The sequence below is a fragment of the Martes martes genome (genome assembly GCF_963455335.1).
Source record: "Martes martes genome assembly, chromosome: 3".
NCBI lineage: Eukaryota > Metazoa > Chordata > Mammalia > Carnivora > Mustelidae > Martes > Martes martes.
In genome coordinates, this window is record NC_137890.1 from 187,373,687 (window position 1) to 187,517,865 (window position 144,179).

Here is a 144,179-nt window from a genome sequence, read left to right on the forward strand (position 1 = left end):
CTAGCTGGAGTTTTTCTGTTATTTGCACCAAAAATAGTCCTGTTACACTGTCATTCCATTTTTGTTTTCATTTAGCCTTCATGCCTTTTGGTTATTTTCACAAGAAGGAAGGGGCAGAGAGCAAACAAGGACAATGTCCCAGAGTTTTCAGTAGTGTCAAGGCCAATCAACAATAAAAAGGCTTTTAAAAACTTCAGAGCAAGAACAGTAGGAATGTGCCTACTGTCTGGTGGTGTAAAGTCGACAGTAAGACCATAGCATTGTCCGGTTACTAGGCATGTGGTAGTCAACAGCACAAGCAGCACAGAACTCGAACAGAACCAGGCAGAAAGCCTGGAAAAGGAGGAGTTAAATCCTGAGGCTGTGGCAAGGGAGAACTGTAAATGTTTCATCTCCCGGTCCATAGTCTCAAATCCAATTGATGTTATGAAACTGCAAATGACAATTTTTGAGGCATCCTAAAGAGAATGATCACATGAACTGAGTATTTGAAGTGGGGTTCGCAAGGAGGCTTCTGGGAACCCCTTGAGTGTGATGTTCCTGACGCGGTTCTGGCTGACTTGTGCGCGGTGAAGGGGTGTTCCTTCGGGGACCCACTGCTCGCCTTGGAAGGGGGCCTGGCAGCCAGAGGCCTGCTACGGGGTCAGCGTGTCTGCATTTCAGCGGACGACCTGAGGGAGCCCATGGGGTACGCCTGTGGATTAAACGGAGAAACGCGGCTGGTCGATCCGCGGGGGCGCGGGGGCTGCGGCGGCCGGAGTCCCCGGCTGGCGGCCCCGGCGGCCCAGACTGGGCTCGGGCCTGGCTCGAAGCGGAGCCGTAGCTCACGGCTGCGAACAGCTAAAGGCCGCGAACTAACCACATCCCGGTTTACAGAGACACCGCAGAGCTTTCAAGACCCAAAACCTGCCCAAACCCCCAAACAAAGCAGAGATGAGAGGCAGATGACAAAGTAATTCTAGAAGCTCAAAGCAAGTGGGCAATTAGCAAGTAACTCAGTAAACCAGAGAAGAATGGAAGCTCGGAGCCCGCGGGCGGTGTGGGAGGCCGCGGGAAGCCGGTTCAAGCCCGAGAAGCTCCCGCGAGAGACACGGCGGGTCCCTCCACAGGCAGAGGAAAGTCGGCTAAGAAAGGGGCGAGGCCTTCCCAGTTACCCTCGTCCTTTAGAACGCGCGACCCCTTCACCCCCTTCCCGACAGACCGCAGGTGAGTCGCTGGAGCGGCTTCATCGGGGGCTCCGGACTCAGGAGACCAAGCGGGCTGAGGGCGGTGGGGCTCTGGAAGCGGAGGGTCTTGCCGCCCCTGTCCAGCTCCCGGACACCAGCGGCCAAGCGACATCCTCCAAGCGGGGGACGAGAGGGCTCCTCCCGGAGGAAAACGCTGCCCGAGAAAAACACCTGTAGAGACCGACAGCTGGAGGTCCCCCGGGGAGCAGCCTGGTCCCGGCGCAGGGGGGCCACCCGCTCCGAGCCCCCGGCCGCGGGCTGGGCCCCTGCGCTCGGCGGAGCCGACCGCTCGGGAGCAGCCGGCATCGGAAGGAGCCTAACGACAGATCCTCACGAGCAAACAGGTGGGGGGTGGGGGGGCTCAAAACAAATTACGCAGGAGCTAGAGATATAAAGAAAATGTAGTTAATACCCCAGATGAGAAAATATTGTATACATGGAGAGCAGAATGTATAACAAGAAATATTGAAAATTAAGAGCCTTACGACAGCAAACATGTGACGGCTGGAATTAATCCACTGGAAAGGCTGGGAATATCGAATTTTAAAAAGAAAAAAAAAAGGAAAATTTAAGACATGAAAAAACTTCAGATGAGGAAATTAAAGGCTACAAAACAGTCATTTAGAAGTTCTTTGTGGCACTTACCATAGCTTACACATTCATTTATATTTCAAGGTGTTTGCTTGGTTGTAAGTAATTCTAGTAGGAGGAACAAACACTTGCAATCTTTTTTTTTTTTTTTTTTACAGTTTTAGTTTTGACTTTTTTAAGGAGGCTCTATGCCCAGTGTGGGTCTCCTGCTCAACCCCGAGATCCAAAGCTGGACGCTCTATCCCCTGAGGCCGCCGGGCGGCCCTGCAATGACTTCTGAACATGCTGTCGAGGGCGGTGCATTTCTATAAATTTAGAAGCAGACGTCATCACTTCATTGTCTTAATACAGCTATGCCAGCTTCTAACATTTTCCTCCAAAAAGCTTGTATCTTTTACTTGGAGAGAAAAAAGCCAATCTCCTCTAAGTTCTGGCAGTCACCCCCGAAACTCTGTCCCTCTGCCTGCCCTCGGTCGCATGGGAGGACAGTGGAGCCCCAACGTGTGTTGCTCACCGCGCACTCTCTCGCCTCGAGCAAAAACGGGTCCGGCCGATGCGCAGAGTCTCCAACGCCCCCGTTAGGCCGGACCCGGCTCTGCCCTGCCTGCAGCCTCACGGGAGGCAGGCTTAGAACGGGGATGAGCAGCACCGCTTGCCACTTCAGGGGAGTCCGGTGTCGCGCTCCGCAGGAGGAGTTCAAACACGTGCAGAGCAGAGAGGACGCGGACACGCGGGTTCCTCGGCTCGGCGACCGCAGCTGCGTGCAGGGGGCCAGGGGAGGCAGTTCCGATGCCGCCCGTTCCAGGAGGCCACACCCGCCTCCTCGAGCAGGTGCTGGCCCAGAGCGTCCGAGCACACCCGCGCTCCTACGGACGAGAGCCGCGTCGCCGCCATAACTTGCTTTGCCGAACCCGGTCTGTCCTGTTGGGACAGAGACGCGGCGTGAGTTCGCGGTGTGAGTGAGGCCGACGCTGCCTCCGCGTCCGGTATTCGGTTCGCTGGGCAGGGAGAGGTGCGCTCTGCCCCCCAGAGGGCCGGTCGGGGAGTCGCCCGCCGCTGGGAGCCGTCGCAGTGCCGCGTCGTCAGGCCTCGGGAGGCTGTGAAGCTGGGAGCCGCCCGAGCCCTACGTAAGGGCCGTTTCCTGCGAGCGCCCACGCCGGAGGCACGCGGGAGGCACGCCCGACGCACGCACGACGCACGCCCGACGCACGCACGACGCACGCGTCGCCGAGTCGCTCTCGGGGCGCAGATTCAAGCCAGCTTTGGGGCGGCTGAAGGACGGTTCACACCAACTCTGTTTCCGGAGATGCTCAAAACCTCAAAGTACCGCGAGCACCGCAGCGGCGTTAGGCAGCAGGACGGTTTTCCTCTCGCTCTTCTCTTCCCTCCCCCGTCTCCCAGGGGGCTTCTGGCGAGCCTCCGGCCGGAGGAGACCCGCTCGGCTGAGCCGTGTTGAAGTCCGGCCGGCCCGTCACTATGAACAACCACAGTCCCTTCGTCTTGTGGGTGATGCACGTGGAAAGACGTCAGGTTTGCCCGAGGATCTGCTGTCACCCCTGCGGGGAAAACGAGCTCTGCGCGGGCCTGTCGGCCTGGAGTCGGAGCGCGGGCTGTGGGGCAGCACCGCCGTGAGTGCGCCGCGGTGCTCTCGCAGGCGGTCTACCGGCTCGCGGGGACACCGGTGTCCCTGAGCCGCACCCAAACCTGTTCCTTCCCCAGCTGCGAGGGGGGAAGTGGTTGCTGCATTGGCAAACTTGGGAGGTTGAAACCTGCCTCCGCACGTGCTTACAGACCTTTCGGAGCTTTTTCTTCTTCGAATTGCTTTTGTTATATCCTTTGCCCGTATTAAAAAATACCGGACCCTATCTTCCTTACTGAATTGTAGGCGCTCCTCATTTAATCTGGAAGTACGTCTTTGTCACTTGTTTTTCCACCGTTTTTATGGTGTCTTTTTGTAAAACTCGGTTTTCTTTTTTGGCCGATGTGAAACTTCAGAAGAAAGTATTTAGGAAAGTAGGAAAGATCTGGAAAACCCAGCGGTTCTTAAGGACGATCGCAGGGGAAGGCGGACTGGCCCCATCTCCGTCTGGACTGACAGAGAGTCGGGAACAGAGAGTGGGACGTGTAAGGTCGTCTGGGGGGGACGCTGACAAGTTCTGGGAGCGGAGAAGCGGCTGTGAAAGTACGGCCGGACCTCTCGGACACCAGGAGGCTCAGGTGGCTTCTGAAGGATTTACGGGGCTCTCCTTTGAGGCCAGGTGTGGAGACAGAGAGGGCACTGGTCCGTGTGCTTGACTCCCTGAGGGCTTCCTGCAGACTTCCGGCTTGGCCGTGCAGCACACGTGATCCCAGTTTCACCGCGAGGCCAGAAGCCGCCTGTAGGACGAGTGGGAGGCTCCGTGTGGCGGAAGGCAGTGCGGGGGTGCGGGGGGTGAGTTAAGTACTGGCAGCTGTGGGCCAGCTTCGGGTCTCTCAAGAGGCCCAAGAAACTAATATTTTTCATTAAAAAAAATAATAATAATAATATTATTTCAGGGGCGCCTGGCTGGCTGAAATGGTAGAGCAGGCAACTCCATCTTGGCATTGTGAGTTCGAGCCCCACATTGGGTGTGGCGATTACTTAATAAAATCTTTAAAAATTACACATATTATTTCAAATACCGAGCTTTGATTGTTAGTGCTTCTTGTGTCCTATTTCTGTAATCTTTGCTTACCTCCAAATCAAGCTGGTGTTCTCCTGTGTGTTTTGGTTTTTTATTCAATTAATTAGAACAACAACAAGAAACCCCCAAACAGTTAACTAATTTTGCCCACCCTCTGGAAACCAAAAATCTGTTCTTTTTTTGTTTTGTTTTTTAGATTCCACAGGTGGGAGAAATCATACAGTGTTTATCTTTTTCTGTCTGACTTATTTCACTTAGCATAATGCCTTCAAAGTCTATCATCACCAAAGGCAGGCTCTTAATCTTTTTGATGGCTGAATAATATTTTTGTATGTGTACATATATCATGTTTTTTTAAACATGTATTGATGGACACTGAGGTTGTTTCCATATCTTGGCTATTGTAAATAATGCCTCAATAAATATAGGGGTGTATATGTTTTCAAATTCGTGTTGTTTCCTTTAGGTAAATATACAGAAGTGGAATTCCTGGATCATATGGTATTTCTATTTTTAATTTTTTGAGGAACCTCCATGCTATTTTCTGTAGTGGCTGCACCAGTTTGCATTCCCACCGACAGTACACAAGGGTTCCCCTTTCCCCACATCCTCACCAACATTCGTTATTTCTTTTTGATTCCAGTCATTGGACAGGTGTGATGGCTCATGTGGTTTTGATTTGCATTTTCCTGACACTTAGTGGGTTGTTAAGCATTTCTTCATTTACCTGTTTGCCATCTATCTGTCTTCTTTGGAAAAATGTCTATTCAGAGCTTCTGCCCATTTTTTAATGAGTTTTTTTGTTTTTTTGTTTGTTTGTTTTTTATTGTTGAGTTCTCAGTTCTTCTTACATTTTGCATATTAATCCTTTCTCAGATATATGATTTGCAAACATTCTGTAGGTCGCCTTTTCATTCTGTTGATGGTTTCCTTGGCTGTACAGAAACTTTTTTTCTTTTTGAGAGAGTGAGCAAGCGGTGGCAGGGCAGAGGGAGAGAGAGAATCTTAAGCAGACTCCATGCTGAGTGTGGAACCTGATGCAGGGCTCAATTCCAGAACCCTGAGATCATGACCGGAGCATGGAGCATCAAGAGTCTGATGTTTAACCACCTGAGCCACCCAGGCTCTTTAGTTTGATATAATCCCACTTGTTTATTTTTGCTTTTGTTGCCTTTGCTTCTGGTGTCAGATTGAAAAAAATCATCACCAAGAGACTGATATCAAGGAGCTTACCCCCTATGTTTTCTTCCAGAAATTTTATGGTTTCAGGTCTTACATGTAAGTGTTAATTTTTGTGTACGGTGTAAAGACCAGTTTCATTCTTTTGCATGTGGCCGTTTAATTTTCCCAGCACTAATTATTGAAGAGACTGTGTTTTCCGCATTGTACATTCTTGTCACCTCTGTAAAATAACCATATATGCCTGGGTTTATTTCTGGACTCTGCATTCCGTTCCGTTGATCTCTAGGTCTGGCTTTATGGCAACACTGTACTGTTTAATTAGTCTAGCCTTGTAATCTAGTTTGAAATCAGGGACCATGATGCCCCCAGCTTTGCTTTTCTTTCTCAAGATTGCTTTGGCTATTAGAGGTCTTTTGTGGTTCCATGCAAATTTTAGTATTATATGTCTTTCTGTGAAAAATGCCATTGGAATTTGAGAGGGATTGCGTTGGGTCTGTAGATTGCTTTGGGTAGTAGGGACAATTTAACAGTATTGATTCTTCTAATCTGTGGACATGAAATATCTTTCTATTTGTGCTCTCTTGATTTCTTTCATCAGCATCTTACGGTTTTTAGTATACAGGGCTTTCACTTCCTTGGTTAAGTTTATTCCTAGGTATTTTATTATTTTTGATGCACATGTAAACAGGATCATTTCCTTAATTTCTCTTCCTGATATTTATAAATTAATTTTTTTAATCCAACTTGACGGAATGTGTTTATTAGTTCTAATGATTTCTAGTGGAATCTTTAGGGTCTCTGTATATAATAGCGTGTCATCTCCAAATAGTGAGCTTTACCCCTTCCTTTCAAATTTGGATACCTTTTATTCTTGCCTATTGCTCTGGCTAGGAGTTCTAATATTATGCTTATCAAAAGTAGCAAAAATAGGTATCCTTGTCTGTTCCTGATCTTAAATTAAGGAAAAGCTTTCAGCTTTTTGCTGTTGAGTATGTTAGTTGTGGACTTGTCATATGTGGCCTTTACTATGTTGAGATGCACTCCCTCTATACCTTCTTGTTGAGAGTTTTTTTAATCATAAGTGAACGTTGAATTTTGTCAAATTTTTTTTCTGCATGTTTTGAGATGATCATAAGATTTTTATCCTTAATTTCTCAATGTGATGTATCACACTGACTTATTTGCAGATATTGAACCATTCTTGCATCCCTGGAATGGATCCCACTTGATCCTGGCGTATGATCCCTTTAATGTATTGTTGAATTCAGTTTGCTAATATTTTGTTGAGGATTTTTGTACCTTTGTTCAGTGGGGATACTGGCCTGTAGTTTTCTGGTGGCATCCTTGTCTGGTTTGGTATCAGAGTAATGCTGGCCCTGCAAAATGAGTTTGGGAGAGTTCCTTCCTCTTCTATATATATATTATTTTTTTTGGAGGAGTTTAAGAAGAATTAGTATTAATATTTTGAATGTTTGGTGGAATTCACCAGTGAAGCCATCTGACCCTGGACTTCTCTTTGTTGAAAGGGACTCAATTACGGATTCAATCTCCTTACTAGTATTGACCTACTCAGATTTTTTTATTTATGATTTAGGTTTGGTAGGTTGTATGTTCCTGGAATTTATTCATTTCTTTTAGATTGTCTAATTTGTTGGCATTTAATTATTCATAGTAGTTGCTTGGGATCTTTTGTATTTGTGGTATCAGCTCTGCTTTCATTTCTGAAATTATTTTTTTAAGTCTTCACTATCTTTTCAAAGAACCAGCTCTTAGTTTCATCGATCTTTTTCATTGGTCCTTTTAAAAATCTCTTTCATTTATTTTTGCTCTGATCTTTGATAGATTTTCTTCCTTCTATGAACTTTGGGTTTGGTTTGTTCTCCTTTTACTAATTCTTTTTTAAAATTAATGTATTTAAATATTTTTTATTATGTTCAATGAGTTAACATATCATTATGAGTTAACACATCATTGGTTTTTGATGTAGTGTTCAACAATTCCTTAGTTGCATATAACACCCAGAACTCATTTAATACCCTTCACCTGGTTACCCTGTCCCCCTAATCCCCCTCCCTTCTGTAACCCTCATTTTGTTTCCCAGAGTCCAGAGTCTCTCGTGGTCCGTCTCCCTCTCTGATTTCTTCCTACTCTGTTTTCCCTCCTTTCCCCTGTGGTCCTCTGTGCTGTTCCTTATGTTCCACATATGAGTGAAACCATGTGATAATTGTCTTCTCTGCTTGACTTATTTCAGTTAGCCTAATCCCCTCCAGTGCCATCCATGTCAATGCAATTGAGCTAGAAAAAGCTTTTTGAAGTATAATATTCTTTTGAGATTTTGTTTCATCAGGTAAGCATTTGTTGTGAACTTCCTTTTTAGAACTGCTTTTGCTGCATCCCATCAATTCTGGTGTGTTATATTTTTATTTTCATTTTTCTCAAGGTATTTTATTTCTATTGATTTCTATGTTGACTCATTGATTATTCTATAGTATGTTGACTAATCTCTATGTATTTGTGAATTTTCCAGTTTCCTTCTTGTAATGACTTCTAGTATCATACTGTTTGGTGGAAAACCTGCTTGATATGGTATCAGTCCTCTTAAATAAATTAAGACCTGTTCTGTGGTCTCATTCTGGAGAATGTTCCATGTGCACTTTAGAAAAATGCATATTTTGTAGCTTTTGCTTGGAATGTTCTATAAATATCAAGTTCATTTGGTTTAATATGTCATTTGAGGCCAGTATTTCCTGATTTCCTGATAGTTTCTGATATCTGTTGATTTAAGTGGCATAGTAAAGTCCCCTACTATTACTGTAGTCAATTCCTTTTGGTCTCTTAATATATTTTTGAAGATTTTATTTATTTGACAGAGAGGGAGAATGCACAAACAGGGGGAGTGGCAGAGGGAGCAGGAGAAGCAGGCTCCTTGATGAACAGGGAGTCCGACTTGGGGCTCGATCCTCGGACCCTGGGGATCATGACCTGAGCTGAAGGCAGCTTCTAAACCAACTGAGACACCCAGGTGTCCTCCTTGGCAGTTTTTAAAAACTAGTTTCGTTTTTTGTTTTTTAAAGATTTTTATGTATTTACTTGACAGAGCGAGAGGGCACAAGGATGAGGAACAGTAGAGAGAGAGGGAGAAGCAGGCTCCCTGCTGAGCAGGGAGCCCAGGGTGGGGCTCCATCCCAGGACTTAGGGGTCATGACCTGAGCCAAAGGCAGATGCTTAACCAAGTGAGCCACCCAGGTGCCCCTGGCTCTTGATATTTGCTTTGTATAGTTAGTGCTCCTAGATGAGGTGCATAAATATTTCCACGTTACATCTTTTCTGCAGGGGGAGCTTGACCCTGTATTTTGTAATGCTTTTGTCTCTTATTACAGTCTTTGTTTTAAAGTCTATTTTGTCCAATACAAGTATAGCTACCCCAACTTTCTTTTGGCTTCCAGTTACATGGACTTTCTCCATCCCCTCACTTTATATGTTCTTACAGCTGAGGTATCTTGTAGGCAGCATATAGATGGGTCTTGTTTGTTTGTTTGGTTTTAATTCAGCTACTCTTTTTTTCTATTGGTGAATTTATGTTTAAAGTAATTATTGATAGGTACATCCTTATTTTCATCTTTGTTTTCTGGTTGTTTGGTAGTTCTTTTTTTTTTTTTCTTTTTTCTTTTTTCTTCTCTTGCTTCCTTCCTTTGTGGTTGGATGACCTTTTTTTTGTGGTATACTTAAATTCCTTTTTCTCATTATCTTTTGTGTATTACTTAATGTTTTTGTTTTGTGGCTACCATGAGGCTTACCTATATATTTATGACAGCCTATTTGAAGTTGATAACTGATGTTTGAACACATTCTAAATCTCTACATTTTTATCCCCTCTCTGCATTTAATGGTTTTAATATCACATTTTATGTTTTTATCCTTTGTTTTTCTCAACTAATTATTGTAGGTTTGGTTATTTTTACAAATTTCTTTTAATTTTCATTTGTAAGTGATGATTCCAGTACCCTTGCTGTGTGTGCGTGTGTTGTGTGTATAGGTGGATATAGTAACTTTTTTTAAGTAGGCTCCGTGTCCCGTGTAGAGCCCAATGTGTGGATTGAACTCATGACCCTGAGACCTGAGCTGAGATCAAGAAGCGGAACTTAACCAAGTGAGCCACCCAAGCATGCCTACCTTTAACTTTACCAGTGTGAGTTACACTTTCATGTTTTTTGTTGCTAATTAGCACCCCCCCCCCTTTTTTTTTTTTCAATTTAAAGTGGTCTGCCGTTTCTTATAAAGCTAATTTAGTGGTGAACTCCTTTAGCTTTTGCTTGTCTGTGAAACGTGATCTTTCCTTCAATTCTGATTAACTTTGCCAGGTAGAGTATTCTTGGTTGGAAATTTTTTTCTTTTTGTGTTTTGAATATATTATGGCACTCCTTTCTGGCCTGCAAAAATTCCTTCTAAAAAATTTAATCGTTTTATGGGGATTCCCTTGTATATAACAAGTTGTTTGTTTGTTTGCTTGCTTTTAAGTTTCTCTCCTTTAACTTTTGACATTTTATTTTATTTAAACATTTTATTTATTTGGCAGAGAGACACACAGCAAGTGAGGGAACACAAGCAGTGGGAGAGGGAGAAGCAGGCTTCCTGATGAGCAGGGAGCCTGATGCGGGGCTCCATCCCAGGACCCTGGGATCATGACCTGAGCCAAAGGCAGATGCTTAACCGACTGAAGCACCCAGGTGCTCCAACTTTTGACATTTTAATTGTAATGTGTCTCAGGGTGGGTCTCTTTGGGTTCATCTTATGTAGAACTCTCTGGTCTTCTGAATCTGAATGTCTCTTTTCTTGCTCAGGTTAGGAAGTTTTCAGCCATTATTTCTCAAAAAAAGTTTCCTGCGATTTTCTCTCTCTCTTCTTCTTCTAGGACATGTATAATATGAGTATTAGTAGGTTTGATGTTGTCCCTAAGTCCCTTAAAGCTATCTTTACTTTTTTTCATTTTTTTTCTCTTTGTTGCTCTGATGGGGTAGGTTGTATTGCCCTATCTTAGAGTTCGCTAATCCTTTTTTTCTGCTCATGTAGTCTGGAGTTGAACACTTTACTGATTTTTTAAAAATATAGTTAATGTGTTCTTTTGCCCTGTGACTTCTCTTTGGTATTTTCTTGTATTTCCTCTTTTTTGAAGTTCTCACTGTTCACTCTTCCACTTTTGCTGAGTGTCTCTATGATCACTACTTTGAACTCTTTAACTATTAGGTTACTTATGTCTGTATTAACTTTTTCTTGCTGCTGCCACACACTTGGGCTTTAAAATAATACAAACTTCAATGCAAACTTGGGCTGCCTGGCTGGCTCAGTTGGTGGAACGTGCCACTCTTGATCTTGGGGTTGTGAGTTAAAGCCCCATGTTGGGTATAGCTCTTACTTTAAAAAATGAAAAATTAGAAAATTAAAATATAAACTTATTATCTCACAGTTTCTGTGGGTCAGGAATCCAGAGTGGGGCTAAAATCTCAGGGTTTCAGTGGCTGAAATCAAGGGGTTGTCAGGACTGTGCTCCTTTCTGAAGGTCTGGGGTAAGAAACTCCTTTGAAGCGTATCCTGGTTGTTAGCAGAATTCAGTTCCTGGCAGTTGTAGGATCGAGGTCTCCATTTCCTCACTGGTTCTTATCCAGGGGTTGCTCTCAGCTTCTAGAAGGACCTGTATTCCTTGCTTTGCGGCCTTCTCCATCTTCAAGGCAGCAGGAGCACACAAAATCTCCTTGTGCTTCACATCTTGGACTTCCCCTTCTGCACCAGTTGGAGAAATGGCTTTTGAAGGATTTATGTGATTAGGCCCATCTATGGGATAATCTCTCCTTCAAGTCCACTGTGACATGTAATCTAATCATGAGCGTAGAATCCATCATTTTCACCATCTAAGAGATGCTGTAGGCATGTCTGCCAGAAGGTGGGACATTTCGGGTCCTATCATAGAATTCTGCCGACCACATTGCTCCATCGTTGCCTTGCTTCGTGCACTGATTTATAAACGCGATGCCAGTTTCTTGTGCTTTTGTAAATTATTTGATCTTTTTGGACAATATTTTGCCTTTGAAATCATAGTTTTATTAGAGTATGTTGTGAAGTTGATTTTTTTTCCAGTTTCCTGATGAGTTCTTTCAATATGTAGATTCAGATATACTTTTTCTCTTTTTAGAAAGTGTTCTTGGGCTGTAGTTTTATTTTTACTTTTTTTTAGAGGTGGGGGAAGGGCAAAGGGAAAGGGAGAGAATCTTAAGCACGCTCCGCAACCAGTACAGAACCTGGCGTGGGGCTGGATTTCACAACGCTGAGGTCACGACCTGAGCTGAAATCAAGCGTTGGACACTTACCTGACTGAGCCACTAAGGTGCCCCTGGGGTTTAGTGCTAAATATTATTTCTGATCTACTGTTTTTTCTTCCTTAGTAACCCCAGTAACACAAATACTATTCCTTCTTTGCCCGACTTCCATTCCATTACTTTTTCTCTATTCTTTACTTTTTTTTTAAAAACATTTTATTATTTTTTTTGAGTATTCTCGACACCCAGCATGGGACTCAAACTCACAATCGCAAGATCAAGAGTTGTACGCTCCACCAGCTGAGCCAGTGCGGCACCCCTGACCTTTTTCACTTCGTAAGGCCATTTTCATTGCCTGTTTTCCTGCCTTTCTTCAGTGACGCTTACTTTGATCTGCGTCCATCCTCCCTTGGGCGTCCTGTAACTTATTCCTCATTTCTCAGATAATTTTATCTTTTCCATTGTCCTAAGTGCCAACCCGTCTTTTTATTTCTCTGGGTTTTGTCCATTTCTGTCCTTAGTTTTTAAAACTAGTTTCACAGTGGTTCACCTATCCTGAAAAGTTCATCTGAAACAAGTTTGTTTGGATGGTTCACTTTGAAGTTCCTTCTCCTTCATAAAGGTTTTTACTGGAGGCAATTTTCCTCTGTTGAGATGGAGGGAATTTCCTTCCTGGCTTTCTGCGGGACTCTTAAGGACTTGACTTCTCTCTTGTGCGTGTGTCTGGTATGGGGTTGTTCTGCAATATTTCTAACTTATTGAGCCCTCGTGTGGCCATATGGCAAAGTCCAGGTGCTTCTCAGGGTGTTGTGTTTGGTGGGGAGGTTTTTGTGTTGTGGGGTTGAGTGTCCTTCAGTTCTCTCTCTCTGTCTCTCCTCTTTTTTAACTGACCCGAACACTTCATTTCCCTTAACAGCCCTGTGTCCAGTGGGGGCTTCTCTCTTTGCCTTTTCCTCCTCCCCTGCAGACACACAGTTTGTGGAGGGCCGCTTCAGATCGTGCCTTTAAATCCAATGTCCTTGGAAGTTCCCTTCTTGTAGTTCACACTCTGATCTGCCTGGACACTTTTTTCAGGACTGCCAGGTTTAGGGGGCATTTAGCCCTTGTGACAAATCCACCTCAGCCCCCTTCACTCGTTTCCTTTCTCTACCTTGATCTGCCTTTGTCTGCTCCAAGCCTTGTAGGGAGGTGGGCAGGAGTGTGAGCGAGCACACAAATGGGATTTGGTGATTTTTCTCAATTTACTTATTTTTAAAGATTTGACATTGTCTGTCCGAAAGTTATACTAAGTGTGGTTTTACGTAGAATTCACTTTTTCTTTCTTGTTTCTTATTGCTTGTGAAGGAAACTGGAGGAGGTAGGTAGCTAAGCAGCTGTTGCAAAGTCTCTATATGTTATTAAGGAATCAGTTTTTTTTTTAATTTAATTTACTTATTTATTTGACAGACAGAGATCACAAGTAGGCAGAGAGGCAGGCAGAGAGAGAGGGGGAAGCAGGCTCCCCGCTGAGCAGAGAGCCCGATTTGGGGCTCGATCCCAGGACCCTGGGATCATGACCCGAGCTGAAGGCAGAGAGGCTCTAACCCACTAAGCCACCCAGGCGCCCCTAAGGAATCCGTTTTAAAAGCTCAGAGAGAACTTGACATCCAGTGTCTGTCTCTTATAAATGCTTTGGAGGAAACGGAGTGTCAATATGAAAGGAACCTAGCACCTACTCAGAGCTCTGGGGCTGCATTAATGAAGTTCAGTACTGACCATGTTGGTGTATTTTCTCAGTTTACAATCTTTTGACTATTGTGATAGACATCTGTGGTTTTGATCTGACTTACCTCCAATTCCCCTTTCTTCTAGGAACATAACTGAGATTTCCTTTGGGGAACTATTCTCAGTTTCAGATGGACACATCTCCCCTCTAGACCTAGCCAGTTAGTATACAATCTATCTTTGAAGTTACAGTGATTGATTGAGTGTGGGCGTGTCATCAGCCCATCCAATGAGATGCAGTCTTGGATTTATTAGAGCTATAAGAAATCTTTGCTGCGGTTGGTAAGCAGGAAATGTTCCAGTCTTCTCTGTATTGTACATTGTGTCTGACCACTTCTAAAATGGGTTGTATTAGCAAATGGCATAGGGTCCCTACTGCCCAAAGAAGTCCAAGGTGGAGAACACCTGATGATGCAGAGCAGTGTGAACCCAAAGTCATGGGGCTCAGTGAGGTAAGGCTGATCAGAGATAGGAGTCCAGAGTAAATGCTCTTGAGGAGACGCCAGATACCATCCAACAGTCAAATTTCTTAGACATTTTGCTCAGCTTTCTAATAGTACCCTGAGGTAGACCCAAGAGCTGAAGTAAAAGCCTTGTCTCCTTTTTGTTACTGGATCTAATCCAAACTAGGGAATTTAATAAGAAAAAGCCATGAAATGTAAAACTATTTTAGAAAACCAGTAATCTGTAGCTAGATGTTTCTGAGCATCTTAGAGTAAACAAGCTCTGGCTGTCTCTATAAACCAACAGACCCCTGAGATAAAACTGAGGCCCAAAGATCTGTTAGGAATGAGAAGTCTGTCAGTAAAGAGACTGGGAGAACTTGCAACCAGAAAGCTCACTGGGCTAATAAAAACTGAAGGAGAACCATCTGAAATCTCATGATGCCACTGTGGGGGAGATGAGCTCACAATTCCGTGTCTTTCCTCTAAACTCCCAAGTGGAATAGAACAGCTCTTGATACTAGTGTTAGCTACAACTAATCCTACTACTCTGGAACATCAGATCCATCTGGCTGAAATTTTAAAGTCTAAAAAGCAGGGTTCCCGGGTGGCTCAGCTGGTTAAGAATCTGACTCTTGATTTCAGCTCAAGTCGTGATCTCAGGGCCCTGTCCTGAGTGTGGAGCCTCCCTTAAGATTTTCTCTCTCCCTCTACCCCCCCCCCCCCCGAAAAGCTGTCAAGAAAGAAAAGCAAAATGGTTTACAGTGCAAGAGAGTGGTTTTGTCTTAAAATGACTTTATAACAAAAGATGGGATGAATTTGAAAATGTGTAGTAATTATACAAGTTTGAGAGGAAGTGAACATTATTTGCTTTGGTTTATTAAAACCACTCTAGAAAATGAGAAATTACAGCAATTCTGAGCCCTTTCCTGAGTCTCACCCTGTATCTGATACTTTGGGATCACTGGTCAGAATCCAGATTGATTCTTCCTAGATTTTCATGAATCTTTTTGTACTAACATGAAAAGGTGGGTAGGTATTAAAGCAGCAGACATAATAGTATTGCCTGTCCCTTAATTCGGTAGCCACAGCTTTGTCTCCTTTCTTCAGAACTACAATTGTCAAAAAATTAAAGCATCTTCAGATCTTGTATTAGAATCCCCTTTAAGTCTGATGTTACCACATGTGGTACGTCTCTCTTGCTAAAGCAAACTACCCATCATCTTTCTACTGCTTGATATTATGAATTTCAGTTTCTTTCTCCTATTATCATCCATTGTTGTAATATTCTTTGAACAGAATTCTGTTCTAATACTCTAGAGTAACTGTTTTTATATCTTTGTCTCTCCTAATATCTATGTTAGTTCTGGGTCAGATTTTCCTGCTTTGTATGCCTGCTAATTTTGGATTGAATATCGCTAATGGTAATTTTTTTTACCTCGATGGGAGCTATATATTTTTGTATTCCTCTAAATATTAAAAAAATTTTTAATATATTTTTTTAAGATTTTATTTATTTGACAGACAGAGATCACAAGTAGGCAGAGAGGCAGGCAGAGAGAGAGAGAGGAGGAGGAAGCAGGTTCACTGCTGAGCAGAGAGCCTGATCTGGGGCTCAATCCCAGGACCCTGGGATCATGACCCGAGCCAAAGGCAGAGGCTTTAACCCACTGAGCCACCCAGGCGCCCCTCCTCTAAATATTCTTAAGCTCTGTTTTGGAATGCAGTTACCTGGAAATGGGTCATTTGGGGTCTTGTTTTTAAGATTTGTTAGGTGGGAGCAGAGCAGTGTTCACTGTAGGGCTGACTAGTCTCTACATCTGAGACTGATACTCTTTAGTATTACCACCCCCCCACCCCCGTCCTGTAAATCATGAGGTTTGATTCTGGCTGGTGGGAACTGGTACTATGTGTGGGCGCTTTTAACTTGGACCCTTTGGGATGATTCTTTCTCCAGCTTTGGGTGGTTTCCCCCTGTGCATGTGCTGACTGTACTCAGCTGGCTACTCAGAGGACCTTTGGGACCTCTCTGAAGCTCTCCATCCGTGCAGCTCTCTCCTCTCTGGGACTTGGTCCTGGACTCCAGCAGTCACGTCTCCTGGGCTCTGGCTCCTTAACTCAGGGAGCCCACCTTGATTTCTCCTCCTCGTGATGCAGCCGAATATTCTGAAGGCTGTAAGCTGGCCCAATAGTAGGCTTCACCTCACTTGTTCCCTTTCTCGCAGGGATCACTGTTCTTTGTTGCATGATGTCTGGTGTCTTAAAATCCACTGTTTGACAGTTTCCGATGAAAGCCGAGGCCCAAAATGGAAGCTAGTATACTATACAGTAGATGCCTACAAAGGTACTGTAGAAACATGTTAGCAAATTCATCCCTCTAAACAGGCAGTTCTAACTATAAGCTTTCCCAGAAATGATCACTGACCTAACTCTGTAATTCCCTCCTCCCAAGCTAATGTTTAGTACAGCCAACCTAAAAAGTGATAAAAATGTATGTTATACTGACTTTATCAATAATGATACTCTTTGAGGACAGTACAAAAGTGATCTGTGTTCTGGATGAGGAAGATAAGCATATTGTTGGCTAGTAATTGTCAATGTCATGACAACACTCAGAAATGGTAGATTTATAACTCATTAAAGTTGATCATCTCTCCTGGGCAGTAACTGGGATCTTTTTTCCTATGAGGAATTCATGACTAAGGTCAACTGCTCTTTAGGGCTCTTGGTTGGACTATTTCAAGACTGACACCCTGGTACCCTCAACTGACTGTATCATATCCTTACGAAGAGTCCACAAGGAGAGATCCTGTGGGGGTGAGACAACTCGAGGAGGCTTTTATCAGCCTGCCAATTGACGAGCCCTCACCTCTGAATGGACACACTCCAAGAAACTTGCCCCTGAATGCCAACTAATAGTCTCACCCCCATTGCCGACACTTCTACAGCGGATATCGAGCCTCCTAAACCTCTGAAAGTGTTGAAATCCTTGAACTCCCTGTTTCCCCAAAACCCTGTATAAGACTCTGCCGGAACAACGCAGCTCTTCCTTACCAGAATGAGCGTGAAACTCAGCTTTATCTCTTTATATCAGATGAGTGGGGGCTCTTCAACCTCTGAGTCTTATTTTTGATGTTCTCTCCAGTTTCACAATTGCTCGCTTGATTTAGGTCTTGATGGCATCACTAGCTGCCATGGTTTGAGCATTGATTAATCTAGGTATCATGGTGACCCAGACTTACTGTGTGTAATCCACCATTCCGTGTCTGAAATAAGAAAAATCTCAATTTATTGCTTACTCTAGTAAGGAAGAGCTACATTGGTCAGGCATAGTTTCCTGGAGCGGAGCAGACTGCCATACACAATAGTTTGCTTTGTCAATGTCCAAGGAAGCTGTAAATACAATGTCTGTTGTAAGAATAGAGATAGGGGTGCCTGGCTGGCTCAGTTGGTGGTGTGTGTGACTCTTGAACTCGGGGTGATGAGTCCAAGTCCCACACTGGGCATAGAACTTACTTAATAAAATACAGACTAGAGATATCATCTTATTAAAGATGCGCTGGTAATTATCTAGCTTAAAAGGGTAAACATTTGTATGACTGGAAAAGTTTTTACCATTTTCCAAGTGATTCCAAGTTCCAGGGATTATCAGCTGGACGTTAGGATAGTTTGTTTCAAAGAAATGTCCTAGTCTGTCATTTGGTTGCCATATCATCTAGTACCTCACTGAGTGCTTTTTGATAGAATGTACTTAGAAAAATAGCCAAGAATCATGCAACAGCATCTCTTATCATACAAAAAATTAATATAAATTTATTGGGTGGAAAATGGGGGAAAAGGGCAAATAAGATGGGGTGGTTCTGTACTGATATCAGCAAGTTCATAATATGAGAAACTCAAGTCCAAAATCTTCAGCCCACATCAAAGACTTCATGTTCTGATGACTGCGGGAAAGGCCAGCCCGGGACGCTGGGCTCAGGAAATCATGGCGGTGTAGCTCTAGATGAAGCAGCGCCTCTGTCAAGGACATCACTTTCTCTCAAGTTCAGAATGACACTTCTTGGGCACAAGTTTAAGATTCTGTTTATTCTCCCATCGGTGTAGAGCAGACTGGCCGGATGCGACATCGTGCCTGTTACCGTGGTCCTGCTGGAAGGAAAACAGACCTAACACTGTTCCCAACTACCTGCAGAGCTGAGGACCCGTTCTGTCTCCACAAATATAATCTACTCATCAAGGTGAGTGGTTCGAATCTAGACAGTTTGGGAGGTGGGCAACTTTTAAGGAAGAAATTTAGTTTGTTTTTCTTGCAGTTTAGAGAAACCTGAAGATTAGTGGGAAGAGTAGCGGGATGAAGAGAGAAGTTCTGCGGTGAGAAATCTGAGAAGGGACAAATCCAGAGTTGCTGAAGACATTCACGTCTAAGCACCCTACCTCTTCCAGCCACCTGTCCTCTCGGGGAAGCCTCTGCAACCGGTTTTTTGTCAGCTCAAGTTGGAGGCCATCAAACCTACACTTAAACCAGCGATGAGCTTCTTCCAGGTTAGCTGTTATCTGAACATAAAAAGTCTTATCAGTAAAAATCACAACGAAGAAAGCTCTAAATTTTCTGTGTATTAGTTCCAGAGACTTTTTTTTACCCAGACGTTAAGGGACCCAGATTCCGAGGGCAAGGTCCTTGTAGCCTATTTGTGTAACACATCTCCAGACGGGAGGGACTTCTGAAGGCAGAGCCGAGCGCACGCAAACCTGCTGCTTCCCTGCATTTACTGATACTTCCTGGGTGTGAATGAAAGGAAGAGGACCCAGGGGGAAAATGAGAACGAAAAGAACAAGATGGTTCTGCCAAGGGAGATGGTAGTTCAAACCACAGTTTGAATTCTTGAGTCCTGTTCTCTAAGATTAAATCATTCTCCAAAGTCCCTATACTAGATCTTTCTTTTGGGCTTTAGGAAAGTAATTGAATTAGTAAAAGAGTGGACTAGCTTAGTGTAAATTGCGTTCTTTTTATTTCCTTTATCATCAAAATATTTTATGCTTTGGCTCCTAAGCACAAACTTCCAAACTACCTTCATTAGACTTAAACGGTCCTTTTAGTAGTCTGCCTTTGCAGATGATCTGAAATCAATATTCGTTTATTTGACAGATATTTACTGAGCACCTATGTGTGCCTGGCACTTCTGTATGTATCTGGGTTACTTCAGTATTTTAAAGTAAACCTGACAGGCTTTTAGGTTATATAAAAGTTGCTTCAAAAGAGCTCCAGAACATATCCTCTAGAATAAAAAGCAAAATGACTGATTTTGAAGTCAAAAAGAGAGAGATGTATTTCCCTCTTGCCTGGGAGAAGGCAAGTCCTTGAAAGCAGGGGCGTCCTTGGGCTCAATTCACCCTGTGTCCCCTCAACTAGCCCAGTTCCCACCATAGGACAGGTCCACAGTAAATGTGTGGGACTAGGTATTTGTCCCAGATTAGCCAGGTCCTTGTGTGGGTACAAAAACAATGAGGTAAGAAAATAGAGCTCCCCTTGGCATTTAAGCTTTAGAAAGCTACAAAGCTCATGTACTTTCCAAGGCTGTTTGTATATCCTAATGCCAGTGATACTCTCACCGCCCCCCCAAACACAATCCCACATTTCTCTAGCACTCTTTACCAGGGATGGAGGGAAAGATGCTAGAAATGGCCCCGTACATCATGTCGCCTTTTGCACGGTGAATGAGAAGGGAGGTACTATTTAGTGAAACTTACTGAGTCATCTACAGCATAACAGATTAGTAAGTCTTACTATCCTGACTTTTCGAGATGTGGTAATTGATGAGTTAAAGTAAATGTAACTTCCTCAAGGGCACAGCAAGGGTCACAGCTGGCGTTCAAACTCGTGAGTCCACATTCCTTTTGAATGTCTATTAGTCCTATTGTCTTGTCGAATGGCTATAAAAAGGACAAATCATGACCAACTGATGATTTCATCACTGTGGTACCTCTGTTTTCTTAACTGGATATTAGGACTGGTTGTGTCACACAACGAATTTCATAGGTCCTTTCCACCTCTAAAAAATGTATGATTTTAAATACCTTCAAAAAGGTCAATTTAAGATTAGAGAAAGCCAATTCGCAAATTCAGAGGGCCCACGAGCGGTACCTGGCTGGATCAGTCAGAAGAGCAACTCCCTCTTAATCTCAGGGTTGTGAGTCTGAGCCCCATGCTGGGTGGAGAGATTAAATTAAAAAAATAAAACAAAAAAAAAATAGGGCCTACTTTACATTTCTAGTTATTGACTGAACAAAGAGCTTGCCTTTCTATCAGTGGTGTCAAGCAGTAGTGTATTAAAATCTACCCACACACTGGTCTTCCTTCTTACATTTAGGGGTAGAGACTTGGGCGTGGCTTAGTCAGTATTTCAGTATTCTTTTATCAGGAGGCAGAATCCCAATCTAAAAATTATTCTTCATAGTAGACATTAGACTTAGTTATTGGTTCTTGCCTGTTACGCTCCTGGAACTATGTCCGTGAAGGATTTTACCTTGGCTGGGTGTGGCTTACCTGCTCTGATTCTACACTGGCTTCTTTCAGTTTATGCTCTGTTGCCTCTTTACATTTCCTTAGGTGTCTGATCGTTTCTTCCAATTCCTGAAAATGTGATATGAAGATTTTTACAAATTCCCAACATACTATATGGAACAAAAAGCTTCCACATTGTAAGGAATGGGCAACCAAATTATGAAAGCGCGATGGGGTCATACTTTGTAACTTCAGGTGCTACCAAAATGTAAGACACACGCCGTTACTGTCAGCAGTACACCTAGTGCATATCCGATTTCGATTTTATGTATCCTCCATATCTCCTTCCAGAACCGAAGGAATGCGTTTTCACAGCACACAGTGTCTGCTGCAAGGCAAGAGCCCGACGGTCTCCCGAAGTCCCTCCTCAGTGACAGAAAGCGGCGCTCTTTGGAGGCTGGGTCCGGCGGCAAGTCCCGTCACCGCGGCGGGCGAGCCGAGCTGCCGAGAAGAGCCGAGGGGTAGAAAGTCGCCAAAAGACTGTGAAATTCAGTTCAGAAGTCTTAGGAACCAGTACTTTGCACAGTGAGCTTCAGCTGTTAAGAACGAATACTTCATAAACTGAAAACTGGCAACACGTGCCACATTGAAAGCCACAGGCTTCTTCCTCTCGAAGGTTTATGTTTCTTCTATAGAATCTAGAAAACCAAGGTGCTCTGCTGCTGGGCTTCAGTGCACGCCGTCTGCCGCTCGTCGCTGAGAGGACCCCGAGGAAGCGTCTCACCTGGCCCCGAGGACCCCGAGGAAGAGGAAGCATCTCACCTGGCCCCGAGGACCCCGAGGACGCGTCTCACCTGGCACCGGCTCTCCAGGTCCCGCCTTACTTTCCGCTCCGCCTCGAGGCGCAGCTCCTGCTGCTTGTTCCGCGCCGAGGTCTCGTACTGGCTCTTGGCCAACAGCTGCATCTCCTTCTGTAGGTTGGTCATTTCAGACACGAACTTCTGGATGCTCAGCGACTGGTGGGGCGCAGAGAGGGAAGCAGTTGGTGAACGGGTCCGAGTCTGAGATTTTACGTGAATGGTAAAAACATGGAGTTTGTGAAAATCTTCTACCTGTTCATAGTTTTTTTTCTGATATTGATCCTTAATTAGCTCCATTTGCCTCAATTCTGTTTCTATTTGCTGAAAGTAAATGTGGAAATAACATAGAAAGATGATCAGTAGAAAAACTGGCTTGCTCTTTTCGCCTATAGGGTGACAGAAAGAATCCCACATGAGACCCACGGTTACCGGCTCCCGCTGGGCCCTCCTTCCCGTCTGGCCCACTGACCCTAAAACAGCAACGTCCTGTGCAGTCACTGGGGAGGGGGCAGATGGGGGGTCAGAAAGGGACTTGGCAGCTTAGCAGAAGCCACACATTTACACAGCAGTATCTCTGCTGGAAAAGGAGTAACCGCCCCCCTCCGGGCGTCTGCCCGCGCCCCAGGTGCAGCTGTCATCCCCAGAGGACACGGGTGCTGTCAGGACTCTGGGACCGTCTTCACCGGACCCCACCACCTGCCTGGATCCTCTCGAATACTAAGGAAGTGAGGGGAGAAGGAGCGCTCCTCATACAACCTTCATCCTCTCTACATTCTGAGTATTATTCGCCTTAGTCGACAAGTGGAGCTTAATTTGGGCCTTTTGATTCTTTATTTTCTCCTTGCTACTGTTCACGACCTTCTCAAGCTCCGTCAGTTTCTGCCGCAGCTCTCGGTTGGTCCGGGTTACCTCCACCGATCTGAAGTTGGCTTCATCGAGGGCCTTCTTCAGCTGGGGGACACAAAGGGAAAATCCGATCATTTTAAGCTTCCATTCAGGAAGAGAAGCTGGCGATTAGGCCGGTCTCTGTGTTCAGTTCCCTTTGGGCCTTTCTTTTAAAGACGAGGGTAAGCGAGGCAATGTTAATGATGTCTGCTGAGGAACGGTGGCGCAAAACTCTAAGTGGTTTTCATCTTTTTTTTTCATGATTTTTAACATTAAACATAATCTTTCCTAGAACAGATATAGACAATGTAAATACATGTTCATCATTTGCTTTTAAAGAGCATGACTTTGGAGTCCAATCTAAGTTCACATCTCAGCTGTAGCACTTATTCGCCGAGTAATTTTGGACAGTTAACGTCCCTAACCCTTGGGGTCATCAATGGCAAAACACACAAATGACCTATCTCGGGGACTCTGAGTTGAACAAGATAAAGCAGAGAAAGAAGGGGAGCCTGGCACCCTTGCTCGGCACCCTTGCTCCAGACCTCATGTCTGGAGAACTGAAAATTAGAAGGTAATTTATATAAATACTTGCCCGTTACTACCACTGCATAGATTTTTATAATACTGCTTTCAGTTTTAGAGATTTTAATAAGCTTGTCTAGTGGAAAAATGGCACAGAGATTACTGTTAAAAACAAGACAACAGCTCTCAAATGGAGTCCCTTATGCTAAGCCCCACGTCACCAAGCCAAGACTGAGTTTTGGCTTTCCTAGAAATGAACCCTTAAATGAGTCCTTCAGGACTTGCCTGTGGAGCACTAGCTGGCGGCCTGCCTGATCCCGCCATCCTCTAAAGCAAAGAAACTGCAAAAAGCAGCTCGCGTTACTGGGCAGTACAACTTGTTCCTGCTCCCTTCTGCCTAAAAAGCCTTCATTTTGTCCTGTTCCTCGGAGATCTCTGCTAGAGTGGATAATGCCCAATTTGAATCAATTTTTGTTCAAATAAACTCTTAAAAGATACACTAAAGCATGTTAAATATTTAACAGTTCTGGTGTCAGAAGAAAAAAAAGGAAGGAGAGCAGCCGTCCCCGGGAGCAGCGAGCAAGCGGCTGCAGGCACCCGTGGCGCCCCTGCTTCCTTGATGCTTCTGGGCGTCGCACTAAGTCCCTCCTAGAGCCTCACTCGGCAGCTTCTGTGTTAGCAGGAATCAGACTTTGAGCTTTTCTTTTTCCATACTGGGTCCAGAGACTGACTAGAGTTGTGCTGTTTCTGATCTAAAATCAAACCGAGTCCAGAGTTGGAGTGGGTCCCGTGTGAGGCCTCAGGTGAGTACGACTTTAAGGCTGAACGGACAGAGAATTTGGAATTACAGTGGCTGCCAGGGAGAACCTCCAACCTAAATAAGTTTATCCACGTGTAAGGTACTCGGGAGGAGCAAGGCCAAGCACTTATAAAAGGCAGAAGGAAAATTATTATTTTTCATCCTCTGTGGTGCCTAGAGTGAGACCTACTGGAAATGCCCACTTGCCCAGAGCCTACAGCTAGGATCTGGAAAACTAGCAGAAGCCAGCAAAGGGTGACAATCCTCACGAAAGTTGGCTCTCTCAGATGTCTATCGATGGTGCACGGTTGAGAGAGGAAGGTAACATTTCACGTCTGTCCCCATCAGATTCAGACGGATAGGGAAAAGATAGGTTTAAGATAATTCTTTGAACTGTAATTGTAACCGTAGAGAGAAATCTTTGACCGTGTCTTGTGAATCTGCTTCTAGGTACTCCTTGGTTGTTGATCCTTCCTGTGCTAGGGACAGCTATTGCCTTCTTGTTGATCTGGTTTTGTGTCCTGAGAACGTGACTAGGCAACCGTCAAGTCAGAGGCTCTAAAAATGTGGTTGGCCAGGAACCTACTGACTGGTGCCGGCCGGGACAATTCTCTTGGTTATCTTTGGGAGTGGTTCTGGAACTTGGGTGAGGATTATCTTTTGTGCCCTCTCTGGGGACCTCTCTTACATCCATGGGGTAGTCCAACACTGCTAGGAGTATTTACTGTTTGTCCTGGCTCAAAGCTGGCAAGATATCTGAAAGGATTTCAAGTAGTTCTATTGGGGCGCCTGGGTGGCTCAGTCAGTTGGGTGTCTGCCTTTGGCTCAGGTCATGATCCCAGGGTCCTGGGATCGAGCCCCGCATCGGGCTCCCTGCTCAGTGGGGAGTCTGCTTCTCCCTCTCCTTCTGTGCTTTCTCTCTCTCTCCCTCAAATAAATTAAATCTTTAAAAAAAAAAAAAGTAGCTCTATTGTCAGAAGATGAGCAAATTCAGAGCCTGACAGACTTAACAGTTCCTTTCTTCCCTCTGCCATGATGGCAGTATTTTCGGTCAACAGCAGTTTCCCTGGTCAGGGCCGATACTCTGGGTCTGAGGGAAGCTGGGGGGGGAAAGTCCGCCCCTCAGCTAAAATGAAACTACATACCTAGAGAGAGAAAGAGAAACATTCTAAAGCCTCTACGGAAGGATTTACTAAAATATTCCAAAGACACACAGCTCTCTCTAAACATAGGGATCTTTTAATTTCCGTCTTAGTGGAAGATCTCCCTAATACAAAGAAGCAAATCAAAGATAATGTAGTTGGCTGGGTGGGTCAGTCTGTATAGCATTTAAGGTTGTGACCCAATTACTTGAGAAATTAAAAACTACTTGTCTTGTAAATCAAGTATACAAGAACAGAAATTCAGCTCTAGAACAATTCAAAGCCCACCTGTCCTTTTTACCAATCCCCCAAACCCCTAATCCATCTAAGGCTTGCAGATATTGTAAAAGATCTGGATTTAGGGAATAAAATCCTCCTCGGTACAACATATGTTCTTTTTCTGTGACTTTTGAGATGTATGAACTCTACTTGGTGTTCTCTAGGAATGAAGACAATTCTTAGGAGGAAAAGAAAAAAAGGAAAGAAAGGATATTTTGAAAAGTAGACCCATGGAAAATCTTAAAAGTCTCCTCCACTGATAGGCATTAAAAGCTTTAGCCCAAACAGTTAATCTTAACTTTATTCCATTTGCCAAAATCACAGTTTGGATCCACGTGCTCTTCCACAGTGCACGTTGCACTACTGTACCCGGCTTAGAACTAAAGTTGTAAAATGGAGCTTCTTAGACCTGTTTGTGTCTGTACGTTTATGTCTTTGTGCGCACGTTTAGAGACTTTTTTCCTACCTTTGAAAGGTATTGCCCAAATGAATTTGTAAAGAGCTCTATTTAATTGGTTTAAAGACAAGTATTTATACATATCAAGTTCACAAGATCTAGGATAATCATCCACAAATAGAACAACAAACAAGCTACCTTTTACTTAAAATAACCATGTCTTCAGAATTATCAACATAAGTTGTAATGCTTACTTTACCGGGTTTATTAAAAGTCAGATAAGCTCATCTATCTCTGTGATAGAATTTGTCAGCAAGAAAGATCATGGTTAGCTGTTTAATGTATCACGAAATTTTCATGAGTAATCTAAACATAATTGTTAGAGATGTCGGATAAAATTTTCCCAGTTTTGGGTAAAATTACCAAATTTTTGGTTAATGAGAAACCTTAAAATTACCCTAAAATAAATTAAACGATGGACACATTGAATATCTAGATCATTTCCAAATAAAATACCAAAACATTAATTACTAAACATAGGTTTATCCACTTTCAGCTTCCTTTTACAGAGAAACTGAAGATATTTGGGTTAATAAACATGTTTTGTGCTAAATTAGAAAGTTTACTAGGAGGAAGAATATACTTCTAGAAATTAAGAAATGTATTCATAAACTTGCCAGCCCACAGAATGTTAGTGTAACACACTCTACAATTGGTTATTTCTTAGTTTTCCCTAGGAATAAGGATTCTAAGGGTTAGGGATTCTAGTCAATATGTGTAATTAAAATTACTTCAAAGTAATAAGGGTGAAAGGAAACTGTATGAAAAGTAGTAAGGAAAGTAAAATGACTGTTCCAGATGGAGAAAAAGGAAAAGACATAGAACACAGTCTTAATGGGTAAAAGAAAGAGTGGTTTGTGGAAGAGGAGTCTTGAGAAAGGAATTTTGTGTGTGGTGGCTAAGTTAATTCAAGTTTTTAAAGAATGAATTTAGTACAAAATTAGAATTTGGTTTTCTCTTCATTAAATGGACTGAGCTTTCTTGGACTTTTGGTCTGTTCTTGATAAGAGGCTGTGAAAGGTTTTTTTGTTTTTGTTTTTGTTTTTTTAACCTTTTAGGTAATCTCCCTGAGAAACAAGGATTTTACATCTTAACAAAATAACTTACTGTGGTTGACATTGTCTTTTACTAGGTTTTTGATTACTTAACATTGAGAAGATTGGGTTTTCTTAAGAGCTAACTTTTGTTCACAACTATATAACTTTCTGTATTTGCCTTTAAATGCCTTAGTCAAATGTTCAAATGCTTTGACAATGTCCCCAAATCAAATTCTAAATGGAGCCTTTTTGATCTCAAAGTAACCTTGAGATTTCCCAGAGAATCCCTGAAAAATCTCAAAGGATTTTTGTCTCACCATGTAAAAGAGACATGTTAAAACTGATTAGGTGTATTTGGTGTGCTCAATTACAGGGGGAGCACTGCCAAATTAGTGATGACAAACCTTGTGTTTGTACAATGTGTGTTATGAACAGGTGTTCTAGTAACTGTAGGAAATTCCTAAAAATCTGCTATGTCCTTTAATCCCAGTTATTATCTTAAATTGCTGTATATCACAGATATAACCCAATATCCTTGTCAATTCTATTATCATGAACTCTCATCAGATCTTTAAACATGAGCATATTAAAGTCTTATCATATATTGACAGCTGTTGTTCTTGGATCCTTGTGCAAAAGGGAGATTCCTGGGAAGGACCCTACTAAGTACTCTCGAGCACTGACATTCCCGCCAAATTAGAAGATGCAGATTTCACCACTGAAGAAGACTCCATCTGACGTCTGGTCCTGTGTAATTATGCGGTGCGGAGGCCTCAAAATCAAATCAGCTAAGAAGACAAGTAGCTGACTTTGGGGTAGACTGCTTCCATGTAAGATGTCAGATCAAGAATGTTTCTTTCCATTCTTTCTTCTCTCTCTGACCATCCTTTTCCTAATTCTTACACCCTGATGGTCTTTAGGATTCGTCTGCCCACCTTTTGCCTTGCTCTGGCCGCAAAAATGATGCCATTGCAAAGGGTGTCATCTCGCCTTCGAACACCGCGTGGATTGGCCATGCCGCTGGGGATCCCGTCGTTCTGCCCATCACACGCGTCTACCTGATTCCCGATGCTTGACTTCCTCTGGGCCCAACTCTGCGCCCCTCTCCATTGTTTCACACTCCCTACACCCCACGGTCAGTTTCTCTGCTTCAGGTTAAAAACTCCAAGCCCAGGGAGTCTTGCATCCAGGTTCTGGACAAAGAAAGTGACACAGGCAAGGGGAACTAGAATAAAATCGGTGTGGTCTACAGACTTAAATTTTACTGACCTCCATTGCTGTCACCTTTCCAGCTCTGAGCCACAGACTGAAAACTGGACTCACCAGGAGGCATTCGTGATTCAAAATTAGCTTCCTGGGGTGCCTGGGTGGCTGAGTGGATTAAGCCGCTGCCTTCGGCTCAGGTCATGATCTCGGGGTCCTGGGATCGAGCCCCGCATCGGGCTCTCTGCTCAGCGGGGAGTCTGCTTCCCCCCCTCTCTCTGCCTGCCTCTCTGCCTACTTGTGATCTCTCTCTCTGTCAAATAAATACATAAAATCTTAAAAAAAAATTAGCTTCCTTTGGTAGATCCCTAGTGCCTGGGCTGCCATCAGAAACCTCTCCATAATTCTTAAAGGTACCACAGAATCTGCTAATAGCTGCCCAACCAAACCGTCGACTCTGCCTGAACTTGTTCTGGTTAATCGGATATTCTCGGTTGTCTTTTGGCTGCGTGAGGAGGTATTTGTGCCGGGGCCAGTACCCCCTGCGGCACTTAGACTGACGCTTCTGGGGAAGCTGAGACTCCGCTACCTGAGATCGCTGAACGAGCTAGCTGGCCTGAGAAAGTGACTCCTTCAGCAGGGTCCTTCCCTTGCTCGACTCTGATTTGGGTCTTGGGGACCAAGGCTCTAAAGGACACTCTGGACATTGGGAATTACCTGCTTATAATGATCACAGCAGTCTCCCCCCAGTGTGCTGCATTCTCTTAAAACCTTGAAATGCACGTTCATTGTTGCTAACCACAAAGCCAATGATCTAAGACGGTTGGGTAATCTGCCTGAGAAGACCCCTGCCAGCCCCCAAAGGAGAGTACCTTGTTCTCATCAACCTGCTTTTTAGCCTAATATATCTTATTCCCGCTCTTGGCTGCCTCTGAAAGCCGTTCATCTCACGGGGCTCCTGGAGCTCTGCTAGGTCGGGCACTACCGCGAGTGGAACTGAGTTTTGCTCATTAAACTCTGAAAATGTTTCATATGCCTCAGTTTATCTTTTAACGTGACCTAAATCCTTTTACAGAACTCCTTTCCTCTTCCAGTGCCCTTAAAGTAGTGGAAGAAAAACCGTCGGGTTTTCAGGAAGAGGCGGCAGCAGAGAAGGGAGAACGTGGCACTCAGCACAGCTGGCGGCGTCTGACAGGCTAAGATATCTGTAGCTTTTCTTTCTACACCACCTCTTTCCTTCAGAGCCTGTCTCCATGCCCCAGTGCCGGCCTTTTTATTTACATCTACTATTACCTCAGTCACAGCTTTGCCAAAACTGGGTAAGTCCTAACAACGATCACTTACTTTGTACTTACTATGTTTGGGCACTGTGATAATTACATATATTTTCCAACTTAAAAAAACAAACAAACCAGAAACAAAACCCTGGAAAGTGTTTATGACTGAGGAAACAGAGACTCTGAAACTATCCGCAGTTAATTAACGCCCTGTTAATAAGAGGCAGAGCTGGGACTCCTGAGCGGTGCACACCAAGCCCGCCCTGCTGCTCGCGGCCCCGACACCACACACTCACTCTGCCCTTGGTTTCCTCACTAGTGCAGCCTGCAGTGGTCCTTGTTAAAGGGCTGAAATCTTGTAAGTATTCTGACAACTATGTCTGACTAAAAGTGCCTTTAATTTCAGTGTACCTTTTTGTTTCCCTTTGTAACGTTTTAATGTTTAGTGTTTTGTAATATACAAATTTTCTAAAAGATCTCTGTAAATTGCAGTTGCTAAATACACCAAATTTGGCAAAATATAAACCTGTAGACCAGCCACTCCAAGCAAGTCTTGGAGTTAATTCCTCCCTCCCTTTTGTTCATGATAGAACATTTAGTGTCTGATGATGATTTTTCTTTTTTTTTTTTTAAAGATTTTATTTATTTATTTATTTATTCGTCAGAGAGAGAGAGAGAGAGAGAGAGCGTGTGCTCAAGCAGTCAAAGCGGCAGGCAGAGGTGGAGAGAGACGCAGGCTCCCTGCTGAGCAAGGAGCCCGATGCGGGACTCGATCCCAGGACCCTGGGATCATGACCTGAGCTGAAGGCAGCGGCTTAACTGACTGAGCCACCCAGGTGTCCCTGTTTGATGATTTTCCTATTAAAATACCTTTTTGATTTAATTGTTCTCTATTTTCAACTGAACTATGTTGCTTGGCGCTAATCTTCGAAAGCCCAAAGTAACTGTTGTAGTTTTCTGGGGTCTACATGCCTCCGGTTTCAACTCTTCATTCTTGCCTACTCTCCACTGCCACCAGACTCCCCCTCCTAAAATCGTCCTTACATCATACTGCCCATTTCTTAGAAAGCCACCGAACTCCATTTTGACGTGAAAGGTCACCTCGAACATTCTGACAGTCAAAGTCAGCTACCAGATGGTACCACCTCAGCTACCCACGCTTTCTCAGACATTTCCCAAAGTCTTGGCTCTGATCAGGAGAAAAAAATCTTATTCATTTGCCCACATGTCCTGTTCATTTTTGTAAATAAGCTTTGGTCATCCCCTTACACTGGGTGTCCTGGCCCTGTCAGCTCTGCCCATTGTGTACTTGTTTCCCTTCTATCACCCAACCCTTACTTCGAGTTCCTTCAGAGTTGCACAGCGCCGCTAGTTGCTCAAGAAATGTCCCCTGCTGTTTACCCTACTTGTCTCCTGTAAAGAGTGGAGATCACGATTAAGTAAGGATCACATAGCGCACATCAGAGCACAAACCATACGTGACTCTAGGAAAAGGTGAATGAGTGACGGGCGCTAGTCAAACGGGTTGGGACAGATGATCTGACATCTACCCAACGGCCAGCCCCTTCCTTCCTCTGTCCCTCAGTTACAAAGCTCTCACTGAGACACTCCTTTGCTGGGCGGAGAACCATCTATCAGAAGCGCCTTGTGTTTTGATCTGTGAAGAGCACAGAGACGGCTCTATCATGGAGGGACGAGAAAGACAAGAACAACTGCCACCCTGCTTAGAACTCCTGCAGCTCGCTCTGCTCTCGGAAGGCACTCATCTAGCGCGACCCGTGTCACCTGACCACATACCTCAGTCACTTCCCGTTGGGCTGCTTTCTTGGCCGTTTCTCTCTCAGTCTGAAACTGCTTTCTTAGCGCTTCTATGCGTTCAGCGTGCATTTCTGCTTCCATTTTGGATTCCTCAGTCATTCGTTCTCTGTTTTGGGGGGGAAAAAGTCACCCTTGGGAATCATCTTTAGGAGGTAAGGAAGGCCTGGAGGGGAACGTGCAACTACGCAAAAGGTGTGATTCACAAACAAGACGCAGATCAGGCACCAGGTGAACCTCACTGGTCTGGAGCCCATTAACAGACGGGGAAGGACGCATTTACCTGTAGCATTAAAGGCCAAAGAGTCATTCAGTATAAAGACACCCAGCTCAAAGAGTGAAACACGGACTCCTGTTTTAACCAATAAACAAGCCAGCAACATTCTCTGGCTCATTTCTTGAGCCAATAACATTTCCCTAGATTCTAGAATTTGCACAGATCATAAATTAGAAAACATACTTTCTCAGCTTTAATTGATGCCTTTCGTCTATTGGTATGTTCACTAGCTAAACTGCATAAAGATCTATGTGCAGCTGCACTTCCCCCGGCTGAAGATTTTCATGGAATGCCACTTCTCTCCCAACCCTATTTACCTAGGTGCACTTTACAAAAACAAAACAAAACAAGGGCCTTCACCTGAACTTGATGGGTTTGACCCAACTAATTTCAGGCCCAAAGGAAAACAATGGTTCAGGGTTTGTCTGGGTGAAGTCATCCCACTCCCAGGAGGGGTTAATCCCATCCAGGCTGTTGGCTGTTCCTTCCCCAGATCATGCTTCGTAAGGACACATCAGCTTTTGATAGGAAAGGGTTGGCAGAAACGTGAAGTTTTGGTTTAGGCTTCACATGGTGAAGCAGCTTGACAGGAGGTGCGGGGAGAGCGGACAACGAGATCCGAACAAGCAACCCCAGCCGGCCGGAGTCTGTGCTGCCCAGGCACGCCTGGTTCCTTAACGCGGCTCTGCTGGGAGCACCAGTTCCAAGTGGAGGACTGGCGCGAACTGGTTTCTGTGAATGGGCCCAACTTACTCTCCCAGAGGCTCTTCCCTAATTTCACTGTGACTATCCTGCCCTTACTTGAAGGTTTCCAGATTTTGTCGCTCAAGTTCATTGTTTTCCAATTTCTCTTGAACGTGATCGAGCTTTGTTTGTAGATGATTATTTGTCTGGAGAGACTGTTCCAGGCTCAAAGCCAGTTTCCTGTTGTCTTCTCTAGCTACATCTAGAGCTTTCTGTAGAGGCTCCATCTGAAAGAGGGAAGGCTCTTTAATTCCACTATCACAGATGCAAGAAGTCTGTAGCACTGTATATTCATTCCTTACACTTTAGCATCAGGGGCCATTGAAACGATAATTATGGAACCAGAACCAAAGACTGCAGCTGCCTGCGATACACGTGACAACTTACTGCAGACCGTGCTTAGGAGACTCTCAGAAGGCAATGGGGAGAGTCTGCTTCCTGATTACCAGTGAGCTCTGAAAAATTGAGCCGACTTAATTTTTCATTTTAAACTGGTTAAATTCCCCTTTCTGATCCTATAACCTTGTGGTGTCATTGCCTAGAGAGAGAAGAACAATTCCCTGTATGTCCTTCCAGAAAAAGCTTATTTATATGAAAGACCCCTTTTTAACATATGCACATATATGTAGAGATTTATTCATGAGTGCAAACACTGTGAACACACACGTAAATGTGTCTCCTTATTCACAGCGGGATCACTTCAATGACTTCTGACTGAAGTTTCAAGTTATTCTCTGATACTTTAACTTCTGCAGTCATTTATGCATTAATAAATAAATTTGTAACCATTTGTAAACAAACCATTTGTAACCATTTGTAACCCAAACTCAGACTTGGATGAAAAAAGAAATTTCCCCGATTATTTTACTCCATTTTCCTAAAAAGAGCAATAGCCCAATAAAACAAAACTATCACCATTATCATCTATTAAAAAAGTGGCCTTTACCTCACTGTTGTGCTGGGCATCTACAACCAGCATCCTGGCTTGCCACTGGTCCACTTCCGCCTCCAGCTTCTGCACCCGCTGTTGATTCAGAGCCCTAAAGACGGACGGCACAGGGAGAGTGAGTGCAGGAAAGAACCGTCTAGGAATGGAATGTTCTATCTAGATGCCACTGGGAGTTACAGGGCACTCTTCCAAGAAGCTCCAATAGCATACGTAGTAAAGTAGAGATGCTCAGAGTATCTGAGACTTGGCAAGTAACAATTAGCAGCTTCAGCTTCAGGTTAAGAAATTAAGCTCCTAGAGATGAAAAATTTGTCCCAGCTATGAGTCAATTTGACTTGATACATTAAACTGTCAATACTTATTAATGACTAACTTATGAGCTGGTAATTTTAACATATATACGTATCACTAGTACAAAATATATCTCCTCTAGATGGATGGGCCTGCTGTTGACATTTTGCTTCTAAATACAACTCCCGGGACACCTGGGTGGCTCAGTGGGTTAAAGCCTCTGCCTTTGGCTCAGGTCATGATCCCAGGGTCCTGGGATCGAGCCCCACATCGGGCTCCCTGCTCAGCAGGGAGTCTGCTTCCCTCAATCTCTGCCTACTTGTGATCTCTGTCTTTCAAATACATACATACATACATACATACATACAACTACCCAGAATTTTATTGTGAATCGTAGGGAATTTTTACTACCATCCCCATAACTTTTTAAGTTCAGAGGTAACATACATTTTTAGTATGTAAAAAATAAAGATAAGTACAATGGAGAATATAAAACTGGCACCTGTTCCCCCATAACACAGAGGCTATATGCACTACTAATATACACATTACAATATATTTCAGAGAACTTACTAAACTCAAATCATTTGTTTATTAACCTCAAGGGGAAATTTTTATGCAACTTGAAACATTCAAAGAAGGAGTTTACTTATAAAACATGACTTGAAGTAGTTCTCGGAATGATTCCTCTAAAATTATTAATCTTTAAATAGGACACTAATACAGAAGTAATTCAAACTCAACTAGGCACTTAGCTTTAATTATCTAGACTAGACAATTATTGTTTTGTAGACCCCAGAGCAGGTTTAAATGGTATAGAAACAGAAAGGGTAAAGCAGCAATATATAGCATACAAACTTCTAGAATACATACTCTGTTACCTCACTACAAAGTATGGGAATTTTGAACCTTTGAAAATCATGTTTATTTCTAATTCCAGATTCTCCCTAATTTTCTAGGTCTTTATTTTTTATAATATTGTGTTTTATTGAAAGCATGTCTACATTTCACTATTTCTGAAATGTAAAGCTAAAATAGAAGACTTTTTGAGTGTAACAGAAAAGGGGATGAATTGTCATACTCACACATTTAGTGAGCATAAAATAGGGAGAGGGAAATATGTCAAACTTTGGGTTGAAACTGGAGGAAAAACCTGTTCAGGACTGAAGGGAGGTCCTCAGTTCCAAACAAAACTCTCCCCTTGACTAAAGACGACGAATAATTATGCACGTCAGCTTACAAAGCACCCTGCGTTGCACACGACTCCACCGGGCCGGGGAGTGGCGAGGATTCAAGGGTGCGGGCTGAGGGGCATGGCCGGGCGGGAGGCCGGGAACCCCGAGGAGGCTGCGGCTCTGGGCCAGGACCTGCAGGCGAGAGCAGGCTGGGCAGTCTAGAGGCAGAGGGCAGTGCGGTCACCGAAAACCTTGCTTCCCAGTCAAGTTTCTGGGCTGCTTTCCCCAAACGGGCGAGTTCTTTAAGTGGCTTTGCTCCTTCCTATGCCCCCGCAGACGGCCGCGCCCCAGGCCGGGCGTCGCCGGTACCTTTCTTTCTTGAGGCCCGCGATCTCCGAGTCCCTGCGCCCCAGCTCGATCTGTACTTTTTCCAGAGCGCCCTGCATCTTGCTGTGCGAGGCCAGCACGTTCTCCAGCATGATCGTGACCTTGCAGTTGTCCTCCTTCGCCTCCGCCAGCTGTCGCTGAAAGTTTCCCACCTACGAGGAAAGGGAACGGGAAAAAGATGTGTGATCCTCTCGGGCTACTCGGCTGTGGCTGAGGCCCGGCACTGCTGAGCACCCGGCGGACACCGAGCGTGGCAGAGGCGAAGAGGAACGACGGCCGCATATTTTACTTTGTCGAGATCCGAAGTTCTTGCGACTTTGAGGAAGAGGAAAACTAGCCCCACGCCCTGCGGGGCGCGGACCGCGGCGCCGCCCAACCACGGCCCCGCCGCTGGGGACCCGGCCGCAGCAGCCCCTGCTTCCGGAGGGGGGGCCCCGGGCTGCTCTGCGGGGTGAGCTTACGGCGGGGCCGGGCGAGCGCACGCCTGAGGGCACCGGGGTGAGCCACATGTTGGCGACACTGAGCGGACAGGTCGTCGGTACCAAGGTCAGCTGTGCGTCAACACAAGAATGAGGACTTTATGAGACTGGACGTTAAAAAAGACATTGGGAGTGAAAGGATGTGTTTGCAAGGCAAACCCTTAACAGCTCTTCCAAAACTATCTTTAGAAAACATAATCCTCCTCTGATCAATCCTCGTTCTTGCTCAAGGTCACAAGAAATGAAGGAACAGGACTTGCGGCAGATTTCTCCGCGCCCCGCGTCGGTAACAGACCCTGGCAAAGGGCGGACGCCTTGCCTTCTTGCTCTCTCGGTCCTCCAGGGCCTCGAGATCCCCTTTCAACCTCTGACTCTCTTTCAGGGCTGCGTCCCGGCTCTTCATGGCTTGTGAGAGCTCCTCCTCGTTCTTTTCGAGAATGGATTTCACCTTAGTAGAGAACAAGGAAGGACAAATCACTTTTCCAAAGCACTATTAAGTCAGCAATTAGAATGAGACCGGCAATTTGGAAACCAGGCTTAAGATGTTTAATTAAATATACTTATCCACTATAATAAAACCCAGCTTTATTAGCTCTTCTTTCCTTTAACGAAAACTACAAAACAACAAAAAAATCTGTGTGAATAAACATGAGCAAACCTAACAGATGTCAGTCACCAGGAAAGGACAGGCTAAGTGAGGAGGGAGAGAAGACTATGAAGGTCAGAGGCAAAATGGGGAAGAAACGGATTCTCGTGGAATTTGACAATAGAACAAATGCAAATCTAACGAAAGCAAAGACAGATACTAAGCAGTGTCAAGAAAATAGTGATATAGAAGAAGGCATCTTAATTAGAAGTATTAGTATTTTATATCGCTGAAATGCTCCAAGACCATTTGCTGAAAAGAGCATTCTTTTTGTACCTTCACTTTTGTTGAAAATGAAATGTTCATAAAATTACTTTGAATAGGTGGCACATTCACATTATTAAGATACAAAAGGGTAAAGTGAAAAATTTCCAGCCATCCAATTTTCTTCTTCAACAATGTTGCCAATCTGTGATTCATTGTAGAGCAATTCTATGCATTACAAGTGAATACATATATATATATATATACACACTCACATATGTATATATATTTTTATCCTCCTACCCCTTTTACTACACAAATAGTAAAATACTGCATATACTCTTCTGAACCTTGACTGTTTTAACCTAATAATACATATATACTATAGACATATACAGTATATACATATGTTCAAACAGTATTCCAAATCATGAATACACCATGATTTATTTAGCTAGTCTCTTATTGATGAAATTTTGTTTGCTTCCAGTCTTTTGCTGTTAAACTTCAGTAAGTAACCTTATAAATATGCCATATATATAAGCTGGTATATCTATAGAAGAAAGTCCTAGAAATACAATGGTGAGGTGAAATGATAGATACTAAATTATCCTCCACAAGAAGTTATAACATTTTACACTTCCAACAGCAACAAAAACCAGTATCTTTTATCCATATCTTCTTCAGTATTATACTTCCTTAAAACTTTTCACCTGTTAACGTTTGAAATACTACTTCTTTAAGGACGCAAGAATATTACAAAAGATGCCAACTCAGACTCTAAAAATGTCCTGGATTTCGTTCTAGAAATGGACTCAGGGAAGAATATAGTTTTTATAATTTTACCAGTGTTTTTAAGATACATATGAAAAGGCCACTAGCAGAGATGTTTACAGAAAAGATCTAAATAGTAATCAACTCTAGAGGACAAGTTATATAGTAATTTCTTTTTTTAAATATCAAAGATGGATGCTCTAAAAAGTTTTCTTTGGAAAACATTTTCCAATGTTCAAGTTCGTGGGGATTTCATTAACGTATTTCTATTTTAAAAGCGGGCTTTATCTAAACATTTTACCATGAATATTAACATTATATAGAGATCATGAATTTAAAAAAAAATCAAAATCAGATGTAAAAGGTCTCAATGTTAATCCAAATCTTTCTGTCTAAAAATTAGTTATATGGTAGCCAAAATGATGGTTTCAATCTATATTGTCAGTTTTTCTTATTTGTGAAGAACCTAACTTCCTTGCTGTTTGTCATACCTCCAGACATTATCTTTCTGGATTGTTACTACTTTTCTTCATTGTTGTATAAATCTGAAATTTCCTTATGACTTAATTTGTGGTCTTCACTTACCGAATCCCGTTTAAGAAAATTTGGTGACTCATTTATTAATGGTCTTGAAGCAAGAATGTCTATTTTACCTTCCAGTCTTCCCTCCATGGTTTTAATAGCATTCAAGAGAGTCTTTAGAGAGATTCTAGAGTCCGCCATATCCTGAGAAGCTCTCACAGAAGTCAGAGTAGGTGCAAAGGTCACACGGCGTGTAGAGTTGGGAATTACACTGGGCAAACCAACTGACGAAGTTCTTTCCTTTACGCTGTTGACATGGGGCCTATAGCTTTCAAACAATTTCGAAGATGCAGGCCTCTCCGGAGATTTCCTTCTTTTTGGAGGCATCACCAATTAAAAACAGTAAAATGACTAAGTCTAGAGTTATTTTTTACTGAATGCTCCTTTTATGAGGAGGAACGACACAATATTCTAAATGAAGCTCTGATGGAAAATACACTTGAAAATGTGTTCCTTCGCTTTCAGAATGAAGAAATCACACTGTGAAGTTGTCCTAGTGAAGAAACTGCCCTTCCTTAAATCAAATTCCCTGTAGGAGAGTGTATCTAATGAGACCCCCTTTTCCAGTATGGTCAGATGGTTAGAACCCTAAGAGTATTCTATTTGAAGACACATTCTAGCTCCTTGGTTACCAGTGCTATACAAACAAAAATATTATCGATACAGAAGTTAGACATACTAAGATTTTTAAAAGAAAATTTCATACATGGTAAATCTGTAAATCATTGAAATGAATCACTTCTTCTTGGCAACACATTCCTGGATTATTTTTCTTCATGAAATGTTTTATTATCTCGTTTGTTGAACTTTCTCCATTCATTTGTTAAAATTTTATGTGGTGTACAAAAGGTTTTCAGCCTCAGTAGCCACCATGGTAACAAGCAAGCACTTTACTAATGCTTCTTTCATGTGAAAGCTGTCTGTTGTGAGTGTATCCTGTTGGCTCTGAGTTCTGAACTTGCCCATAATTATAAAAACACTTCCTCTATGGAAGTCTTTCTTGATGCTTTCATTAAAATGATGCTTCCTATGAACCCTCACTCATAACACTATCTTGCTTCTAAAAGACATAAATTTTAATTCTATAATAAAGTTTATGAGTACATTCCTAAGCCTCCAGTTAGAGCATAAATAAGTTGAATGTCCCAATCCTGCTTCAGGCATCTTTCCTTCTTACAGTTCAGCAAAACCCTGGACATCGGTGGTTTTTAAAAAATGTTTGCCAATTGAGTCAAGTGAGGGAATATTCATCTTTCTGGGACTGTATGGTAAGGTGGGGAGAGAGGCATCAATTTCTTAAAACCTAATTAAAACAACGTAACAGCAATCTGGTTTGTAGTTATTAATCACACCTGAGCATATTTGCTCTCTAGAGCCTTGTTCAACTTGCGTAGATGGTCATTCTGTGAACTAGTCTCAGTAAAAGAATGTAGTTGTTCTTCTAGCTGTTTAACTTTTATCTAGGGTAAAACAGAAGAATAATAAAATAAGGCTTATTAATTTTAGGTGTATATGTATTATTCATACACACACACTCTAAAAGAATATATATATTACATACACACACATATATACAAATACATTCACATATACATATACATACATACACACACACATACTCTTAAAGGATATATATATTATACATACACACATACTCTAAAAGGAAAAAGATGTCATGAGTTTGGAAAATTCACAGAGAATGCTTAAAAGTTATAAAAGCAATCCTGAGTTTTCCTAATCATGCAAAGAATGCTACTTCAACTAACACAGCTATTTCAATAGCTTAAAGTAGGCTACAGCCGTTTACATGTAATGAGATGACTCATTTGGTTTCTTATTGCTTATGGAAACTCCAAATTAACATGACTCATGAATATAACAGTGAGACTTTGTGGGTAATAATTTCAATTTAAAAAAATGTGGTACCTAACCTTCAAAAAACATTTTGAATATGGATAATTAGAATTGTCATTATGCAAGATGACAGAGTCTTGTTTTATCAACAAAATTATAAAAGCTGAATAAACGAAGTTCTTAAATGATGAATTATATTTTAATGCTGAGAAAGATGACATATCTTTCTCTTTAAAGAAAATGATCATTTGAGGGAATGAAACCATTAATATTTACTCACTAATCTCCAAATTGTGTTTTTCCAAATTTTCTTCTTATCATACCCAACCCTTTCATACGAATCAACAATTAACATTACTGAGCCTATCCCTGAATCAGAAAAAATATATCCAAGATTTTTAAAATTTAAATCAACTTTACCCTCTCCCTGTGTCTTGTTTCCTACCCGTAGAGGGTAAACACTTCTTGGCTATAGTTACTGGACCCTTTCAGAAACTATTAAAAATATGATTGCTAATATTGGGTTTTTTTCAAAGACGGCATAAAAGCACATTTTGTCTCAGGAAATCTCTCTTGTTCCAGTAAGCAGGATCCTTCTTTTATCTTTGCTTATTTCTGTTGCTCTTTTCCACAAAGTACATTATAAAATACGTGCTGTGGTTCCCTAAAGCCATCATGGTTTTCACTTAAAGTTTCAGAATTAAAATGCCACCTCTAAAGGGAGGTATTGATACAATAATTATTCTTATCTTAAATATAAGCAAACTGCTGTGAGCCTGTAGAATCTAATAGAAAATGGCTGATTAATTCTGAAAACCTTTAGATTTCCTTCTCTTCAAGCAAAGCACAGAATATATCCCTATTTCACAATATTTCTCAGATAATTTGCCCAACTCAACCTCTAGGTACACAGCAAAATGCCCTGAAACTTTTCAGATGGCGTTTTCTCATTTACAAGCACTCTAATTTCTGTATTATCATATTTGGCATGATTTTGAATTCAGGACATTCATATGGGAAAGAACACAGAAACAAATACGTTGTGCTGCCCTAGAGAGACCTGGGTTTTCTGTGTCATTAAAATCCAAGCAGTTTCCATTATTAGCTTATCAGCCAGTCTCAGAAAAAGCGGTAACTTAGGTCAAGGTCTTTTGTTTATCATTCTTAATCCTTTTTAATAATTTTACCATAAATGTGTCCCTAAATCGTGTATAGTATTATTTTATGAGACTGGTCCAAGTTCACACATATGTCTACACTCTTGTAGAGACTGCTTTCAAAACTGGTATAACTACTTTCAGGAGTAATTTCATAAACTCTAGTAAATTCAGGATCTGTAATCCTACAATCCAGGAATTTTCCCCCTGAGATTTATACTCAGCCTAGAGAATTTTTCTACTTATAGGTACAAGGAGACATGTACAATAATTCATCACATCGGTATTGTTTGTAAGCAACTGGAAACTGCCTAAATGTCCATCAATAAAGGAAAGAATAAATCTATTTTTGGCATATTTATAAAATGGAATCATACATAATATTGAAAATAAAATTCAGATCATGTCTGAATCTGGGGAAGCAGTTTCTCACTCAGTCTACATTAGCACCTAAAACCCAGTCTTTATACCAATCATTAAGTCAATTCTAAAAAGTAACATTTTATCAAATGATTCATAGGTAATATTTTAATCAATTGTTCAATTTAGAGAGAACACAGAAGGTATTTTGATGTTTAGTATGCAGCTCTTCCTTTAAATTAACTTGCAAGAGTATTATGGTATAAGAGCACTTTCCCTTGGGTTGATGGTCAGTCCCTTTGGAATGTGCCAACCCAAGGTATAACATAAAAACACCAGTGAGGCAGTTACAGAGACAAGATGGCGGGGAAGTAGGAGGAGGCGCCTTTTCAACCTGCACCCTAAAGTGAGCTGATTACCTACCAAAGAACTCCGATCACCCATGAAATCAGCCTGAGATCAGAATTGTACACGTCTGGATCTCTACGGGGGCCAGAAGACGCCAGTGGGCAGGTAAAGTGGAGTGGGAACGTCGGACTGATATCGGAAGATAAACAAAAGGGGGAGGGAGCCACCAGAGGCGACCGACTGGAAAATAATACCCCGATACGAGAGTGCCCGGCATCTGGGGACCAGCATTAACTTGGAGTCTTGTTGAAAGCACTCAAAAGAGCAAAGACTCGCGCGGGGAAATTGTGGGAATCGGGGCGGATAGGGATAGGGGCTTAAGTCCCCAGACCCAGGGCAGCCTCCCCTGGCGCTGAGCCGGAGAGTGCGGCGGAGAAACCTGGTCTTTGTCCCGGAGCCGCCAGTGCGCCCGAGAACGGGTGGAGTCCGGCTCCCGTGAGGGGCTGGGGCCACACCAGACGGCAGAACGCGCACCTTCCTGGAGATGCGCGCGTGCCTCAACCTCCCCTGAGAGAGGTGCACGAACGCCCAGCCTGGTGTTCTGGGACCCACGCGGCGATAGACCCACGCGGCGATAGAGCCGATAGAGCTGGAGGCGCCGCGCCCCAAACCATCCCCTGGGAGAGGTGCGCGCAAGACCTGAGCTCCTAGCCCCAGCCAGCGGGAAAATCTCAGTGTGCGATCGCTGCTTGGAACCTCTCTGGCGGTCTGGAGCTGCCCAGACAGCCACAGCTGCCTTGGTTTTGCGTACAAGCAGGAGATCCTGCGTCCCCAGGGACCGTGACTCAGAACCTGCTCTGCCAGCGGCCCAGCGGCTGCAGCACCTGCAGGGGAGCAGACTGAGGCTTCTCTCTGAGAGGGAGGTTGGGGTGCAGTTTTCTTTCCTCTAAACCTCCAAAAACCATCAAAAGCTGTCAAGGCGAGAGAAAAGAAGTGAACAAACATAAAAACCTCCAGAGAACAAAAACCTGAAAAAAAACGTTTTTCTCAGAGCCCACCCCCTTGAGGGGGTCAGGAGGACTTAACTCAGGGAACATCATGGACTGAAAACCCACGTGGCAGCCCCCTCCCCCAGAAAACAAATCAGGAAAAAAAAAAAAAGACTACAAGAGAACAACCACCACTACTTCATAGATACAACTTTTATTTTTAATTCTTTCCCACTATTCTGGTTCATTTTTTTTCTTTTTTTATATAGATAATTTTTTAACCTATTTACCATCACAGTGAGATGTCCAGTACATCAAATTCCATGATAAACTTCTAACCTGAATTTTTTGATACATACACATGTGTTTTTCTTTTGCTTTTCTATTTTCTTAATTTTTAAAAAAAAATTTTTAATTTAGTTTAGTCCAGTTTATTCCTTTTTTATTTTTATATTCTAATATTCATATAGAGTTAAACTTCAAGGTAACCCCCTTTCTCCAAGCAATGCTACCCCTATAGGTGAACCAATTTTTAATCCCCCTTTTTCTTAGGAAAGTTGAGTCTTTTAACAAAGATATCAAGATACATCCAGGAAGAATCAAAATAACCTTCCTCGCCCACACCGAGAATCTATAACCATGCTCCCATCTTTTTCTTCTGCCAGTGTCTCTGTGTATTTATGTTTGTCCGGATAGTATATAAATCTTATACTTGGGGTTCTTCTTGACGAGGCTCCTCCCTTTTTTTTGCTTATATATATATATATATATTTTCTCTCGTCATATACTTTTATCAGTCTTTTTGTTTGTCTGTTTTTGTTTATATATGTCATAAACCTTACCCTGGGGCCCATTTGGGCTGAACCTTCACTTTTATCTTCCCTTTTTTTCCTGTCTCTCTCTCTCCCTCTTTTTTCTTTTTCTTTTCTTTTTTCTCTCATTTGGGTGGGGAATCCTGAGTGCTCAGAAGCGTTCCAGGGTGCACCTTGACTGCACCACGGTCAATACATCCAGCTACATCTGTCCAGTCATCTCTCACCAAAATGACTAGGAGGAGGAATCCCCAACAGAAGAAAAATACAGAGGATGGGCCTTCTGCAACAGAGCTAACGGCTATCAACATAGACAATATGTCAGAAAGAGAATTCAGGCTAACAATTATCCAGGCAATAGCTAGGTTGGAGAAAGCCATGGATGACCAAACAGAATTGATTAGGGCAGAATTGAAAGCGACCAGAGAGGAGGTTCATAATGTTAGGGCAGAGCTGAAGGCCACCAGGGATGAGGTTCACAACGCTCTCAATGAGTTCCAATCTAATCTAAATTCTCTAAAAGCTAGGGTAACTGAGACAGAAGATAGAATTAGTGATCTGGAGGACAAACAAATAGAGAGAAAGGATCAGGAGGAAGCCTGGAACAAACAGCTTAGAAGCCACGAAAACAGAATCAGGGAAATAAATGATGCCATGAAACGTTCCAACGTCAGAATTATTGGAATCCCTGAAGGGGAGGAGAAAGAAAGAAGTCTAGAAGATATAGTGGAACAAGTTTTTCATGAAAATTTTCCCAATCTTGCGAATGGAACAAGTGTTCATGTACTAGAAGTAGAAAGGTCCCCCCCCAAGATTATAAATTCAAAAAAAACATCCAGGCACCTCATAGTAAAATTGAGGAATCATAATTGTAGATACAATCTCTTGAAAGCCGCTAGGACAAAGAACCTCCTTACATACAGAGGAAAGCCCATCAGAATAACGTCAGACCTGTCCACAGAGACCTGGCAAGCCAGAAAGGGCTGGCAAGATATATTCAGGGCACTAAATGAGAAGAACATGCAGCCAAGAATACTTTATCCAGCAAGACTGACATTCAAAATGGATGGAGAGATAAAGAGTTTCCAAGACCGGCAAGGCTTGAAAGACTATGCAACCACCAAGCCGACACTGCAGGAAATATTAAGGGGGGTTCTATAAAAGAGGAAAAATCCTAAGAATAGCATTGAACAGAAATATAGAGACAATCGACAGAAAGAAAGACTTCAAAGATAACACAATGTCAATAAAAACGTATCTCTCAATAATCTCTCTCAATGTGAATGGCCTAAATGCACCCATAAAACGACACAGGGTTGCAGATTGGATAAAACGACAGGACCCATCCATATGTTGTCTACAAGAGACCCATTTTGAACCTAAAGATACACCCAGACTGAAAGTGAAGGGATGGAGAAGCATCTTTCACGCCAATGGGCCTCAAAAGAAGGCCGGGGTAGCGATTCTCATATCAGATAAATTAGATTTTAAACTAAAGACGGTAGTCAGGGATACAGAAGGACACTACATCATTCTTAAAGGGACTATCCACCAAGATGATCTAACAATTGTAAATATCTATGCCCCCAATATGGGAGCAGCCAATTACATAAAAAAACTATTAATCAAGATAAAGAGTCATATTGATATGAATACATTAATAGTAGGAGATCTTAACACGCCTCTCTCAGAAATAGACAGATCATCGAAGCAGAAAATCAATAAAGAAATAAGAGCATTGAATGATACATTGGACCAGATGGACCTCATAGATATATACAGAACATTCCACCCTAAAACAACAGAATACTCATTCTTCTCAAGTGCACATGGAACCTTCTCCAGAATAGACCACATACTGGGTCACAAATCAGGGCTCAACCGATACCAAAAGACTGAGATGATTCCCTGCATATTCTCAGATCACAATGCTTTGAAACTGGAGCTCAATCACAAGGAAAAGTTCAGAAGGAACTCAAATACCTGGAAGCTAAAGACCACCTTGCTTAAGAATGCTTGGATCAACCAGGAGATCAAAGAAGAACTTAAACAACTTATGGAAACCAATGAGAACGAAGACACTTCACTCCAAAACCTATGGGATACAGCAAAGGCGGTCCTAAGGGGGAAATTCATAGCCATCCAAGCCTCCCTCAAAAAAATTGAAAAATCCAGAATACACCAGCTGTCTCTACACCTTAAAGACCTGGAGAATCAACAACAAATCAAACCAACTCCACACGTAAGAAGGGAAATAATCAAGATTAGAGCAGAGATCAACGAGGTAGAAACCAGAGATACAGTAGAACGTATCAACGAAACTAGAAGCTGGTTTTTTGAAAGAATCAATAAGATCGATAAACCATTGGCCACACTAATCCAAAAGAAAAGAGAGAAAGCCCAAATTAATAAAATTATGAATGAAAAGGGAGAGATCACAACTAACACCAAGGAAGTAGAAACAATCATCAGAAGCTATTATCAACAGTTATATGCCAATAAGCTAAGCAACCTAGATGAAATGGATGCATTCCTGGAAAACTATAAACTCCCAAAATTGAACCAGGAAGAAATTGACAACCTGAATAGACCGATATCTAGTAACGAGATTGAAGCAGTGATCAAAAACCTCCCAAAAAACAAGAGCCCAGGACCTGACGGATTCCCTGGGGAATTCTATCAAACTTTCAAAGAAGAAATAATACCTATTCTCCTGAAGCTGTTTCAAAAAATTGAAGCAGAAGGAAAACTTCCAGACTCTTTTTATGAAGCCAGCATTACCCTGATCCCCAAACCAGGCAAAGACCCTACCAAAAAGGAGAATTTCAGACCGATATCACTGATGAATATGGATGCTAAGATTCTCAACAAGATCCTAGCAAACAGGATCCAACAGCACATTAAAAAGATTATCCACCATGACCAGGTAGGATTCATCCCTGGGTTACAAGGATGGTTCAACATTCGCAAATCAATCAATGTGATAGAACAAATCAATAAGAGAAGAGAGAAGAACCACATGATCCTCTCCATTGATGCAGAAAAAGCTTTTGACAAAATCCAGCATCCGTTCCTGATTAAAACGCTTCAAAGTATAGGGATAGAGGGAACATTCCTGAACTTCATCAAATCTATCTATGAAAAACCCACAGCAAATATCATCCTCAATGGGAAAAAGCTTGCAGCCTTCCCATTGAGATCAGGAACACGACAAGGATGCCCACTCTCACCACTCTTGTTCAACATAGTATTAGAAGTCCTAGCAACAGCAATCAGACAACAAAGAGAAATAAAAGGTATCCAAATTGGCAAGGAAGAAGTCAAACTCTCTCTCTTCGCAGATGACATGATTCTTTATATGGAAAACCCGAAAGACTCCACCTCCAAACTACTAGAACTCATACAGCAATTCAGTAATGTAGCAGGATACAAAGTCAATGTCCAGAAATCAGTGGCTTTCTTATACACTAACAATGAAAATACAGAAAGACAAATTAGAGAATCGATTCCATTTACTATAGCACCAAAAACCATAAGATACCTCGGAATAAACCTAACCAAAGAGGTTAAAGATCTGTACTCGAGGAACTACAGAACACTCCTAAAAGAAATTGAAGAAGACACAAAAAGATGGAAGACCATTCCATGCTCTTGGATGGGAAGAATAAACATCGTTAAAATGTCTATACTGCCCAGAGCAATCTATACTTTTAATGCCATTCCAATCAAAATTCCACCAGTATTTTTCAAAGAGCTGGAGCAAATAATACTAAAATTTGTATGGAATCAGAAGAGACCCCGAATTGCTAAGGAAATGTTGAAAAACAAAAATAAAACTGGTGGCATCACGTTACCTGATTTCAAGCTTTACTACAAAGCTGTGATCACCAAGACAGCATGGTACTGGCATAAAAACAGACACATGGACCAGTGGAACAGAGTAGAGAGCCCAGATATGGACCCTCAACTCTATGGTCAAATAATCTTTGACAAAACAGGAAAAAATATCCAGTGGAAAAAAGACAGTCTCTTCAATAAATGGTGCTGGGAAAACTGGACAGCTATATGTAGAAGAATGAAACTTGACCATTCTCTTACACCGTACACAAAGATAAACTCGAAATGGATAAAAGACCTCAACGTGAGACAGGAATCCATCAGAATCCTCGAGGAGAACATAGGGAGTAACCTCTTTGATATCAGCCACAGCAACTTCTTTCAAGATATGTCTCCAAAGGCGAAGGAAACAAAGGCAAAGATGAACTTCTGGGACTTCATCAAGATAAAAAGCTTCTGCACAGCAAAAGAAACAGTCATCAAAACAAAGAGGCAACCCATGGAATGGGAGAAGATATTTGCAAATGACAGTACAGATAAAAGGTTGATATCCAGGATCTATAAAGAACTCCTCAAACTCAACACACACAAAACAGATAATCATATTAAAAAATGGGCAGAAGATATGAACAGACACTTCTCCAATGAAGACATACAAATGGCTACCAGACACATGAAAAAATGTTCATCATCACTAGCCATCAGGGAGATTCAAATCAAAACCACATTGAGATACCACCTTACACCAGTTAGAATGGCCAAAATTAGCAAGACAGGAAACAACGTGTGTTGGAGAGGATGTGGAGAAAGGGGAACCCTCTTACACTGTTGGTGGGAATGTAAACTGGTGCAGCCACTTTGGAGAACAGTGTGGAGATTCCTCAGGAAATTAAAAATAGATCTTCCCTATGACCCTGCAATTGCACTGCTGGGTATTTACCCCAAAGATACAGATGTAGTGAAAAGAAGGGCCATCTGTACCCCAATGTTTATAGCAGCAATGGCCACGGTCGCCAAACTGTGGAAAGAACCAAGATGCCCTTCAACGGACGAATGGATAAGGAAGATGTGGTCCATATACACTATGGAGTATTATGCCTCCATCAGAAAGGACGAATACCCAACTTTTGTAGCAACATGGACAGGACTGGAAGAGATTATGCTGAGTGAAATAAGTCAAACAGAGAAAGTCAAGTATCATATGGTTTCACTTATTGGTGGAGCATAACAAATAATATAGAGGACAAGGGTAGATGGAGAGGAGAAGGGAGTTGAGGGAAATTGGAAGGGGAGGTGAACCATGAGAGACTATGGACTCTGAAAAACAACCTGAGGGTTTTGAAGGGGCGGGGTGGGAGGGTGGGGGAACCAGGTGGTGGGTATTAGGGAGGGCACAGATTGCATGGAGCACTGGGTGTGGTGAAAAAACAATGAATACTGTTACGCTGAAAATAAATAAAAAATTGGAAAAAAAAAAAAAAACCAAAAAAAAAACACCAGTGAGTCAGTAGTTTCAAGTATTTCAGCTTTCAAAGACTATCAAAAACCTTAAGCCCTTGTTTTAGGAATATGAGCAGAAAAAGTGTTATATTTTCCTTAAGATTCTGAGAATAACCTCTAAAGTATGTAATTGAGATATAAAAGGTTAAATAGTAATCTACACACCCAGACTGTAATGTTGACTAATTTTCCTAGTGAAAAGGAAATAAGAGATATGCTTCTCCCTCCTCATTTTATAGGTGAAAAAGATGAAACTCAAACAAAAACAATCAGAAAATGATTAATGAAATGCCAATAAGTACCTATCAAGAATTACTTTAAATGTAGATGGACTAAGTGCTCTAATCAAACAACAAAGGACACAACAAAAGTACTTTTAAGAGGAAAGTGTCTAGCAAGGCAAAAGAAAAATCTCATATAAACAACCTAACCCTACACCTAAAAGAGCTAGAAAAAGTCCAAAGCTAGCAGAAGGAAGGAAATAGTAAAGGTTAGAGTAGAAATAAACAAAATAAAGACTGAAAAAGTGATAGAAGAGATGAGTGAAACCAAGAGCTGGTTCTTTGAAAAGATAAAACTGATAAACCTTTAGCCAAAGTCATCAAGAAAAAAAGGACTCAAATAAATACAATCAGAAATGAAGGAGGAGAAATAAACACATCACAGAAATACTAAGGATTATAAGAGAATATTATGAAAAATCATATGTCAACAAACTGGACAACCTAGAAAACACGGATAAATTTCCTAGAAACATACAATCTCCCCAGATTGAATCAGGGATAGAATATATGAACAGACTGATTACTAGTTGAATCAGTACTCAAAAAATTCCCAAAAAACAAAAGTCAAGGATCAGATGACTTCACAGGTGACTTCTACCAAACCCTTAAAGTAACAGGTTCTAGGGTCCCTGGGTGGTTCAGTGAGTTAAGTGCCCGCCTTTGGCTCAGGTCATGATCCTGGAGTCCTGGGACTGACCCCTGCACTGGGCTCCCTGCTGAGCAGGGAGCCTGCTTCTTCCTCTGCCCCTGCTCTTGCTCTCTTTCTCAAATAAATAAATAAAATTTAAAAAAAAAAAGTAAAAAGTTCTTCTGATACTACAGTGGTTTATTGCCTACACTTAAAAATTTTTTAATTACAGTTGACAAAGGGTATTATCTAATTTTCCCTGTCACTTATTTATTCCATAATTGGAAGTTTGTACCTATTAATCCCCTTCACCTGTTTTACCACCCCCCAACCCAGACGACCACCAGTTCTCTGTGTTTATGAATCTGTTACTGTTTTTGCCTTTTTTTTTTTTCATTTGTTCTGTCTTTTGGAGGTTTTTCTTCCTCATATATTTTGGAATATTTGGGAAGAATAGCCATAAAAAAGAATGAAATCTTGCCATCTGCAAAGCCATGGATGGACTTAGAGGGTATTATGCTAAGTGAAAGAAGTCAGAGAAAAACAAATACCCTACAATTTCACTTCTATGTGGAATCTAAAAGACAAAACGAATGAACAAAAAAACAGAAATAGATTCATAAATACATGGTTTTTAGCAGTGGGGAGGATTGGGTGGGTGAATTAGGTGAAGGGAATTAAGAGATACAAACTTCCAGTTATGAAATAAATAAGTGACAGGGATGGAAAGTACAGCATTGGGAATATTGTCAATAATGTTATAATAACTTTGTATGATGACACATGGTAACTACACCCACGGTAAGCACTTCATAATGTACATAATTACTGATCCACTATGTTGTGTGTCGAAAGTTATATAATATTGTATGTCAACTGTGCTTCAATTAAAAATTTAAAAATGTAGGCAGTAAACCACAGCAGTATTAGCAGAACCTTTATTTGTCTCCAACAGACATCACAGATATTTTCATATCATGTAATAGTTACTGCAAATATCTTGAACAGCTGTTTGTGCTTATCACTGGTTTGAAATTATAGAGTTTATTAGAACACCATTAGCTGTTTTATTGAATGCATTAAAAAAGAAACAAATAGGGGCGCCTGGGTGGCTCAGTGGGTTAAAGCTTCTGCCTTCAGCTCGGTTCATGATCCCAGGGTCCTGGGATCGAGCCCCGCATCAGACTTTCTGCTCAGCAGGGAGCCTGCTTCCTCCTCTCTCTCTCTCTCTGCCTGCCTCTCTGCCTACTTGTGATCTCTATCTGTCAAATAAATAAATAAAATCTTAAAAAAAAGATATAAAAAAAGAAAGAAATATTTAAGTATCACAATTATTTTTGAATATTTTGATAAATAGATTTTAAAAGAACTAATTTTTTTTTTTTTTTTTTAGAGAGTGCACAAGCCGGGTAAGGGGTGGAGAGGCAGAGGGAAAGGGAAGAAAGAATTTTTTTGTTTGTTTTTAAAGATTTTATTTAGTTCACAGAGAGAGAGAGCACAAACAGGGGCAGTGGCAGAGGGAGAGGGAGAAGCTGGCTCCCCGCTGCGCAGGGAGCCTGACCTGGGGCTTGATCCCAGGATAATGACCTGAGCCCACACTTAACTAAGTGGGCCACCACCCAAGTTCTTTCAGGTGCCCCTTGAAAGAGAGAATCTCTCAATCTCATGAAGACGCTGAGGATCATGACCTAAGCCGAGATCAAGAGTCCAAAGCTTAACCAACTGGGCTACCCCGGTACCCCAGGAACTGAGTTTTTTAAAAAAATACGAAATTTTAAGAAAATTAAGACTTGCCCAAGGTTACACAAATATAAATGATTATATTTAAATATATCACAGACTCCAGAAAATAATAATTAAGAGTACACAAACAGTGGCCAAATAGTCTTATTTTTTAGTGGACAATATATTGTTTCACAATCACGGTTTACCAACTGCCTTTCACATATCTGGACCAATCTTGTGCGCTACTCTTGTAACACGCTCTGGGAGCAGATGAGATGAGATTAGCACTGACGTGTTTTATGGTCTGTAGGGAGATGACTTAATCAGATCAGCTCACGGTCTCCGACCCTAACCGGATTTCACTTCATACCATCTAATCCAGGTTCCTCAAGTACACAGCTGCACACTGGAGTCCCTGGGGACTCAAAAAGCACTGAAGCCGAGGCCCTGGTCCCTGAGATTCTGATCCAGTTGCTCTGGGGGGCAAGCCTTGTCAAGGGGATTATGGGAGACAGAAAAATTGAGAGAGTTTTACTGTGAATGACAACACCCTCACCACCCAAATTCTACCATTTTTTATACTTGCTCGTCACATATCAAATCATCTATTAGTTTCCTCTACTGATCACCACCAAACGATTTTTTCTTTTTTTTCTCGTTCATTCCAAAGTAAATGGCAGACATCATACACTTCCCAGAATGAGGTGTTTAAAAATTCCTCAAACGGTAATGTGTAGCTAAGCTGTGAACTACTCATCCAGATTTCAGCATTTCCACTTGGAACTGGTTATCAGTGGCAAGCTTCCCGCCCACCAGAAGCAAGACAGTATCATCCCACTCGCTCAAGCCCATTGCCCGTGAGTCCCAATTCCAGGGCTATTTCTTTTCTTTAATTTTTTTTTTAAGATTTTATTTATTTATTTGACACAGAGAGAGAGATCACAAGTAGGTAGAGAGGCAGGCAGAGAGAGAGGAGGAAGCAGGCTCCCCGCCGAGCAGAGAGCCCCGACATGGGGCTCGATCCCAGGACCCTGAGACCATGACCTGAGCCGAAGGCAGAGGCTTAACCCACTGAGCCCTCTAGGGTTATTTTTTAAGAACATTATAAAATTTCAGCAAAAAAGAGAGCTGGGCTGTCTACATTCTCAATGAATGACCATGCAAGCATAAAACAATTGTAATACAACTTCAAATAGTCACAGAATAGCTTTGGTTTCAAAATTTGGTTTCATAATTTCATACATATTCAGTATTACATTACAGATATGTGGATAGAAGTTGCCTGGATTTTATTTAATAAGGCAACAAATTAAGGGGGGGGGTCAAAAACTTTGGTCCAAAGTTACAGAATTTCTCAAAACCTAGCAATACTTAGCACGAAAACTGTGGTTAAAAATTTACACAGCACAGATCAGAAAATAAAATCTCATACCTGGAGTTTTCCCTTTTCATAGGCCAGTTTATTTTTACTCTCAGTAATTTTTCCCAAGGCCTTTTCCACTCGCTGCTGGGCAAGCTGACAAAGCAAACACAGGTGTCAGCACCGAGGCATAGAACGGAATAACCATTTCTGAACAAGTATTTATACCCTTAACATTTCTACAGTGCCCAAACCAGGATTCATATTTATTTGCCTCTGCTGCCTCTTGGTTTTTCCCTAGAGTGACCAGTACTTCTATACAACCTACCCCCAAATTATGCACATTCAATATAAAAATTTATATCCAATATTAAGCAACAGTAGGTTAACTATTATGGCCATCTGAGTATTTGTCCTATCAGACCCGTATTTATTCCATACATAATTACACATACTCGTACATTGTTTCTCTAAGTTTCTTTCTTTCTTTCTTTTTTTTTTTTTTAAGAGAGAGCACGCTTGAGAATGTGCAAGGGAGGAGCAAGAGAGTGCAAGGGAGGAGTGGGCAGAGGGAGAGGGAGGGAGAGAGAATCTTAAGGAGGCTCTGTGCGGAGCCCAATATGGGGCTTGATCTCAAGATCTGAGATCATGACCTGAGCCTAAATCAAAAGTTGGATGTTTAACTGACTGAGCCATCCAGGTGCCCTGTTAAAGTTTTCATTTTTAATCACTATGTGTGGTTCCTACTAATGCAAAGGAAAATTTGTTTTAAAAGCATTCAGACCGAATAAAGTATTGGTTTCAAAATAACCTAAGAGAGCTATAGATTGTTATCAATAAATAGGAGGCTAATAGCGATATATTATCATAAAATTAATCAATTTTCTGTCAGTGGAAATTCCCCTTCCCCACAATATTTCTATTTTGGAAACTGAAGTAAAAACATTCCATGAACACAACATTTGGGATTATGATTTGACCAAGTCTTCAGCAAAAATAAATGATAAGGGTGGCCACTGATGTTACAAAAACAAAGATATACCATAACCATAAAAACTTAGTTATTTAAAATTCAATTCTAAATTCTATAAATTGAGGTACCCAATGTACTGTAAAGTGCAGATTTGGTGTATAAAACACCAAGAGCTAGACTTAACCTAAAATATGCTAGCTGTAACAAACAGAGGAAACTACTTGCCTTTTTGGAATATGAAAAAGGTTTTTTTTTGTAGTAACTTAGATGATCTGGGTCTCTTATAAAAGGTATCCAGGAATTTTTAAAGTAATGGTACTTCGACCTCAATAAAATTCCCTCTTTTAAGCAAAGGCATAAGAAATTCTATTAATCTTTTAAATATGCTTTAAAAATAATTTCCTTTTCTTTGGTCACCTAGCAAAATCAAAATGTGATTCATATTTGACACAAGGTCCTTTATTTAAATCCACAACAAACAAAAAAGAAATTGTTCTAGTTGCTAAAGGAAAGCAGATATTAAGGCAATGATTTAAATTATTGTTTCCAGACTATTTAAATAGGCCTTATATTTAAAAGAATCAGTGGGAGACCAGAAATTAGAGACCACTTGAATGAGTGATTATCTTGGATTCTGAGTTGTGAAAGGCCAAAAAAAAGATTAACCTTTGCTTAAATAATCTTGCCAATATACTATATAGATTATTAATATGCAAAGCAAAATAAAAATTGAAGAATCACTTGCGAAGAACCATACAAAGAAAAATGGTAATGGTTAGAATATGCATTTTAACTGATTCAAAGACATCACTCTTTGGAAAAAGCAGGAAGCAAACAGAATTATCTCAAGATATGAAAGGCTGACAAGGATTCAACTGTAAACCTCCCCCATTTTCATCATTCCTCACTATGGTTCCCTGAATGACTGCCTGTGTTAAGAGACTTAAACTGTACCATCCTTAAAGGCTGAAATAATACAAATAAACCCAAAATCAGTGTGAAGGAGAAAAAAAAATACCGTTTAAACATGGATAAAGTATGCTAAGCTCTGTGATGAGCACTTTACATACAATATGACATTTACTCCTCATGTCCTGGCAAGACACATGACCCTCCTTATATTCCACTGAATTAATCTTTCTTAAATACCTATTATGTATTAGGTGCTATGTTAGGTAAGGGAGTATAAAGATAAGTAACTACAGTTCTTGCATTAGAAGAGAGTGAAGGCAGATACATAATTCTAATCAATGAAGTTATTATTTTGATATGTACATGCACAGTGCTGTAGGAAACCCATAGTTAGGAGGGATCCCCTTGGTCCCAAAGGCCCTAAAGGTTAAGGCTTGCACAAGTCACATAGTCAATGGAACCAAGTGTTGAAACCAGGTCTGTCTGAGTTCAAATCTGTGGTGTGGCATATATAACACACACTCATAAGCATTATCTCCAAAATCCAGGAAGAAGTTATACTAGAAGGTAGCTCTTATTGAGAATTTCAAGTGTTAATTCCCAAAGAACAAAAATTCACTGCCAACATTGAACGGTGATAGGTTTAATGATACTGATGAGATTTAAAAAAAAAACAAAAACAAAAAACCAACAACAACCCAAATCCTGACCTCAACCTCATTTCTCAAGACTCATACAGCCAAATGGAGGGCTTCTGGGCAGGCATGATATTAAGGCAATTCTATGTAGAAGCACAAAACTGCAAGATGGAATTGAGGTGTGGTTTATAACTGGGAGACCTTAAGAGGTGCTATGAGCAGGCAAGAATCAACACTGACTGATCAAATCATTGTCAGGATCTGTCAAAATCACTACTAGGATGAGGTCAGAGGCCTACTCACTGGCAGTGGGGCATGAAAAAATCAGGCAGACTGAGAAATGGTCTTCCAGAAGGACCGGAAGCAGGTGGGTTGATAAGCCCAGCTGATGCATGGCCAATGAGCAAGTAGCGGACATAGATAAATCTTTAAACTTGGGGGTGGGAATATTGGTCTGAGATAGTACCAGGAATTAGAACTAATGCACCTTGTTGCTGTAATAGCAACTTAAAGGCCTTTTTTCTGGGATGGTTCAGATACTAAAAGTTCAATAAATGGTAGTTATCTGCTACATGCTTTACATGTATTAACATACTTAATCCTCAAACAACTTCCTAATAAAGGTATTAATTTCCCTACTTTGACAGATTCAGAAACCGAGGCTCTGAGAGGTCACAGCCAAAATTGAAACACAGGCAGTCTGGCTCTAAAGCTATGAAAATGTAATGGATTTAGACTTACTCTCTAGGTTTTCATAATTGAAGTAATGAGAAGCTTATGACAGAAGTTGAAAGAATTTAACTCAGATTAAGAGAGACTCACATTGGGGCCGTCTCTGCAATTTTCAAAGGTTATCTGCATGCTATAGAAACAATTACTTTTTCAAGTACTCAAAAGCACACAGGAAAACTTATTAGTTATTTAACAAAATGATCATCTCTTTAAATATCCTTCACTGAGAGATGTTTTGTGAACTCTACCATTTATTTGTTTTGCACTGACCTTGTCAAACAGCTTTTAGAAATTGTACTTATTACTGATTGCCTAATGGAACTTTTAGACAAAGAAAAGAAAAATGTAAGTTTCTTCCTCATAATTTATGGTAGAGGAAATATTTTTAAGCATTATAAATATTTGTGCTTTTCAGTATTATAGATCATCTGTGGAGGCAGATGTTTAATAGCTGTCTTAAATTCTTATTTTCTTAAATCTCTTATTGTTTAAGTACTCATAAGGCTCTCTGCTATATTTAGCCCGAGTTATTCAGGACTTAATAATAAATATTAAAACATCAATAAATGAATAAAACCCATCTTCTAACTTTAAATTTTTAAATTCTTAATTCTTAATTTAGACTGACCTTTTTATACCCACCCCATTGTAATCAGAAGTGACTTGCCGAAGTTCTAGGGAAGCCATTTGTTCTGCCAGGTGTTTATTCTTTTCCTCTAGAATGTGCAGGTTTTGGGTTAATGCATTTATATCTACCTTTGAAACACAAAAGGAGAAAAGAAATCTATTTATGCTAGATCCAAAAATATTACCTTATTTTATTTTTTTTAAAAGATTTTATTTATTTATTTGACAGACAGAGATCACAAGTAGGCAGAGAGGCAGGTAGAGAGAGAGGGAGGGAAACAGGCTCCCTGCTGAGCAGAGAGCCCGATGTGGGGTTCGATCCCAGGACCCTGGGATCATGACCTGAGCTGAAGGCAGAGGCTTTAACCCACTGAGCCACCCAGGCGCCCTATTACCTTATTTTAAAAATGACATTTTAAACTGTAACTTAGAGCTTATTGTATGAACATGTCCTCCTGTCTCTGAATGCAGGGATTTGTAGTCTGATAGCTCTATAATTTTGTAAACTTTTTTCCTTTCTTTTAAAAATTTTCATCTTTTTTAGTTGTCTTCAGCAGGATGGCTATGACAAATTCCATCATTCACATTTTCTAGAAGTAGAAGACCTTCTGGTACTTGGTATTTACTTATATATTAATTTCAGATTATGAACATAAATGCAGAAATCCTCCACCAAATACTAGCAAAATGAATTCAGCAATATATAAAAAGGATAACAAGCCAGAACTAAGTTTATCCCAGTAATACAAAGCTTGTCGAACATTCAAAATCAATTAGTATAATTCACTACATCAATAGGTTAGAGAAGAAAAAATGTTTAGAACTCTATTACCCATAATTCAAAAATATATAGTAAAATAAAGAATAAGGGGATTAAAAAAGTACACTAGAAATATCTTCTTAACACAGAAGGCAGCAGTAATGGAGAGAGGAATAAAAAACATGTAAGACATAAAAAATAGAGAGTATAGTGGCAGATGTAAATACTATCTTATCAGTAATTATGATAAATATAAATGGATTAAACACTCCACCAAAAAAAGCAGAGACAGGCAGAATGAATTTTTTAAAAGATCCAACTATATGCTGTTTACAAAAGACACATTTTTAGATTCAAAAACACAAATGGGTTGAAAGAAAAAGAATGGAAAAAAAATATATCATGTAAACAGTAACCTGAAAAGAGCTGGAGTGGCTGTACTAACATTAGACAAAATAAACAAAAATGTGTGAGATAAAGAAGGCCTTTTATCATAATGGTTTATAAGAAATAAGTTTGGTCACTCAGATGACCAAAATATATATCTCAGATATATGTGGCCTTCATTCACAGTTCCTGAGAACTATGGAACAGAGCCATAAAGGTGAAATAGGTTCTTGTTATTAATGAGGGGGACTTCTGGTCCCCACCCAAGGATAGGAGCTAATTGCCAGGAGGATCAACCATGTGATTAGTGGGTTGGAACTTTCAGTCCTAGTCCCTAACCTCCAGGGAGGGAAGAGGGGCTGAAGACTGAATCAGCCAATGGTCAATGACTTAGTCAGTCATGACTATGCAATTAAGCCTCCATAAACCCTCCAAAGGACCGAGTTGTATGAGCTTCTGGGTTGTGAACACATGGAAATTAGTGGTGCCCCTGGAGAGGGCATGGAAGCTCACTGACATTTCCCCATACTTCATCCTACGTTATCTCTTCATCTGGCTGTTGATTTTTATCATTTATCATATCCTTTCATAAACTGGTAAATGTATCTCCGTAAGTACTGTGAGGCACTTTAGCAAATTAAAAGAATCTAAGGAGGAGATTGTTGGAACCTCCATCTATCGCCAATAGGTCAGAAGCACAACAGCCTGGTGTTAACAACCTGGAGTGTGCAACTGGTGTCTGAAGTAGGAGTTCAGGAGTGGGAGCAGTCTCGCAGGACTGAACTTGTAGGGCAGTCGTGTAGGACTAAATGCTATTTCTGGGTAGTAGTGTAAGAAGTGAGTACAATTCTTGGACACTTTGCTGGTATCCAAAATCTGCTTGGTGTTGTGTGTGTGGGGAAGCCCCCACTTCGGCATGTTGGAATTGGGTCCAGAAGCCTAAAAGAAACATTACATATTGAAAAAAGGGTCAATCCACCAAGAAGATATAACATTTATAAATATATGTGCCTCTAACAATAGAGTCCCAGTATAAATGAAGCAAAAACTAACAGAATTAAAGGTAGAGAAAAATGAGTCAACATAGTTGGAAACTTTAATATCCCACTTCCAGTAATGAATAGAACAATTAGACGGAAGATCAATGAGGAGACATAACTTGAAAAACACTGTGAAGACTTGGACATCTCTAGAACACTCATTCCAACAACAGCAGAATACCATTTTTCTCAAGAGCACATACAACATTCTCCAGAATGTTCCATATGTTAAGCCATAGAGCAATTCTCAATATATTTGAAGGATTGGAATTATACAAAATATGTTCTCCAACCACAATGAAATAAAATTGGAAATTAATGAAAGAAGGAAATTTGGGAAAGTCACATATATGAGAAAATTACACAACAAACTTATAAATAACAAATGAGTCAAAAAGAAAATCATAAGGGAAGTTAAAGGATACTTTGAGTTGAATGAAAATGAAAACATGACAAAATGTATAGTATGCAGCTAAAGCAGTGCTTAGAGGGAAATTTATGGCTGTAGACACCAATGTTAAAAAGAAGAAATAAACCAACAACCTAAGATACTCTCTTAAGAAAACAGAAAAGGAGCAAATTAAACCTAAGCAAGCAGAAGGAAGAAAATAAAGAGGATTAGGGCAGAAACAAAAGGCAGAACAGAAAAACAACAGACATGATCGCTAAAACCAAAAGCTGGTTCTTTGACAAGATGAATAAAATGGACAAAACTTTAGCTATATTAACAACAATAAAAAGACACAAATTACTAAAATTAGGAATGAAAGAAGGAACATTACACTGAATATAAAGAAATGAAGGAAAGGAGCTACTCTGAACAATTGTATACCAATAAATTAGAAAGCCTAGGTGGTATGGGAAAATTCCTAGAAAGACCAAACTACTGAAACTGACTAAAAAAGGAAGCAGAAAATGTGAATAGGCCTTTAATAAGTAAAGAGACTCTATCAATAATAAAAATTAAAAGGAAATAAAATTTAAAATTCCCCACAAAGAAAAACCTAGAACTATGGTGAATTCTACAAACATTTAAAGATGAATTACCATTAATCCCTCAAAAACTCTTCCCAAAAATAGAAGGGAGGGGAACATTTATCAAATCATTTTAACTGATACCAAAACTAAAGACATCACAAGAAAACTACAAAACAATATCCCTTATTTATAACAATTCAAAAATCCTCAAAAAGACGTTAGCAAGCCAAATGAAACACATAAAAAAGGATTACACTCATGAGCAAGTAAAAGTTATCCCCAAAATTAAAGTTTGGTTTAACATTTGAAATCAAACAATGTAAAATAATCTACAAGATTATCTCGATAGCATAGAAAATGCAATTGACAAAATTGAGCATACTTTCAGGGTAAAAACTCTCCAAATTAGGAATAGAAGGGAATCTTCTCATCCTGCTAACAGGCATTAAGGAAAAGCCCAGAAGCTAATACTGCACTTAATAGTGACAGACTGAAAACTTTCCCTCTAAAATCAGGAACAAGACAAGGGTGTCTGTCTGCTCCAACGTTTCTATTCAGCATTATACTGGAGATTCTATTGAAAGCAATTACACAAGAAAAAGAAAGAAAAGGCAGTGAAATGTGAAAGGAAGAAATAAAACTATCTCTATTTTTAGATGATACATTCTTATAGAGAAAAAAATGCAAGATATTATGATGATTGCAAAAATCCCCTAATCTACAGATTCAAGGCAAACTCTGTCAAAATTATAGCTGCTCTTTTTTGAAAAAATGGAAAAGCTGACTCTAAAATTCATATAGAAACATAAGTATCTAGAATTGTCAGAACAATCTTGGGGGAAAAAAAAGACAAAGTTGGAGGAGTCATGCATCTTGATTTCAAAACTTGCTACAAAGCTACAGTAATCAGGACTGTGTGGTTCTGGCATATGAAAGACATACAGACAAGTGGAACAGAATTGAGAGTCTAGAATAAACCATACATCTATGGTTAATTGGGTTTTGACAAGGGAGTCAAGACTATTCAAAAGAAAGAACAGCTTTTCAACAATGGTGCTGGGACAACTGGAATACCACAGGCAAAATAATCAAGTTGAACCTCTACCTCAACCCATATACACAATTAACTCAAAATGAACAAAGACCTATATATGTAAAACTATAAAAATGTTAGAATAAAAAAGTGTTAATTTTTGTGACCCTGGATTAGGCAAGTTTCTCAGATGTGACATTTAAAGCATAAGCAACCAAAAAAGGTAAACTGAACACAATAAAAATCTAAAAATTTAAAAACAGAACCCAGAGAATGGGAGAAAAATATCTGCAAACCACATATCTGATAAGGGTCTATGATCTAGAATATATAAACTCTTATAACTGAACAATTAAAAGACAACCCAGTTTATAATGAGCTGCTGATCTGAACAGATGTTTCTCCAAAGAAGATATACAAATGGCCAATAAGCACATAAAAAGATATTCAACATCAGTAGTCATTAGGGAGATGCAAATCTAAACCACAGGGTACCACTTTTCACATCTACTAGGATGGTTATTATTTAAAAACAAAAAAAACAGGAACCTCTGCAAAGATGGCAGAGGAGTAGGGGACCCTATTTTTAACTAGTGCCCTGAATTGAGCTGGATATCTACCAGAATATTCTGTACACCCATGAAATCAGCCTCTGATGTAAGAAGATACACCTCGATTTCTACAAACAGAATACCCCAGGTGGTTGGTCTTGAGGTATGAAGCGGGGAGACATGACACACACACGAACAGTGAATCATTACTCATCCATAAAATGAATAAAAGGGAATGGTATATTGCTATGTACAACATGGATGAACCCCAAAAGTGTTACACTAAGAAGCCAGACACAAAAGATCACATATTGTATGAATATATGAAATATCTAGAATAGGTAAATCTACACAGATGGAACGCAGATTAGTGGCTGTTAGAGTTAGGGGAAGAGGGGAATAGGGAGTAATTGCTTAATGGGTACAGGGTTTCCTTTTGGGGTGATGAAAATGTTTTGGAACTAGAAGAGTTGGTGGTTATACAATATTGTAAGTATACAAAATGCCACTGAATTGTTCCCTTTAAAGTGTTTGATTTTCTTTTATGCGAATTTCACCTTAATTGAAAAAAAACAATGAGATATTTCATAGCTACTTGGATGGGTATATTAATTTTTTAAGAAGCAGACAATAACAGATATAGGTGAAGATGTGAAGATATCTGAATCCTCATACACTGCTGGTGGGATTGTAAAATGGCATAGCTATTTATAAAAACACTCTGCTGGATTCTCAAAATGACAGCATTATCCTAAGACCCAGTTTTACTCCCACAGAATCAAAAACATATGCTCACATAAAAAAAATGTACACAAACGTTCATAGCATTATTCTTCACAGCCAAAATAGTGGGAACCACCTGAATGTCTATCAGCTGAGGAATGGCTAAATGAAGAGTGACACAATACAACAGTCACACAATATAATACTACCCAGCCATAAAAAGGAATGAGATACTGACATATATTATAGTATGGATAAACCTTGAAAACATTAACCTAGTAAAGAGGCCAGACATAAAAGGACACATACTGGTTTACTCCATTCATATGAAATGTGGGAATAGACATACCCATGTAGACAGAAAGTAGAACAGTGGTTGCCAGGGGCTGGAGGCAAACCAGAATGGGGAGGGACTGCTAATGGGTACCAGGTTTCTTCTTGGTGATAAAAAGTTTCTGGAATTAGATAGTGGTAATCTATAAAGAACTGCTCAAATTCAACACACACAAAACAGATAATCATGTCAAAAAACGGGCAGAAGACTTGAACAGACACTTCTCCAGTGAAGACATACAAATGGCTAACAGACACAAAAAAAAATGTTCATCATCACTAGCCATCAGGGAGATTCAAATCAAAACCACATTGAGATACCACCTTACACCAGTTAGAACGGCCAAAATTAACAAGACAGTAAACAACATATGTTGGAGAGGATGTGGAGAAAGGGGAACCCTCTTACACTGTTGGTGGGAATGCAAGTTGATGCAGCCACTTTGGAAAACAGTGTGGAGATTCCTTAAGAAATTAAAAATAGAGCTTCCTTATGACCCTGTAATTGCACTACTGGGTATTTATCCCAAAGATACAGATGCAGTGAAAAGAAGGGCCACCTGTACTCCAATGTTCACAGCAGCAATGGCCACGGTCACCAAACTGTGGAAAGAACCAAGATGCCCTTCAATGGACGAATGGATAAGGAAGATATGGTCCATATACACTATGGAGTATTATGCCTCCATCAGAGAGGATGAAAACCCAACTTTTGTATCAACATGTACGGGACTGGAAGAGGTTATGCTGAGTGAAATAAGTCAAGGAGAAAGAGTCAATTATCATATGGTTTCGCTTATTTGTGGAGCATAAGGAATAAAACAGAGGACGTGGGGAGACGGAGAGGAGAAGAGAGTTGGGTGAAATTGGAAGGGGAGACGAACCATGAGAGACTATGGACTCTGAAAAACAATCTGAGGGTTTTGGAGGGGTGGGGGACTAGAGGTTCGGTGAGCCTGGTGGTGGGAATTATGGAGGGCATGTATTGCATGGAGCACTGGGTGTGGTGCATAAACAACGAACGCTGGAACACTGAAAATAAATTAAAAAAAAAAATAAAAAATTTTTAAAAAGTGGTAATGTTTGCACAGACTTGTGAATAAACTAAGAAACCACTGAACTGTATATTTTAAGGAGGTGAATTTACAGTGTATTAATTACATCTCAATCATAAAATGTACTAGATCAGACAATCTGAAAATAAAACGAACCTTGCATGATATATGAAAATTAACTAAAAACAGACCATTGACCTAATATAAGATATAGAACTATAAAACTCCTAGAGAGAACAAAAAGAAAAATCTTTGTGATTTTAGGTTAGTCAAAAATTTCTTAGATATGACACAAAGGGTATGATCCAAAAATTAAAAATTTGACACACTGGATTTTATCAAAATGTGAACTTCTGCTCTTTGAAAGAGCATGAAAAAACAAGGCATAAAATGAGAGAAAAATATGTAAACCACTTAGAAGATCTGCACAGAAACAAAAAGTATGAATTTTTTATGTAAGAATCAACATGAGAATATTTTTTAAAATCTCTGAAAAATCAATAATAAGAAAACAAACGGAATTAAAATGGTTAAAATATTTGAAGAGACACTTAAACTTGTGAACAACCAATAAGCAGATGAAAAGATGCTCAATATTATTAATCACTAGAGAAATGCAAATTACAGCCACAATGATATGTCAGTCTACACGAGCAGTTAGAATGGCCAAGACTCAAAGGACCAACGCTACCATGTGCTGGCGAGAAGGCAGCGAGAGTAGAACTCTTCCACACTATTGACGGAAGGCAAGATAGTACATATTGTTTGGAAAATAGCTCCTGAATTGTTTGTCAAATATGTATTTCCCATAGGATCTAGAATTCCAACTCCTGATAATTAGCCAAGAGAAATAAAAATACATGTTCAGTTGTGAACATTTATATAGGCTTTATTCATAATTGCCAAATGTCCTTCAAGTGGCAAATGGACAAAGAAATTGTGATATACCCATATCACGGAACACAAACAACTGAAACACATGACAAGAACCTGGGAGAACTTCAGATGTCTTATGCTAAACAAAAGAAGCCAGACTTAAAATGTTACACTTTATATGATTCCATTTATAGGATATTCTGGGAAAGACAAAACTATAGGAACAGAAGTACAGGCCAGTGGTTGCCAAAGGTTGGTGGTGCAAGAAGACATTAATGATAAAGAGGTATGAGGGACCTTCCCAAGGTGATAAAACTGTTCTATATTTTGATTGTGTGGTGGCTCCATAACTGTATGTGTTGGTCAAAATTCACAGAACTGTACACTAAAAAAAGGGTGAATTTCACTATGTATAACTTAATAAGCCTGGCTTCAGAAAAACATAGCTTTACAGTAAATACACATTTGAAAAATATCAAATCAGACCCCCCCAAAACATAGGACTCGGTATAAGCATTACCATTTGGTCTAATAGAACCTCTCTTCCAGCCCCATGAACTCACACTTAGCCTACGTTCAGACAAATAAAATTAGACAAGCAAAATGATACTATGTTTTAATCAAAGACATAGAACATTTGCTTTCACCATGTAACATTCCCTACATTCAAGCGAAAAGCATTCATGAATTTAATAGTATCCACCAATTTTCCAAATTTTAAAAAGCATATTTGAGGACAAACTGACACCAGCAAGTCCTCACCATGGGAAGTAAGCTTTTTTTTTTTTAAAGATTTTATTTATTTATTTGACAGAGAGAGGTCACATGTAGGCAGAGAGGCAGGCAGAGAGAGAGAGGGGGGTAAGCAGGCTCCCCGCTGAGCAGAGAGCCCAATTCGGGATTCGATCCCAGGACCCTGAGATCATGACCTGAGCCGAAGGCAGCGGCCTAACCCACTGAGCCACCCAGGCATCCCAGGAAGTAAGCTTTTTTAAAAAGATTCTTAGGTTGGACGATTTTTCAAATCACTAGAGTTTAGTCACTAAACCACAGATTACCTGACAGAGAGGTGAACTGTATCAGAGCTTGGGCTCAGAAACTTCTTAAATTACAAGTTCACACATATATGGTTCTGGTAACATGAATACCATTTAATAGGGCCAGAAGCCAAGAAGCAATCAAGGATCAATGGTTATACAGACACGTGTCGCAGAATTTACTGTCTGGGGTAGGCTAATTCTCCTTGACGCTCCAGATAATTCCGGATGACAGTGACACATAACCTTCATGCTTTTCAAATTTTGAAACACAAACAGCAATGTTTTAAAGACTGGCTTTTATTTTAATAAGAGTTGTGTTTGTGTCTCTGGCCATTCTATCCTTTTAGAACCCAGGAGAGAGTATGTTACAGATGAGTGACAGGTGCTAACAGGTACTTAGGAAGCCTAAGTTAGCTTTTTTAAAAAACAAAACAAAGCAAAACAGCACTGTCAGCAGTGATCTCTTTGCCTCCCACAGGGCCATTGAGGGACTTCCTGCCTAAAATACTCAGTGAACACTAGGGCCGGAGGCCGGCGTGACTCAGTAGCCAACACCAGATGCTCGAACGCTGCCCAGCAGCAGCCCCGCGCTGGCGCGACTGGAGCCATGACCAGAGCGCTCTGCGGGGCGCCCACCTCAGTGGCTTCTTTCCCCCCCCACGTCCTGGTAATCAACTGAATAACCCATCTCCTCAGTAAAATAAGCTCATACAGGAGGCAGAGATACAGAAGGAAACACAGTGAAATATCAACAAATAAAATGCAGAATACCTTGTTTTTGGCTAATTCCTTTTCCAAATCGCATTTTTCTTGTGCTATTTCTTTCTCTGTTTTAGCAACCTGCCCAAGGAGGGGAAACAAAGAAAGGGTCAGTTTTAGGGCGGCCGCAGGCTCTACTACAGCAGACACACCCTGTTCACGAATACCTACACTGCCGAGATAGCACATCCTCTCAGAAAAGGGGCCACTCAGGGAGTCTCTGAGGCAGAGCAGACTTCACAAATAGCCCTGAAATTAGAAAGACACGTCTGCACGTCAGACTCTGCTGGTTCCTTCCTCAGCAGGAAGACAGAGCTGTTCCCCCTTTTAACCTCCACTGTCCCACGCCTTCAGGGGAAATCCGCTTTTTAAATCTGATGCCTTCGCCACCATGAGGACGTGTGAGTCACTAGTTAATGCTGTGGAAAGGTGGGCTGCTGTTTGGCACAGTCTACGTCACATGCTACCGGACAGAGATTAGCCACCTAAAGATTTCTTTAATGGGCAGCTCAGACTAACTGCCTCTGGGCTGTATTTCTTATCTCTGGCACTTAAAATAGTTTTAAAACAAGATCACCACCACAACCAGGAGGTAATATAAATCTGCCTCTACCTACCTCTCCCTGAAATCTTTCTTTCTCCTCCAGCAGAGACTTCTTCTCCTGGATTGATGCTTCCAGTTCACCTCGCAGTCTTGCAACAGTTGTTTCTAGGAGCTCCTTCTGCAAGGCTGTCCTCCTCTCAGCATCCTGTGCTTTCTGGAGACACTGATTATGCTCGAGGATTAAATGGTCCCTGTAAGAAGAGAACGAGGAGACATGAGTGCTAACTGAGAGTTCTTTATGTAACAGACCCCTGTTCTCCCAGAACATACTGGCTGAGAGCAGTTGCCAAAATGTCCTAACAAAACTAGTTCCTTGAGGGCAAAGTCTTTATTTTATCTTTGTGTCTGGCCCAAGAAATGCAGACTTAAACGTTTCCATTAAAGACAAGAAATACAAATGTAAGAACAAAAGATAGAGAAGTTGCCTATAATTTACTTACAGATGTGTCTGGAGTTGGATTTTCTCATTCTGAACAGTCTCTAGCTCCCTAGTGATACTGGCATGGGCTGCATCCAGGAGTAAGTTTTGCTCTTGAAATGTCTGTGTCATCATTTTCTTCTCTACCTGAGTTTTGGAAGTAATATTAAAAGCTGAGATGCCAGGAAGTCATTTAATAGGGCACCATTGAAGATGACTGATCAAAGATAGTGACTTAGCTTATGAAAGATAAATTTTTATATAAATAAAATCTCTTTTTAAAGAATTTAATGTTCAGCTTTCTCTTTGTCCCCACTCTGACCTGACCACAATTCTGTCATTTTATAGCTCTACCAGCCAACAGTGAAGATGCATTATTTACCCAGCCTGCTGCAAAATTTATAAAACTCTTAACATGAACATATTTTTAGATATAAAATTCTACTAGGAACATTTTGGTACTTCAAAATTTTAATATGATACATGTTTTTAAGAAACAACATCAACATGTATAAAGTGAAAAGATCTCTTCACCCCCTTCACCTCTTATACTCCCCCACCTTTAAAATAATCCCACTTCTCCAGGGGCAATCATGTTAATAATTTGCTGTGAATTCTTTTGAAAATATTTGAAATTACACTCAGCTACTGTTACAGAAGCACTATATGGGAATACTTAGGAGATATTGTGGGTTCACTTCCAGACCACCACAATAAAGTGAATAGTATAATAATGCTAGGCAAATAATTTTTTGCTTCCCACTGCATATACAAGTTATAGTCTATTAAATGTGTAGTAGCATTATGTCTTTAAAAAAAGCAATGTACATAATTTAAAAACACTTTATTGCTAAAAAATGCTAACCATCATCTGAACTCTCAGTGAGTCATAAATTTTTTGCTGGTGTTGCCTTGGTGTTGATGGCTACTGACTTATAAGGGTGGTGTTTGCTAAAGGTTAGGGTAGTTGTGGCAGTTTCTTAAAATAAGACAGTAAGACAAAATAAGACAAACAATAAAGTTTGCCACATTGACTCTCCCTTTCAGGAGCTATTTCTCTGTACCATGTGATGCTGTTTGGACAGCATTTTACCTACAATAGAACTTCCTTCAAAATGGGAGTTAGTCCTCTCAAACCCTGCTGTTGCTTTATCAACGAAGCTTATACAATATTCTAAATGCTCCGTTGTCATTTCAGCAATCACAGCGTCTTCCCCAGGAGTGTTAAGAATCCACTTTCTTTGCTCATCCATTAAAAAGCAACTCCTCATTCATTCGGGTTTTATCATGAGATTATACCAATTCAGTCACATCTTCAAGCTCCTCTAATTCTAGTTCTCTTACTATTTCTATTATATCTGCAGGTACTTCTTCCACTTAAATCCTTAACTCCTTAAGGGCATCGATGGGGGTTGAAATCCAGTTCTTCAAAATTCCTGGAAGTGTTGATGTTCTGGCCTCTTACCATGAATCATGAATGTACTTAAAGATATCTAGAATGGTGAATCCTTTCCAAAGGTTTTCAATTTCCTTTGCCCAGATCCATCCAAGTAATCACTATCTATGGCACCTATAGCTTTGTGAAATAGATTTCTTAAATAATAAGACTTGAAAACTGAAATTACTCCTTGGTTCATGGATTGAAGAACAGATGTTGTATTAGTAGGCATGAAAACATTAATCTCGTCTATCTCTTTCAGAGCTCTTGGGTGACCAAGTACATTGTCGATGAGTTGTAATATTTTGAAAGGAATCTTTTTTCTGAACAGGAGGTCTCAACAGTGGGCTTAAAATTTTCAGTAAATCATGTTGTACCAGATGTGCTGTCATCTGGGCTTTGTTGTTCCATTTATAAAGCACAGGTAGAGGAAATTTAGCAAAATTGTTAAGGGTCTTAGGATTTTTGGAACGGTCAAGGAACACTGGCTTCAACTTAAAGTTGCCAGCTACATTAGGCCCAAACAAAGTCAGCATGGCGCTTTCTCTTCAGTGAGTGGGCCAAGCAGCAGACGCACAGATGCAGATTTTTGTGAAGAACGTGAACCTTACTCTGACCCTGTAGATTGTGCCCAGTGACACCATTTAGGATGTCAAAGCCAAGGGGTGCCTTGGTGACTCAGTTGGTTAAGTGTCTGATTCTTGATTTCAACACAAATCATGATCTCAGGGTCATGAGAATGAGCCCCGTATCAGGGCTCTGTGCTGAGCGTGAAGCCTGCTAAAGATTCTCTCTCCCTGGGATGCCTGGGTGGCTCAGTCGGTTAAGTGTCTGCCTTTAGCTCAGGTCATGATCCTGGAGTCCCAGGATGGAGCCCCAGGTCAGGCTCCCTGCTCAGCAGGGATTCTGCTTCTCCCTCTTCCTCTGCTCCTTCCCTCATTCCTGCTCTCTCACTCTCTAATAAAATCTTAAAAAAAAAGAAAAAGAAAAAGAAAAAAGATTCTGTCTCTCTCTCCCTCTGCTCCTTCCCTGCTCTTAAAAAAAAGGGAAAAAAAAGGTCAAAGCCAAAATCCAAGACAAGGAGGGCATTCCGCAACCAGCAGTATCTGATTTTTGCAGGCAAACAGGAGAGCATGGCCACATGTTCTGAGACTACAATATCCAGAAAGAGGTCACCCTGTGCTGGGTGTTTTATCTGCGGGGCTGCATCATCACATCATCAAGCTTGCCCTCCTCTAGCTCACCCAGAAATACAACTGTGACAAGATTGCCTGCTCCAAGTGTTGTGTTTGCCTGAAGCCCACGCGGTCAATTGCTGCAGGAAGCACAGCCACACCAACAACCCGTGCCCCAAGAGGATGGTCAGCAAAGGCCCTGCTATCAGCTTTTCCTTTGCCCACAGGTCAGCCTCCTGCCTGAGCCACATGGCCCTGCAGCTTTGATAAAGTTTCCCTGACACTGAGTGGGAGAAAAACAAACAGAAGAACTGTTTTGAAGCCAGGCATTGACTTCTCCTCTCTAGTTATGAAAATCCTAAATGGCCTCTTCCAATGGTGTCTGTTGTTTAACGTAGCCACCTTCATTGATGATCTTCTAGATCTTCTGGAGAACTTGCTTTACCTTGCACTTACATGTTACGGAGACAGCTTCTGTCCTTAAACCTCAGGCACTACCCCGCTGGCTTCCAACTCTTCTTCTGCAGCTTCCTCACCTCTCTCAGCCTTCATGGAGTTAGGGTCTTGCTCTGGGTTAGGCTTTGGTCTAAGGGATTGTTGTAGATGGGTCGATCTTCTATCTAGACCACGAAAACTTTCTCCGTATCTGCAATAAGACTGTTTCACTTTCTTATCATGCATGTGTTCACTGGAGTAGCATTTTTAATTTCCTTTAACAGCTTTTCCTTTGCTTCACAACTTGGCTCAATGTTTGGTGCAAGAGGCCTATCTTGACTTTTGACATGCCTTCTTCACTAAGCTTAATCACTAGCTTTTGATTTATAGTAAGAGATGTGAAACACTTCCTTTCACGTGAGCACTTAGAGACCATCATAGGGGTTATCTACTGGCCTCATCTCAATATTGTTGGGTCTTAGGAAATAGGAGGTCTGAGAAGAGGGAGAGGTATGGGGAAGAACCAGTCAAAGCAGCCAGAACACACAAAATATTTATTAAGTTTTCCATCTTAAATGGGCATGGTTTGTGGCATCTGAAAACAGTTACAATAATATATCAAATATCACTGATCACAGATCACCGGAACAAAAATAATGAAGAAATCTGAAATGCTGTGTGAAGTACCAAAATATGACAAAGAGACACAAAATGAGCTAAGGCTGTTGACAAATGGCACCAGCAGACCTGCTAGATGCAGGATTGCTACAAATCTTCAAGTTGTAAAAAATGCAATTATCTACAAAGCACAATAAAACAACATATGCTTGTAATTGTTTTGCATAATTTATTTTCTCTGGCTCACTATTTTGGACTTCTCAAAACATAACATTTTTAGACACATCCCTTCTACCTACAATTTATAAAGCTTTTGCAAATATAGTACATATTAACAATTACTTCTGTACACGTATTTTAAAACACTTTTATCTTAATACTTGACTGCAAAGCAAACCTTCACACCTTTGGAAAATAAAATCTCATCTGTGTAACATTCTGAAGTTAAAAAGTGTTTGTGACAGTATTACTTCCATACGTCACATTATTCTACTACATTGTTAGTAGAGATTTTATTTTGTTCACGACTATAATCCCATCTAGGCCTAGTACTGTACCTGCATAGAGTAAACACTGGCTTTACTTAGTGTTACGCTATGTGCAGTGGTAAGCACGATGGGAAATAGCAAAGATGTGTAAGATGGAAGCTCACAGTGTTATCCAGGAAATGAGCCATGCAAATACACTGCTACGCAGTGCAAACTAGAGAGGCAGTATTATGTAAAAATTAAAAGCATTGACTCTGGAGTCAGACCCTGGTTTCAATCCAGCTCTACCCCTTACTAGCTATGTGGCTTCAGACAAGCTGATCTACTTCCCTAAACCTCATTTTCCTTATTTATAAGATGAGGATAATAAATATTCCTCTACATACTGGCTGCTGGAATTAAAGGAGGTAATATATGTAAAATCATTAGTATAAGGCTTGCTATATAGTAAGCACGCTCCCAAAAAAGTGACAACTATTCTTATGAAAGTCTGTTTAATGTCCTAGGAGTAGGAGTTAACAGAGAAAACTCATCCCTTCTGGTTTGAGTGATCAAGCTTCCTGATGAATTTGGGTCTTAAAGAATGAACAGAATTTCAAATAGCTGAAGATGAAATAAAGACCATTCTCAGTAGAGGAAACAGTATAAGCAAAATGGGAAAACCACAGGTGTTTGAGGAAATGCTAAGTATTTGGGCCAGGTAATCACTTTTAAATACCATTAAATACCATTATTTAAAATAATGGTACTTGAGAAGAAACCATCAAGAAGGGACTTAGCATAAGGCTAAACAATCCCTCTGATGAAAATTGAAAACCACTAATAAAAAATAAAGTAATTCAGTAAATTTCTTGGAACTGTTAAATTATTTTATTTATCCAATTGGTCATACACATTTCCTAACTTCTTAGCCAAGGAGTTTTCTTGTGATTCTATCAGAAATGGACTAGTTTTAAATGAATACCTGCAGAATGGCTTGATGGTCAGCAATAATTCTGGCATTTTCGATACTAACAGTCTCAAGCATGCTGTTCAGCTCTGAACACTTTCTAGTCAGCTGGTCATTCGAAACCTAAGATGGTATATACAGCGAGTCACAGATCTCTCCAGTAAATAATTACTTTTACTTACCACATTTTTAATGATGTTATAGTATTTCACTCTGTATATGAACTTAATTTACTTATCTCCAACTGATATTTCATTAGGTAATACTTTCAAATATTTGGAGTCATTACCCCACACAATTCTCAATCAAAAGGAGAAATTCGTTTATTTGGTGGAGCGACCGAACCGTTCAACAGTTAGCTGATCTCCTGTTCACAATTTTGAACACTGTTGAGACAGAGCAAGACATCTACACAATGGACTTCACACTGTAAATGCCTGCCAGTACTATAGAAATTCAGTCCCAGAATTAGATAAGCATTCAGAGTTGTTTAGCGAGTAATACAAACTGTCTAAGTTCTTTCGCCACCAATTACAGTATCCACAAAAGCAAAATAAAGATAACTGTACCTTTTCACAAGACAGATCATCCAAAATAAAACAAAAATCTTTTGTGCTAGGACTCTATCCTATAATTCTGTTGTCTTTTTGATATTTGAAATTTTTATTCCTGTGGAAAACATTTATCTTATTAGTTATTTTTGCAAAGTGTATTTGCCAAGGATCTTTGTTTTTGTTTTTTGTTTTTTTAAAGTAGGCTCCTCATCCAGTGTGGAGCCCAATATAGGGCTTGAACTCATGACCCTGAGATCAAGACCTGAGCTAAGATCAAGAGTTAGATATTCATCAGACTGAGCCATTCAGGCACCCCAGGGATCTTACCTTTAATGAACAAGTTCTTCAAGAATGGGGACAAATAACTATAGGATCAATTAAAAAAACACTCAAAAAATGTTAAGAAAGTAAAAAAAATGAAAAACTATCTGGAAAGCATAAGTGGTAGTATAGTATAGAAGTAAGGAACATGTTCAGGGGCATTTGAAAATTATAACCAGATGTACAAACTATTCACCAAGGAATACCTAGGGGTAAGACAAAGAAACTCTTGATCCTCGAAAAGAAATAGTTAATTTTCTTTGGAGCCAGAATGCCTGAGCTCAAATTCTAACTCTGTGATTTATTAGCTATGTTATTGAACCTCTCTGTATATATCAACTTCCTTATCATTAAAATGAGAATATTAAGTTTCTATAGTATTACTATTATAAGCATTACAATTTGTTAGTAACTTAAGGTGCTTACAGTTATGCCTGGAACACAAAATGGGTTTGGTAAATGTTAATTACTACTACCATAGCAAGAATAGTAGTTATTTTCATTATTATTTTATAAAATAACATATTTATTTTCTATTCTATCAAAGAGAGTACAGCAACATTATGATCCCAACATTGAAGTTATCAAATTGTACTAACAAAAAGTACTTTTAAGTGATTAATACTATTTCATTGACCCTATGAGAAATAACTTGTTTGCCTACACACACACACACACACACACACACACACACACCCCATCAGGCAAATTTGGCAACCACCATCCTACAGAAAATAATATACAGAACTCCAAAATCCAGCAAGCACTTATTATGTTCCTACTGTGCTGTTTGTTATAAAAGATACAAAGAAAGTATAAGCATAGCCTGTAGCACTGGACTGCTTAGAAGTTCATAGGTGTAGATGAAAGCTATATATTTAATGAGTAAATTATAAAGCAGACAAAGGCAAAGTGTAGATTAGTGCATGATTTAGCAATATATCTCATATACTTGTGTCACAGGAGATTTGGTGAAATGAGAAATGTAGTTAATGTGATAATAGTTCATAGATGAAACAGATTTTAAGAAAATAAAAAAACTGGGTCATGGCAATGGTATAAATGTATACAATTAGAATCAGTTTTGGTTTTGGTTTTTTTAACTGAAAAAAATTATGTAACATGTAAACACAAAGATGGGAAGATTCACCTGTGCATTTTTTTGATGAGGAAAGGGCAGTTTCTTCAATTAATGGTGTTGGGCAGACTGGACAGGCATATCCAAAAGAAAGAAACTAGACCACAATCTTCTACCATACATAAAAATTAATTCAAAATAGATCAAAGACTTGAAAGTAAGACCTGAAACCATAAAACTTCTAGAAGAAAACATAGGTAATTTTCTTGGTCTCACACCAAAAGCAAAAAACCCAAATGGGACTATATCAAACTAAAAAGCTTCTGTACAGCAAAGGAGACCATCAAAAAATGAGAAGGCAACTTGCTGAATGGGAGATAATACTGGCAATCATGTATTAATATCATATATCTAATAAGGGGTTAATACCCAGAATATATAAAGAATAAAACTCAGTAGCTTTAAAAAATCTGATTAAAAAATGGGCCAAAGATCTGAACAGACATTTTTCAAAAAAGACATACAGATGGCCAAGAAGTAGATGAAAAGATGTTCAACATCGTTAATCAGGGAAATGCAAATCAAAACCACAATGAGGTATCACCGCACACCTATTAGAATGGCTATTACCAAAAAGACAAGAAATAATAAGTATTAGAGAGGATGTGGAGAAAAAGGAATCCTTGGGCACTGTTGAAGGGAACGTAAATTGATACTGCCACTGTGGAAAACAGTACCGAGGTTTCTCAGAAAGTTGAAACTAGAGCTACCATATGATCCCGCAACTGCTCGTCGGGGCATTCACATGAGGAAAACAAAAACACTAACTCAAAAAGATATTTGCAACCCTACATTCACTGCAGCATTATTTACAATAGATGAGACATGGAAATAACATTAAGTGTCCATCAATAGATGAATGGATAAGGAAAATGTGGTACGTGTGTGTATATAGATATAGATAATATTCAGCCACAAAAAAGAATTTACTTTTGCCATTTGCAACAACATGGGGGGGGGGACCGTGAATGCACACTAAATAGAATATGTCAACCAGAGGAAGAAAATACCATATAATCTCACTTACATGTGGAATGTTAAAACAAAAAACAAAAAACTGATACCAAGTCCACAGATGCACAGAACAGGAAGGTGGGTGCCAGAGGCAGGAGGTATAAGGGATGGGAGAAAATGGTGACAGGGGTCAAAATGTATAAACCTCTAGTTATAAAATAAATGAGTCAGGAGGATGTACTGTACAGCATGATGACTATAGTTAATGATGCTGTATTGCATATTTGAGAGTTAAGAGAGTGAATCTTAAATGTACTCATCACAAGAAAAAAATTTTTTAACTATATATGGTGATGGATGTTAACTAGAATTATTGTGACCGTTTTGCAATGTATGCAAATATTGAATCATTATGTTGTACACCTGAAATATAATGCTATATACCAATTATACCTATCATGATAGTATGGATTAATATAATCAGGATTAATCTTTGTTCTTGATTCCTTAATTAAACAAAATTAACTAACATCTAAAAACTACAGAAATAAGATCTACCTGTGCTTTATCTGATGTTTCATGAAGGGCTGCTAATTCAGACCTCAAGTATGCATTTTCTTCATGTTCCTTGTTCAAAGACATCTGCACATTCTGTAAGAGCAAAAATAATAAGTTCTCTCTCTCTCTTTTTAACATGTAAGAGCTATTATGAATATCTCTATCAAAATACCTGTTCTGTATTTTGGCTATTACAATTTCAAGTTTTTTGTTGTTATTGCTGTTGTTGTTATGTTCAATTAGCCAACATACAGTACATACATTAGGGTTTTTTTTGTTTTGTTTTGTTTTTACATCATTAGTTTTTGATGTAGTGTTCAAAGATTCATTAGTTGGTATAACATCCAGCGCTCTAGTACTAATGGTATTTATAGATAAGCACCTTGTAAAGAATTTTTAAAAATCCTGATATCTTCAACTCTCAAACTTCTCTTTTTAAATAAATTATAAAAACTGTTAATTAAAATTTTCTCATATGGAGTTTCAAACTGGAAAGAATTTGCCTAAAACCATAATGTAAATATTTAACTAGCATTCTCACCAAGAAAGTTCTGCTAAGGTTTGTTATATTATATACACAATTTTTCCCCTAAGCAGTTAAGATCTTTTGTGATTTTAGAGAAACACATTCAAAGATCTTTTAAAGTTTTAAGTAGGTGAAGATGTTCTCATCAAGGAATACCTAGTATGGAATAAAAGAAAACACCTTTGCTCTAAAAACAAACAAACAAATAGGTGACAGGGATATGAACTACTTTTCCCTAACAGGTAGTTATTGAAATGGGGAAGGGCAAAGTGCAAGTCCTCTCCCTATAGAGAGAGGACCACTCTTTGATTTTTCTAGGAGAAGCATCTCAAGACTTAAACATCACCTACTACAGGATGAGATAGAACCCAGAAAAATTATTCCAAACAGGATCTACACATTAAGGTTGATTTAGAAATGTATTAAGATATAAAAGTGGTAATAGTTCTTTTTTTTTCATTTTTCATTTTCATAAGATACAAATAACATAAAATTTCACATTTTAGGGGCACCTGGGTGGCTCAGTGGGTTAAAGCCTCTGCCTTCCGCTCAGGTCATGATCCCAGGGTCCTGGGATGGAGCCCCACATCGGGCTCTCTGCTAGGCAGGGAGCCTGCTTCCCCTCCCGCCCCTGCCTGCCTCTCTGCCTACTTGTGATCTCTGTCAAATAAATAAAAATCTTAAAAAAAAAATTCACATTTTAATCATTTTAAATGTACAGTTCACTTAAAAATATTTAAGTATTAAGTTCAGTGGCGTTAAGTATATTCACATTATTGGTAATATTTCTTATATTAACCAAAAGTAGTTAATATTTTTTATATTTCATAAATAATTTTATAGCAATTATTTTACAATAAGGATAAGATGCAAATTCATCTCATAATTTTTGCTAACTCATCTTTTTTTTTCAAACCATAATAATCTGCTGAAATGACTTCTTAACACCCAGCTGACAACAGGTCTGAACATACGACTCATTTACACTGCAACTTTTTTCTAGTAAGGATTTCAGGAGAATCAGAACAACTGTAAACCAACATGACTGAGGAAATATTATTTAGTGAAAGAGGAAAGAACATCTCTGAACTCTACAACCTCAAAACTTACCTTATTTTCTTCAACCAACTTGGAAATCACCTCATCTCTAGAAACTAAAAACAAAGAGTCCACATAACTATGGTAATAATAACTTACTGCAACGACATTGAAATCACACAGTATCATCTCCCGGAAAAGCTTGCTTTCATTTTTTTCCCCAGTCTGTATGTTGTGTAAATAAGGAGAATGCAAGTATTTCTGCCATATTTTTATAAACTGGAAACTAAGTCATGAAATTATCAAGAAAAGAGTGCACAGTCACGTGTGATAGTAAATGAGGTCAGATTTTACTGCAGGCAGGGAGGCTATTGTGTCTGAGGGATTTTAAACTGGAGAAGCACCTGGTCAAGGGTTTTTGTTAGAGAGAACACTCTGGCAGAGGCTCAGTAAGGAAGAGGATATCAGTTTAGTAACCGAGCAGTTACCAAAGTGTAAAACAATGAAAGGTGGCTTTAAGGGAAGGGCTATGGGGATGCAGAGGGATAACACACTCTGGAAATCCAACAAGCAGGGAGAACGGTCAGGACTTGGCAACTGGCTGCTGGGGTAAAGGCAACAGGTAAGTCAAGGAGAAAATCTCGTGTCGAGACAGCAATGGAGCGGGTGGTAGACTCTTCAAGTAGGGAATTCAGGATGAGGAGCAGGTTCGGGGGACAGAATGAGTTCAAATAATTGCCATATTTAAGTATTTACCGTGTGTTTGCAGGTCTCTATAAGACATCGGTATATAGGTGTCTAGTTGGCACTAAGATACCATCTGGAGCTCAGGAAGATGATTTTATGTGGGGGAAAAAAAGATTTGAAACCACCCAGAGAGTATACACAGTGAAAATAAAACCAAAGATAGAAATAGGGGAACAGTTTGGCACTGTGTACTGGTAGCCCAAAGTAAACTTTTCTGAGAATAATGTTTTGGCTTCATGAAAAATTCATAAAGATCTATTAGTTTTGTTTCACTTAAATAGTTTAAAGCCAGAAAATTACAAAACACATAAAAACTCACATTTTATGTAGGATATAATCAGAAAAACTGTAATTTTTGAATATGTAAGTCCAAGACTCATTTCAGTGCAATTGCAGGGTCATAGGGAAGATCTATTTTTAATTTCCTGAGGAATCTCCACACTGTTCTCCAAAGTGGCTGCACCAGTTTGCATTCCCACCAACAGTGTAAGAGGGTTCCCCTTTCTCCACATCCTCTCCAACACACGTTGTTTCCTGTCTTGCTAATTTTGGCCATTCTAACTGGTGTAAGATTTCAAATAAGGTAAATGTTAATTTAAAATTTGTTAAGGATAAAAAGGATTACTATATGATCCATTTTAAAAGTTCCAGTAATCAAAGTCAGAATGAAAGGGAAATGTTTATCTTACTTGGGAGAACAATTTCATCACGTTATTGTGTGTAAATAAAAGTTTATTGTTAATAATTACATTTTTAAATTCATTAAAGCAAATATCTAGACACATTTCTTTTATTAGTCTAGCATAACTATATCTTAAAGTAATCAAATTGCATGCATGTAAAGAGTGTTATTCAAATTCAATATAAACATATTGTTGGTATTCAGGCTTCCTTTTCCTTGTGTTCGTTTTAATTAATGTTTAATTTTCATTTTTTTAATGGTCTTCCATATATTCTTTACAAAATTCAAAACTAAAGCATTTAGCCAATGAAAAAGTAACATTAAAAAAAATTAATCCTATAATAGAAAGATTTGTGTTTTAGTCCTAGCTCTCCTATTTGCCACGGGTCCTTAGATACAGACCTTTTTATGCTTCTATAGAATGGGGTATATTTTCTTATCTTTCTCGCAAGGTTGTAAGGTCAAATGAGAGAATGTGGCAGCACCATAAAACATAACATGTATTTTTGGTAGCCACACAATCACAGGAAGATGGACAATTATCTTGGGACATTAGCAGTGAGAACTCCACAAGTAATTCACTAATCAACAACTATAAGAAAAACAGTACTTTCTGTTAAAAGCAGGAAAACAAAACACTGAACAGATTACTCTTTGCTCCATGCTTTTTAAAATTTTCATTTCCCTTTTGGTATTCCCTGCCCTCACTACAGCCAGAGAGCATAGAAGGCACACTGGCAGGAACACTGGAGCTAGAAGACACAGGCTCAGGCCTTGCTTTAACTTTGGGAAGTATGGATAGTTTAGCGTGTTACAGAGATCGTTTTCGTGAAAGCTCTATGTAAACCATGAACTGTTACTCATGTGAAGCATTGCAATGTGATCCCTATATTTGATACTGGCTGAAACTGCTTTACAACTATATATTAACAATAGCAAAGGGGCGCCTGGGTGGCTCAGTGGGTTAAAGCCTCTGCCTTCAGCTCAAGTCACAATCCCAGAGCCCTGGGATCGAGTCCCGCATCGGGCTCTCTGTTCAGCAGGGAGCCTGCTTCCCTCTCTCTCTCTGCCTGCCTCTCTGCCTACTTGTGATCTCCATCTGTCAAATAAATAAATAAAATCTTAAAAAAAAAACAAACAAAAACAATAGTAAATACGGCAAGGACTGCTGGGTTGGAAGACCCATGACTGAACAACATGGGATCACGACGAGACTCATCCATTTCCTGGCTCAATCACCTGTAACGACTGTGTGTACTCATCTGTAAAACGAGGACATTAAGCTCTAAGGTAAGTTACAACCATCCACTGCTACAAATACAGATCAAGAGACTGGCAACCTGAAAAATGGGAGCCTGACATGATAAATGGTTAGTCAGGTTAGCAAGTATTAAAGGCCTTATTTCCTTATTAATGTTCTATTATCCAATATTCAATCTAGATTTCTAGAAACCCAGTATTCCCAAGTCCATGAACACTTAAATAAATCTGAGAAAGAATTTATGTGTAGAACAGCCCCAGTGAAGATAATGTAACTATACAGTTATGTATAAAATTCTATTTTATTACCAACACTTTTTTTTCCAGTGCCACAGAAAAAAGGCAATCAACAATTTTTTACTTCTGGTCCTGTGGTAAATCTCAGTAACAATGGCCTCTTCCAGAACTTTGGATCTTAAGAATTTTTGCATGAAATCTCAAAAGCACCTAACAGAAATGTAATTTCTAGCGTCTATTTTCATACTTAGGTCAGACTTGAGCTGTGAGATAGAAGCCTCCAACTCTCCTTTTTTCTGTCGCTCCTGTGCCAGTAGATCTTGGGTGGTCTGTATAGAACTGCGTAGGGCAACGCAGTTTTGCTGCAAAATCTGCACCTGAAATGTAGAAGAAAAGTCCTTTCTTTAAGGTCAAGATTTCTACCAAACCAGCTCAGAGCACATGTGTAAGGCAGATTTTCCTATCTCAACATCACTGGAGGGAGAAGGGGAGTTTCTACGTTACATTAAAGATTTCAGCAGGGTGCAGGGTTTTACAGCAGGGCCATCCGACAGAACTTTCTGTGCACTCTCCAGCACAACATGTACCAGGCACAAGGAACTGCTGAGCACTTGAAGTGTGGCCAGAGTGACTGAGGAACTGAATTTTAATTTTATTTAATTTTAACTAACTTAAATTTTTAGCCACATGTGGCTAGAAGCTACCACATTGGTAGCACAAGTTATAGCAATAAAGGATCATTTACAAATTCCTCAAGTAGGAGCGCCTGGGTGGCTCAGTAGGTTAAGCGTTTGCCTTCTGCTCAGGTTATGATCTTGGGATCCTGGGGTCAAACCCCACATCAGGCTACTGGCTCGGTGGGAAGCCTGCTTCTCCCTCTCCCTCTGCTGGCTGCTGCCCCTGCTTGTGGTCTCTCACACTCTCTCTCTCTCTGTCAAATAAACTCTTAAAAAATGAAACAAAAACAAATTTAAGTAGAACCTTTAATTAGTATTTAAGTAGAACCTTTTTTAATAATTTTATTATGAAGGAGAGCCGTTGGTTAAAATAAAGATTAGGTAATCCAAATACAGGTTATTAGAATTTGGACCTAACTGCCTTCAGTACTTAGAACTGAATAGTCTAAATCACATGTAAGTATTTCAAGTAATACTACAGGCAAAAATTTGACCTAGAGAAAATTAGCGAAACTAAACACTTATAGGTAAAATATCAGCTTTCTCTTTTGGTTTCACTTCCTTGACATGAGGGCAGAAAAATCTACCTGTTTCCGTTCCACCTCCACTGCTGATTCCATTTCTTGTATTTTGAAAAGCATGGCTGACGCGGATTTCTCCAGAGATTCCCTTAGGTACTTCTCCTGAGACAGCTGTCTCCGAAGCTACAGAACAAAACTGCAGTCAGGCAAGACCAAAGGAACATCACAGCAGTTTGCCAAAGATCAGACTCACCACGAAAAGTTCACTAGACCTGCCATTTCACTCCCAGACACTCTTCATTCATTAATGACGACTCAGAAACAAGCTGGAGTTTCTCCCTAAGGGATAAACTACTAAGAAAGGAAGCATCAAATCTGTTGCCTCGGTCTTCCCACTGTGTCTTTTTTTCCCCCCCAAATTGTGGGTCAAGACACGTTAGTAAGTTGCAAGCAGCACTTTAAAAAGGAGGAAAATATCAGAGCATACAGCATGTAATAAAGAAGGGTAAGCAATGCTTCCTTAGATGTTTGTGTATATTATTTACGTATGGTGTGACAGTATGTCTCACAACAGACTTGACAAAACAGGAGGATGAAAACATTAATATCACACCTTAGTATATACGTACTTCTGGATTTTCTGACTTTCAACTCCTATTTTTCTGTATTTGATTAGTTTATCTATTTTTTTTTAATATTTTTTATCCCATAGGATTATAAACATAACTTTGAAAGGTGTTCCAATTCTGTTTTGGAATTAAAAGGTCTAAGGAAATAATGAAGTAACTGTTAAAAGTAGTGGATTAAAAACACCACTCAAGAACTGGGTACACTAACCTTGTTTCTCTCCGTAAATGACAATGAGTTAGATAAAGATATAAAAAAGAATCTCTTTTCTCGTGAGGTAAAGAGATCCTTTCAAACTTAAATGGAAATCGCCGAATGCTATTCCTTTTATGAAGTGGTGTTAAGTGAAAAGAAATTGTTTTTAAGCCCCAGTGAAGATAATGTAAGAGTACATTTTATAGGTCTTTTCCTAAATTGTACATATATATTTTACATGTGTTTTCTCTATGGATGATGTATTTTATGTTTAAAAACTTTTTAGAAAGTTGAAAGACATGAAAAGTGTGTTGGCATCAAACTTACATCACAGCCCATTTTGCAAAAGTTCTATAATATTCTTAATCGTACCCCCATAGCAAAGGTTCTCCCAGCTTTTCACTATTCTAAATATTGTTCTGCTGAACATGCCTATGAATAAATCTTTCTTTGCGTTTCTGATTCCTATAAGAGGAAACCCTAGGTTAAAGGCTTAATAGTGTTTAGACTTTTGATAAATTTGGTATATAATTTTCCTTCCAATTTTAGCTTATCAAAATAGTAGTATAAATTTCCTTCCAATTTTAGCCTGTTGGTAATAGTAGAATAAATCCCATCAGTACTATGTACTGTTGTTTTCTTAAATCTTTGCTAATCTAATAAATTAAAAATAACATCTTGACAGTTTTTCATTCTTCGGTTACTAGTGAGATTAAACATTTTCTAATATGGGTTATTAGCTCTGTATATTTTCTGAGGTATTATATATTTTTTAAAATGTTAGTTGACCACTGTTTTTTGTTTTTTTGCTAATTTTAAGTTCTTTACAAGGAAAGATTGTTAACTATATCTAGTTGTGCTAGGTTTTCCTAGTTTTGTTTTTTGCCCCCTTTTTTTTTACATATAGAATTTTTAATTCTTATGTGTTCAAATCTATTGAACTATTTATAATTCTGTTCCTTCATTTCAACTTTTTATAATTCTGTTCCACCCTCTCAAGTTTAGAAGTTCCTTATCCTTCATCATCATGACCAGTTAAGTATTCTAATCTTATTTAAGGATTAACCAGTTTTTGTTTTGGTGTATATTAATAATCTAATACTAACTATAGTATCAAATTATAATTACTTTGTAATACAGAGTAGCTTACTATAGTTTTCTAAGCTCTGGATCAAATTACATAGTAAAATGTACTGGAGATACAATTTAAGTCCTTTACAGAGGAAACTTTATTTGATAATTATACTATTGAGGTATTAATTCTGAAGCATTATTAAAAGCAACCAGCTTTATGTTTATCAGAACCAGATTTTATATATATTTCTTACCTTTTAAGAAGATACATACCACATTTATTCTGTCTTTATACAGCCCCCTGATACGGGCTGAATTGTATTCCCCCAAAATATTATGTTGACGCTCTAACCCCAGTATGTCAAAATATGACTGCATTTGGAGACAGGGCCTTTAAAGAGGTGATGAGCTATAAGGATGCTCTTAGGGTGGGTCCTAATCCAACCCAAATGGTGTCCTTATAAGAGAAGGACACTGGGACATATGAAGACACCAGGGATGTGCACGCATAAAGCAAAGACCATGTGAGGACCATGTGAAGGCAGCTGTTTGCAAGTCAAGGAGAGAAGCCTCAGGAGAAAAAAACCTGCTGACCTCTTGATCTTGGACCTCAAATCTCCAGAAATACAAGAAATTTCTGTTGTTTAAGCCCCAGCCTGTGGTACTTTGTTACTGCGACCCTCACAAACTAATATATCCTTCTTGCTTGAATACCAAAACGCATTTTGACTAGGACAGTCCTTCTACGGGTCCTTGACAGGGTTCAATAACAATTCAAGATTTTGGGGCACCTGGGTGGCTCAGTGGGTTAAAGCCTCGACTTCGGCTCAGGTCATCATCAGGATACTGGGATCAAATCCCATTATCGGGCTCTCTGCTCAGCAGGGAGCCTGCTTCCTCCTCTCTCTCTGCCTGCCTCTCTGCCTACTTGTGATCTCTGTCCAATAAATAAATAAAATCTTAAAAAAAGAAAATTCAAGATTTTATCACAGCTCTCAGAATTAAGACTTCCCTAATAAATAGTAATGATAAATGGTAATCACTGATAGTCTTTTAAACAAATGGTGCTGGAACAAGTGGACACACACACACAGAATCTAGATACAGACCTCACATCATTAATTTGAAGTGTATCATTTATCTAAGTGTAAAATGCAAAACTATAAGGGTTGTAAAAATAACACAGGAGGAAAATCTTGGTGACCTTGGGTTTGGTGATGACTTATAACACCAAAAGTACAATCTCTGAATGAAAAAATGAATAAGTTGGACTTCATTAAAATTAAAAGCTTCTGCTCTGCAAAAGATAAGCTACAGAATGGAGAAAAAAAATTGCAAAACCCATATTTGATTAAGGACTAGGTCCAAAATATACAAAGAACTCTTAAAACTCAACATAAGAAAATAAACAACCCAATTACAAAATAAGCATAAGATCTAACAGACACTTCACCAAATGAGATACACAGATGGCAAATAAGTATAGAAGATATTCAATATCATATGTCATTAGGGGATTATGATTAAAACAAGATACCACTACACACATATTAGAATGGCAAAAATTCAAAACACTGACAAGACAACACACTGATGAGAAAGTGCAGCAACAAGAACTCACTCATTTTTGGTGTGAATGCAAAATGGTACAGCCATTTTTTGAGACAGGTTGGCAGCTTCTTACAAATGTAAACAAAAGCTTACCAGATGGTCCAGCAATTGTGCTCTAGGTATTTATCCAAATGAGTAGATAACATGTCCACACAAAAACCTGCATGTGAATGTTTATAGCAGCTTTATTCACAATTGCCAAAACTCAGAGGCAACCAAGATGTTCTTCAATGGATGAACGGATAAAACAAACTGTGGTACGTCCATACAATGGAATGTTGTTTGGCCATGAGTTACCACACCATGACAAGGCTTGGAGGTATGTTATGTGCATATGCTAAAGAAGCCAGTCCAAAACCACCACACACTGAATCGTTCCAACTATAACAGAACTACGGACAGTGAAAAGATCAGTGGTTGCCAGGGGCTCAGGAAGAGAGGGGGAAAGGGACGGGTATACGGAGCAAAGAGCATTTTTAGGGGAGTGATACTATTCTGTAAGATAATGTAATGAAGAGAGGGTGAATCTTAATATAAACTACGGACTTTAGCTAATAATGATTTATCAATTTATGAATACTAGTTCATCAAATTTAACAAATGTACCACACTAATATAATAGGGGAAATTGGAGGGATGGGGAGAGCAGGTTTATGAGAACTGTTTTCTGTGCAATTTTTCTATAAATGTGAAACTTCTGTAAAAAAAAAAAAAGTCTACTAAAATATCTGAAAACTAAAAAAAAAATTACATGAAATGTAATACATTTTAACTATGAAAATTCATGATTTTATCAGTAGTTACTGGCAAAGTACGTAAGAGAATTTTTCAGATAGCTCTACTTAACACCTTAAGCCCTAAAAACCTAACGTAAGAAGTAATTTCATGTGAGAATTTTCTTTAAAAGGCATATCTACTTCTTAGTATTTTAAATATAATTTGGATCCTTTTGATTTGGATGGACATCAGTGATTATTCTGTCAGGGAATATTGAGGTTTTTAGGCCAGGGAGTGCTGGATTACGAATTTTCCTGACTCTTCCATTCTTTTCAGCTGCCATTTTGCAGTCCAGCAACTTTTAGCAGCCACCTACTTCACAATTCCCAATCTGTTATCTACTAAACTTGGGCTGAACGGGAGGTTTTCAAGGTAAAATTAGACGAGCGGTCTTATTAAAAGCTTTTTGTTTTAAACACAACTTTCGTTTAAAAGGTCTTTGTATGAAGGTGTTCCCTTAGCTCTAGCACACGAATTTTGTGGTAACTAATTTCCTTCCTGGCTCACAAAGCACTGACTTTATTCCTGGTTGTAGGGCCATACTGAGGCAAAAGGAACTCAATGTCAAATAAGTGTAGCCACTTTCACTTGAATTACATGTGGCATATCTTTAAAATCTTCCTACTCCACAGTAACATATTTCCTTCTTCAAAGTTTTTCATGCTTTCCACTTTCCTGATTTCCCCGCAGCAATTCCGACACCTCCTCCACCCTCCAGAACCTTTTTTTATCTTACCTCCTGAGTTTTCAGGTTCATTTTACGTTTTGTGGTCTTCAATTCTTCTTCAATAATGGCTGCATTCTTCTAAAAGTACAAGGGGAAAAGGTTCTAAATAATCTGAAATGAAGAAAGAAACTGTCTATAGGCACATCAGTCCAAATCCAGACTTTTTTCTAGCGACCTATAAATGCATTTCTGAATATGGTTATAAATACTTCTTTTATGAGTCTAAAATAATTATTATAATGAGATCTTTAAAAAGAAAGTTATTACCTTGATTCATTACTTCTATTATTTTTCCTCTAATTTTTTAAAAAAGATTTATTTATTTTAATGAACTATTGGGATTTTATCAAGATAAAAAGCTTTTGCACAGCAAAGAGAACAGTCAACAAACCAAAAAGACAACCGACAGAATGGGAGAAGATATTTGCAAATGTCTTATCAAATAAAGGGCTAGTATCCATAATCTATAAAAGACTTATCAAACTCAACACACAAAAATCAAATAATCCAGTCAAGAAATGGGTAGAAGACATGAACAGACATTTCTCCAAAGATAAACAAATGGCCAACAGACACCCAAAAAGATGCTCCACATCACTTGGCATCAGGGAAATACAAATCAGAACCTCAATGTCAATTCTGACACCTGTCAGAATGGCTAAAATTAACGACTCAGGAAACGACAGATGTTGGCGAGGATACAGAGAAAGGGGAACCCTGTTACACTGTTGGTGGGAATGCAAGCTGGTACAGACACTCAGGAAAACAGTATGGATGTTCCTCAAAAAAGTTAAAAATGGAGCTACCTGGGGTGCCTGTGTGGCTCAGTGGGTTAAAGCCTCTGCCTTCGGCTCAGGTCATGATCTCAGGGTCCTGGGATCGAGCCCCGCATCGGGCTCTCTGCTCAGCGGGGAGCCTGCTTCCCCCTCTCGCTGCCTGCCTCTTTGCCTACTTGTGATCTCTGCCTGTCTAATAAATAAATAAAATCTTAAAAAAAAAAAAATGGAGCTACCCTATGGTCCAGCAACTGAACTACTAAGTATTTACCCAAAGTATACAAACATAGTGATGGAAGGGGCCTCTGCACCCCAGTGTCTATAGCAGCAATGTCCACAACAGCCAAACTATGGAAAGAGCCCAGATGTCCACTGACAGATGAATGGATAAAGATGATAAGGTATATAAACACCATGGAATATTACTCAGCCATCAGAAAAGCGAAATCTTACCATTTGCAACAAAGTAGATGGAATTAGAGGGTAATATGCTAAGTGAAATAAGTCAATGAGAGAAAAACAATGATCATATAATCTCACTCATATATGGAATTTAAGAAACAAAACAGATGAACATAGGGGAAAGGAGGGTAAAATAAAGTAAGATGAAATCAGACAGGGAGACAAACCATAAGAGACTGTTAGCTATAGGAAACAAACTAAGGGTTGCTAGAGGGGAGATGGGTAGGGGGATAAGGTAACTGGTGATGGGCATTAAGGAAGGCACATGATATGAGCACCAGGCATTATATACAACTGATGAATCACTGAACTCTACCTCTGAAATTAATAATACACCATATGTTAATTAATTGAATTTATATTTTCTTTTTTTAGATTTTATTTATTTTTTTGGCAGAGAGAGAGAGAGAGATCACAAGTAGGCAGAAAGGCAGGCAGCAAGGAGAGAGAGAGAGAGAGAGAAAGAGAGAGAGAAAAGCAGGCTCCCTGGGAGCCCAATGTGGGGCTCGATCCCAGGACCCTGAGATCATGACCTGAGCTGAAGGCAGAGGATTAACACACTGAACCACCCAGGCGCCCCTGAATTTATATTAAAAAAATAAAAACAAAAGGAAAAAAGATTAGAGAGAGAGAGAATGCCTCACAATGCATGAAATCATAACCGAGCTGAAACCAAGAATCGGATGCTTAACTGACTGAGCCACCCTGTTTTATATTAAAAAAACAAAAACAAAAGGAAAAAAGATTAGAGAGAGAGAGAGAATGCCTCACAATGCATGAAATCATAACCTGAGCTGAAACCAAGAATCGGATGCTTAACTGACTGAGCCACCCTGGCACCCCAAACACATTCACTTTATATGTAAAATCCAATAATGAGAGAATCCGGTAATTGATAGAACTTTTTCTTACAGAGTATATTCCTTTCTTTTTTTTTTTTTTTTTTTAAGTACTCAATCTCTTCTTGCCTCAAATGTTATCCGTGCTTAGGAGCGGAGGATCAAAAATACAGCTTTCACTATTTATTCTCTTTTATGTCACTATTAATGGCGCCACAACCCAAGATGTAAAACCTCAATTATCTTTGCCTTCTGTCCTATACTCAGCTCCTGTCCAGTACCATATTCTAGCGTATCTTTCTTCATAAAACATCCCTCTTTCTTTTCAAAATGCCCCCCTAAGTCAGACCTAATAAGGCTTGTGCCTCAAATCATGCAATGGACTCCTAATTCGTTTCCCGAAACTCTAGACTACGGCCAGATTAGTCTTCCTGTTTTTGTTATGTCACTTCCTTATCAAAAATGATAATCACCCCCTTAATATCAAGCCCTAATTATTCTTGATTTTGAAATCCTCTACAATGTGATCCCTAGCTAACTTCCAATTTATTTGCCACCCCAAATCCTCACTCCTCTCAGGCTAATTCATGCATTTCCTCTAACTGTACCAGGGCAGAGGTCTTAAGTTCAAACCTGGGTAACAGGAAGAAGACAGGGAATTGGGATCTGAGAGACACGAGTTCTCTCTGGGGCTCACTGCTCTTTTTACTAAAATGGGGACAATATCATCCTGTCATGAGGTTTTTCAAAAATTAAACAAAATAACGTGCTGACCATCTAGTATGCCGCGTGCCCCTGAAGGGAGAACAGAATTGTCAGCTTATTATCCTACTCTATATTCTTTCCTGCATCTGTGCATACTCCTTGACATGTCCTCACCTCTCTACTTGGCCTTCTAAAAGTTCAGCTCATATCTCTTTCTTGAAGCCTACCCTAATCTACTCTAGATAGCGCCTACCCTCTCAAACCCTCCTGAACACAAAACACTTGTCAATAGTCACTTACTGTTCCTCGCTGTCCTTTAACAATTCCTATGCCCTTATTTTCTATTTAGTTTTTCATGATATTCCTTGTTCTCCAACAAGCATATGGCCTTGGATGAGCAGAAACTCTACCTCATAACTTTTGGAGTCCCACTCTCATGCGTACAGGGTAAGGGCTCTACAAATACCACATTACTGAGAGGGCATAATAGTTTATCAATGTAGATAACTTTGAAATGTCAAGAATCCTCACATCTTATCATCTATTTTTAAAAGTCAATTTATGGGTCTGTTGCCTCCTCCAGCTAACAGAGAACAGTGAATCTGTATTTCAGAAATCTGGATTCAAACCTTTGTCTCTGAGGCAATCTCCAAGGTGGCCGTCAACCTTTGCACTTCTTCCTGTGCCTTGTCTTCTTCCTCTTTTACATCTCTCAGCTGCTGGCGCAAATTCATCACTTCGAGATGCAACAGCTTTAGGTCCTTGGAATGCTCCTCCTGTATCGCATTCAGCCGGTCCTTCAGAAAAGCTACCCAACAGCACAGGAGGGTCATGGAGCAGTTGAAAGGAGGTCAGGAAAGGAAAAAGAATCATAAACTCATTAAGCACCCATACAGGACCAAATTTCTGATGATTCTCTTCTCTCTGTACCTGTTTTCTGTGGATTCAAATCCTTTTCAGTTTGCAGACGAAAGATGTTCATCTTTAAGGACTGGATGAGGCTTTCCAGACGGCACATTCGATTTACCAAAAACTCACAGTTCTTCCATAGAATATCTGGTTTTCCTGAACAAATCACTTCATTCTGGAGGGGACTAATGATATTCTGGCTCACAGGCTCTTCTAAACATTTTGGACTTTCCAGTTGGCCTCTGGACAAAGATCCCAATTTAACAATATTATGCATTGCAATGTGTACTATGGTAATCCCCACCATAAGGTCAATGCAACATTTCTACCAAGAATAAAAATTAGATTCCTTAGTTAAGCACCTGTTAGCTTCTCCAGATTTAAATATAGAAAGCACCATTAAGGATGAGGATGAGACTAATGTCGGATGGATAAAGACCACTGACTTTATAATGGTTTGTTTCTTTTAATGTGAATTTTTTGTAAACTTTTACGTGGTACATAAAACATGTTAAGTGCGAAATCTATAATTATAAACTAAGAAAGTTAGCATGGAGTCAATATATTCACATATTTTTAGAAAATTTTTAAATAAGATCATAATAAACATTCCTACTTCTAACATACTCAGCATCTATGCAAATTTAATCTTTAACTACTGAAGAATTATTCATTCTATGGGTGCTATAATACCAACTATAATAATATTAGGTTTTCATGAGAGACACTAAGGAAATATATTGTAATCTTAAAGAAAATCACACCAGCAAAATTGAGATTGGCTGCTTAAGCACCCAGATTCCTCAGGCCATTAATAATCCAGCTTTTAATGGCAATACATTCTTTAGCCAAGGGGAAAAAAAGGTGGTTGTTTGTTTGTTGTTGTTGTTTTGTTTTTTGCTTTTTTGAGTACCTCATTCTAAATTCTGAATTTTTTTTAAGGACTTAAAAGCTTTCTTTTAATTTACAGTAAGTCTGGGGAAAGAAAATGAAGACTGTATCAATGGCATGAATCAAGTTCAGATGTTCACCTTAACTAATACCAAAATCTATTTTTGATTTAAAAAATAAGAACTAAATTTTTTCTAATTATACAAATATTCCATGTTGGTTTTCAACCAAGTTTTGAAGCAGGTTATCAAAGTTTGTGTACCTAATTAGCACACTTTAAAAATTTTATTTGAATTCAATTAATTAACATACGGTGTATTATTAGTTTCAGAGGTAGAGTTCAGGGATTCATCAGTTGCCTATAACACCCAGTGCTCATGACATCACGTGCCCGCCTTACTGCCCATCACCCGGTCACCACATCCCCCCACCCACCTCTTCACTCAAATAAATATCTGTTCAGGGGAGAAGTGGTAGTAGCTCTATTACACGATGGCAACTCTGTCTTGCAAATGTTTTCTAATAAATGTTCAAATGGAAACTTTTTTCTCAATTCTTCTATAAATACCTAATTTCATCTGCTAAACCATTTGCACTAAGACTCCTAAGAATCCTTCAGCCTACAAAGATCTAGTTCATTTTCCATTTGTTACCTTTTTTCGCCAAAGTCCAACATTATTAGGTCATCCCTCAGAGAACTGGTCTGTTCCTCAACTATTCTCATCCTTTCCTGAAGTACCGTGAAAGTTTCAGAAGCTGTAGCATTGATGTGGGTTGGAGAGAGGACTGGTCTGGACACTGTAGTTTCCATATGCACCTGAGATTAAAGTCACAATATTAGTACAGTAGGTTTTATTATGGTTCAAAATAGTCATTGTCCCTTCTTGTGGGAGAATTACATATCCCTGTCCTGTCGAAATCAGGAATGGCCATGTGTCTTGTTTTGGTCAATGTAATGTGGGTTTTTTTTTATTTTTTTTTTTTTATTTTTTTTTTTTTAAAGATTTTATTTATTTATTTGACAGATCACAAGTGGGCAGAGAGGCAGGCAGAGAGAGAAGGGAGGAAGCAGGAAGCAGGCTCCCTGCTGAGCAGAGAGCCCGATGCGGGGCTCGATCCCAGGACGCTGGGATCATGACCTGAGCCTAAGGCAGCGGCTTTAACCCACTGAGCCACCCAGGCGCCCTGTAATGTGGGTTTTTAAGAGCCAACTTGTCATTCATCATCTCCTTCTTTTTCCCCTCCATGAGATGAGCAACAACCCAGATAGGGCAGCTTCGTGTGCCAAGATCCTAGAGTGAAGACATGAAGAAGTGCTATGGCCTGTCCATGACATCCAGTGTGAGTGGGCAATAAGTGTGTGTTGTTATAAGCCACTGAGATTGTTGAGTAGTTTGTTATTGCATCATAATCTATTCTAGCTTGTCTGCTACTATTAGACACATACCAGGACCTATGACTTGGCTAAGGGAATTATCACTTCTTTCATTAGCAGCCATCATCATTTTAACATATTCCAACCAAACTTTCAGAAAAACATCCTATACTTCTTAGACTTCTTAGACTTCTGAGCATTTGCTTCAACTACACTGAAGCAGTGATTTAAAAAAAATAATTTGCAAACTTAATCATAGCCTAGCAAAGACTCTTCTATAGCTATTGACATAAAATTTCCAGTCTTCTCTCCCAAAACTGTGTAAGAGTACTTTTTGAAATATTAGTGACAGAATTAGGCAGAATTAGCACAGAAGAAGCAGTCCCAACAAATAGATGAATCATGGGCCCAAAGTTCAATGACAAGGTCACTGGGGAAAGAAATTTTAAGGACATTTTCCTGCAACCCCAACCTGTATAGACATTTCTATACTAACCAGACTATAAACCTTAACCATTATTAGCAACAGTGCTCCTATCACAAAGATCCCACTGTGGATATTAGGAACACATTTTTTCCCCTTCCATTTGCTGTGTAATCAGATATCTCTCTTCCCCTCACCTCCCAGGCAGTGGAAGTGGTGACTACCTCAGGTCCGAGTAACTGAAAGCAGTCTCCATCACTCAAGGAAAGAAATAAGTGGGAAGACTGGTGGCAGGATTTAAAAGGGGTGAGAAGCATGATGAGGGGCAGTGAAGAGACTGAGCTTCTTGCCAATATCAAGAACATTTCTTTTTTTTTTTTTAATTAACATATAATGTATTATTAGCCCCGGGGATACAGGTCTGTGAATCGCCAGGTTTACACACTTCACAGCACTCACCATCAATAGCACATACCCTCCCCAATGTCCATAACCCCACCCCCCTCTCCCTCCCCCCCTCCCCCCAGCAGTTTGTTTGGTGAGATTAAGAGTTTGTTTTGTGAGATTAAGAGTCTCTTATGGTTTGTTTCCCTCCCGATCCCACCTTGTTTCATTTGTTCTTTTCCTACCACCCAAATCCCCCACGTTGCATCTCCACTTCCTCATATCAGGGAGATCATATGATAGTTGTCTTTCTCCGACTGACTTATTTCGCTAAGCACAATACCCTCTACTTCTACTTTCGTCGCAAATGGCAAGATTTCATTTCTTTTGATGGCTGCATAGCCATAGTATTCCATTGTATATATATACCACATCAAGAACATTTCTTGAAATAGCTTTCCAATCACCTTTTATCTCCCCACAACAGGTCCCAGAGAATGGCCTAGTTTCCTTTTTTTTTTTTTTTTAAACTTCAGTGAGGAATAATTGAATTGTGTATATTTAAAGTGTACAATGTGATGATTTGATATACATGTACACTGTAAAATGGTTACCAAGATCAAGATAATTAACACATTCACCACCCCCCACAGATAATAACATAATTAACTTTGTGTGTGTTGTGTGTGTGCACATGCATGATAACAATGCTAAAGATCCACTCTCACAACTTTCAACTATACAACATACTATTATGTTACCATGCTGTACATTAGATCCTCAGAACTTACCTGAAGAGATAATCTACAGAATGGTAGTAAATAATAGCATACCACAGATTTGATAAGTGATTAATGTCTAAAATATATAAAAACTCATATAACTCAATAGTAAAAAAGCAAAGAAATTTTTAAAAATGGGCAGAGAGTCTGAACAGACATTTTCTCCAAAGACAACATACAATGGCCAATAGGTCAATGAAAAGGTGTTCAACATCACTAATCACTAGGAAAATGCAAATCAAAACCACAATAAGAGATCACCTCATACCTGTTCCACCTGTTAGGATAGGTATTATCAAAAAGACAAATAGCAAAATGTAGTCCATATACACTATGGAGTATTATGCCTCAAACAGAAAGGATGCATACCCAACTTTTGTATCAACATGGACATGACTGGAAGAGATTATGCTGAGTGAAATAAGTCAAGCAGAGAGAGTCAATTATCATATGGTTTCACTTATTTGTGGAGCATAAGGAATAACATGGAGGACATGGGGAGATGGAGAGGAGAAGGGAGTTGGGGGAAATTGGAAGGGGAGGTGAACCATGAGAGACTATGGACTCTGAAAAACAACCTGAGGGTTTTGGAGGGGCAGGAGGTGGGAGGTTGGGTGAGCCTGGTGGTGGGTATTAGGGAGGGCACGTATTGCATGGAGCACTGGGTGTGGTGCATAAACAATGAATTCTGGAACACTGAAAAGAAATTTAAAAAAAAATTTTAATTTTAAAAAAGATAGAATAATATAAAAAAAATAAAGCTATAGTTTTATGTAAAAAAAAAGAAAAATTTCTACCAGACTCCTTGGTAACAGGTAATACATTTTAACATCTACTGTGCACCATATGTCAAATGCTTAAGAAACATTTGCTATGTGAAGAGATAATTGATTAAATGAATAAATTTAAAAACAAAACAAAAAGACAAATAGCAAATGTTGGTGAAGATGTGGAGAAAAGTGAACCCTCATACACTGTTGGTGGGAATATAAAATGGTACAGCCATTATGGAAAACAGTATGGAAGTTCCTCAAAGAATTAAAAATAGAACTATTATATGATCCAGCAATCCTACTCCTTCGTATATATCCCAAGGAATCAAAGGCAGGATTTTGAAGATGTACCCGCTCACTCATGTTCAGTGCAGCAATATTCATAATAGCCAAGACAGAGAAACAACCCAAATGTCCTTCAACAGATGAATGGACAAAGAAAAAGTGATATAAATTATTATATTTTTCAACCATAAAAGGAAAACCCTGCCACTGACAACAATATAGATGAATCTAGAGGGCATTAAGCTATGTGAGATAAACCAGACAGCGCAAGAAAAATATTGTCTGATATCATTTATATGCAGAATAGAAAAAAGTTGATTTCATAGAAACAGAGAGTAGAATGAGCTGGAGGGAGGGGGAAATGGAATGATGTAGGTCAAAAGGTACAAATTTTCTTTTTACTCATTTTAGTGCTTCTGACTAGGATTTCTCTCTCTTATTCTCTTCTATGAAACAGAAAGCATTTCTGACACATACAATCTGAATTTGTTAAAAGATTTTCTGTTAATGATCAGCTTAAGGACATGGGGGCAAAGAGGCTATTATTAATTTCCTACCATGCTTTCAAAATTTCCTGAAGAGAAAGACAAAGGTATATACAGACAGTAACTGTCTTTGGATATACAAAGACTTGAAGCAAGTTTCATCCAGGTTTCTGAAAAAAGGCAGATTTGGAGACTCCTGCTCATGCTACCCCATGTACCAGGATAGTGTTCCTCAGGTGATGGAAGAGCCTCCATGAAACCAGGGTTAGAAATAGAAGGGTAGCGATGGAGAAACACCACATGGGTTTACCTTCCATTCTACTTTCTATCACTTGCTGTCCTGTTACTGCCCACCTAGCAATATCCCAGGCTTGAAGTAGGGAGAAAACTTAAAGTGTTTAGGAAGGTTTGGGGTAGACAGAATTGGCTCCCTTGTTCTCTCTATAAAAGAAGCTGAAAATTTCATGTCCCAGCATCCCTTGCAGCTGGCACAGCCATGTGACACATTCTGGAATGAGGCTTTAGGCAAAAAGCCTGCAAGGAGCTTCTGGGAAGGCTTTTGTTTTTCTGATAGGAAAAAAACCTGAAATGATGGCACCGGTCCTTTACTTCCACATTTGAGGCCCAGAGCTCTCAGAGCTCTTTTTCAGTCAGCCATGCAGTGCCTCACTTTTAGATATAAATAACAGAGCCAGGGATCACCAGCATCTGAGAAATACAAGGAAAGGCCAGAGAAGTTCAGATTAACCTGACCTTTTATCGCTTTTCTTTTTCTTTTTTTTTTTTTTTTTCTGGAGAACTATTAACACCCAACCTCTGCTTATTTGAGAAAAATAAACTTTTGCCTTTTGTGTTAGTCATGTTTTTCTGTTGCTTGCAACAAAAATGTTCCTGAAACACAGTAGCCCCAGGCAATAGTTGGTGGAGAAACAAGTAGAAGGAAGTGGTAAAAGAAAGAACAAGCACTGCGGGAGATGCGAGGGAGGACAATTTCCCTGGCAACTTTGTTAGGCTGAGGCAGCTGGTTATAATATTAAGGATGGCCTCTGTTAATTTACATCAAAAGCCAAGCGTAAAATACTAATACAAACATTAGTCCATTTTAGGGGAAAAAAAATACAAGAAATGGAACACAAGGGGCCCCTGGGTGGCTCAGTGGGTTAAGCCTCTGCCTTTGGCTCAGGTCATGATCTCAGGGTCCTGGGATCGAGCCCCACATCGGGCTCTCTGCTCCGCGGGGAGCCTGCTTCCTCCTCTCTCTCTGCCTGCCTCTCTGCCTACTTGTGATCTCTGTCTGTCAAATAAATAAATAAAATCTTAAAAAAAAAAAAAAAAGAAATGGAACACAAGTTTCCCATATATTTTGAATGGGATACAGATTCCCATCTCTCTGTCCTCCCTCATCGGGCCGGCCCCACACACAGTCCACTGGCCACATGGCAGATCCTCAAAAGCCATAGCTCAAAAGCTCGTAGTCTAAGAAGTACATACAGTCTTACAGGGAAAGAACCTAGCTCTAACTGCTAATATTGCGGCAGAGAGACTATAGCTTGACTTATGTGTGCTTTGCTGTTTTTGAAAAGGTGCAAATATCATTGAATGTAGTCTTGAACCCAAGGCCTGATGCCGGATTGTAATGATAGTAAAAATACTAAGATATAAACTTTTAGTTTTAAAAAGTGCATTCATAGCTACTTTCATCAATGTATCATTATTTAATATAATTCGGTTTCTGTATTTAGGAGAGTATTTCTATTCAGCTCCTAAGTAGGTTACTTCATTGAAAGGATGGCGTGAAAAAGACCAAGGTCTTAAGTAGTATACTAGTAAGAGCCAGGTGACTTTGAAAAGCCCAGAAAGAGTAAAAACAGTGAGTACAAAGATCCTTACAAACAGTAAGGAGTTCAGTCTGACTGGAGAGGAGTAAGTGAAGGAGAGAACTCTAGAAAGTGAGGTCAGAGGGTAATAAAGGGACCAGATCACGAGGTCTTAAAGGCTATTGTAAAGTTTTGGCTTTTACTATCAGTGACTCTCAGAGCCATTGGACTGTGCGGTGCGGAGGAGTGCTGTGATGTAACTTACCTTTTGACCGGATCACACTGGGTACCCTCCCACGAGGGTGCGATGACCACCACAGAGGTAGAAAGCCCCGCCGGGAAGCTGCCACAATAATCCAGGCAGGACGTGCCACTGGCTAGGACCCGGGTGACAGCCACAGAAGAGGAAGATGTGGTCAGAACCCAGACATGTTTTAAAGATTGGTTTTGCCGATCGATTTGATAGGAAATAGGAGAGCAAGGAAACAACTGGAACGGTGGTGTTGCCATTATTTGAGACAATGGAAGCCTGTCAGGAGAGTTAATTTTAGTGGAAAGATTGAGTTGTTTTGGAAATGTTAAATTGAAAGCAGGAAAGATGACCAATACAAGACTGAACTTGTTAATTCAGAGTTCAGGGGGGACGTGTGAGCTGGGGACAGAAATTTTGTCAATCTCAACATACGTGCCACTGGTAAAGCCACAAGACTGGCTAACAGAGAACAGAAAGGACTGAGGGAACGGGGTGTCCCTGGGAGCTCACAATTAACAAGCGGGGGGGCATGAGGAGTGTGTGGGTGTTCAAGCTAGTCCGAGTTCTCCGAGGCAGTCGGATTAATCTCCCCCTATCTTCAGGGCTTAGCACAGTGCACGGGGCACCGAGGCTGGCAAAGAACCGGAAAACTCCACAAAAATTTAATGAACATCCATCCTGTTCCAGCACAGGTGCCAGGTACTGAAAACGTCAACGAACGAACGCCAGTTCACCTACATTCTAACAAGCAGATCCGGGGATATAACTGGTGACAAAAAAAATTTAAAAAACCAAAAAACCAAAACCAACCAAACAAAAAACTCAAAACCCGTCGAAATGGCTTTCCTAAGAACCTACAACCTCCAACCTAAAATACAAAGAAAAGGTGGTACTGGGGCTTATCGGAAAGCCTTCCCAGGTGTCTGCCCTCCGTCCCTCAGAGCCAGTCCGATGCAAACTTAGCTCCTAAACGGTTTTCACCGCATCCAGCGCAGAAGCGCCATAAATCCGGGTCCTGAGGTCCGGAGGGCGATACCAAACTCTGACAAGAGAATGAGAGGGCGGCAGGAAGAGGTGATGGGGGTCTTGGCTGAGCCGCCAACTCTCCCCCGCCGGGCCGGCACCCCGTCCACGGCCGGGAGCCTTACCTCACACTCCATCTACCCGCCAGGAGCTCTGTCCCTCCGCAGAAAGGCCGGTTTCCATGGAACTAACACAGCGCTTTAAACCAACCCGCTCCGGCGCGGTAGCTCCTGTACGCAGGCGCGTCCGTGGCAGCGCATGCCGGGAATTGCAGTTTTCCCGGCCCAGGAGGGCCCTCCGCCCGGGGCGGCACCCAGGCCGGAATCCGGCGGCGCGCAAGGAACGCGCAGCCCCGTGACCCGGATGACGACAGGGCTCCATTGTGCTCATGAGCGAGGCATGGCGGGATATGTAGTTTCCTCCCCCTCACCTCCCAGATTGTCCTGTCGGCTTTGCAGAGTTCGTGGTCTCACCTGGGCGAACGTGGGGCGTTTGGGTAATTTGGCAAACACACCCGCAACAGGAGAGACTCCCTGATTAGAAAGTGCTTTTAGTTTTAGGAGGACTAAAGTATCAGGTAACTTCTAAACGATAGGAAATTAACAGATTTCATTAGTGAGCCTAAGAAGTGATAGAAATACAAAGTTCAAACATTCTTTTCTTTGAAAGAAAAGCCAAAAGCCTCCTCATCCTCGTCCATGATGGCCAGACAGAGAGTAAAACACATGTTTTCTGTTCTCCTGTTTTTTGTCTTATCAGCATAATATATTTCTCGCCTTCTCGACAGGGAAGTGAATGGGTATTTCTAAATATGACTGTAAATAGCTAAGAAACAAGAAGGCATTGAAAATAATACTGCAGCCGTTTCAGCGTTGTTTTGCTCTGAGAGTGGGAATTCACACCTAACGACGAGAAGCCTTCTACAGTGAGAAGACAAAAGGGCTTTGCATTTACGGAGCTGAAGAGAACACCTGTTGCTAGCATCAGGGCAATTAATGCATTTCTCTCCTTCCCTTGGGGGCGCTGCTGAGAATAACTTTAGCCTCAGATGAACGCAGTCAGAGTCCAGATGTGTCGTCGTTTGCTAAGCAAGTGACTGACTGAAATGCTCTGGCTGTTCTGACTCTTCGGATAGCCCAATCCTCCAGACGAGACGGAAAGAGCGACTATCAAACCACAGCTGTAGGATGTATTCATTAAGCTGTGAACCCATCTGGTGAAAGAGAAATGAGTGCTGCATACATTATTCAGGTGAAGGGCCCCAATAAAGCTTTTAATAGGAAAAGTGGGAAAGTACTTTAGAGCGTTAACACAAAAAGCTAATTATTCTTCATGTACACTTTCCCTTTCAATGGTCTCTGATTTATCTGTGGAGATGAGGGATGTGTGTATGCACTCGACAGATAGCCACACACGTCAATGTAATGAGCCTTTCACCTTCCTGAATCTCCATAGTAAGCAGCAGTCAGGGAGCCAAATTGATTAAATTTACTGTTTTTCATTTCCTTTCCTCTTTCCACCATCTGGCAAAACATATAAGAACTTAAATCAAGCAATTACAAAGTTAGAAAAAAGAATCTAAATTCTTCAGTAAACTAATTCATTTGGTAGAGAATCAGTCCTGGATACCTGAGAATTCATTACATAAAAGGTCTGTTTTTATTTAAGTGCCTAAACATACTGATTTTTTTTTTCTGATTTCACTCTTAATTTTCTATTGATAAAGGCTTTTTATACTTCTTGACCCATTGATAAAACAAGGTCTTTTCAGTCATGGAAATCTTGAGATTCCATGAATACCATCTCCTTTCTCACTACACTACCACGGTAGACTTCTAATTGGTTTTCTGATCACCCTTCCCAATGCAACCTTTGTACAGCTTTGAAAATGATCTTTAAAAGTACAGATGATCCTTCAACAACACAGTGGTTAAAGGAGTTGACACCCCATGCATTCAAAAATTCATATATAACTTTTGACACCCCAGAAACTTTAATAGTCTACTGTTGAAGACTTACTGATAATGTAGAGTTGATTAACATATATTTTCTGTTTTTATGATAAAGTATGCTAGAGAAAAAATATTAAGAAAATCATGAGAAAGAGAAAATACATTTACAGTATTGTATTTAAAAAAAAATCCATGGGGCGCCTGGGTGGCTCAGTGGGTTAAGCCTCTGCCTTCGGCTCAGGTCATGATCTCGGGGTCCTGGGATAGAGCCCCACGTCGGGCTCTCTGCTCAGCGGGGAGCCTGCTTCCCCCCGCCACCTGCTCTGCCTACTTGTGATATCTCTCTCTCTGTGTCAAATAAATAAATAAAAATCTTAAAAAAAAACTCCACATGTAAGTGGACCCATTCAGTTCAAACCCATGTTGTTCGAAAGTCAACTGTAAATCTCAATTATTTTAGTCGCTTGCTTAAAAACATTTAATAGTTCTACTTTTGAACTAGTAGTTTTCCACTGAGCAGGATGAAACCAAAACTTCTTATAACTTCAGCTTAATCCACCAGCCACATCTGCGAGTAGTAGCCCAAAGGAACCTTGAATTCAAGGTTAGCCGCATGTCTCTGTGCCCGCAGGCTCTGCATCCTCTGCCATCGCGCCCTTTCTCTTGTCTGTCTGGTGAACCTAACAGAAATTTAACTGCTTTAGTGATGCCATTCTATTCCTTCCCAAAGTACTCAACTGCATTGCATTATAATTGTCAGTGTGTCTTATCTCTCCTTAAGTAACTTGAAGACAAGAGTTTTGTTCTTATTTTGATCTTATTATTTTCAACACCAAGCACAGTGCCTGGCATACAATAGAGTCTTGGTAAGTCCTCCTTGTTGAGTGAGTGAATTAACGAATAAATAAAGTTTGAATGCTTCTACTGACAGAGGCTATTTCTCACTCTCTTGACTATTTATATACATATTCTATTTGTAGGCTCAAAAAAAAAAAAAAAAAAGGACATCTGCTCTCTTCCAGATCTGGCAATGATTTGCCATTGCAATTACAAAAGTGATACCAAAGTTACCTGCAACCACTTCCCCTTGGGACTGGAAATGTGTTCTGTGGATAGAGAAATGTTAACACAAAAACTCAAGGGTTTCTTATCTCGTTGGTACAATGGAGAAGTAACGGCAAGTTCACTAACTCGTCTAACACATTTTGTGGGCAGTCCAGACCTTTCGGTAAAGTATTGGTTCTCAGTATAGAGATTAGAATTTGGAGGAGTCTCAGATTTTTTTTTTAAAGATTTTACTTATTTATTTGACAGAGACCACAAGCAGGCAGAGAGAGAGGAGGAAGCAGGCTCCCCGCTGAGCAGAGAGCCCGATGTGGGGCTCGATCCCAGGACCCTGAGATCATGACTTGAGCCGAAGGCAGAGGCTTTAACCCACTGAGCCACCCAGGCGCCCCGAGTCTCAGATTTTTTAATGAACTGGTGCTTTGGCCCAGGGCTGGGAAGATGAATCTGTTATTTGAATCAGCCAAGAGTAACAGCACTTCTTATAAGGGCTCTGTTGCTTAGTTTTACCAACTAAATTTGGGGCCAAGTAGAGTTTTATATTGTTCTATTTACTGAATTTCAGAACAATCAAAGTTATGGTGATACTGCTGCAGCTCTATTTTATGTTTCCTAAGATTACTCTTTTTGTCTTGGTAGGTTGATACATAATCAGCAAGAGGAAGAAACATGAGTGTTTTTTAAATTGGCTTACACAGATCAACTGCCTGATATTTCTGAACTTTCCTGATTAAATAATAGCAATAACAACGTGTATCACCTGTTGAATTGGTTCGTTATATATATCATCTCACATGATCCTGGCTGTAACCTTAAGATGTCATTGTATTTTCATACGAGGCAGCTGAGATTTGGCAAGTTAAGTAACTTGCCTAGGGCCATGCAGCCAGTAAGTGACAGAATGGTTATTTGGATTAGGGTCTATCGGGTTTCAAAGTTCTACTCTTCAATTTAATTCTATCTCCTACCCTTTCTCTACTCCATTTTGACAAGTGTGGGTCAAGATAGAAATTTCAGCATCTAACTATGAGATGAGAAATACATGTGAGCTGGTGTGCCTGGGTGGCTCAATTGGTTAACCAGTCTGACGGTCTTGATCATGGTCTTGATCTCAGGGTCTTGATCTCACGGTTGTGATTTTGCCCTCCCCCCTGCCATTGGGCTCCCTGCTAGACATGGAACCCATTTAAAAAAATATACATTAACTCCACGCAATGGAATACCATACATTTATAAAAGAAAATGAGGAAATATAGGTGGTAGCATGTGAGCGTTTATGCCAAGCCATACCAATTTTCTGTATGTCTTAATATTTTTTCATAATAAAAAATATGAAAAGAAAATGAAGGAAGTCTGTGTATTTATATGGGGAGTTTCTAGGATATATTTTAAATGAAAAAAACAAAACAAGGTGTGTGGAAATAGTAGAGATAAGAATTTTGTATTTGTATAAATAATCACTGAGAGGATACCCAAGAAATCAATAAAATAGTATCTTTTATTATTTCTGCAGGTAGGGTAACCAAATAATTTTCCATCTCATATATAACTTTTTCAAACTTTGTATTATGAAATAATTTTAGATTTCCAGAAGAGCTGCGAAAACAGCACAGAGAGCGTCTGTATACCCTTTTTTCAGCTTCCTCTAATGTTTCCATCTTGCATAATCAGGATATAATGATCAAAATGAAGAAATTAATACTGGTATGATACAATTAACTAATGACAAATTTCATTTGGATTTCATCAGTTTGCCCAGTCACATCATTTTTCTGTTCCAGGGTGTAATTCGGGATTTCACATTGCTTTTACTTGTCCTGACTCTTCCTCAGTCTTTGTCTTTCGTGACCTTGGGATTTTTGAAGACCATGGGGCAGTTATTTTGTAAAATGTCCCTCAGTGTGAGTTCGTAATCATTTCTCATGGTTAGACAAGATTATGCATTTTGAGATGAGTACTTCTTTGAGATACTTTGAGATGCACCTCTTGGTGCCTGATGCCTGGGGGTACACAATGTATGTTTTATTATTGCTGAAATTAAGGTCCATCACTAGCTTAGGTGATATGTACCGGATTTCTCCAGTAAAATCTTACTGTGTTCCTCTCTGGGACTATTAAATATTTGGGAGGGATACTTTGAGGCTATGCAAATATCTTGTTTCTCCTCAAACTTCCACTCACTGATTTCAGCCAGTTTGTCTTGCCAAGAGCAGTCATTACTATGGAGTGCCAACAGTGACTTTCCATGGTTCTTATTTATTAATTGGAATTGTTTTGTAGAGAGGATTCATATGTTTTCTCCCATTGATTTGTTCAGATTTATTCAGTCATTTCTTTATATCAGTGTGGGTTTATGGATATTTGCTTTATTCTTTGGTTTAAAATTCAATACTACCGTTATTTATTGTTCCAGCAATAAAATTGTTCTAGCTTTGGCCATTCAGAGATCATGAAGGAGCTGCTGTGTCCCCTCTTCCTTTTTGTTAAAAAAATTTTTTGAGCACTTCCTTACTTTCTTTCACTGCAAGATTTCCATGCTCATTTTGTATTTTCGCTGCCCAACCCTAGATTCAACCAGTTCTCCAAGGAGCCCTTTTCCTTTTTATGGAAGAATGGTATTTAAAGTCACTGCTGAAAAAAATAAAATAAAAATCACTGCTGATAGTTCCTCTCAAAAGATAGAGATAGGAAATGCACATTTATATACCAACCCATGTGTATACATATGTATCTATAGTTCTGTATCTATCTCTCTATGTATCTGCATATATATGCATAAACAAACATGAGTTCCTACCAATCATGCCACTCAAATCCAGCACTACAACTTGTTCTAACCTTTGCCCTTCCATGAGTTTTAACTTCTGTGTATGACTGTAGGAACCCTGACTCTCATTATCCACAGTGTATCTATTGTTTGTTCAATCCTAGTACACATATAAAGTAGTTTTTAAAATTGCTAAGCCATACCCAGAGAGAAACAAATTTAAAACTAGAGTATATTGGGGGTGCCTGGGTGATTCAGTTGGTTGAGTTGCTGACTCTTGGTTTTGGCTCAGGTCATGATCTCTGGATCCTGGGGTTGAGCCCAGGGGTGAGGGGGTCTCCTTGAGGGTTCTCTCTTTCCCTTTCCTTCTGCCCCTCCCCTCGCTCACCCTCTCTCTCTCTAAAATAAATAAATAAGTATTTGAAAACAAAAATCTAGAGCATATTGCTTTAGCATTGTTCTTTTTGCTTTACTCTTACAGTATCCAGTCAAAACACTGTTCTCCAAAGGGACGTAGATCAGCTCCTTTGTTCTCCACTTGCTTCAGCATGGCTGTTTGATTTCTTTGCGATACAGTTAGATTCATGTGGGTCAGTCTGCATGCATTTTGTGTTCTGCCTATATCCAGGTTGATTTTATTTAATTTACATACTGTAAAATTGACTTTTTGTGGTATACAGTTCTATGGCTTTTGACAAATTATTAGAGACTTATTGTCCCACCATAGTTGTTTATAGAACAGTTTCTTCACTCTCAAAATTCCATCACACTTCCCCTTTACAGTCAACCCCAACCCTCACCTCCTAGCCACTGGAAACCACTGATCTATTTTCCATACCTATAATTTTGCTATTCCAAAATGTCATACGAATGGAGTCAAAGCGCTTTTGTGTCTAACCTCTTTCAGTGACCAATGTATTTAAGATTCATCCATGTTGTTACATGAATCAATAATTCATTTTTTTAACAGGAAATTCTTTTCAGTTCTGAGATGGTAGACTTTATAGAAAAAGCTATTAAGATAAACTAGGGTCTTGGAGATGACCTAAAGTATTCTACTTCTTTAAATTAATAAGCTTACTGAAAGATTGATAATGATGTCACAAGAAGACCCCAAGGAAGAGCAAATTGAATAAAAAATTACTAATATATAGAATTGCTTATTCCTATAGAGACACAGCATATTCCAATTCCACTAACTTCTCAGGGATCTTACTCCATCACTTACCCACCTTCACCCTCCACTTGTTTCCTTCTCATAGGCCTAAAAGTAGACTCAAAGTCTCTACTATCCCAAAAACACATTGATTTGACACTGCTTCCCTAATAGGCTACCAATCTCTCTCTCATTTTTTCACTGACAAACCTTAAGAAAACATGATGTAGCAGAAGAATGTTCTACGGACTGGATGTTTACCCCAATATTTCATATATTGGTGCCCTAATCCCCAACATAATGGTGTTTGGAGGTGGGACTGTTGAGAGGTGATGAGGGTTAGGCTAAATCCTGAGGATGGGGCCTTTAGAGTGGGATTCATGCTCTTAGAAAAAGAGAAAGAGACACAAGATTCTCTCTCTCTGTCTCCCTTCCCTGTGAGGATACAGCAGGGCAGCCAACAGAAAACTAGGCAGAGGGTCCTCACCAGACACGGAATCTGTTAGCATCTTGATCTTGGATCTCCCAGCCCCCAAAACTGTGAGAAATAAGTGGGTTTTTGTATTTATTTAAAAAATAATAATCACTTTTGTAGCTGACTAACATGTCACTGTATGGATACATCACAGTTTGCTTATTCATTCACTGGTTGAAGGACATTTGGGTTGCTTCTAGTTTTTGGTGATCATTAATAAAGCTGTTACCAACATTTACATAGAGGTTTTTGTGTGAAAATAAAATTTTCATTTCTCCTGGATAAACACCTGTGAGCGGAATTGCTGCATTATATATTAGGTAAATTTGTAAGAAACTGCCAAATTGCCTTCCCCAAATGGCTCTATCATTTTGCATATCCATCAACAATGTGTGACATTCTTAATCAGTCCTCATCCTTGTCCACACTTGATACAGTTAGCATTTTGTAAGACATTTTAGTCAGTATGCAGTGGTGTCTTGTTACAGTTTGATTTCCATTTCCTTGATGACTAATGATGTTGAACATATTTTCACACATATATATCTTTTACCCACTTTCAAAATCGAGCGGTTTGTTTTCTTAAATAAATGGTTTATTTCTCGGATATTTTCAGACACAAGTCCTTTATCAAAATATTTTTTGACCACATTTTATCCCCATCTGTGGCTTGTTTGCCATTCTCTGAGCACTGTTTTTTGCAGAGCAGAAGTTTTAATTTTGATGGAGTATAACTTATCAGTTTTTTCTTTTACGAACGGTGCTTTGGAGGTCATACCTAAAAACTCCTACCCTTATCCTAGGCCATGTAGATTTTTTTCCTACATTTTCTGCTGAAAGTTGTGTCATTTTCTGTTTTATCTTTAGGCCTATGATCCATTTAAAGTAGATTTTTAAAAATAAGGTATGAGATATAGGTTGTAGGGATTTTGTTTTTATTTTTTCTTATGGACATTTAATTATTCTCACATTATTATTAGAAAAAAATTATACATTGTTCCTCCACTGAATTGCCTTTGCATCTTTTCAAAAATCAATCTATTTAAAAATCATGAGCCTATTTCTGGTCTCTCAATTCTGTTTTGCTGATCTTCATGTCTCTCTCTCCATCAGTGCTACACTTTCTTCAGTTAGTGTAATTTATAATAATTCTTGAAATCAGCAGGTGTAATTTCCCAACTTTGTTCTTCTTTTCCAAAAAAAGTTTTTCTTATTCTAGTTCCTTTCCTTTTCGTTCGAGATATTTAAATCAGCTTGTTGATACACAAAATTCTCCTAGGATTTTGGTTGGGAATATTCCAAATCTATATATCAAAATGGGTGAGAATTTAACAGTAATATTATTGAGTCTATCAATCCATGAACACAATACATCTCTCCATTTATTTAGTCAATTTAGCTTATTTTAATTATTTTATCAATTGATAATTAAAATTCATAAACCTCTAGCCATACTTATCAAAAAGAAAAGAGAGAGGACCCAAATAAATAAAATCACAAGTGAGAGAGGAGAAATAAAATCCAACACCACAGAAATACAAACAATTATATGAGAATATTACGAAAAACCGTATGCCAACAAATTGAACAGCCTGAAGAAATGGAAAAAAATCGTGCAAATATATAAACTACCAAAACTGAAATAGGAAGAAATAGAAAACTTGAACAGATAGATAACCAGCAAAGAAAATCAGTAATCCAAAAACATTCCAACACATAAAAATCCAGCACCAGATGGCTTCCCAGGCAAATTCTACCAAACATTCAAAAGAGGGTTAATACCTATTCTTCTCAAACCATACCAAAAATGGAAAAGGAAGGGAAACTTCCAAATTCATTCTGAGACCAGCATTGCCCTGATACCAAAAACAAAAAAATACCAAAAGACTCAACTAAAAAAGAGAACTACGAGACAATATCCCCAATGAACATGGATGCAAAAATTCTCAACAAAATACTAACAAACTGAATCCAGGAGTACATTAAAAAAATCATTCACCACGATCAAATGGGATTTATTCTTGGATTGCAAGGGTGATTCGATATTTGTAAATCAATCAATATGATACACCCATTAATAAAAGAAAAGATAAGAACCATATGATTATTTCAGTAGATGCAGCAAAAGCATTTGACAAAGTACACCATCTATTCACAATAAAAAATCTTTAACAAAATAGGTTTAGAGGGTACGTATCCCAACATAATAAAGGCCAATGAAAACTCACAGCTAATATCATCCTTGGGACGCCTGGGTGGCTCAGCTGGTTAAGCAACTGCCTTTCGCCCAGGTCATGATCCTGGAGTCCCAAGTCCACGGGGAGTCTGCTTCTCCCTCTGACCTTCTCCCCTCTCATGCTCTCTCTCACTCTCTCTCTCTCTCTCTCAAATAAAATAAAATCTTAAAAAAAATATCACCCTCAATCAGGAAAAACTGAGACCATTTCCTCTATAGTCAGGAACAAGTCAGGGATTTCCACTCTCACTCTCACCACTGTTATTTAGTGTAGTACTGGAAGTCCTGACCTCAGCAACCAGACAACAACAGCAGAAAAGGCATCCAAGTCAGCAAAGAAAAAGTCAAACTTTCACTATTTCACTATTTGGAAATTACATGATCCTCTATGTAGAAAACCCAAAAGACTCCACCAAAAAACTGCTAGAACTGATAAATGAATTCAGTAAAGTTGCAGGATACAAAATCAATATACAGGAATGTGTTGCATTTCTATACACTAATAAGGAAGTAGCAGAAAGTGAAATTAAGGTATCAATCCCATTTCTAATTGCACCAAAAACAATAAGGTACTTAGGAATACACCTAACTGAAGAAGTGAAAGCCCTGTTCTCTGAAAACTATAAAACACTTATGAAAGAAATTGAAAATGACACAAGGAAATGGAAAAACATTCCATGCTCATGGATTGGAAGAACAAATATTGTTAAAATGTCTTTACTATGCAAAGCAATCTACACATTCAATGCAATCCCTATCAAAATACCACTAGCATTTTCCACAGAGCTGGAACAAACAATCTCAAAATTTGCATGGAACCACAAAAGGTTCTGAAGAGCCAAAGCAACTTGAAAAAGAGAAGCAAAGCTAGAAGCATCACAATTCCAGACTTCAAGTTCTATTACAAAGCTGTAGTGATCAAAACAATATGGTACTGGCACAAAATAGCACATAAATCAATAGAATAGAATAGAAAACCCAGAAATGAACCTACAACTCCATGGTCAATTAATCTTTGACAAAGCAGGAAAGAATATCCAATGAAGGAAATTCTCTTCAACAGTGTTGGGAAAACAGGACAGCACCATGTGAGAATGAAACTGGACCACTTTCTCACACCATACACAAGAACAAACTTAAAATGGATTAAAGACCTAAATGTGAGACTTGAAGCCATCAAAATCCTAGAGGAGAACACAGGCCGTAGCAATTTCTTACTAGAGGTCTCCTGAGGCAAGGGAAATAAAAACAAAAATAAACTACTGGAACTTCATAAAAATAAAAAGCTTCTGCACAGCAAAGGAAACAATCCACAAAACTAAAAGGCAACCTACAGAATGGGAGAAGATATTTGCAAATGATGTATCTGATAAAGGGTTAGTATCCACAATATACAAAAACTTATAAAGTTCAACACCCAAAAAATGAATAATCCAATTAAGAAATCAGCAGAAGACATAACTACACATTTTTCCAAAGAAGAATACAGATGGCCAACAGACACATGAAAGGATGCTTCACATCACTGATCGTCAGGGAAATAAAAATCAAAACCACAATGAGATACCATCTCACCCGTCAAAATGGCTAAAATCAACAACACGAGAAACAACAGATGTTGGGAAGGATGTGGAGAAAGGGGAACCCTCTTGCACGTTGGTGGGAATGCAAACAATGCAGCCACTATGGCAAATAGTTTGGAGGGGCCTCAAAAAGTTAAAAATAGAACTACCTTATGATCTAGCAATGGCACTACTAGGTATTTGTCCAAAGAATACAAAAAAACTAATTCAAAGGGATACATGTACCCTGATGTTTGTAGCAGCATTATCTACCATAGCCAAATTATGGAAACAGCCCCTGCATCCATCAGCTGATGAATGGATAAAGAAGATGTTGTAGGTGTACACATGTACAATGGGATATTACTCAGTCATAAAAAAAGAATGAAATCTTGCCATTTGCAAAGATATGGATGGAGCTAGAAAGGATTATGCTGAGCAAAATAAGTTAGACAAATACCATATGATTTCACTCACATGTGGAATTTAAGAAACAAAACAAATGAGCAAAGGGGGGAAAAAAGAGAGGAGGGAAACTAAGAAACAGACTTTTTAAATAAAGATTTTATTTATTTATTTGACAGACAGAGATCACAAGTAAGCAGAGAAGCAGGCAGAGAGAGGGGGGGAAGCAGGCTCCCCACTGAGCAGAGAGCCTGATGCGGGGCTCGAGCCCAGGCCCCTGAGATCATGACCTGAGCCGAAGGCAGAGGCCTTAACCCACTAAGCCATCCAGGTGCCCCAAGAAACAGGCTCTTAAATATAGAGAACAAACTGATGGTTACCAGAGGGGAAGTAGGTGGTGGAGTGGGTTAAATAGATGATGGGGATTAAGGTGTGCATTGTTGTGATGAGCACTGAGTGATGTATGAAAGTGTTAAATCACTTGTATTTTGATATTTTGTATTTTGATATTCTATCCTATGACCTTGCTAAACTCACTTAATAGTTTTAGGAACTTTTTTTGTATATTTGGGATTTTCTACATAAACAATCCTGTCATCTACAAATAGAGTATTTTTCCCCCTTATAAGCTGAATAACTTTATTTTTCTCACTTTTTGCATTGGCTAGGATTTTTACTCTAATGAATAGGAGTGGTGAAAGAAAGATATTCTTGTTTTGTTCCCACTAAATTTGAAATTAGTTGAAGGATTAGTTGTCCTTTATCAGGTTAAGTTAGTTTCTGTCCATTCCTAGTTTGATGAGAGTTTTTATTGTGAAGAGATACTGAATTTTGTCAAGTACTATTGAGATAATCATGTTTTTTTTTCTTCTTTAGTCTGGTAATCTGATGAATTACACTGGTTTTTCAAAACTTTAACCAATTGTGTTCTCAGGATTTGCCACATTTGGTCAATCTACACTATCCTGCTTTATATATTCCTAGATTTGATTTGCTAATAGTTTGTTGAGAATTTTTGTGTCTTGTTTGTGGAGGGATATTAGTTTTTATTTTTCTTTTATAATAATATGTTTGGTTGTGATATTAGGATAATTCTAGCCTTATAAAACATATGGGTGTTTCCTCTTATATTTTCTAAAAGAGATTGTGGAGAATTGACATTATTTTTTTCTTAAGTATTTTTTGGGATTTGCCAGTGAAGCATCTAGGCCTGAAACATTCTTTGTTTAAAGGTTTTTAACTACAAATTCAAATTCTTCAATAGTTCTAAGACTATTGCATTTTTGTTTGGGTTTTTGTTTTGTTTTGTTTGAGTGAGTTCAGATAGTTTGCATCTTTTTTTTTCCTTTTTGAGACAGAGAGAGCGAGAGAGCGAGAGAGCGAGCGTGTTCGCACATGAGTGGGGGGAGGGGCAGAGGTAGAGAGACTCTCACGCAGGGTCCACGCCCAGCGTGGAAGCTAACGCAGGGATCATGACCTGACCTGAAATTGAGTCAAATGCTTAACTGACTGAGCCACACGGGTGTCCCTTGTAGGTTGCGTCTTTTAATGATTTGTCCATTTTATCTAAGTTGTTGACTTAGGGGCTGAGAGTTGTTGGTGGTCTTGTCTTATTCTTTCACTTTGTGTGGATCTGCCATGATAGTTTCTCTTTCATTCCTAGTATTGGTAATTTTTGTCTTTCTTTTTCTCTGGTCAATCCGGATAAAGGTTATCAATTTTATTGATTATTTTTTCAAAGGACTTGCTTTTGGGTTCATTGATTTTCTTTACTGTTTTTCTGTTTTCAAGTTTATTGATTATTTTCTCTGGTGTTTATTATTTAAACCAGAACACTTTTGAAAATAAAAGGGGACACTATTAATAATTAAACCAAGACAAAAGACAAAAACTGGAAATGTTCTAGGAAAACTTAGAGGTATGTCACCCTACTTGTAAGACACACAGGATAAAGACAAAGGTAGATGGGAACTTCTAAGTGAATAAACTTTTCAGTGCATGTCTCTTACCATTATTTTGATTCTAAGTGATTTAGATGTATGACCTATTCACAAAATAAAATAAATATACTTTAATGTACTTCTACTATACTTCAGAATCTGGTAAAATTCCTGGCAAATAGTAAAATCTCAGTGTATGCAGTTGAATAAATGAATAAATCAATCCATAAGGACTGGGGATTATCTGAGTTTTATTGGAGAAAATGGGATAATTATTATATAATTAACTCTAAATGTTGACAACATATATATCAGATTTGAATGATTGGTTTGCTCTGTATTCCTAACCTGCAGGTTTGGGAACATAACTATTATCCTCATGTATTTAGTTATTTTAGTTTTTTTATTTATATCTCTCTTTTTTTTTTGTCCATTTTCCAATTTATTTGTGGCACTTTACATACAAAGAAAAAGTAAACTGTAACTTGCTTTAGAAAATCAGAGGGAAGGTAAAGGCTACCATTGACAGATCCACTGAGGGTCTCCCAGCTCTGCTTCTTTTCCTCACAACCTATGCCTCATCTCCATGGTGACTGTGGGGATTTCCATTTTCATACATGGTTCTGTATGTATATCTCCAGCACTGAATTCTCTTCGACATAATTTTTGGCTTAGAGAACCTATGCAATAATGGTAAAACTGGTGAGAAATAAGATCTATAAAGTGGTTGTTTAGCATTCAATGTCTGGTGAAATGTTACCATAACTGTAGTCAGAACCTTGGTCCAGTTGTTTCTGAGATTTGTTACATTCTTAGATATTGAGTACGTCCTTGGATTCCATGAGTCATTAAGTCCGATGAAGAACCTAAAGTTGTTTTATTTATGGAATGAAAAGGATAACATTATTTATTTTTCTGTGGTTTGGGAAAAGTCACATCACTCTCTTAAACACACATGAAAAATATACACTTACATATATTAAAGAACTGATTTGATGAGTTAAGTGCAAGTAATGCATTTTGATAAACATTCCCGAAAAGAATAAGAGTGCTCCTCGTTATAGTCATCAAAGATTCGTCCAGCCCTTCAAAATACAAGGCTCTGAGGGAAACTATGGATTAACACTACAAGAGAAATGTTTCTCCTCCAAAATATAGAAAACATCAGGTGGGTGAAAAAGTGAAAATTAACGTAACATTTCACCCAGACGTTGAATTCTAAACAACCAGTTTATAAATCTTATTTCTTGAGATCTATTCCTTTATTTCTAAGGCTTTTTGTAGATCTTTGTAGATTCTTCTTAATTATGTTTGAACACAGATGGTACCTTATTCTTTCAATAGAGGTAACCCCTTAAAGAATATAAATGTATATATATTCCATCAAAAAAGTTCAGTTGAGCTTAAAGTATCACTTGTATATCTTGGTATGATAATTATTAAGTCATAAAAGCCTTAATCTTTATAAAAACATTATTTAATAAGACTATATTACAAAGTAGAATTGTTTCTCCTCTGGTGCTCAACAAATAGAAAAATCCATATTTACATTTCTTTCTTCATTGTTTCTCTATAAAAATCAGTATGGAGGACCCGCCAAGGTAGTAAATTTAATCAAACATATTGATGATAAAATCAAGCTTCTACATTAGCTCTGAAGTGCATATTGTCTCTTGAAGCCCTTGACAGCTTGGCTGGTTTCATTTTCTACCCCCAAACACTCCCTTCCTGGAAAGCGTTCTGACTTCTTAAAAGAATTATTTATGGAAAATGTTCTCTCTAGCTATAGTGCAATCAAGATACAATTTCTTTTCTTATACAAACTGAACAGCTTAATAAAGACGAAAGGACTACTTTTTATATGATAATGAAAAAATTGGGTTCATACATTCCTTATTCCACAATTGTAATATTAAAGATTTTTCTTAAAAATCTATCTTTGTCTTAGAAATATTAACCAATATGCCTGACTCTCCTACCCTTTAGCTGTATGCTCTTGGGAAAATTACTAATTCTCTGTGCTCTAGTTCCATATTTGTAAAGTAGAGAGGATTAAGTTAATAAAACCACCAGGAGACAATTGTCCATACTCTCTCATATTTCTCTATGACTTGTGAGGACAGGCACTGACTTCCCTTTGTTCCGGCCGATCTTTTCGAGAATATTTATATAGGGAATAACTTTGGAAAATAGAGGTAGGGTCTGCCTCTGGAGTAAAAGGCAGGTTTTTACCACCTATTATGAGAGATTTCAGTTCCCAAACTCAAAGATCCCCTCCTGTAACACAATCCATGTGCAGGTACCCATCTGGGCCAATCGGTGACGCCTCTCTGGTGCTTTGGGGGCAAGGGGAATGAAGAACAACATGCTGACACTTACGCCGCTGGTCATGAGTAACAAAGTCCTTTGATTCAGGAGTCTCATGTCTCTGTCACCATCTATAAAACTGTGGCAGGAGAACTTGTTAGCCTGCAAATAGAAAAAAATTTCGGACCCTTTACAGTTCTGGACACATGTGAAAGACTTTGAGAGTGGAATGTAGAAAATGTTTAACAAATGTTAGTATTTATCACCACCAACATTATCTAGCTGGTTTCAAAAATACTAAGATTTGGGGGTGCCTGGGTGGCTCAGTGGGTTTAAAGCCTCAGCCTTCGGCTCAGGTCATGATCTCAGGGTCCTGGGTTCGAGACCCACACTGGGTTCTCTGCTCCACGGGGAGCCTGCTTCCTCCTCTCTCTCTCTCTGCCTGCCTCTCTGCCTACTTGTGATCTCTGTCAATAAATAGATAAAATCTTTTTTTAAAAATGAAGCTCTCTTAAAAAAATACTAAGATTTGACTTAGCTGTTATGCTTCTAGGAATTTATCTGGCTAAAAGTTGCAAGATATGTGTAAAGGGATGGATGCTTATTGTATATTTTTTATAATAATACAAAATCTGCTACTGCCATCATTATACCACCTAACAAAAACACTCTAAAAGTCAGTGTCATCTAAAAGCAAGCATTTATTCTCATACTCACAATGTCTATAGGTTGGCTGGGAAAGCTCTGCTTGGTTTCCTTCTGGGGGAGGCAGACAAAAGGGGTCAGTGACTACTTGGGGCATGCACTTCTTGGGAATAATAGAAGGACCAGAGGGCAAGTCCAAGTGCAGAAGCATATTTCAAGCTGCTGCTTCTGTCACATCTAATAACATTCCAATGGCCAAAGTAAGCAACTTGGCCAAGCCGAAGTCAAGATACCAGAAATTATACCAAGCCCACTAGGAAGCCATGGTAAGGGTGTTAGATGTACTATAGGAGAATGGATAATTGGAATCCATAAATTAATTTACCACAATCTTCAATAGGAAAGTGGTTAGGTAATAACAATACATTCACACTAAATAGCCATCAAAAACACTGAATATTCTTTTTTCTTATTAAAGATTTTATTCATTTATTTGACAGACAGAGATCACAAATAGGCAGAGAAGCAGGCAGAGAGAGAGGGGGAAGCAGGCTCCCTGCTGAGCAGAGAGCCCGATGTGGGGCTCGATGCCAGGACCCTGAGATCATGACCTGAGCCAAAGGCAGAAGCTTAGCCTACTGTGAGCCACCCAGATGCCCCAACACTGAATATTCTAAATGGAAAATGTACATATCACATCAGTGGATGAAAAGAATGAATTGTAAGATAGGTATGTGACCCTATTTTTATTTAGAAGAAAAACTTTTGAGTACATTTATTTTATGTGCACAGTAAAGAATTTGAGAAGATACACAAAGTTTTAGTATTTATCTCTCAGGATTGGAGTTGAGAGATGAGAAAAAACTTCCTTCCACTTCGTATTTCATGTATTAACATAAATACTTTCATATCACTGGAAATTTTTTTATAGATATGTATACTTTTTTTTTAAAGATTTTATTTATTTATTTGACAGACAGAGATCACAAGTAGGCAGAGAAGCAGGCAGAGAGAGAGGAAGGGAAGCAGGCTCCCTCCCAGGACTCCGGAACCATGACCCGAGCTGAAGGCAGAGGTTTAACCCACTGAGCCACCCAGGCGACCCTAGGTATGTATACTCTTAAAATAAAGCCTTATAAAGCTAGTGCAACAAAAACAACAAAAAACAAATACTAAAAATGACAAAAATGTTTTTATCTTCCAGGTATCGTTTAGTTGAGAACGTGTTTCCTATTCTCTTTCTCCAGTGCACATAAGAATAAAATAACATCTAATATCTAGAAGCTTAGGTCTGAGGTCCTGAACTATAAAACCTCATTCTTCAGAAATTATCTATTTCATTCTTCATAATTATAGGGTTTATTTTAATCTTATTGGGTATCTTGGTGGAGCAGAGAATTACTAAGAGTATTTGAGGATTTTCTGAGTTTCTTGACATTCATTTCAGATAAAGTATTTGTTTCCATAGATGCAATTTTATTGGAATACTTTCATACTCATTCATTTCACTATTGTCTGTAACTGCTTTGGTACTACAATGAGAGTGTTGAGTTGAAACCATATGGCCCACATAACCACAGAAACCCTATGGCCCACATAACCTAAAATATTCTTTCTATCTGGCTGTTTGCAGAAAAAGTTTGCCCTGATCTGTGTTATCTCAGGCTTTGCATCTGTTGATTGTGTTTTTCCTTAAAAATTAATCATATTTTCCTGGTTCTTTGCATGTTGAGTAACTTTAGATTACATCCTGGACATTTAGAATATTGTATGATGAGGCTCTGACATCTATTTCATGCATGTCCAGATTGGGAATGAACCTAGGGCTTATGTTGGTTTATACACAGAATTGGAATTTATCCTCCAGCTCTCTGCACTCTGATATTTCTGTTATTCTTTCCAAATTCTGAGAACCCCTTCTCCCCAGTCCTCTGGCTAGAAAGGTGGGTTTCTTTCAGAGTTATAATAATTGTCCATTCTGATGCATAGTTACATACAACTCAGGTTTTCTTTAGTTCAACACTAAAACAACGGATAAAATAGAAGAAAAAAAGAAGAAGAAATTCACTGCTGTGCAGACCATTCAGGTTTTCAGACTTCTCCATAATCTATTTGCTATTTTTCACTTAGAGTTCTCAGGTAGTTGCTTTTCATATATTATGTAGAGTTTTATTTGTATAAGGTTTTAGCTCCTGCAAAGAAATAAGAGGCTGAGCTTTCCAACACAAGCACATCCTGAACAATGTCTTAATAATCCATATGCTACTATTTGGTGGTAATTTTACTCTAATATCTCAAACTTCTTGGGGTTAAGAATATGGAAAATGCAGTATCATTGTTTAATTTACCCAGGACCATCAGTAGTCATGAATCCTGAGAATCTTTACTGGAGTACAGCAGGTGGATGAATTCTCATGATGAAGCCACGTTGACCTGCCTGCATGAAGAAGCTTATGGCAATGACACGCTAAGTGGACTCAAGTATTTATTCTCTTAGCTTTCGTGTGGGAAGTTGCATGATCAGTTAGGACTCTTGTTTGCAAGTGACAAGAGGAAGAGAAGAGGAAAATAATTTTTTTTTCTGCAAGTTCAAGGACGGGTTAGTGTGGTAGAAAGACCAGTGATAGAGGGTCCCAAAGGCTTTTTGGTAGAAAGGTTTTTGTGGTGGAAAGCCCCAATGATGTATACATCTTAATCTCAAACTTGTGAATATGTTAATTTGGGGCCTTGCAGATGAAGATAAGGACCTTGACCTGGAGAGATTTTCCTGGATTATCTGGATTTGTAATGTAATCACAAGGAAGGAGGGAGACAGGAATGTCAGAATGAAAGAAGGAGATGATAAGATAACAGAAGCGAAGGTTAGAAAGAAAGATGGAGACACAGAGACAGAGACAGAGAGATTTGAAAATTCTATGCTGCTGGCTTTGAAGATGGAGAAAGGGCCACAACCAAAGAATGCAAGTAGCCATTAGCATCTGGTAAAAACAAGCAACCAGATCCTCCTTTAGAATCTCTAGAAGGAACAAACGTTTGCCAATACTTTGACTTTAGCTCACTGAGATTGGTTTTGGATTTCTGACCTCCAGAATTGTAAGGTAATAGATGATAATGTTTTAAGCTGCTACATTGTTGGCCATTTGTTATAGTAGCAATAGGAAATTAATGCAGTTAGCTCAGGCACAAGGGGATCTAAGGAGTTAAATTGTATCATCAAGTCTAAGGCCCAATTTATCTTTCTCTCAACCACTTCTATCCAGTCAATCTCACTTCTTATCTCTTCTTGACCTTATTTCTATAACAGACTCAGAGAACATGGCTTAAACCAGCACCGGTTTTACCTTTCCTATCATGTATCTCCTGAGTCAAATGAAGCTTGACCCTCTAGAGCTATTTAAGACAATCTCAGAGGACTTTGATTAGCTTGGGTCAAGTGCCTAACATTGAACCAATCATCCCAATAAATGGAAGGGGGCACAATTATGAGGCAGAACTGCCTGAGTGACTTGCAGACCTCCTTAAATAGGAGGACAGTAATGTTTGAACTTAAAGAAAGAAAGTATGAATTTGCCACTTCCTAGTTCGGTGACTTTGGGAAGTCGTAATCTGAAACTCACTTCCTTTATCTACAATTTGACAGTATGAAAGTTAAAATAATTTTTAACTAGAAACTATTATTGCTTTAGTTTGTAATGGAAAGAGTGTTCTAAATTGGTGGCTTCCATTTCTTTCATCTATCCATCTTTAGGCACTGTAATTAGGTGATTAGTCTCGTTCTTTCCCTCTAATGGTCATCTGGAGTGGCACTGTTGATTTCCACCTTGCGGAGTCCCACTGGCCTTATTTTTCGCCTTCATTCTTCCTGACCTCTCTGTAGTATATGACACCACTGATTGCCATTACCCCTTTGAGCACACTCTCTTCATTTGAGTTTTAGAATAGAGCACTCCAAATCAAGCACAGACTTCAATCTTCAAACTGAGCTGAAGCTTGGTTCTATGTTGTAACGAAACTTGACTATATTCTCAGGAGAGAGGGAAGGGAAGCACAATACAGACTACTGGCTACCAGATATGGCTGTTTAGTAACCCTGGTTCCTCCTACAGATGCTTTTCTGCCTAGTTACCATATGACCTTCGTGGTAGAAGCCATTTTCCTTTACCTCTTACGAGGAATTTCATGTACATTCTTGGAACTCAGGCCAAGAGCGAGAGAGAAAGGGAAAAGAGAAAGAGAAATGTCTTCTTACCCTATTTAGGGTCTTTCTCTTCCCAAGATGATTGAGGGTGAAAATGACCCTGTCCTTCAGAATCACTTGCATACCTTCCCCAGTGTGATATCTTGGTGCACAGTATCAATACAAGAGATGCACTCTCGACAGTAGCAAGATCACAACCTTAATACCTCACTTTCAAATAGCAAAGGCTTAATTTTTTTTTAAATATTTCCCAAACCTGTGTTGTTATATTTAAATAACACTAGATGCTGGACAATGGCAATGCAGTTCAAGATAAACTTTATCAAACCCAGTCTGGTTCCTTCTGGGACCTCTTCTCCAGTGTGAGATGAAAATTTTTGCACAAGCTTCCCGCAGTTCTTAGGGTCTAATCTGTGATAACTGCCCCAAGGAGAACATAAGCATCTCAACAAATGCAGCAACATTCTGCAGGCATGAGACCTTTTTTCCAAAGAGTACACAACCTGCGGAGATTCAGCTCTGGCTAGGGCAAAGGGACAAATTCATGATCAGAAATGCAATTTAACATCTTAGAACCCAGAGCGGACCCTTGGGTCCCCCCTTGCCCCTGTTATTCCAGCACAGCTGTGGGGGACGATTCCAAGCACAATCCCAGTGTTCATTGCATTCTCTGTCAACTTCCATATATCTTAGCAGTGTGAACTTAATTCCTTAACCAAATAAACAGCCATTTGTTGCTTGGGTCAGAAACTATGTAAACTGTCGGGTGGCTCAGTCTGTTAAGCATCAGACTCTTGATTTCGGATCAGGTCAAGATCTTGGGGTCACGGGATCGAGCCCTACTTTGGGATCTGTGATCAGTGGAGGCTCTGCTTGAGATTCTCTCTCTCCCTATCACTCTCTCCGTCCCACCTCGGCTCACTCTCTTTCTCTCTCTAATAAACAAACATATCTTAAAAAAAGAAATTAATAAGACAAAATTCCAGAAGACGAGGAGCTCACTATCTTAGGAGAGATTGAAATGCAAACAAATACCCTACCTTCTGTGATCAAGAAAAGCCCAGGTGACTCGGAGAGCAGACAGGGTGCAGGCAGTGAGGTCCGAGAAAGGGTTCCGGAGGAGACGATGTCAGGGATAAGTAAAAAGGGATGAATAAGAGTTTTCCAGTTGACTAAGGACAGAAAGGTAGCCCCAGGGAGAAGGAACAATCTGTGCTCGTGTGTTTGCACTGAGAAAGCAAGGTGCACGTGGGGGGCTGCACATGCGGTGCGAATAGAGCAGAAATGGTGTGAAAGGAGACAAGACATAGGAGTAGTTAGATCAAAGTTATGCCAAGACCTCTGAATTTTGTCCTGAAGCTGATTTTTTCTAAGTTTCTGAAGTCAATTTGTTATGAAGTGAATTCATTCGATTCATGCTTTAGAAAGATACATTGGGTAGTCCTATGAGAATGGGTTGGAAACAGGAAAGGTTAGAGGCAGGGAGACTGATTAAAAGGCTGCAGCGAGGGACGCCTGGGTGGCTCAGTGGGTTAGGGCCTCTGCCTTCGGCTCAGGTCGTAATCTCGGGGTCCTGGGATCGAGCCCCGCATCAGGCTCTCTGCTCAGCAAGGAGCCTGCTTCCCTTCCTCTCTCTCTGCCTGCCTCTCTGCCTACTTGTGATTTCTGTCTGTCAAATAAATAAATAAATAAATAATCTTTTTAAAAAAAAAGGCTGCAGCGATGTCTGGGCACATGATTCCAAAGATCTGGATTTATACGTGGCGTGCTTACATGAGTTAGGAAGCTACGCAGGAGGCAGAAGTGGCCGTCTGAAGACACTGGTTGAATGTGGGGGTGAAGAAGAGGGAATTCGGGATAGTTTGGTCGATAGAGTAGAAGATACACTCATTTAAGGACACAGAAAAAAGAGGAAGAAGATGAAGTTTGGGGGTTGGGTATGAGTGTTGTCTTGCTGCGTAACAAATTTCCACAAACTTAGCAACTTTAAATAACATACTTACTTATTATGTCACAGTTTCTGTGGGTCAGGAAGCTGACATGACTTAGTTGGATGTTCTGCTGAAGGTCTCACAAGGCTACAGTCAAGGTGCTGGCCAACTTGTGTTCTCATCTGCAGGCTGAACTGGGGGAAATATGCTTCTAAGCCCACTCAGGTTGTTGGCAAAATTCATGTCCTGTGGTTGGAGGATTGAGAGCCCCACTTTATTGGTGATGATCAGCTGAAGGTTGCCTTCAGCTCCCTGAGGCCAGTTGGTTTCTAGAAGCTAGCCACAGATCCCTGGCACATGGACTCTCCTAAATGACTACTAACTTTGTTACGCCAGCAAGGAGAGTCTGTAGAGTGAGGCAGCTGGCAAGAGAGAATCTTCTATAACATCACGCCCCGGAAAGGCCGTCCCATCATCTTTGCCATTTTCTACTGGTTAGAAGCAATTCACAGGTCCCACCCACTCTCAAGGGGAAAGGATGGCACAAAGGTGTGGACACTGTGGCAGGAATCAAGGTCCACCTTAAAGTCTGTCTGCCACAATGGGGGGAAGATGAGTTCAGTTTTGACATATTGAGTTTCATGAAACATCCAAGTAAAGATGTCCAGTGGGATATGTGAGTCCAGTAGGATATACAAAAGAGGAGTTTGGGGCTGGAGCTATAATCCACAGTCTACATGTGGAATATAAATCGTAGCTGAAATGAAGAAAGCAGAGGATATTTCCCGGAAAGTGTATATGTAGGCTTCTGGGGAGAGGAGGTGAATTAACATCCTCTCCTTAAGCTTGAGGACAGCCAAGGTGTTCCTTAGTCTTCTCCTTTTGACAGTGAAACAAAGCAAGTGCCACTTCTATTTCTCTATACCTACTCCTTCTTGTAATCTTTTAAAAATCTCCTTAGGATGTTCATTTGTTTCTGTTCATTACACTCAAATGAAGGAACTCAAATTAGAGGCTGAACTTTGATAAAGGTTCTCATAAATCCTTAACAAAGCAGAACTACTTCCAGGTATCTCATCATCTTTTTGTTTGCCCCCATTAATATAATTTTAAATTTTTACATAATATATTGAATCTTAAATGCTATATCACTCACCTAAGACAATATTGAAAGAAGCCAAAAATAATTGAAATCTCCCAAAGCATGTCCCAACCTCGTCAGAGCATGTCTAATAGTAACTTACAAGAGTAAGAAGGAAATATGTGGTTATTGACATGTTTGACAAATTAATTTGAGCATCTGTGTTGACGAGTAATACATAAGGGAAGAATATTAATGTTACCAGTACATTCAATAGGTCACTGTAGTACATCGGGTTTAGTTCTTTAGATTTTAGAGTCAGAATTTACAAGAAAGTTGTAAATTGTGTAAGTTAGGTAATTACAAATTACCGAATGAGTTGAAAAGGAAAGAGTATTGGAGTAATGGCAAAGGCGTGTGGAATTCGTTACTGAGAAAATAAGAATGTTCTAAAATTGGTTGTGGTGGTGGATGCAAAACTGTGAATACACTAAAAACAATTGAGCTGCTTTTGATTTCAATAAAGCTGTTTTTTTTTTTAATTTTTATTTATTTTTTTATTTAAAGGTGGGGCAGCAGTGTTTCTTTGCTAAGAGCATTTATTTCAGCTGCCATATCTCTGTTTTCCACTAGGGCTAGCTGAAGTGAGAGTCTGCTCGTGATGCTGAGTTGACAGGAAGCTGGAATGTTCTGTGCTTTTGCTGCTTCTCCAAGCCAACAGTGAAGGAGAAAAAAGTCCACTCCTTTTTTCAAGGGATTGTGAAATCGATCTTTCCACCCCCTCCCATCCCTTCCTTTTTCTTCCTTTTCCTTCCTTCCTTCCTTTCTCTTTGATTCATTGCCAAATGCATGTGGATAAACAAAGAGTGTTCAGAGATAAACCTCTGAGTTTAGTAACTTGGATTTTTAGTTTATGGTTTTCTGGAAGGAAACAGTTCACACCTAACTTTATGTACTTTATGATAATATGTTAATTCTTAAAATACAAAACAGTTGTGTTATCATCTGTCTACCTTTCCAGAACCATTTGCTTCCCTTCTTTTTCCTGTTTTCTTCCACAAGAAGTCGGCCTGGACAGACAGCTTCAGACAGGCCCTCCTGCCTGCCAGTTGGTTGTGGCCAATGGGAGGCACAGGCAGGTGATCGAAGAGGGAGGAATGAGGGCCTGATATTGATCTTCCTGGTAGATCTTGGTTTGGACAACAATCGAGATCTTCTAATTCTTCGACTGAAGGTCAAAGCTGCTGTCAAACCCCCGACCCATGCTGCAACTCCCAGCAGCTTCTGGGAACATTCCTCCTTCTCCCTGCCCTTTCGTGTTCAGAGGTGGGAAGGGCTTTCTGCTGTTACTACTCCCTGGATGTTTTACCATGTCTTGTTCTTTAAAACTTCCCACACTTCTGTGAGAGTCTCTGCGTTACCCCCTTATGACCTTCTTTCTAATTAACCCTTTGTGCCATCATCAACTTCTTGCTGGGATCCTAGCCACGTTAGAATTGAACCATAGTATACATTGTGTCTGGATATACACACATGGAAAGAAATGTGAATAAACACCAAGAAAAAAAAAAAAAAACGACAGGAATGATATATTTCACCTTCAGGGTAGTGGTTATTTCTGAGGAAGAAAGGCAAGAAGAAAAGTAGGAATTAGGGGTTTTTAGCTGTATCTTAACTATCAGTTCTGAAATTAGTATTTAACACACACACAAAAAAACTAAAATAAATATAGCAAAGAGCTAATGCTTATTTAACTTCAGTCATGGATACCTGGGTGTCTTTTCCCCTGCATTTTATACAAAGTAAGAAAGGAGATAAAGTTTACCTTATTTTAGACTGAATGTGTTCATAGAAGAACCTACTTTGTATGACACGTTGAGTGTACATGTGGAATTGGATTTGGCGTACATGGACTAAGGGCAGGGAAAACAAATGAATATTGAAGGTGCTAGACTGGCCGAATTGCACACACAAAAATGAGCGGAGTCTATGCACATAAAAACAAAGATAAGGGAACCTGGGTGGCTCAGTGGGTTAAAGCCTCTGCTTTCAGCTCAGGTCATGATCCCAGGGTTCTGGGATCGAGCCCCGCATCGGGCTCTCTGCTCAGCGGGGAGCCTGCTTCCTCCTTTCTCTCTGCCTGCCTCTCTGCCTACTTGTGATCTCTGTCTGTCAAATAAGTAAATAAAATCTTTAAACAAACAAACAAACAAACAAAAAAACAAAACATCCTTCCCAGGATATGATGTGATGACATTACCCATCTTACTTAGAGTTCACATGGAAATAGTACCTCGGGGCCGTGTAACTTCTTGCAAAATGTAAATGCAGGTAAACTTGGAGTAGGTTTAACCTTGAGGCTACTGCGGAGAGAACTCTCTACTAACCCTGGCTACTTCTGGTTTGGGGAAGAAAAGTATCTGGGGAATGATAGTGTAAACAGAATGGATTGCCATGGGCTAGGAATTAAAGGTGTTTGCATTAGATCCTCACTTCCTGAGCTAGAAACATTTTTGCTAATTCTCTGAATTTCTAGAGCAGTCTCTTATGAAACTGGTAGACGGACACACTAAGTTTTCTCGGCCTCCCCCAGCATTCTTGGTGTCTCCGTAACACACTTCGCACTTTACTACAATCCCCCCGGTTCTCAGCCCTGTCATTTGTGTGGGAGGGACCCCACTCCCACCTGTAGGGGCAGGTCCTGATTGGTGTAGGTATAAAACAAAGGATCTAATCTATCCCAGCCCCAGACCCCACAGTGATTGGTGCAGAAATATACACATAATCTAAGCGATTCAATGACACCTATGGCGACCTTGCGGGGCTTCAGGAAAAGAGGGTTTCACTCTTCCTCTGGGCTTAGGGAAATAAAGATATGAAAGAGATGAGTTTGCTGAAGCCATTTTACAACTGTGAGAGGAACCAGCGTGATAACGAAGTCCCAAGAAGGCAAAGTCACCCCCAGTCCTCATGTTCTAGTTTGGCCTAAAGTCAGGCTGTGCCTGGTGCCAAACCCAGCAGGAGGTTTCGGTTATGGGAGTTGACCTGTTTCTTTCTTTTCCTTTTCTTTTTCCTTCCCTCCTTTCCTCCCTTCCTCCTTCTTTTCTCCCTCCCTCCCTTCATTCTTTCCTTTTCTTAAATTTAATTTGAAGGCCCAACTAATTACAGATGTACGCAGGGCAGTATGACTCTCAACAAACACTCCCTGATCAACTGACAAGATAGATTTGCTAAATTAGACAATATCAATTAGGCAAGAGTTGTGTTTCGATGGTGGTAACATAAACACAAACAGTGACTTACGTACACAAGAGATTATTCTCTCATGTAAAATAAGCCCAGAGTTTGGCATTTCAGGTTGGCACAGGCTTATTTTGCCTTTTCTGCTTCCTTATCCAAGTCATGAATTCTATTTCCAGTGTTAACCTCAGGGTCCAATGTAGCTGCTGAACTCCAGTCATCACGTCTTTGTTTTGGGCAGAAGGGAGGAAGAAAAGAACAAAAGGGTTCATTTTGCAGTTAAATCAACTTCTTTTAATTGTTCTTCCTAGAAGTTCTGCCTGTTACATCTCATTTGCCAAAATTTAATCTTACAATTACATGTGGAAGAGAAGCTTGTATATGTAAGGTTTTAGCTGGAGATACAGCTATGTATGATAGACGGATAATGGTCAGCTTAGTTATGTGAATATGTTACCCCCCTACATGGCAAAAGGAACTTTGCTGATATTATTGCATTAAGAATCTTGAGATAGATTATCTTGAATTATCTAGGTGGGTCCAATGTATTCTCAAGGATCCTAAGGGAGGCAAGAATGTTAAAGGTAGAAGAAAGAGATGAAACGGTGGAAGTCGAGGTGGGAGTGATGAGCTTTGAAGATGGAAGCAGGTGTCACAAGCCAGGGAATAGAGGTGACATCTAGAAGCTAGAGAAGACAGGGGAAAAGATTCTCCTAGGGTCCCCCAAAGGCAGGTCTAATGACACCTTCACTTTTTAGTCCAGTGAAACTGATTTCAGGCTTCTGAACTCCAGGGCGGCAAGGTAATACATTTGTGATTTATAAGCTGTTGACATTGAGGTAATTTGTTACAGAAGCAATAGGAAACTAATACACTGTTCTGTTACCAGGGAAATAGGTTCTGTCTGTTTCTCCTGGAGTAGGAGGTAATGAATATGTGAAGTGTTTTGCTGCTTTAGTACAATCCATTAATCAGTCCTGATAAATCCATCATAAGTGGAAAATATTGTTAAGTCAAACATGTGTTTAATAAACCTGACTTACTGAACACCACGGCTTAGGCTAGTCTGTCTTAAACACGCTCAGAGCACTTGCATTAATCTACAGTTGGGCAAAATCATCTAAAACAAAGTCTACTTGATAATAAAGTTTTGAATTTCTCATGTAATTTATTGAATATGATACTGAAAGTGAAAATAGAAAGGTTGTATCGGTACTGATAGTTGTAAGTGTATTGGTTGTTGACCCTTGTGATTGTGTGGCTGACTGGGAGCTGTGGCTTGTTGCTGCTGTCAACATCATGAAAGAGTACCATACTACACATCACCAGCTGGGGAAAAAAAATCAAAATTCAAAATTCAGGGACACCTGGGTGGCTCAGTGGGTTAAGCCTCTGCCTTTGGCTCCCGTTGTGATCCCAGGGTCCTGGGATAGAGCCCCACATCGGGCTCTCTGCTTGGCGGGGAGTATGCTTCCCCCCCACCGCCTGCCTCTCTGCCTAGTTGTGATCTCTGTCTGTCAAATAAATAAATAAAATCTTTAAAAAAATTCAAAATTCAAGGTACAGTGTCCATTGAATGCATAACACTTTTGCACTGTCATAAAGTTGGGGGTCATTTGTAATCATAAAAGTATGACTCATCTAAAAAGAGGATGATGGGGCGCCTGGGTGGCTCAGTGGGTTAAGCCTCTGCCTTCAGCTCAGGTCATGATCTCAGGGTCCTGGGATCGAGCCCCGCATCGGACTTTCTGCTCAGTGGGAAGCCTGCTTCCCCCTCTCTCTCTGCCTGCCTCTCTGCCTACTTGTGATCCCTTGTCTGTCAAATAAATAAATAAATAAAATCTTAAAAAAATAAATAAAAAGAGGATGACCCTAATCAATGCACTTTAATTTGGAACCATAGTTAGCTGAAAAGTCCCCAAATTTTAATTTTATTAGTTATTTTGCTTGTAAAAGTTCTTTTTGGTTTATTGGTTTTTGTTTTTTTTTGTGTTTTTTATTTGGCAGTGGTAGTGGGTTAGAGTAGTAATAGTACTTATATTTGCTACAACTTTAGTTAACAATAGAAAAAAGAATGTATTTGGAACTGGATTTCAGAAAGTGGATTGGAGAGTTCATAATTATCTTAGGAGACCTACCATTGAAAGCCTGATTGTCATGAGTACAATGGTTACAAAAGAGATATTTGGACAATTTTAATCACAGAGCAATTTGCTAACATTGTGGATACATACTAAACATTCTGAAAAACTTCTTATGTTGAATATTCTCATTGAAGTAGTGAACCAAAAAGGAGCAAGCATATGAAGGCCATGAGAATTTTCCTGTTTCCTTTGATAGTTAGGTGGGTGAAACAAATCTTGTTATGAACAAACTAAACCAAAATAATCTAATGTCTAAAATAATAAGCTACTATTACTATTAGAAACTATTATATGATAATTCCCACAGAAAAATAATATTTTCTTTAGATGAGTCAAGACAAAATAGAATGAAAATTTTTTTAAGATTTTATTTTTATTTATTTGAGAGGGAAAGAGCATGCATAAGTAGAGAGGGAAGGGTCAGAGAGAGAGGGAGAAGCAGACTCCCTACTGAACAGGGAGCCTGACATGGGGCTCAATCCCAGGACTCTGGGATCATGACTTGAACTGAAGGCAGACGCTTAACCGACTGAGCCACCCAGGCATCCCTGGAATAAAATTCTTTGTTGCAGGGTTTCTTTAATGTTCGTTAGTAATGGTTCAGAATGTTGTTTATGCAAAGTCCCTCTAGCATGGCAACTGTTGATAGGTAGTGCTTAGCTTTGATAAGATAAAGCTGCCTTTTTTTTTTTTTTTAAAGATTTAATTATTTATTTGAGTGGGGAGGAAGGGCCAAGAGAGAGGGAGAGAAAATCTCAGTATGGAGCCAGACATGCGGCTGGATCTCACCACCCCAAGATTATGACCTGAGCCAAAATCAAGAGTGGATGCTTAACTGACTGAGCCAACCGGGTGCCTTGAGATGAGGCTGCTTTTAATCAATAGGCCAGAGGAACCATATGTAGCCTACTACATAATGCTTGTTCTAACAAGTCAACATCCAGACAAAATGAACAAGAACCAAAATGGCCAGTGTACAAATCTCTTGTCTACATGCAAGTCTACCAGAAACCCTGGCCTTCAAGTAGAGGGCTGCTGGTGCCATGAGAGTTTCTTAGATGGAGCTTGGGTTTGGTTTTATGACCTTCCTCCAATAGTGTGAACTCTTAGCTTATTTTCTTATAAAATAAGCCAAACAAGATTCAAGAAAAGTAGTTTTTTGGGTGGTAAGTTATACCTACCATAAGGGGTGCTTGGGCGGCTCAGTCAGTTAAGTGTCTACCTTTGGCTGAGATCATGGTCCCGGGGTCCTGGGATCGAGCCCCATAATCAGGCTCCCTGCTCAGTGGAGAGTCTGCTTCTCCCTCTGCCTCTGTCCTGCCCCTGCTCATACATACGTGCTCTCTCTCTCTCTCTCAAATAAATAAATATATACACATACCATAAAATTTGCTATATTAACCATTTTTAAGCTTACCTTTATTGGCAGTAAGCGGACTCACAATGTCATGCAGCCCTCACGTCGTTCATCTTCCCCAACTGAAATCCGTGTCCACTGAACATTAACTCCCTATTCCCCTTCTACTCAGTTCCTGGCAATCACGATTCTACAGTCTGTTTCTATGAGTTTAACCACTCTAGGTACGTCATATAAGTGGAATCAAGTAAGATTTGTCCTTCTGTGTCTGACTTAGCATAAAATCTTTAAGATTCACCCATATTGTAGCATGTATCAGAATTTCATTCCTTTTAAAAGCTGAATAATGTTCCATGGCATGTTTATATCAGATTTTGTTTATCCATTCATTCAGGGACATTTGGGTTGTTTCTACCTTTTGACTATTGTGAATAATGCTGCTATGAACATTGGTGATATGTGCTGGAGGAGGAGAGTGGTTTTTAAGTAGAGAAGTAAGTCTGATTCACCCAGGACACATTCTGAAAATATAAATGATATGAAAGTGGGAAACTCTACTCACAGAGGCTTTGACTCACTAGGTCTGTAGGTGAGATTCCAAGGCACACGTCTCATTACAAATCACTGCTTTGATCTATCTAGAGGAACATAAATAATGTTTCTAAAAGACACTAATGGAACTCTTTCTGGAAATAGCCCAGTCTAAGAAATTATTTCTAAGAATTTTGTGAAATGGGACTAGAGTGTTATCACTGTTTCGTTATTCATTCATTTTGTAAGCTAATACAAAATCATCGTGATATTGAACATCGGTATTTGAGATAGGATCATGATAGAATCTTCAGAACTGACAACAAATGCGCACTGGAGATACAAAGTTGGTGGTAGCTGGTCAGGGGATCTACAGTATTGCCCAAAAGAGAGAAGCTTTAGTTCTAGAAGCAGTACTAGTAAATTAAAAAAACAAACAACTTTTTAGTGAAGTGTGGTACAAATACAAAAATATGCACTCTGATTATAAATGTATAGTTTGATAAATTTTTACAGACTGATCTATTTGCACAAGGATTGTGTAACTAGCACCCAGATTAAGAAAAAAGAACGTCACCAGCCTTCCGGAATCCCCCCTCCTAGCTCTCTTCCAGTCATAACCCCATCCTCACCCCTGCACCAAGGTAAGCACCATTGTGACTTCTAAATGACCTTGACTAGCTTTCCTTGTTTTGTGCTTCCATAAATTGAGTCATACAGTAGATGCCTGTCTGTATCTGTCTTCTTTCATTCAGCATTACACTTGTGGGATTCCCCCATGTTACTGATTGGTTGTAACTTGTTCATTCTCATTACTTTAGTACTCTTTGGTTCTGTTGTTGTTTTCATGCAGGCGTATACTTGGAATTTATAAAAGCAATTTATTATGTCAATTAAATTCATAGGAAAAGCCCCTAAAAATATACAATGATTCTATTCTAACTCTGTGTTCACCATGATGCAAACATCTGATCTGTAATTTGAGGCTCTAAATGATATTGTCCACCAAAATGGAGACCCCCCCGAGCTGATGGTTTAACAGTTCTGGTGTCAGATTCTCTTCTTCAAGTTAATAAAAGGAAGTCTGGAAATACAACTCAGTGTCCCGTGAATTTGGCAAGAACAGATTCCTATGGTTTTGTCATCTTTGGGTGAATTGATTAAATTGAAATTTTTGAACCTTCAAAAACTCTCAATGAATCTAGGTCTGAAATTGCTTGATGGTAATTGATTGAAGCTCTACTGACTTGAACTTTATTGATCTGAATTATAAACACCGTCTACTTTAAATGTACTTCTGTGTCTAAATCCATCATTTTGTAATCTATAAATATCCTGGAAAAGAATGCCGATCAGGAGCCCAGCAGAAAATAGAAGGGATGCTCCACTGGAAAGTTGTACCAATGTCAAGAAAAGTCTATTCACAGAAACTTGGGCAGAGTTAAGAAAACTGACAAGGAATGTCCGGACAGCCAGGAATCAGCAGCAGCGGGAAACTGCTGCTGTCCGAGGCACAGAGGGGTAAGGAAAGGCGATGAGGTCCTGGAGTGCAGCCAGGGCTGGGTAAGCGGGAGGGGGACTGGCTGACAGGGCGAGTACTGGAAATACATCACCAAGTCAGGGAATAATGTGGGGAGAAAACCCTCTAACCCCACTCTCCTCCTACCCTCCGGTCTCTTCCAGTGCTAGGGAGTAAGGGAGCCTGTGATGCAGTCCATATGGGTCAGTCTCCCTTGCACACAAAGCAGGGTAGAGAAGGGAGAAGCATGGGTCTCCAGAGGATGTCTCCGGAGAAAACCAGTGTGAAAGGATAAGCTGTATGCAGTATAACCATTGGTCCTAGGACATGGGGCGAGAATAACTCTTAACAGGATGCTGTAATTAAAGTTTTTGTGTATTTTATATTATTTTCCTAGGACCCCACCCTTGCCTTTAATTACACAATGTATTTTCTACGTGTCTGTTTCCCTTTAAGTCTCCTTAGATTAACTGCTGCTTCACCTGTTATCTCTCTGTGACCTTGAACCAGGTCGTGACATAAACTCTTTCGCTCAAGTTTCAACAATGGTACAACTGCTGGGAAAGATGTCTTTTCTTTGGCCAAAGCTACAGTGTTCTCCCCAGAGAGAGACAGCGAGAGAGGGAACACAAGCAGAAATGGGAGAGGGAGAAGCAGGCTTCCTGCGGAGCAGGGAGCCCAGCGTGTGGCTTGATCCCAGGACCCTGGGATCATGACCTGAGCTGAAGGCAGATGCTTAACAACGGAGCCACCCAGGTGCCCCACATTTTGGATTTTTAAAGCATTTATGGTATTTCTTATTACATAACCACAATATAACTTCTTTTTTCTTTCTTTTTTTTAAATTAAAAAAAAATTTTAAAAAATTTTAACATATAATATATTATTTGCCCCATGGGTACAGGTCTGTGAATCATCAGTCTTATATAATTCACAGCACTCACCATAGCATATACCCTCCCCAATGTCCATCATCCAGCCACCCTGTCCCTCCCACCCCCCTCCCCTCTAGCAACCCTCAGTTTGTTTCCTGAGATTAAGAGTCTCTTATGGTTTGTCTCCCTCCCTGGTACCATCTTGTTTCATTTTTCCCCTCCCTTTACCCCCTTGACCCCCACCCTGGCTCTCAAATTCCTCATATCAGAGGGATCATATGATAATTGTATTTCTCTGGTTGACTTATTTCACTCAGCATAATACCCTCTAGTTCCATTCACGTTGTTGCAGATGGCAAGATTTCATTTTGATGGCTGCATAGTATTCCATTGTGTATACATACCACATCTTCTTTATCCATTCATCTGTTGATGGACATCTAGGTTCTTTCCATAGTTTGGCTATTGTGGACATTGCTGTTATAAACATTCAGGTGCATGTGTTCCTTAAAATATATTTTCTTGGGGATTTCTATCCACATCTTTATTTTGACTTCTCTCAAATTTTGATAATCATTCAACAAGCAATTTGGGGCTCTTCATATTTGAATATTACTGAAAATGCTACAAAAGATGGTGGTACTAAGAAAGATGTTAATAATAAGAGGAAAACAATAAGAGAATAAGAAACAAATAAGGAAATCAAACAAATGTAGAAGTGATCTGAGCTGGTGAGTGATTTGAGTAAGCATGGGATTAGAATTAGGCATCTTAAGGAAACAAAACTTTAAAAAGTAATTTAAAAGCCATCTTATTTTAATGAAAGGGACACTACACCATGGTGAACAAAACACCGGATGAGGAGCCAGAGGCCTCATGCTAGTCCTGGCAAATGACTTAGCCTTTCTACCACTTCAATTTCCTACCTGTTGAGATAATAATGGAATTCATTTCTTAAATGAGATATTATATATTGAAATTAGATAAGAAGTTAAATGTTCTTTGTTAATAATGCAACTGTAATGTCTTAGAACTGCCTTCTAATTTAGTTTCCCTAAAATTGACTTTTTTGCCCTCCTCTGAGTCTCATTAAGGCTAAGCAATGTGGCTGGGTTTGGGAAGGAGCACATTGGCAATCCAAAGGCTCATTTTTTGGCCAAAGCAAGTCCCAAGTAGACAGGAAAGGAAAGTCAAAGAAGGACATCTCTTCCAGTTCCAGCAGGTCATGGGAAAAGAAGGCAGACTGGGATAGAAGAGGCCCATGGTGTGACAGATGTGAGTCTCAAAACATACGTTCTCCCCAGGTTTGTCTTGGTGATGGATGAGTTAGGGCAGGGACACTTGCTTCCTTTTGTTTTATTTATTCATTTATTTTTATTGTGGTAAAACACACTTAACATAAAATTTACCGTCTTGAATTTTTTTAAAATTTTTTTTTTATTTTTTATTTGACAGAGAGAAATCAGAGCTAGGCAGAGAGGCAGACAGAGAGGGGGAAGCAGGCTCCCACCGAGCAGAGAGCCCGATGCGGGCCTCGATCCCAGGACCCTGAGATCATGACCTGAGCCGAAGGCAGAGGCTTAAACCACTGAGCCACCCAGGCGCCCCCCGTCTTGAATTTTTAAGTGTAAAGTTTTGTGGTGTTAAATACATTCATAGTGTTGTGTGACCATCACCACCACCCCTCCACATAACTCTTTCATCTTGTAAAACTGAAACTCTACACCCATCAAAAAATAACTTCCCATTCTCCTTTCTCCCTAAATGATCTTGACTGCTCTAAGTACCTCATGTAAGTGGAATCATAGAGTCACAGAATTGTATCTTCATACCTATGTGTACCCAAAATATAAATAAATAATTCTTTAGATGCATTGGTCTCTTAAATTAGATAGAAAACAAGATTTGGAGTTACAAACCAAAGTTACAGTAATCCTAACTTTTCCATTAATATCTTTTTCTTTAAAGGCATTAATCTTTTAACTCATGGGGGGAAACAAAGTGCAGTAACAAACCATTGTTACAATAACACCAGCTTTTCTAATTACCCATGTGTTTATCTTTGTTGAGATTTTTATTTTTCCATACAGCTGGAAGTTACTGTTTAGAGTCCTTTCATTTTATCTCGCAGGACTCCTTTGAGCATTTCTTGTAGGGCAGGTCTAGTGGTCATGGAGTCCCTCAATTTTTGTTTATCTGGGAATGTCTTAATTTCTTCCTCACTCTTGAAGGACAGTTTTGCCAGATACAGGATTCTGGGTTGACTTTTTTTTTTCTTTTAGCACTTTGAATATATCAGCCTACCGTCTACTGACCTCTGAAGTTTCCAACGAGAAATTGAAATCTGCTGATAACTTTTATTAATCTGAGGATCCTTTGTATATGACGATTTGCTTCTGTCTTGGTGCTTTCAAGATTGTCTTTATCTTTTGATACTTTGCTTATAATGGGTCTCTTTGAGTTAATCTTGCTCGGAGTTTGTTGAGCTTCTTGGATGTTTATGTTCATGTTTTCATCAAATTTGGGAATTTTTCAGGCATTATTTCTTCAAACATTCTCTCTGTCTCTTTCTCTCCCCCCCTTCTAAGACTCCCATGTTCTGCTTAAGGGTGTCCTACTGGCTCCTTAGGCTCTGTTCACAGTTTTAAATCTTTTTTCTTTCTGTTCCTTAAACTCGATAATTTCCATTGTCCTGTCTAATAATGTGGTAACTCGGTAAATCAGATTCTCCCCTTTTCCCAGGGTTTGCTGTTTTCTGTTATTCTTTTCGAGTTGCTGTAGGCTACCTCCATGCTAAGGATCAGCCTGAATTGTAACCTTAATCTGATACTTTCTCAGGGAATGTATGGTCAATTCCAAATTCTCCCTGTATATACAGTAACTTTTAAATGTCTTAATCTTTAATATCTGGCTCCCCAAAAGGGTAAAAAGTGACAAATAAAGCAGGCAAAAGAAAGGGTGTTAGCTTTTGAAGTCCCCTGGCAGTCACTTCAGTCAGAGGGGAAAGGTTTAGCATCAAGGGGATTAGGTGCAACAAGGATGGTCACTTGCTCCTTTGATGCAGCTCTGTGATCAGAAGGAGCCGTTGGCGATTAGAGGACAGATCCCAGCTAACTGGAGGACAGGGTCCTTTTTGTCCACGCTGGCTCCCAAAAGCTGTGTGCAAGTTGCTCTAGGAACATGTGCAGAACTGCCTGCCATGTGGCCAGGGATGGAGGATGGGACACTGCTACTGCAATGAGAGCTGAAATTGGCCAAAATTAGCCACAGTTTACCATACGAGTATTACCCTACAAGTGTCAAGCCTTCCACAGACCCCAGAGTTCGAAAATAGTTACATCGGACAGATTCCGAGAGTGCAATTGTTGTCTAAGCCGAAACAGATTCCTGGAGCTTCCTACTCCATTATCTTCCAGAACCTTCTTCAGTTTATATTTAAAGTAAAGTAAGGAGATCGTCTCACTGGCTGTCCTGACACCAACCGAAGGACAGTTGTATCAGTCTAGAAATGACCCACATTGTACTCATATTTCATTGGATAGAACCAGTCCCATGGCCTACCTTACCCTAAAGCAGCCTGGGTAAAATGGCAGGGCACGTTACCAATCACTATTGGTAAAAACCCATATATTTAGCTTCTGTTCACCAATTTTCCAGTTGTTCCAATTCTAGAAGGACAATGAGCTAAGTCCCCTGGTGAGTCACGTCCTTGTAAATCCCTTTTCCTTGAGTGTGGGTGAGATCTGTGACTCGCTTCTAACCAATAGAATATGGCAAAAGTGATAAAATGTTACTCTCTTGATTAAGTTATGTTACATAAGGCTTCGTCTTAAAAGACCTGAAAGACAGGTTCTCCGGCTGGCTGTGAAGAACAAAGATGCCATTAGTTCAAAAGCCATAAGAAGTTGAATTCCGTCAACACACCAAGAGAGTGGATTTTTTCCCTTGTCAGGACTTCAGGTGTGAATACAGTAAGCAGATACCTTGACTGAAGCCTTGGGAGACCTGAGCAGAGGTCCCAGCTGAGCTGTGTCTACATTTCCCCCCCCCAAAGACTATGAAATCATGTGTTATGTGTTAAGCTACTGAAGTTGTGGTAATTGTTTATGCAATAATAGAAAACAAATATATTCCTGTATTTAAAAAACACTCATTTTCTCCCTAAGGAAAACAATCTAGTCATTTTTTTCTAGTTCTAAATTCAAGATCCTCGGGTCCTCTGTCCTCTGTCAAGATGTGGCACTTTATGGTGTAGTAAGAACTTGACGATCCAATAGGACAAGATGTCTGCCTCCTAGGAAGTCCAGTTATAATGATTCACACCTAGAATGGATACCACATTTGGAAAAGAAAGAATGGAAAAGGCACAGCAGTCTTGCGCAGAGTAATGCTTGAATCCTGTGGGTAGACATCATGATGTTCCCCAGGCGTGGCAGTTTGGCAGGGTGCATGGTTAAATTCTGGTTTTGTCTCAGGGAGAATCTTCTTTGTCCATTGTTTCCCTCTACCCTCATCCTTTCCCCTTCCACCTCTGTGTGGTTCTTCCTTCTCCATTATCTTGCCTGGCCGCATATGAAATGAGGGATGCTGGCCGAGGTTGTGATCCTGGGGTCCTGGGATCCAGCCCCACGAAGGGCTCCCTATTCAGTGGGGAGTTTGCTTCTCCCAGGGCTACCCCCCACCCCACTCATTCTCTCTCTCTCTTCCTCTCAAATGAATAAATACAACATTAAAAAAAAAAAAAAAGAAATGAGTAGTGTTATGGGATCTCCTTGCAAAGGGTGTACAGCATTCCAAGTCTGCTTCTTGCACAGGTTATGTTAAGTCTTGAATGGGCAAATAATTTTTTTGTCCGGGCTCGTAGTTTCTTTGGTAATAGAATTTTGTCTGAAATAAACTTATTTGTGATGTTTAAAAAAAAATTCCAGTCAGTTTCATGTGCCAGTAACTACACCCAAAGTGTTTTTTAAAACATAAGTTTTAAACTTCTCGCAACTAAATGGTAACCCTGAGGCTATCTGACCACACCCTCAAATATGATCTTTTCCATGGCTCAGTTTTACTAAGCTTTTGTCTCTCCAAATCTTTACAAATCCCATTTTTACTATTTGGGATCTAAAAGCAGTCAGGCTTTTTACCTCTGCAGATGCCCAAATGTCTAGACTATCTCTACTCTCATTTATTTTTGAAAACTGGTGATTTATTTCCTAGCTCATCTATTTATTGGGATGCTTTGCCCTATGCTACCAATATTTTCTTTTTTTTATATTGTGGTATAATTGGTATACAATATTATTTCAGGTGTATAATACAGTGATTCAACATTTATACACATTGTGCAATGATCATCATAATAAGTCTACTTATTATCTGTCACCATATAAGGTTAATACAATATTATTGACTATATTCCTCAATGCTGTACATTACATGACCATGACTTATTTATTTTATAACTGGAAGTTTGTACTTCTTGATCCTCTTTACCCATTTTGTGTATCTCCACCCCCCAACTCCTTTCTCCCTGGCAACCACCAGTCTGTTCTCTGTATTTATGAGTCGGGTTTTTTTCTTTTTCTTTTTTTTTTTGGTTTGGCATTTAGATTCCACATATAAGCAAAATCATGTGATAGTTGTCTTTTTCTGTCAGAATTTTTTCACTTAGCATGATATCCTCAAAGTTCATTCATGCTGTCACAAATGGCAAGATTTCATTCTTTTTTTATGGCTGAGTAGTTCCGTTGCGTGCATGGACATCATTTTTATTCATTCATTCATTGATGGATACTGAGGTTGCTTCCACATCTCAGCTATTATAAATAATGTTGCAATGAATACAGGGGTGCGCATAGATCTTTTTGAATTAGTGTTTCATTTCTATCTTTGGATAGATACCCAGAAGTGGAATTGTTGGATCATATGAGAGATTGATTTTTGATTTGTTGAGGAATCTTCACACTGTTTTTCCCAGTGGCTGCACCCAATTTACCCTCCCACCAACAATGCATGAGGGTTCCCTTTTCTCCACCACTCCTACCAACAGTTATTTCTTTTTTATAAGAGTCCTTCTGGCAGGTGGGAGGTGGTATCTCATTGTGGTTTTGATTTGCATTTCCCCAATAGTGATGTTGGACATCTTTTCATGTGTCTGTTTACCATCAGTGTACCTTTTTTGGAGAAATGTCTATTCAGGTCCTCTGCCTATTTGTTAATTTTTGTTTTTGTTATTGAGTTGTAGGAGTTCCTTATATATTTTGGGTATAACCCCTTATGGCTATACAATTTGCAGATATCTTTTCCCATTCAGTACCAACTAATAGTTTCCATTGCTGACATGCTGATTCTTCTAATCACTTTCCTTAGAGCTGCTGACTTAGTGGCAGATGATAGATTAGAAGTTATCCTAGGCACATTTTATTGTTTTGCCACTGCATATTATTATAACCATCTTTCTAGCTTCTACTATTAGTTTCCTTGCTGCTTTCTACTGAACTCCTGAGTAAATGATACATATTTTAGGTTTTAATTATAGCAATACCTTATTTTAAGTTACCAATTTCTATTGTAGTCAAGATCATTAATAGTGACTGATGTAACAAATAACCCCACATCTAATTTTTGTAACAGTTTATTTCTTGATTACATCATAGTCTTATGTCAGTTAGTCAGCTTTCCTCTAAGTGATGGTTCAGGGATCCAGGCTCCTTCCGTCTTGGGATGATACCACTGCAATATATGGGCTCTGTGGTTTCGGTGAAGGTGAAGAGAATGAGAGAAGTCACATTGGATTCTTACTCTCCAGAGCTAGAAGTGACAACCATCACTGCTGCTTAAATTCTATTTGCCAGCAGGGATCACATGGCTATCTTAAAGTCAAAGAAGAATGGAAAATCTAGAGGAACATATGGATATTGTAAACATTCACACTTTTTGCCAGACCTTACTATTTGACCTCTCCTTCCCTATCCTGTTAGAATATAAGCTTTACAAAGGCAGGGATTTTTGTCTATTCTCCTGACTTTTGCATCCTCAACACTTAGAAGAATGCTTGACTCACATTAAGTGGTTATTAAATATTTACATAAGGCATATATGAAAGGGATGATCCAGAGTTTTTACCATTGGTAATGGGTAAGAAATTAGAAGAAAATGTGAAAGGATTCCAAGCAACCAAAATAGATGCCACAAAAGGTATGCACTAAAGCTCATGTACATTATTCACTGGCCTGCCTTCCTCCCACAATCCATTCTGGAAAAAGTTCTAATAAGAATATATACCTAGTCTATAGATTCCATACCAGGCCATAAGCAGGAACTTAGAATGAGATAAGATTATCAATAAAAGAAAAGGTAATAGGAAAAATATGGGGTTCTAAGAAGAAAGCTATTTTTTAAGTACTTCCACTACAAAAAAAAAAAAACAAAAAACAAAAAAAACAAACTGATAGTCTAAGGCTCTTGGCACAGAGGCAAAAACATGTTATACCTTCTTAGCACCTAAGGGCATCACTGAATTACAGCAGAGTAAATAAATCATAGCCACTACAAAAACAATGAACCAGTTAGGTTTGGTATACTTTCTTTAAAAATATAGAAAAGTTGCAATACATTTGTTATATGTTGGCATTCCAATGGGTGTCCTTTAGCTATTGCCCCAATTCCCTAGTTATAATTAGCCATTCATTTTCTTATAATGGTTGATAGATGAAATATGACAGAAATGGACATCTCAAAGCATTATTGTACTTAGTCAGAAGCCACATTTAGAGTATCAGGTTCAATAGGGGATAGATCCATGTTTTTTGGAGTCTGAAGATAATACAGCTCAGAGCCTTTTTAAGGGAAAGAATACATAAATACAAGATAATATTTAGAATAAAAAAATCACAGATTACAAATTAAAATCCATTCACAAGTATCAGACATCAGCAAGTATAAAAAATACCATGATTTGAAAATAATTAATTGCCTAATATACTTTTATAATATTTTTTCCTATACTCTGTCTGCATACTCTGTTTTATTCTTCATGTAAAAATGATTCTGCCACATTTTATTCTACAACATTAACAAATATCTCAGTATTTCCATTAGCATAGTTGGTTGAAATGTGTTTTTATTATTGAGAGTTTAGAAGAGTTTCCTTTCAGTCCCTACTGGAAAAGCCATATACATTTTTAAGGTTGTTGTCAAATATGGAAAAAGTTCTTTTCCCTATAATAAGATGGGGGCATTTTCCACATTCTTGTTCTGGATCCGTGTATTTCAAATATTGTCTACCCCGTTACCTGTATACTTCCGTGCCGGATTCTGAGGGATTTATTCATTTGCTGATAAGATGTCTGGCCCTCTGCCTTAGTGTCACAACACCCGGTGATCCAGATGACAGTAGACCTTCAAGCAGCTGGAATAATGTCACTATAACTATGGGCTGTAATGCCCACAGACCCCCATACATTTATTCCATCTAACAAGCTCAACTTCCCCTTAGCCAGATGCCCAAAATGCCTACAACCACTCCGATGCTTCTAGACGGAAGGAAAATTATGACAGAAAGGAAGTTAGATACAAAGACACAGCAGTCTCTTGAGATTAAAATATTTTACTTTCAAAACCTTTACAGAAACATAAAGCCAAGTGAACATACTTTTAGGACTCCTCCTGTGGTGTGGGGGCTTGAAGCTTGAGTTTCTTGGAATCTGCCTTTGGGTTCAGCTTTGGACATTACATTTCTGGGGGAGTGTCCACAAACCCGCACATGTCCATAGTAAGGAGGTAACCCAGGATGGTGAAGAATTAGGTCAGTATCATGTAATAAACAGCTAAGGGCCATGCAAAGATCTCGGAAGACACAATTCAAGGGGTCCAAAAGTCTATCTTCTGTACTTGGAGTTCTATGAGGTGAAAAAGTACGATGACTCAATATTAAGAATCATTTTCTAGGGTTAGGTCAGTTTCAACAGAGACTTGACCAGCATGTGAAATCGAGGAGTTTTCTTTATGGGAATGGTTCAAGGCCAGGCTAGGTGAGAATCTGTCCTGGATCCTGTGATGTTGAGACCTCAATAAGGTAATGGTGGTAATGGGGTTTGGGGAGCACAGTGTGAAAGGACCTAACATTTACACACCTCCGGAAAGCTGAGATTCTAGATGACTTTGCTACTAATCTTATTTGATACCCTAGCCTCGGGGTTTATGCTTGACATATAGAAAATTTTAAAGATAGATGGGACTTCCTTTTAGGTAAGAGAAAATAGTTTTTTTTTTTTTTTTTTTAAAACCTAAGGGCAGCAATAATGATCCATTTTAGTGCTATTTATTTTTATGCTTTTTTTGTTTAAGGCAAAATTGTAACATAGTGGTTAATCAATACAGGAGGTTAAGGGTTTGCAGGCATGTGGTTGCTGGGTCTAGAGCAAGTTGTAGAAAGAGAACATCATGTGGGATCTCTTGGGATCCTGATTCTTCCAGTAGGAACAAAAATAGGACTTTTTTTTTTTTTCTCGCCACATGCTGGGGGTGGGGAGGGGTTCATCAATTCTGTGGAATAGCCTAGCAATGGATAGATCTCCGCGAATAATGAGTCAAGGCTTTTTTTTTTTTTTTTTAAATGACAGGTGACAGACACAATTGAAACTCATCTAAGGAAATTAAGAGTAGGGATTTATTGGCATTAGGGGTAGCATTCATTAAGACATATTCGCCTCTTACGTCTCAAAAGACACCATCCTCCCTCTCTCATTTTTCCTTCCCTTGAAGTTGGCTTCCTTCAAGTGGTTGTATTTGTTATGACTGGCTTATTAGTTATCCTAGTTAAAAGAGCTTCTTTTTCCAAACTGATTCAGCAAAAGCCCCAGACAGAGTTCCGGGACCAACATACCCATCCCAGAACCAATTGCTATGGTCTGGAATATGACAACTGGTCAGTTCTGGGGAGTGAGGATGGGAGGTGTCACGATCCTGAACCATAAAAACTCCTAGTCAAGGGGGAGGGGTAGTTCCCAAAGGAAAATATGATTCCTGTTAATAGAGAAAGGGGAGAGATGGATAATACTGAAAGCACATACTCAAAAATTCCAAAAAAATGGATATTCATTAGTTGGGGAGGGGGCAATGTTTGGGAGCTTTCTCCATATGGCCATAGTTGTTAAACCATAAAGTCAAGTACATCTTTCCCCCCACTTCTGGATAGATATCGTGCATAGAGGGCAATATCCTTGCATTTTGGCTTTTTCAGTCTTTCCCCTAAGTGGGGCTGAGTCAATGAAGATGCTACTGAAGAAGTAAATACAAAGCTGAGAGTATTAATACAGTAATTTTTAATTTAGTGCCCTCTTTAGGCAAAGTAGCTCGGAGCGCTTTCAGTAATTCATTTTTAGTCGCGACCACACCCCGTGTCCGTGACATGAGTATTACCGTCTTGCCCTTGCAGGTGGGGAAACCGAGGCATGACATTCCTCCGTTCGGCTTTTCGGTGAGATTTAGGAAGAGTCCCGCTTGCATGACCTCAGAGGGTCTCCTTCCTCCACGGCGCCTCAGAACCCTCCCGGCCTTCGGCGTCGCAGGAGAGCAGCTCCGGATCTCCGCAGCCTCGGGATTCGTCCTCCGCCCCGCCGCGCCCGCCCCCCTCTCCCGCACCTTCCTCGGGAGGTCCGGCTGGCCAAGGTCTGGCCGTCCCTCCCGTCCTTCCCCCGGCCCCCCGCCTCCCCTTCCCCAGTCCCCGACGTGCAGGAAGCCCCCAGCCAGGTGCCCCGCGGGAAGGTGCGGGCAGATGCCGCCCCGGCGGCCAGCGGGAGGGGCGCCGGCGCCGCCAGAGGTGAGCGGGCCGACCCCGCGCTCTGCACGGGCCGGGGCGCGGCGGCTGCCTGGGGCGGGCGCCCGGGCCAGCCCGGCGGGAGGAAGGTGGCGGCGGGAGGGAGGCCGGGCGGCGCGGCGGGGAGCGGCGAGAGGGAGGACGCCGGCGGGCCGCTCCAGGGCGACACCAGGGGAGCGAGCGCCGGGGAGCCGAACGCCGCGGAGCCGCCTGGGGACGCGCCGCGCCCCGCCGGGGCCGCCGAGCTCGGCCGTGAAGCTCCGCGCGGCTGCCGGACCCCCGGCGCCCTCTCGAGCGCGGGCGGCAGACATGGCTTCGCGCGTCCCCGCCGCGGCGGCTGCTGACTCGGCACAATCGGCGGGTCGCGCGGGGGGCGCGGCGTAACCCGGGGGTGGGCGGCGGCGCGGAGCCGCCGGAGGAGCGCCGAGCGCCGCCGGGAGCGAAGGAAGATGCCAGCACAAAGGCGAGCGGAGCCCCAGCCCGCTGCGGAGCGCGGCGGGAAGAGCCGCTGAGGGGCGCGCCGGGCGCGCTCTGCTCCTGCGCCGCGTCTCTGCCGTCGCCGCCGCGGGTCGCGGGGTCGGGGACGGCGGCGCGGGAGCCCTCGGCCCCTCGACCCCTCGGCAGCGGCCGCCGCAGCCGGGAGCTGCATGCGACGCGTGGCGGCGCCCCCGGCCGCCTGCTTTCCCCGCTGCGCGCGCGGACCGGCCGGAGGGCGCCGGGGCCGCGGGTCCGGTCGACTGCGGGGGCGCCGTCCCGCCCCGCGGCCGCGTTCCCACCCCAGCCCGCGGCGCCCGAGCCCCAGGTGAGTGCGCGGCCGGCGCCCGGCCCTCGCGCCGCAGGTACCGGCCGGCGGGGGGCGGCTTTGTTTTCCTCCTCGCGCCCCGGCGCGGTCATTCATTTGACATTTCGGCTTCCGCGGCCCTGAGACGCGGGGAAGAGGCTCCGGGACGGGTTTCGTGGCTGGATTATCCCGGGGAGCTGGGACTGGGGGGGCCCTTTGAGCCTCGCTCGCGGGCGAGGGCTTCTTTGCTTTCTGGTGAGGAAGGCGCCGGGAGCATCCTCGGCCGGGCCTGGGGCCTGGGCGAAGCTGGGGCTGCAGATTTAGACGTCGCCGCTTCCGAGGACGTGCGGCTGCAGAGCTTGGCCCTTCCCTGCCTGTCTTTTCCTCCCTTTGCGGTGCTCAAGTGCTTTTCCTTGACACTTAGCAACTTCAGGAACGTCTTTGCAGGCACGGCTATTTCTTTTAGAGTTGGAAGTCTTTGGAGACAAGACGGAGGCTCGCAGAGTTACGGGGGATCAATATTAAAGTTCCAGCGGGCGGGCTTCGGCGGTCAGCATAGGTAGGGGTGGACGGTCGGCAAACTTGCCGGGGGCTTTAAGGCCTCCAGGTCTGTTTCTGCTGTCCCTGCCCCCGAGTCCAGGAAACTCTGAATTCTCGCTGTATGGACATCTTTGTCAAAGTGTGAAACTTATCTTTTCTTGAGCAATTTTCTGTACTTTGGCTTTTAGAAGAAACAAGATTTTCGTGTGATTAGTAGTGTCCTCTGTTACACCTGGTGAAATTTCATGTGTGCGTTTGTCTTTCAGGTATGATTTTCGTTTTATTATTTCCCCCGTTCCCTCAAGGGCTCATGTCTTCGTTGCCTAGAGAGAGCTTCCCCCACCCCCTCCTCCCAACAGATGGCTCTGTATGTTCTGAGAGGTTTCT

General features: G+C 40.1%; 1 protein-coding gene across 1 annotated transcript; it reads right to left on the bottom strand.

Annotated features, from left to right (window-relative positions):
* Positions 1-17,969: 17,969 nt before the first annotated feature.
* CCDC150 (coiled-coil domain containing 150) lies at positions 17,970-98,599 on the bottom strand. The gene is made up of 27 exons (XM_080799290.1): positions 98,398-98,599; positions 91,325-91,488; positions 89,802-90,022; positions 89,501-89,679; positions 86,099-86,167; positions 81,145-81,261; positions 80,128-80,257; positions 77,027-77,070; positions 75,391-75,483; positions 71,881-71,988; positions 66,785-66,909; positions 66,358-66,535; positions 65,753-65,821; positions 56,221-56,334; positions 52,396-52,479; positions 38,822-38,929; positions 35,583-35,711; positions 34,767-34,936; positions 32,929-33,022; positions 32,040-32,209; positions 30,944-31,070; positions 22,299-22,493; positions 21,795-21,863; positions 21,537-21,698; positions 20,725-20,811; positions 18,615-18,734; positions 17,970-18,329 (listed from the first exon to the last, which is right to left on the bottom strand). Exons 1-27 carry the CDS (start codon positions 98,407-98,409, stop codon positions 18,210-18,212), a joined length of 3,258 nt encoding a protein of 1,085 aa, XP_080655416.1. The 5' UTR covers positions 98,410-98,599; the 3' UTR covers positions 17,970-18,209.
* Positions 98,600-144,179: the final 45,580 nt, after the last annotated feature.

Bases quoted from the DNA above. Each gene is read 5' to 3' on its own strand.
- CCDC150 (XM_080799290.1), bottom strand. The intron at 56,335-65,752 runs GTATTCTGCATT...TGTGTTTCAAAG, and splicing joins AGGAATTAGCCAAAAACAAG to GTAGATATAAATGCATTAAC. The intron at 35,712-38,821 runs GTGTGATTAATA...TTCTCTACTAAG, and splicing joins TAGAGAGCAAATATGCTCAG to GTGAAATCCATTCTCGAAAA.